The sequence below is a fragment of the Crotalus tigris genome, unplaced genomic scaffold (genome assembly GCF_016545835.1).
Source record: "Crotalus tigris isolate CLP2741 ecotype Arizona unplaced genomic scaffold, ASM1654583v1 scf7180000017947.1575755, whole genome shotgun sequence".
NCBI classification, from domain to species: Eukaryota; Metazoa; Chordata; class Lepidosauria; order Squamata; family Viperidae; genus Crotalus; species Crotalus tigris.
In genome coordinates, this window is record NW_024096739.1 from 529,290 (window position 1) to 673,468 (window position 144,179).

General features: G+C 39.7%; 1 protein-coding gene and 1 long non-coding RNA gene across 7 annotated transcripts; one reads left to right on the forward strand and one right to left on the reverse strand.

Annotated features, from left to right (window-relative positions):
- Positions 1 to 2,533: 2,533 nt before the first annotated feature.
- LOC120308776 (ubiquitin-conjugating enzyme E2 variant 1) lies at positions 2,534 to 104,480 on the reverse strand. Of its 4 annotated transcripts, XM_039345257.1 has the most exons (8): positions 103,938 to 104,418; positions 95,103 to 95,222; positions 83,735 to 83,826; positions 81,972 to 82,116; positions 81,427 to 81,639; positions 48,194 to 48,342; positions 44,975 to 45,100; positions 2,534 to 4,600 (listed from the first exon to the last, which is right to left on the reverse strand). In XM_039345257.1, exons 1-8 carry the CDS (start codon positions 104,293 to 104,295, stop codon positions 4,454 to 4,456), a joined length of 1,350 nt encoding a protein of 449 aa, XP_039201191.1. In that variant the 5' UTR covers positions 104,296 to 104,418; the 3' UTR covers positions 2,534 to 4,453. The 4 variants fall into 4 exon arrangements, with proteins under 4 accessions (XP_039201191.1, XP_039201190.1, XP_039201189.1 ...); XM_039345254.1 differs by lacking the exons at positions 2,534 to 4,600; positions 44,975 to 45,100; positions 48,194 to 48,342 and adding an exon at positions 77,445 to 80,734 and having other exon boundaries at positions 103,938 to 104,480; XM_039345256.1 differs by lacking the exons at positions 81,427 to 81,639; positions 81,972 to 82,116; positions 83,735 to 83,826; positions 95,103 to 95,222; positions 103,938 to 104,418 and adding exons at positions 65,482 to 65,607; positions 68,586 to 68,600.
- Positions 68,707 to 81,407, forward strand: LOC120308777. 3 transcript variants are annotated; one of them, XR_005556928.1, is made up of 5 exons: positions 68,707 to 68,792; positions 69,217 to 69,307; positions 73,412 to 73,444; positions 76,189 to 76,253; positions 81,257 to 81,407. It is a non-coding gene; the product is annotated as an uncharacterized LOC120308777 (long non-coding RNA). The 3 variants fall into 3 exon arrangements; XR_005556927.1 differs by having other exon boundaries at positions 68,725 to 68,792; positions 69,140 to 69,307; XR_005556926.1 differs by lacking the exon at positions 68,707 to 68,792 and having other exon boundaries at positions 68,800 to 69,307.
- Positions 104,481 to 144,179: the final 39,699 nt, after the last annotated feature.

The following is a 144,179-nucleotide window of genomic DNA, read 5'->3' on the forward strand; positions in this document are numbered from 1 at the left end:
ATTCCAGTAAATTACTAATGCTATTATACCACTGCCAATACAGTAACATATGTAAGTTGGGTTAGGTTGGTAGCGATATCAAAGGAATTTGCATAATTTCTGTTTGGGTTGAAGCTACATATGTTAGTTTTATATTAATTGTGTTATGCGTTAGTTACACTGTACTTTTTTAAAAAAAAATGTGCTGTGAACAGGTAAAGATCATATATGAAAACACACAGGACAGATTTTTGTTTATCTCTTGAATCCAAGGAGGGCTCTTGCAGAAGCTTCCAAGAGGGGAAGTCATGATAGCAGCACAACTGATATAGGTGGTCTTCACTCAGTGACCACTTGTTCAGCAATTGTTTGAGATTATGACAGTGCTGAATAAGAGGACTTACAACCATTCCTTGTAATTCCAGCTATTGTAACATCCCCATGGTCACAATTCAGGTGCTTTACAACCAGCTTGCAATTATAATGGTGACAGCGTTCTGCAGACAGTGTTCTGCGGTGTTATGTTATGTGGTTGCCATTTGCAACCTTCACTGCTGGTTTTCGACAAGCAAAGCCAATGGGAGGCAGACAGGTTATAAAGGGTGATCATATGACCACAGGACACTACAATCGTGCCGGATTTGCCCAATGAGAGCAGCTAGGACTACTGAAACTGTTGTCCTAAGTCAGTGTGATGTCACATTTGCGCCTTATGATTGTTTTATTTAGCAATGGAGTTGCTGGTCCCAATTACTATAAATGAGGACTACCTTATACATGTAAACAAAAGAATCAGAATTTCCACCGCAATTGTGGCCTTGACTTTTTTTGACACACACACACACACACACAAACACACACACACCCTTCTACTGCAGATGCCCCCAACTCTTGAAATAGGCTTTCCAGATCTTCACATAACTCCCCTCAGCTCTTTCTGACCAGCATACAATGAAAATTGCAATGTCATGTCCAACCTAGTTCACATGGACTAGGTTAAAATAATAACCCTCAAAACAAAATTATATTTTAAAACACTTCTGTGATAATTCCTCTCGATTCTTATTTCAGGCACTAGTATAGATGTGTGCATATACTTGGATATATAGAACATTTATAATTTCTATTGTTTGGTATGTAAAACTGACAACTAATTAAATGTCCTACATGGATTTATTGGCAGAGGCCTATCCCAAGATTTTGTATTTGGAATACAATACCTATAGGAAGGTGTATATTACATTAATGACTGGCAGATTTAATTACAGGAAAGTCCTCGATTTACGACCACATTTGAGTCCAATTTATGTTGCTAAGTGAGAAATTTGTTAAGTGAGTTTTGCCCCATTTTATGACTTTTCTTGCCACGGTTGTTAAGTGAATCACTAATTAGTAACATGGCTGTTAAGTGAATCTGGCTTCTCCCTTGACTTTGCCAGAAGGTTGCAAAAGATGAACACATGACCCTAGGACACTATAACCAGTTGTCAAGCATCCAAATGTAAATCACGTGACCATGGGGATGCTGCAAAGGTTACAAGTATGAAAAATAGTCGTAAGTCACTTTTTTCAGTGCCACTGTAACTTTAAATGGTCACTAAATGAACTGTTGTAAGTCGAGGACTACCTGTACTGGAGTGATGTTGTTTTAATTCAATTCAACTTTCTTGGAACATTTTTATCACACTTGTGATGAGTTGGAAAATGTGACATAGTTTTGAAGCCATGTAAAGACTGTAAGGACTGCTTTGCTTCAATATTTCAGGTGCCCATCTTTGCCCATCTCTTCTATAGAGTAAAGTGCTACACATCACTTCGGAGTCTATTCCCGCAGAACCAACAGCAGAGACAGGATTCTGAGACGTTTTGTACAGAAGCCTCTTCCAATTACTGAATGTGTCATGTCAAAATGAGTGTTGTAAAGCAGAGTTCCTCAATCTTTCCGGCTTTATGGACTGGCTGAGGGGTGGGTAGGAGAGAGGATGATTCTGCACAAGTGGTGGGCAGGCGTGCATGTGTGCAACTTCATTTGCTTGAGTGGCCGGCACACACCGTTCGTGAAAATGGAGTGCACACACAAACACGCACTTGCTCGCACAAGTGGAGATGCTTGTGTGCCAGCCACCTCTGCAGCCCAGTTCTGAATGGCTCAAGACCCGGTAGTGGGCCGCAGCCTGGGGGGTTGGGGACCCCTGTTATAAGATAACTTTACCAGTGTAGTTGTAAAACCTCCTTGTCAAGTCAAACTGCAGCCAGTTCATGTAGGTCTACAACAGTTCTAATTCCAATTTTACAGTATTATATCTAAATAACAGATCACAGTATCGAAATATTACCTGAATTCTATAACAATATTACATTTAATGGCAGCAACAATAAATCAAAATGAATCGGGTGAGTTCCAGTAACATCCACTTGATTAGCCTAAGTATTGCTAGTGTCCTCTAAAGATCCTGGTAATAATTTCAGTGAGATATTCACACTGTGTCTTCCCCTCTGCCCAACTCCTAGGTAGGAGATCTCCACTCTAAACATAAATACAATCACAACTCAGTAATATTAATGCACACTTTTTATTATATTAAAATCAGGCAATGGTCTGATACAATAAAAAGGCTGCTTATGGAATACTGTTAATTTTTTTTAATTACAGAGGATGTTAAATCCTTACAACTAATATGCTCCTTAGAAGAGTGAATGGAAACATCAATTATTCATTGACTTGATACTTCTGCTTTTAAACGTTGACTTTTGCTTTTTGTTTTACATGAACATTGCGTTTTTAATTTCGTAAGAGGATACATTGGATTGTTTGCACTTAAGCTTTGCATCCACGTTTCAGCAGTCGGTGGTCCAAAACAAGGAGTCTGAAAAAGAAGTGATTTGCCAAGAAGCCTCACCCACCATGCATGGCAGCACCGTCTGATTCTTTAAGAAAGAAAAGCATCTCCCTCTCTGCAAGGTGTCAGAACACAATCTCCTCTTCACAAAGTGGATTTGTCTTTTTGCCGGCAGGCTGCTACAGAGCCACAAAGTTACGCATGCCGATGAGCAGTTAATATAGCATTCAAGCAGAGGTAGTGACCTTCAGCTCAGAAAGCTGGAGTGTTTGTTTCAAACATCTGTGTAGAGATCTTTCCGGAATATCTAGCCATTCCTAACAGACTTAAACGCTCCTGGTAAATTACTGCTCTTTCACTGTATCAAAACCCAGTCTAATATGTCAGTCATGGCTAGCTTTCCAGTATGGAAACTGCCACAAAATAGGAAGGGAAGGCTGTTTGTGAGTAAAACCAGACATTCTTGTTTTCTCAGCTGGTGAAGATTAATTTATAGACCCTACCCATGCCCCACCCCAAAATTGACAAGCATGAAGCAATAATAATAATAATAATAATAACAATAATAACAACAATAATAATAACAATAAAATCAGGCAGTTTGCCAGCCACTTACCTCTTTTGGCCAAATGTAAAGCATCATAGAAGGGGCAAAAAGAAAGCAGCACCCCAACCATGACAAGAGAGACAGAGAGGAAAGTCTAAAAAGATCCTCCAGATCTGTCATCCCAAGGCCCGCGTTCTGGGGGAAAGGGTGAGACAGAAATACAATCTATGCCTTAGCAAAGGTTTTGGAAGAAAGAAGAACCTGCACCAAATAAGCATTCATTAAAAGCAGAAAAATAAAAACCAACCCTAGAGACATTCAGTGTTTTACTAGAGTTTGCACAAAGGGAGGGATGACTGAAGATACCAAAAACATCCCATTAGTAGTCCATACAACCCAGACGCAGCTGGTAATAGAAATCTTATGGCACAATCTTTTGGGAACATTGTCTTGGGCAAGCCCTGTTGGATCAAAAGAGAACTGTGCAAGAATCAAGGATATTCTGGCTCAGACTCTGCTCTTTTCAAAAGGGCTTGGGCAAGATCACAATCTATGGATTGTGCTCTCCATGTCTACTCTAATAAATAGCCCTGAGCATCAACTCTATTGCAAACACACAAAGAGAAAGGGAAAGGGAAAGGGAGGGAGGGTGAGAGAGTGAGAGAAGGAGAGGGACAGAAAAAAAAAGAGAGAAAACAAGAGAGAAGAAAAGATATAAACCCAGGCCAAACACACAGCAATGTGATTGTGTGATGTATGCTTTTTATGCTTTTTCACAGTCGAGTTCAATGTGACACACTGGTCTTTGACAGTAATAAATTTAAATAAACTTTTTTTGATACCAGAAATTCAACTATGTGGACAGTGGTTACACAGGACAGCATTATTTGTTATAGCACAACTTATTTTCAAATGGAAAAAAAAATTAGTATCATTTACAGTATCTCAAGATGAACTTTCCTTTGCAATGGGAACTTTCTTTCCAGTACTTGGAGATCTACAAGATGCATCTAGAAAATTTACTACTGTGGAAAATGAAGAGAGCTTAAATTGAATGATGGGGCATGATTTTTCTTTTTGTTTTTCATTAATTACTGTAACATTGTCCTTCAGGTGGTTGAGGAAGTTTCATATTTTCTTTAGACATCATTAGACGCCGGAGCTCTTGCAGAACAACTTTGATACTATAACAATTCTGCCATTTTGCTAGGACTGATATGGCTCTTGGATCAACCTGGCGGAAAACAATGAACAAACTTAAGTCTCAAATAGCTTCATGTCGGTTAACTAAAACAATCAGGCCTAGGATTAAAGAGCTACAAAATTTCACAAATACAAAAGGTTCCTGGCTTGTATTTCTTGAATGCAACTAGATACCTCCAATCTAGTTGATGTATCACATTGTAAAAATGAGACAGTTTTTAAATACAGATAGTCCTTGACTTACAACTATTCATTTAGTGACCATTTGAAGCTACAATGGTACTGAAAAAAGTGACTTACGGCTGCTTTTTACACTTAGGGCCGTTACAGCATCCCTATGGTTACATGATGAAAATTCACACATTTGTTAACTGACTCATATTTATGACGGTTGCATTATCCTGGGGTCATGTTGATTCCCTTTTGCGACTTTCTGACAAGCAAAATCAATGGAGAAGCCAGATTCAGTTTACAACTATGTTACTAACTTCAGTATTTCACTTAACAACTGTGGCAAGAAAGGTCCATAAAATGGGGCAAAGTTCACTGTCCCGCTTAGCAACAGAAATGTTGGGCTCAATTGTGGTTGTAAGTCAAGGACTACCTGTAATAGGAATAACTATGTCATGAATATTCAAATATTAAGCATGCCAATACCAGCTCTTTAGATTTCATACGTGGGCTACAATGTTTAATACGATCTTTAAAAGCAGGAAACAGTTATTGAATCAATCAAAAGAGGCCAATTCAAATTTGTAGAAACCGGGCTTTTAAGGCTTATTTGCTTACTTTGCAGAGTCTGTTGATTTTGGAAAGCAGAGTTGTATGAAAGTAGGAAGCAAAATATCAAAAAATGCCTTTTACCAATAAGTTTTATTAGTTATGTTCTGAAACTCATATTCCCTTTAATACCTAGATTATAGTGAAAAGTCTTTCTATCATTTCATTATTTCTTGAATTGGTATATTGTCACAACTTCTGGTGATATATAAGATCAACAAAATAAAAAATAAAGATTTTTTTTGTAAAAATTTTTATTTCAATTTTCAGTACAATTAATACTTTCAATATATTATATATATAAAAAAAATAAAAAAGAAAAATACCTTTAAAACAAGACCTTAGGTGTCGCTCATCTATCTCCCCCCGACTGTATCAATCCTCTCAACCTTCTTTCCTACTTCCCTACTCCCTCTCTCCTCTCATCTCCTCTCTCTCCCCTCATCCCTTCCTCCCATCCAACTTCCTTCCATCCCTTCCAAAGCTGAAAACATATACATCGTAACAGTAAAAATAAAAAATAACTTTCCATTAAAATTACTGGAAATAGAATTAGAACTAGCAGCATTTGGCAATAAATAGCATTTGCATTTTAGTTACATATATTTTCATCAAAATAAAGGAATGATACAAGGATAATCTACCCTTACCTATTTTGTTGGACCTTTCCTATATCCCACTAGAGGAAAATTTCACTTAGGGTTAGGCTTAGGTCACCATGACCTCATAGAGGAAAATGGATATCGCCAACAAATTCAGAGTGCTTAGGTATGGTTAAGAGGGCACTTCATTTTCTAGGCTGAGCTATCTATGTTTCCTGGTAAAATACATGGGAAAATCCCATTGGAGGAAAATTCCACTTAAGGTTAGGGTTGGGTCACCATGACCTCATAGAGGAAAATGGACATTCCCAACAAATTCGGAGTACTTGGGTATGGTTAGGAGGGCACTTACTTCACTAGGCTGCCCTCTCTATGATTCCTGGTAAAATACATGGGAAAATCCCATTGGAGGAAAATTCCACTTAGGGTTAGGGATAGGTCACCATGAAGTCGTATAGTAAAATGGACATCACCAACAAATTCTGAGTACTTGGGTATACTTAAGAGGGCACTTACTTTTCTAGGCTGCCGTATCTATGTTTCCTGGTAAAATACATGGGAAAATCCCATTTGAGGAAAATTCCACTTGCGGTTAGGGTTAGGTCACCATGAACTCAGAGAGGAAAATGGACATCGCCAACAAATTCAGAGTGCTTGGGTATGGTTAGGAGGGCACAGACTTTTCTAGCCTACCCTATCTAAGTTTCCTGGTAAAATACATGGGAAAATCCAACCGGAGGAAAATTTCACTTAGAGTTAGGTCACCATGAATTCATAGAGAAAAATGGACATCAGCAAAAAACTCAGTGCTTGGGTATGTCTAGGAGGGCACTTATTTTTCCAGGCTGCCCTATCTATGTTTCTTTGGTAAAATACATGGAGAAATATCATTGGAGGAAAATTCCACTTAGGGTAAGGGTTAGGTCAAGATGAACTCATAGAGAAAAAGTGACATCACCAACAAATTCAGAGTGCTTGGATATGGTTAGGAGTGCACTTAATTCTCTAGGCTGCACTATGTATGTTTCCTGGTAATATACATGGGAAAATCCCAATGGAGGAAAATTCCACTTAGGGTTAGGGTTAGGTCACCATGAATTCATAGAGAAAAATGGACATCGCCACAAAACCCAGAGATCCTAAGTATGGTTAGAAGGGCACTTACTTTTCTAGGTTGCCCAATCTATGTTTCTTTGGTAAAATACATGGCGAAATACCATTGGAGGAAAATTCCACTTAGGGTAAGGGTTAGGTCAACATGAACTCAGAGAAGAAAATGGAAATAGCCAACAAATTAAGAGTGCTTGGGTATGGTTAGGAGTGCACTTAATTTTCTAGGCCACCCTATCTATGTTTCCTGTTAAAATACATGGGAAAATCCCATTGGAGGAAAATTCAATTTAGGATTAGGGTTAGGTCACCATGAAATCGTATAGTAAAATGGACATCGCCAACAAATTCAGAGTGCTTGGGAATGGTTAGGAGGCCACTTAATTTTCTAGACTGCCCTATCTCTGTTTCCAGGTAAAATACATAAGAAAATCCCATGGGAGGAAAATTCCACTTAGTGTTAGGGTTAGGTCACCATGAACTCATAGAAGAAAATGGACATCGCCAACAAATTCGGAGTGCTTGGGTATGGTTACGAGGGCAATTACTTCTCTAGGCTGCCCTATCTATGTTTCCTGGTAAAATACTTGGGAAAATCCCATTGGAGGAAAATTCCACTTAGGGTTAGGTCACCATGAAATCAGAGAGGAAAATGGACATCAACAACAAATTCGGAGTACTTGGGTATGCTTAGGAGGGAACTTACTTTTCTAGGCTGCCCCTATCTATGTTGCTTCGTAAAATTCATGGGAAAATCCGATTGGAGCAAAAATTCCACTTTGGGTTAGGGTTAGGTCACCATGAACTCATAGAGCAAAATGGACATAACCAATACATACGGAGTGTTTGAATATAGTTAGGAGGACACTTAGTTTTCTAGGCAGCCGTAACTATGTTTCCTAGTAAAATACATAGGAAAATCCCATTGGAGGAAAATTCCATTTCGGGTTAGGGTTAGGTCACCATGAACTCATAGACAAAAATGGACATCTCCAACAAATTCGGAGTTGTTGGGTATGGTTAGGAGGGCATTTACTTTTCTAGGCTGCCCTACCTATGTTTCCTGGTAAAATACATGGAAAATCCCATTGGAGGAAAATTCCACTTAGGGTTAGGGTTAGGTCACCATGAACTCATAGAGGAAAATGGACATTGCCAATAAATTCAGACTGCTTGAGTATGGTTATGAGTGCACTTAATTCTCTAGGCTGACCTACCTATGTTTCCTGGTAAATTCATGGGAAAATCCCATTGAAGGAAAATTCCACTTAGGGTTAGGTCACAATGAACTCGTATAGTAAAATGGACATTGCCAACAAATTCAGAGTGCTTGGGTATGGTCAGAAGGGCACTTAGTTTTCTAGGCTGCCCCTATCTATGTTTCCTGGGAAAATCCCATTGGAAGAAAATTCCACTTAGGGTTAGGGTTAGGTCACCATGAAGTCGTATAGTAAAATGGACATCAGCAACAAATTCGGAGTACTTGGGTATGCTTAGGAAGGAACTTACTTTTCTAGGCTGCCCCTATCTATGTTGCCTGGTAAAATTCATGGGAAAATCCCATTGGAGCAAAAATTCCACTTAGGGTTAGGGTTAGGTCACCATGACATCATAGAGGAAAATGGACATTGCCAATAAATTCGGACTACTTGGGTTTGGTTAGGAGGACACTTACTTTTCTAGGCTGCCCTATCTATGTTTCCTGGTAAAATACATGGGAAAATCCCATTGGAGGAAAATTCCACTTAGGGTTAGGGTTAGGTCACCATGAACTCATAGAGGAAAATGGACATTGCCAATAAATTCAGACTGCTTGAGTATGGTTATGAGTGCACTTAATTCTCTAGGCTGACCTACCTATGTTTCCTGGTAAATTCATGGGAAAATCCCATTGAAGGAAAATTCCACTTAGGGTTAGGTCACAATGAACTCGTATAGTAAAATGGACATTGCCAACAAATTCAGAGTGCTTGGGTATGGTCAGAAGGGCACTTAGTTTTCTAGGCTGCCCCTATCTATGTTTCCTGGGAAAATCCCATTGGAAGAAAATTCCACTTAGGGTTAGGGTTAGGTCACCATGAAGTCGTATAGTAAAATGGACATCAGCAACAAATTCGGAGTACTTGGGTATGATTAGGAAGGAACTTACTTTTCTAGGCTGCCCCTATCTATGTTGCCTGGTAAAATTCATGGGAAAATCCCATTGGAGCAAAAATTCCACTTAGGGTTAGGGTTAGGTCACCATGACATCATAGAGGAAAATGGACATTGCCAATAAATTCGGACTACTTGGGTATGGTTAGGAGGACACTTACTTTTCTAGGCTGCCCTATCTATGTTTCCTGGTAAAATACATGGGAAAATCCCATTGGAGGAAAATTCCACTTAGGGTTAGGGTTAGGTCACCATGAACTCATAGAGGAAAATGGACATCGCCAACAAATTCAGAGTGCTTGGGTATGGTTATGAGTGCAGTTAATTCTCTAGGCTGACGTACCTATGTTTCCTGCTAAATTCATGGGAAAATCCAATTGGAGGAAAATTCCACTTAGGGTTAGGGTTAGGTCACCCTGAACTCGTATAGTAAAATGGACATCGCCAACAAATTCAGAGTGCTTGGGTATGGTTAGTAGAGCACTTAGTTTTCTAGGCTGCCCCTATCTATATTTCCCGGTAAAATACATGGGAAAATTGCATTCGAGCAAAAATTGCACTTAGGGTTAGGTCACCATGACCTCATAGAGGAAAAAGGACGTCAACAATAAATTCGGAGGGTTTGGGTATAGTTAGGAGGGCACTTACTTTTCTAGGCTGCCCAATCTATCTTTCCTGGTAAAATACATGGGAAAATCCCATTGGAGGAAAATTCCACTTAGGGTTAGGTCACCATGAACTCATAGAGGAAAATGGACATTGCCAACAAATTCAGATTGCTTGGGTATGGTTATGAGTGCACTTAATTCTCTAGGCTGACATACCTATGTTTCTTGCTAAATTCATGGGAAAATCCAATTGGAGAAAATTCCACTTAGGATTAGGTCACCATGAACTCGTAGAGTAAAATGGACATCGCCAACAAATTCAGAGTGCTTGGGTATGGTTAGAACGGCACTTAGTTTTCTAGGCTGCCCCTATCTATGTTTCCTGGTAAAATACATGGGAAAATCCCATTGGAACAAAATTCCACTTAGGGTTAGGTCACCATGACCTCATAGAGGAAAATGGACATCGCCAACAAATTTAGAGTGCTTGGGTATGGTTAGAAGGGCACTTTGTTTTCTAGGCTGTCCCATCTATGTTTCCTGGTAAAATACATGGGAAAATCCCATTGGAGGAAAATTCCACTTAGGGTTAGGTCACCATGAACTCATAGAGGAAAATGGACATTGCCAATAAATTCAGACTGCTTGAGTATGGTTATGAGGCACTTAATTCTCTAGGCTGACCTACCTATGTTTCCTGGTAAATTCATGGGAAAATCCCATTGAAGGAAAATTCCACTTAGGGTTAGGTCACAATGAACTCGTATAGTAAAATGGACATTGCCAACAAATTCAGAGTGCTTGGGTATGGTCAGAAGGGCACTTAGTTTTCTAGGCTGCCCCTATCTATGTTTCCTGGGAAAATCCCATTGGAAGAAAATTCCACTTAGGGTTAGGGTTAGGTCACCATGAAGTCGTATAGTAAAATGGACATCAGCAACAAATTCGGAGTACTTGGGTATGCTTAGGAAGGAACTTACTTTTCTAGGCTGCCCCTATCTATGTTGCCTGGTAAAATTCATGGGAAAATCCCATTGGAGCAAAAATTCCACTTAGGGTTAGGGTTAGGTCACCATGACATCATAGAGGAAAATGGACATTGCCAATAAATTCGGACTACTTGGGTATGGTTAGGAGGACACTTACTTTTCTAGGCTGCCCTACCTATGTTTCCTGGTAAAATACATGGAAAATCCCATTGGAGGAAAATTCCACTTAGGGTTAGGGTTAGGTCACCATGAACTCATAGAGGAAAATGGACATTGCCAATAAATTCAGACTGCTTGAGTATGGTTATGAGTGCACTTAATTCTCTAGGCTGACCTACCTATGTTTCCTGGTAAATTCATGGGAAAATCCCATTGGAGGAAAATTCCACTTAGGGTTAGGTCACAATGAACTCGTATAGTAAAATGGACATCGCCAACAAATTCAGAGTGCTTGGGTATGGTCAGAAGGGCACTTAGTTTTCTAGGCTGCCCCTATCTATGTTTCCTGGGAAAATACATGGGAAAATCCCATTGGAAGAAAATTCCACTTAGGGTTAGGGTTAGGTCACCATGAAGTCGTATAGTAAAATGGACATCAGCAACAAATTCGGAGTACTTGGGTATGCTTAGGAAGGAACTTACTTTTCTAGGCTGCCCCTATCTATGTTGCCTGGTAAAATTCATGGGAAAATCCCATTGGAGCAAAAATTCCACTTAGGGTTAGGGTTAGGTCACCATGACATCATAGAGGAAAATGGACATTGCCAATAAATTCGGACTACTTGGGTATGGTTAGGAGGACACTTACTTTTCTAGGCTGCCCTATCTATGTTTCCTGGTAAAATACATGGGAAAATCCCATTGGAGGAAAATTCCACTTAGGGTTAGGGTTAGGTCACCATGAACTCATAGAGGAAAATGGACATCGCCAACAAATTCAGAGTGCTTGGGTATGGTTATGAGTGCAGTTAATTCTCTAGGCTGACGTACCTATGTTTCCTGCTAAATTCATGGGAAAATCCAATTGGAGGAAAATTCCACTTAGGGTTAGGGTTAGGTCACCCTGAACTCGTATAGTAAAATGGACATCGCCAACAAATTCAGAGTGCTTGGGTATGGTTAGTAGAGCACTTAGTTTTCTAGGCTGCCCCTATCTATATTTCCCGGTAAAATACATGGGAAAATTGCATTCGAGCAAAAATTGCACTTAGGGTTAGGTCACCATGACCTCATAGAGGAAAAAGGACGTCAACAATAAATTCGGAGGGTTTGGGTATAGTTAGGAGGGCACTTACTTTTCTAGGCTGCCCAATCTATCTTTCCTGGTAAAATACATGGGAAAATCCCATTGGAGGAAAATTCCACTTAGGGTTAGGTCACCATGAACTCATAGAGGAAAATGGACATTGCCAACAAATTCAGATTGCTTGGGTATGGTTATGAGTGCACTTAATTCTCTAGGCTGACATACCTATGTTTCTTGCTAAATTCATGGGAAAATCCAATTGGAGAAAATTCCACTTAGGATTAGGTCACCATGAACTCGTAGAGTAAAATGGACATCGCCAACAAATTCAGAGTGTTTGGGTATGGTTAGAACGGCACTTAGTTTTCTAGGCTGCCCCTATCTATGTTTCCTGGTAAAATACATGGGAAAATCCCATTGGAACAAAATTCCACTTAGGGTTAGGTCACCATGACCTCATAGAGGAAAATGGACATCGCCAACAAATTTAGAGTGCTTGGGTATGGTTAGAAGGGCACTTTGTTTTCTAGGCTGTCCCATCTATGTTTCCTGGTAAAATACATGGGAAAATCCCATTGGAGGAAAATTCCAATTAGGGTTAGGGTTAGACCAACATAAATTCGTATAGTAAAATGGACATCACCAACAAATTTGGGGTGCTTGGGTATGATTAGGAGGGCATTTACTTTTCTAGGCTGCCCTATCTAAGTTTCCTGGTAAAATACATGGGAAAATCCCATTGGAGGAAAATTCCACTTAGGGTTAGGGTTAGGTCACCATGACCTCATAGAGGAAAATGGACATCACCAACAAATTCGGAGTGCTTGGGTATGGTTAGGAGGACACTTACTTCTCTACGCTGCCCTATCGATGTTTCCTGGTAAAATACATGGGAAAATCCCATTGAAGGAAAATTCCACTTAGGGTTAGGTCACCATGACCTCATAGAGGAAAATGGACATTGCCAATAAATTCAGAGTGCTTGGGTATGGTTATGAGTAAACTTAATTCTCTAGGTTGACGTACCTATGTTTCCTGCTAAATTCATGGGAAAATCCAATTGGAGGAAAACATAACATAACATAACCCTAAGTGCAATTTTCCTCCAATCGGATTTTCCCATGTATTTTACCAGGAAACATAGATGGGGCAGCCTAGAGAAGTAAGTGCCCTCCTAACCATACCCAAGCACTCCGAATTTGTTGGTGATGTCCATTTTCCTCTATGAGGTCATGGTGACCTAACCCTAACCCTAAGTGGAATTTTCCTCCAATGGGATTTTCCCATGTATTTTACTAGGAAACATAGATAGGGCAGCCTAGAAATGTAAGTGCCCTCCTAACTATACCCAAACACTCCGAATTTATTGTTAACGTCCTTTTACCTCTATGAGGTCATGGTGACCTAACCCTAAGCCTAATTGGAATTTTCCTCCAATGGGATTTTCCCATGTATTTTACCAGGAACATAGATAGGGCAGGCTAGAAAAGTCAGTGCCCTCCTAACCATACCCTAGCAATCTGAACTGGTTGGCGATGTATAGTAAAATGGACACAACCAACAAATTCGGAGTATTTAGGTATGGTTATGAGTGCCCTTAATTCTCTAGGCTGCCCTATCTATGGTTCCTGGGAAAATACATGGGAAAATCCCATTGGAGGAAAATTCCACTTAGGGTTAGGGTTAGGTCACCATGAACTCGTATAGTAAAATGGACATCACCAACAAATTTGGAGTACTTGGGTATGCTTAGGAGGGAACTTACTTTTCTATGTTGCTTGGTAAAATTCATGGGAAAATCCCATTGGAGCAAAAATTAAACTGGTCACCATGAACTCATAAAGCAAAATGGACAAAACCAATACATACGGAGTGATTGAGTATAGTTAGGAGGGCACTTACCTTTCTAGGCAGCCGTAACTATATTTCCTATTAAAATACATGGGAAAATCCCATTGGAGGAAAATTCCACTTAGGGTTAATTCCATGACCTCATAGAGGAAAATGGACATCGCCAACAAATTCGGAGTGCTTGGGTATGGTTAGGAGGACACTTACTTCTCTAGGCTGCCCTATCGATGTTTCCTGGTAAAATACATGGGAAATCCCATGGGGAAGTCCACTTAGGGTTAGGTTAGGTCACCATGAACTCTAAGGAAAATGGGACATCGCCAACAAATTCAGCGTGCGTGGGTTGTTTTTGAAAGCACTTAATTCTCTAGGCTACATACCTATGTTCTTGCTAAATTCATGGGAAATCCAATTTGGAGGAATTGCCACTTAGGGTTAGTATCCCATGACCATATAGTAAATTGGACATCGCCAAAAATTCAGAGTCTTGGTATGGTAGTAAGGGCACTTAGTTTTTCTAAGGCTGCCCCTATCTAAGTTTCCTGGTAAAATACATGGGAAAATCCCATTGGAGGAAAATTCCACTTAGGGTTAGGGTTAGGTCACCATGACCTCATAGAGGAAAATGGACATCGCCAACAAATTCAGAGTGCTTGGGTATGGTTAGAAGGGCAGTTAGTTTTCTAGGCTGCCCCAATCTATGTTTCCTGGTAAAATACATGGGAAAATCTCATTGGAGGAAAATTCCACTTAGGGTTAGGGTTAGGTCACCATGAACTCGTAGAGTAAAATGGACATCGCCAAAAAATTCAGAGTGCTTGGGTATGGTTAGAAAGGGCACTTTGTTTTCTAGGGATGTCCCATCTATGTTTTTTTTTTTCCATTGGGTTAAAAAAATACATTTGGGGGGAAAAATCCCATTGGAGGAAAATTCCAATTAGGGTTAGGGTTAGACCAACATAAATTCGTATAGTAAAATGGACATCACCAACAAATTTGGGGTGCTTGGGTATGATTAGGAGGGCATTTACTTTTCTAGGCTGCCCTATCTAAGTTTCCTGGTAAAATACATGGGAAAATCCCATTGGAGGAAAATTCCACTTAGGGTTAGGGTTAGGTCACCATGAACTCGTATAGTAAAATGGACATCGCCAACAAATTCAGAGTGCTTGGGTATGGTTAGTAGAGCACTTAGTTTTCTAGGCTGCCCCTATCTATGTTTCCCGGTAAAATACATGGGAAAATTGCATTCGAGCAAAAATTGCACTTAGGGTTAGGTCACCATGACCTCATAGAGGAAAAAGGACGTCAACAATAAATTCGGAGGGTTTGGGTATAGTTAGGAGGGCACTTACTTTTCTAGGCTGCCCAATCTATCTTTCCTGGTAAAATACATGGGAAAATCCCATTGGAGGAAAATTCCACTTAGGGTTAGGTCACCATGAACTCATAGAGGAAAATGGACATTGCCAACAAATTCAGATTGCTTGGGTATGGTTATGAGTGCACTTAAATTCTCTAGGCTGACATACCTATGTTTCTTGCTAAATTCATGGGAAAATCCAATTGGAGAAAATTCCACTTAGGATTAGGTCACCATGAACTCGTAGAGTAAAATGGACATCGCCAACAAATTCAGAGTGCTTGGGTATGGTTAGAACGGCACTTAGTTTTCTAGGCTGCCCCTATCTATGTTTCCTGGTAAAATACATGGGAAAATCCCATTGGAACAAAATTCCACTTAGGGTTAGGTCACCATGACCTCATAGAGGAAAATGGACATCGCCAACAAATTTAGAGTGCTTGGGTATGGTTAGAAGGGCACTTTGTTTTCTAGGCTGTCCCATCTATGTTTCCTGGTAAAATACATGGGAAAATCCCATTGGAGGAAAATTCCAATTAGGGTTAGGGTTAGACCAACATAAATCGTATAGTAAAATGGACATCACCAACAAATTTGGGGTGCTTGGGTATGGTTAGGAGGGCATTTACTTTTCTAGGCTGCCCTATCTAAGTTTCCTGGTAAAATACATGGGAAAATCCCATTGGAGGAAAATTCCACTTAGGGTTAGGGTTAGGTCACCATGACCTCATAGAGGAAAATGGACATCACCAACAAATTCGGAGTGCTTGGGTATGGTTAAGAGGACACTTACTTCTCTACGCTGCCCTATCGATGTTTCCTGGTAAAATACATGGGAAAATCCCATTGAAGGAAAATTCCACTTAGGGTTAGGTCACCATGACCTCATAGAGGAAAATGGACATTGCCAATAAATTCAGAGTGCTTGGGTATGGTTATGAGTAAACTTAATTCTCTAGGTTGACGTACCTATGTTTCCTGCTAAATTCATGGGAAAATCCAATTGGAGGAAAACATAACATAACATAACCCTAAGTGGAATTTTCCTCCAATGGGATTTTCCCATGTATTTTACCAGGAAACATAGATAGGGGCAGCCTAGAGAAGTAAGTGCCCTCCTAACCATACCCAAGCACTCCGAATTTGTTGGTGATGTCCATTTTCCTCTATGAGGTCATGGTGACCTAACCCTAAGCCTAATTGGAATTTTCCTCCAATGGGATTTTCCCATGTATTTTACCAGGAACATAGATAGGGCAGGCTAGAAAAGTCAGTGCCCTCCTAACCATACCCAAGCACTCTGAACTGGTTGGCGATGTATAGTAAAATGGACATCACCAACAAATTCGGAGTATTTAGGTATGGTTATGAGTCCCCTTAATTCTCTAGGCTGCCCTATCTATGTTTCCTGGGAAAATACATGGGAAAATCCCATGGGAGGAAAATTCCACTTAGGGTTAGGGTTAGGTCACCATGAACTCGTATAGTAAAATGGACATCACCAACAAATTTGGAGTACTTGGGTATGCTTAGGAGGGAACTTACTTTTCTATGTTGCTTGGTAAAATTCATGGGAAAATCCCATTGGAGCAAAAATTCAACTTAGGGTTAGGTCACCATGAACTCATAAAGCAAAATGGACAAAACCAATACATACGGAGTGATTGAGTATAGTTAGGAGGGCACTTACCTTTCTAGGCAGCCGTAACTATATTTCCTATTAAAATACATGGGAAAATCCCATTGGAGGAAAATTCCACTTAGGGTTAATTCCATGACCTCATAGAGGAAAATGGACATCGCCAACAAATTCGGAGTGCTTGGGTATGGTTAGGAGGACACTTACTTCTCTAGGCTGCCCTATCGATGTTTCCTGGTAAAATACATGGGAAAATCCCATTGGAGGAAAATTCCACTTAGGGTTAGGGTTAGGTCACCATGAACTCATAGAGGAAAATGGACATCGCCAACAAATTCAGAGTGCTTGGGTATGGTTATGAATGCACTTAATTCTCTAGGCTGACATACCTATGTTTCTTGCTAAATTCATGGGAAAATCCAATTGGAGGAAAATTCCACTTAGGGTTAGGTCACCATGAACTCATATAGTAAAATGGACATCGCCAAAAAATTCAGAGTGCTTGGGTATGGTTAGAAGGGCACTTAGTTTTCTAGGCTGCCCCAATCTATGTTTCCTGGTAAAATACATGGGAAAATCTCATTGGAGGAAAATTCCACTTAGGGTTAGGGTTAGGTCACCATGAACTCGTAGAGTAAAAATGGACATCGCCAACAAATTCAGAGTGTTTGGGTATGGTTAGAACGGCACTTAGTTTTCTAGGCTGCCCCTATCTATGTTTCCTGGTAAAATACATGGGAAAATCCATTGGAACAAAATTCCACTTAGGGTTAGGTCACCATGACCTCATAGAGGAAAATGGACATCGCCAACAAATTTAGAGTGCTTGGGTATGGTTAGAAGGGCACTTTGTTTTCTAGGATGTCCCATCTATGTTTCCTGGTAAAATACATGGGAAAATCCCATTGGAGGAAAATTCCACTTAGGGTTAGGGTTAGACCAACATAAATTCGTATAGTAAAATGGACATCACCAACAAATTTGGGGAGCTTGGGTATGGTTAGGAGGGCATTTACTTTTCTAGGCTGCCCTATCTAAGTTTCCTGGTAAAATACATGGGAAAATCCCATTGGAGGAAAATTCCACTTAGGGTTAGGGTTAGGTCACCATGACCTCATAGAGGAAAATGGACATCGCCAACAAATTCAGAGTGCTTGGGTATGGTTAGAAGGGCAGTTAGTTTTCTAGGCTGCCCCAATCTATGTTTCCTGGTAAAATACATGGGAAAATCTCATTGGAGGAAAATTCCACTTAGGGTTAGGGTTAGGTCACCATGAACTCGTAGAGTAAAATGGACATCGCCAAAAAATTCAGAGTGCTTGGGTATGGTTAGAAGGGCACTTAGTTTTCTAGGCTACCCCAATCTATGTTTCCTGGTAAATTACATGGGAAAATCTCATTGGAGGAAAATTCCACTTAGGGTTAGGTCACCATGACCTCATAGAGGAAAATGGACATCGCCAACAAATTTAGAGTGCTTGGGTATGGTTAGGAGGACACTTACTTCTCTAGGCTGCCCTATCGATGTTTCCTGGTAAAATACATGGGAAAATCCCATTGAAGGAAAATTCCACTTAGGGTTAGGTCACCATGACCTCATAGAGGAAAATGGACATTGCCAATAAATTCAGAGTGCTTGGGTATGGTTATGAGTAAACTTAATTCTCTAGGTTGACGTACCTATGTTTTCTGCTAAATTCATGGGAAAATCCAATTGGAGAAAATTCCACTTAGGGTTAGGTCACTATGAACTCGTAGAGTAAAATGGACATCGCCAACAAATTCAGAGTGCTTGGGTATGGTTAGAACGGCACTTAGTTTTCTAGGCTGCCCCTATCTATGTTTCCTGGTAAAATACATGGGAAAATCCCATTGGAACAAAAGTCCACTTAGGGTTAGGTCACCATGACCTCATAGAGGAAAATGGACATCGCCAACAAATTTAGAGTGCTTGGGTATGGTTAGAAGGGCACTTTGTTTTCTAGGCTGTCCCATCTATGTTTCCTGGTAAAATACATGGGAAAATCCCATTGGAGGAAAATTCCAATTAGGGTTAGGGTTAGACCAACATAAATTCGTATAGTAAAATGGACATCACCAACAAATTTGGGGTGCTTGGGTATGATTAGGAGGGCATTTACTTTTCTAGGCTGCCCTATCTAAGTTTCCTGGTAAAATACATGGGAAAATCCCATTGGAGGAAAATTCCACTTAGGGTTAGGGTTAGGTCACCATGACCTCATAGAGGAAAATGGACATTGCCAACAAATTCGGAGTGCTTGGGTATGGTTAGGAGGACACTTACTTCTCTACGCTGCCCTATCGATGTTTCCTGGTAAAATACATGGGAAAATCCCATTGAAGGAAAATTCCACTTAGGGTTAGGTCACCATGACCTCATAGAGGAAAATGGACATTGCCAATAAATTCAGAGTGCTTGGGTATGGTTATGAGTAAACTTAATTCTCTAGGTTGACGTACCTATGTTTCCTGCTAAATTCATGGGAAAATCCAATTGGAGGAAAACATAACATAACATAACCCTAAGTGCAATTTTCCTCCAATCGGATTTTCCCATGTATTTTACCAGGAAACATAGATGGGGCAGCCTAGAGAAGTAAGTGCCCTCCTAACCATACCCAAGCACTCCGAATTTGTTGGTGATGTCCATTTTCCTCTATGAGGTCATGGTGACCTAACCCTAACCCTAAGTGGAATTTTCCTCCAATGGGATTTTCCCATGTATTTTACTAGGAAACATAGATAGGGCAGCCTAGAAATGTAAGTTCCCTCCTAACTATACCCAAACACTCCGAATTTATTGTTAACGTCCTTTTACCTCTATGAGGTCATGGTGACCTAACCCTAAGCCTAATTGGAATTTTCCTCCAATGGGATTTTCCCATGTATTTTACCAGGAACATAGATAGGGCAGGCTAGAAAAGTCAGTGCCCTCCTAACCATACCCAAGCACTCTGAACTGGTTGGCGATGTATAGTAAAATGGATATCACCAACAAATTCGGAGTATTTAGGTATGGTTATGAGTCCCCTTAATTCTCTAGGCTGCCCTATCTATGTTTCCTGGGAAAATACATGGGAAAATCCCATTGGAGGAAAATTCCACTTAGGGTTAGGGTTAGGTCACCATGAACTCGTATAGTAAAATGGACATCACCAACAAATTTGGAGTACTTGGGTATGCTTAGGAGGGAACTTACTTTTCTATGTTGCTTGGTAAAATTCATGGGAAAATCCCATTGGAGCAAAAATTAAACTGGTCACCATGAACTCATAAAGCAAAATGGACAAAACCAATACATACGGAGTGATTGAGTATAGTTAGGAGGGCACTTACCTTTCTAGGCAGCCGTAACTATATTTCCTAGTAAAATACATGGGAAAATCCCATTGGAGGAAAATTCCACTTAGGGTTAGGGTTAGGTCACCATGACCTCATAGAGGAAAATGGACATCGCCAACAAATTCGGAGTGCTTGGGTATGGTTAGGAGGACACTTACTTCTCTAGGCTGCCCTATCGATGTTTCCTGGTAAAATACATGGGAAAATCCCATTGGAGGAAAATTCCACTTAGGGTTAGGGTTAGGTCACCATGAACTCATAGAGGAAAATGGACATCGCCAACAAATTCAGAGTGCTTGGGTATGGTTATGAGTGCACTTAATTCTCTAGGCTGACATACCTATGTTTCTTGCTAAATTCATGGGAAAATCCAATTGGAGGAAAATTCCACTTAGGGTTAGGTCACCATGAACTCATATAGTAAAATGGACATCGCCAAAAAATTCAGAGTGCTTGGGTATGGTTAGAAGGGCACTTAGTTTTCTAGGCTGCCCCAATCTATGTTTCCTGGTAAAATACATGGGAAAATCCCATTGGAGGTAAATTCCACTTAGGGTTAGGGTTAGGTCACCAAGAACTCGTAGAGTAAAATGGACATCGCCAACAAATTCAGAGTGCTTGGGTATGGTTAGAACGGCACTTAGTTTTCTAGGCTGCCCCTATCTATGTTTCCTGGTAAAATAAATGGGAAAATCCCATTGGAACAAAATTCCACTTAGGGTTAGGTCACCATGACCTCATAGAGGAAAATGGACATCGCCAACAAATTTAGAGTGCTTGGGTATGGTTAGAAGGGCACTTAGTTTTCTACGCTGCCCCAATCTATGTTTCCTGGTAAAATACATGGGAAAATCCCATTGGAGGAAAATTCCAATTAGGGTTAGGGTTAGACCAACATAAATTCGTATAGTAAAATGGACATCACCAACAAATTTGGGGTGCTTGGGTATGGTTAGCAGGGCATTTACTTTTCTAGGCTGCCCTATCTAAGTTTCCTGGTAAAATACATGGGAAAATCCCATTGGAGGAAAATTCCACTTAGGGTTAGGGTTAGGTCACCATGACCTCATAGAGGAAAATGGACATCGCCAACAAATTCAGAGTGCTTGGGTATGGTTAGAAGGGCAGTTAGTTTTCTAGGCTGCCCCAATCTATGTTTCCTGGTAAAATACATGGGAAAATCTCATTGGAGGAAAATTCCACTTAGGGTTAGGGTTAGGTCACCATGAACTCGTAGAGTAAAATGGACATCGCCAAAAAATTCAGAGTGCTTGGGTATGGTTAGAAGGGCACTTAGTTTTCTAGGCTGCCCCAATCTATGTTTCCTGGTAAAATACATGGGAAAATCTCATTGGAGGAAAATTCCACTTAGGGTTAGGGTTAGGTCACCATGAACTCGTAGAGTGAAATGGACATCGCCAAAAAATTCAGAGTGTTTGGGTATGGTTAGAACGGCACTTAGTTTTCTAGGCTGCCCCTATCTATGTTTCCTGGTAAAATACATGGGAAAATCTCATTGGAACAAAATTCCACTTAGGGTTAGGTCACCATGACCTCATAGAGGAAAATGGACATCGCCAACAAATTTAGAGTGCTTGGGTATGGTTAGAAGGGCACTTTGTTTTCTAGGATGTCCCATCTATGTTTCCTGGTAAAATACATGGGAAAATCCCATTGGAGGAAAATTCCAATTAGGGTTAGGGTTAGACCAACATAAATTCGTATAGTAAAATGGACATCACCAACAAATTTGGGGTGCTTGGGTATGATTAGGAGGGCATTTACTTTTCTAGGCTGCCCTATCTAAGTTTCCTGGTAAAATACATGGGAAAATCCCATTGGAGGAAAATTCCACTTAGGGTTAGGGTTAGGTCACCATGACCTCATAGAGGAAAATGGACATCGCCAACAAATTCAGAGTGCTTGGGTATGGTTAGAAGGGCACTTAGTTTTCTAGGCTGCCCCAATCTATGTTTCCTGGTAAAATACATGGGAAAATCCCATTGGAGGTAAATTCCACTTAGGGTTAGGGTTAGGTCACCAAGAACTCGTAGAGTAAAATGGACATCGCCAACAAATTCAGAGTGCTTGGGTATGGTTAGAACGGCACTTAGTTTTCTAGGCTGCCCCAATCTATGTTTCCTGGTAAAATACATGGGAAAATCCCATTGGAGGAAAATTCCAATTAGGGTTAGGGTTAGACCAACATAAATTCGTATAGTAAAATGGACATCACCAACAAATTTGGGGTGCTTGGGTATGGTTAGGAGGGCATTTACTTTTCTAGGCTGCCCTATCTAAGTTTCCTGGTAAAATACATGGGAAAATCCCATTGGAGGAAAATTCCACTTAGGGTTAGGGTTAGGTCACCATGACCTCATAGAGGAAAATGGACATTGCCAACAAATTCGGAGTGCTTGGGTATGGTTAGGAGGACACTTACTTCTCTACGCTGCCCTATCGATGTTTCCTGGTAAAATACATGGGAAAATCCCATTGAAGGAAAATTCCACTTAGGGTTAGGTCACCATGACCTCATAGAGGAAAATGGACATTGCCAATAAATTCAGAGTGCTTGGGTATGGTTATGAGTAAACTTAATTCTCTAGGTTGACGTACCTATGTTTCCTGCTAAATTCATGGGAAAATCCAATTGGAGGAAAACATAACATAACCCTAAGTGCAATTTTCCTCCAATCGGATTTTCCCATGTATTTTACCAGGAAACATAGATGGGGAAGCCTAGAAAAGTAAGTGGCCTCCTAACCATACCCAAGCACTCTTGTTAGCGATGTCCATTTTCCTCTATGAGTTCATGGTGACCTAACCCTAACCCTAAGTGGAATTTTCCTCCCATGAGATTTTTCCATGTATTTTACCAGGAAACATAGATAGGGTAGCCTAGAGAAGTAAGTGCCCTCCTAACCATACACAAGCACTCCGAATTTGTTGGTGATGTCCATTTTCCTCTATGAGGTCATGGTGACCTAACCCTAACCCTAAGTGGAATTTTCCTCCAATGGGATTTTCCCATGTATTTTACTAGGAAACATAGATAGGGCAGCCTAGAAATGTAAGTGCCCTCCTAACTATACCCAAACACTCCGAATTTATTGTTAACGTCCTTTTACCTCTATGAGGTCATGGTGACCTAACCCTAAGCCTAATTGGAATTTTCCTCCAATGGGATTTTCCCATGTATTTTACCAGGAACATAGATAGGGCAGGCTAGAAAAGTCAGTGCCCTCCTAACCATACCCTAGCAATCTGAACTGGTTGGCGATGTATAGTAAAATGGACACAACCAACAAATTCGGAGTATTTAGGTATGGTTATGAGTGCCCTTAATTCTCTAGGCTGCCCTATCTATGGTTCCTGGGAAAATACATGGGAAAATCCCATTGGAGGAAAATTCCACTTAGGGTTAGGGTTAGGTCACCATGAACTCGTATAGTAAAATGGACATCACCAACAAATTTGGAGTACTTGGGTATGCTTAGGAGGGAACTTACTTTTCTATGTTGCTTGGTAAAATTCATGGGAAAATCCCATTGGAGCAAAAATTCAACTTAGGGTTAGGTCACCATGAACTCATAAAGCAAAATGGACAAAACCAATACATACGGAGTGATTGAGTATAGTTAGGAGGGCACTTACCTTTCTAGGCAGCCGTAACTATATTTCCTAGTAAAATACATGGGAAAATCCCACTGGAGGAAAATTCCACTTAGGGTTAGGGTTAGGTCACCATGACCTCATAGAGGAAAATGGACATCGCCAACAAATTCGGAGTGCTTGGGTATGGTTAGGAGGACACTTACTTCTCTAGGCTGCCCTATCGATGTTTCCTGGTAAAATACATGGGAAAATCCCATTGGAGGAAAATTCCACTTAGGGTTAGGGTTAGGTCACCATGAACTCGTATAGTAAAATGGACATCACCAACAAATTTGGAGTACTTGGGTATGCTTAGGAGGGACCTTACTTTTCTATGTTGCTTGGTAAAATTCATGGGAAAATCCCATTGGAGCAAAAATTCAACTTAGGGTTAGGTCACCATGAACTCATAAAGCAAAATGGACAAAACCAATACATACGGAGTGATTGAGTATAGTTAGGAGGGCACTTACCTTTCTAGGCAGCCGTAACTATATTTCCTAGTAAAATACATGGGAAAATCCCATTGGAGGAAAATTCCACTTAGGGTTAGGGTTAGGTCACCATGACCTCATAGAGGAAAATGGACATCGCCAACAAATTCGGAGTGCTTGGGTATGGTTAGGAGGACACTTAAACTTCTAAATAGGCTCCTATCGATGTTTCCTGGTAAAATACATGGGAAAATCCCCCATTGAAGGGAAAAGTCCACTTAGGGTTAGGTCACCATGACGGCATAGAGGAAAAAATGGACATTGCAATAAATTCAGAGTGCTTGGGATGGTTATGGAGTAAACTGAATTATCTCTTAGATGATTTACCTATGTTTCCTGCTAAATCATGGGAAAACCAATTGGAGGAAAACATAAATAACATAAACCTAAGTGCACTTTTCCTCCAATCGATTTTCCATGTATTTTACCAGGAAACATAGATGGGCAGCCTAGAGAAGTAAGTGCCCTCCTAACCATACCCCAGCACTCCGAATTTGTTGGTGATGTCCATTTTCCTCTATGAGGTCATGGTGACCTAACCCTAACCCTAAGTGGAATTTTCCTCCAATGGGATTTTCCCATGTATTTTACCAGGAAACATAGATAGGGTAGCCTAGAGAAGTAAGTGCCCTCCTAACCATACCCAAGCACTCCGAATTTGTTGGTGATGTCCATTTTCCTCTATGAGGTCATGGTGACCTAACCCTAACCCTAAGTGGAATTTTCCTCCAATGGGATTTTCCCATGTATTTTCCCAGGAACATAGATAGGGCAGGCTAGAAAAGTCAGTGCCCTCCTAACCAGACCCAAGCACTCTGAACTGGTTGGCGATGTATAGTAAAATGGACATCACCAACAAATTCGGAGTATTTAGGTATGGTTATGAGTCCCCTTAATTCTCTAGGCTGCCCTATCTATGTTTCCTGGGAAAATACATGGGAAAATCCCATGGGAGGAAAATTCCACTTAGGGTTAGGGTTAGGTCACCATGAACTCGTATAGTAAAATGGACATCACCAACAAATTTGGAGTACTTGGGTATGCTTAGGAGGGAAGTTACTTTTCTATGTTGCTTGGTAAAATTCATGGGAAAATCCCATTGGAGGGGTTAGGTCACCATGAACTCATAGAGGAAAATGGACATTACGCCAACAAATTCGGAGTGCTTGGGTATGGTTAGGAGGACACTTACTTCTCTAGGCTGCTGCCCTATCGATGTTTCCTGGTAAAATACATGGGAAAATCCCATTGAAGGAAAATTCCACTTAGGGTTAGGTCACCATGACCTCATAGAGGAAAATGGACATTGCCAATAAATTCAGAGTGCTTGGGTATGGTTATGAGTAAACTTAATTCTCTAGGTTGACGTACCTATGTTTCCTGCTAAATTCATGGGAAAATCCAATTGGAGGAAAACATAACATAACCCTAAGTGCAATTTTCCTCCAATCGGATTTTCCCATGTATTTTACCAGGAAACATAGATGGGGAAGCCTAGAAAAGTAAGTGGCCTCCTAACCATACCCAAGCACTCTTGTTAGCGATGTCCATTTTCCTCTATGAGTTCATGGTGACCTAACCCTAACCCTAAGTGGAATTTTCCTCCCATGAGATTTTTCCATGTATTTTACCAGGAAACATAGATAGGGTAGCCTAGAGAAGTAAGTGCCCTCCTAACCATACACAAGCACTCCGAATTTGTTGGTGATGTCCATTTTCCTCTATGAGGTCATGGTGACCTAACCCTAACCCTAAGTGGAATTTTCCTCCAATGGGATTTTCCCATGTATTTTACTAGGAAACATAGATAGGGCAGCCTAGAAATGTAAGTGCCCTCCTAACTATACCCAAACACTCCGAATTTATTGTTAACGTCCTTTTACCTCTATGAGGTCATGGTGACCTAACCCTAAGCCTAATTGGAATTTTCCTCCAATGGGATTTTCCCATGTATTTTACCAGGAACATAGATAGGGCAGGCTAGAAAAGTCAGTGCCCTCCTAACCATACCCTAGCAATCTGAACTGGTTGGCGATGTATAGTAAAATGGACACAACCAACAAATTCGGAGTATTTAGGTATGGTTATGAGTGCCCTTAATTCTCTAGGCTGCCCTATCTATGGTTCCTGGGAAAATACATGGGAAAATCCCATTGGAGGAAAATTCCACTTAGGGTTAGGGTTAGGTCACCATGAACTCGTATAGTAAAATGGACATCACCAACAAATTTGGAGTACTTGGGTATGCTTAGGAGGGAACTTACTTTTCTATGTTGCTTGGTAAAATTCATGGGAAAATCCCATTGGAGCAAAAATTAAACTGGTCACCATGAACTCATAAAGCAAAATGGACAAAACCAATACATACGGAGTGATTGAGTATAGTTAGGAGGGCACTTACCTTTCTAGGCAGCCGTAACTATATTTCCTATTAAAATACATGGGAAAATCCCATTGGAGGAAAATTCCACTTAGGGTTAATTCCATGACCTCATAGAGGAAAATGGACATCGCCAACAAATTCGGAGTGCTTGGGTATGGTTAGGAGGACACTTACTTCTCTAGGCTGCCCTATCGATGTTTCCTGGTAAAATAAAACCCCATGGGGAAAAATCCCCTTGGAAGGAAAATTCCACTTAGGGTTAGGGTTAGGTCACCATGAACTCGTATAGTAAAATGGACATCACCAACAAATTTGGAGTACTTGGGTATGCTTAGGAGGGACCTTACTTTTCTATGTTGCTTGGTAAAATTCATGGGAAAATCCCATTGGAGCAAAAATTCAACTTAGGGTTAGGTCACCATGAACTCATAAAGCAAAATGGACAAAACCAATACATACGGAGTGATTGAGTATAGTTAGGAGGGCACTTACCTTTCTAGGCAGCCGTAACTATATTTCCTAGTAAAATACATGGGAAAATCCCATTGGAGGAAAATTCCACTTAGGGTTAGGGTTAGGTCACCATGACCTCATAGAGGAAAATGGACATCGCCAACAAATTCGGAGTGCTTGGGTATGTTCAGGAGGGACCACTTACTCTCTAGGCTGCGCCCTTCGGTGTTTCCTGCGTAAAATACATGGGAAAATCCCATGAAGGAAAAGTTCCACTAGGGTAGTCACCCAGACTCAATAGAGGAAAAATGGAACATTGCCATAAATTCAGAGTGCTTGGGTTATGGTATGAGTAAAACTTAATTCTCTAGGTTGACGTACCTATGTTTCCTGCTAAATTCATGGGAAAATCCAATTGGAGGAAAACATAACATAACATAACCCTAAGTGCAATTTTCCTCCAATCGGATTTTCCCATGTATTTTACCAGGAAACATAGATGGGGCAGCCTAGAGAAGTAAGTGCCCTCCTAACCATACCCAAGCACTCCGAATTTGTTGGTGATGTCCATTTTCCTCTAGTGCCCTCCTAACCATACCCAAGCACTCCGAATTTTTTGGTGATGTCCATTTTGCTCTCCGAGTTCATGGTGACCTAACCTTAACCCTAAGTGGAATTTTCCTCCAATGGGATTTTCCCATGTATTTTACCAGGAAACATAGATAGGGTAGCCTAGAGAAGTAAGTGCCCTCCTAACCATACCCAAGCACTCCGAATTTGTTGGTGATGTCCATTTTCCTCTATGAGGTCATGGTGACCTAACCCTAACCCTAAGTGGAATTTTCCTCCAATGGGATTTTCCCATGTATTTTCCCAGGAACATAGATAGGGCAGGCTAGAAAAGTCAGTGCCCTCCTAACCAGACCCAAGCACTCTGAACTGGTTGGCGATGTATAGTAAAATGGACATCACCAACAAATTCGGAGTATTTAGGTATGGTTATGAGTCCCCTTAATTCTCTAGGCTGCCCTATCTATGTTTCCTGGGAAAATACATGGGAAAATCCCATTGGAGGAAAATTCCACTTAGGGTTAGGGTTAGGTCACCATGAACTCGTATAGTAAAATGGACATCACCAACAAATTTGGAGTCCTTGGGTATGCTTAGGAGGGAACTTACTTTTCTATGTTGCTTGGTAAAATTCATGGGAAAATCCCATTGGAGCAAAAATTCCACTTAGGGTTAGGTCACCATGAATTCATAAAGCAAAATGGACAAAACCAATACATACGGAGTGATTGAGTACAGTTAGGAGGGCACTTACTTTTCTAGGCAGCCGTAACTATATTTCCTAGTAAAATACATGGGAAAATCCCATTGGAGGAAAATTCCACTTAGGGTTAGGGTTAGGTCACCATGACCTCATAGAGGAAAATGGACATCGCCAACAAATTCGGAGTGCTTGGGTATGGTTAGGAGGACACTTACTTCTCTAGGCTGCCCTATCGATGTTTCCTGGTAAAATACATGGGAAAATCCCATTGGAACAAAATTCCACTTAGGGTTAGGTCACCATGACCTCATAGAGGAAAATGGACATTGCCAATAAATTCAGAGTGCTTGGGTATGGTTATGAGTAAACTTAATTCTCTAGGTTGACGTACCTATGTTTCCTGCTAAATTCATGGGAAAATCCAATTGGAGGAAAACATAACATAACATAACCCTAAGTGCAATTTTCCTCCAATCGGATTTTCCCATGTATTTTACCAGGAAACATAGCTGGGGCAGCCTAGAGAAGTAAGTGCCCTCCTAACCATACCCAAGCACTCCGAATTTGTTGGTGATGTCCATTTTCCTCTATGAGGTCATGGTGACCTAACCCTAACCCTAAGTGGAATTTTCCTCCAATGGGATTTTCCCATGTATTTTACCAGGAAACATAGATAGGGTAGCCTAGAGAAGTAAGTGCCCTCCTAACCATACCCAAGCACTCCGAATTTGTTGGTGATGTCCATTTTCCTCTATGAGGTCATGGTGACCTAACCCTAACCCTAAGTGGAATTTTCCTCCAATGGGATTTTCCCATGTATTTTCCCAGGAACATAGATAGGGCAGGCTAGAAAAGTCAGTGCCCTCCTAACCATACCCAAGCACTCTGAACTGGTTGGCGATGTATAGTAAAATGGACATCACCAACAAATTCGGAGTATTTAGGTATGGTTATGAGTCCCCTTAATTCTCTAGGCTGCCCTATCTATGTTTCCTGGGAAAATACATGGGAAAATCCCATTGGAGGAAAATTCCACTTAGGGTTAGGGTTAGGTCACCATGAACTCGTATAGTAAAATGGACATCACCAACAAATTTGGAGTCCTTGGGTATGCTTAGGAGGGAACTTACTTTTCTATGTTGCTTGGTAAAATTCATGGGAAAATCCCATTGGAGCAAAAATTCCACTTAGGGTTAGGTCACCATGAATTCATAAAGCAAAATGGACAAAACCAATACATACGGAGTGATTGAGTACAGTTAGGAGGGCACTTACTTTTCTAGGCAGCCGTAACTATATTTCCTAGTAAAATACATGGGAAAATCCCATTGGAGGAAAATTCCACTTAGGGTTAGGGTTAGGTCACCATGACCTCATAGAGGAAAATGGACATCGCCAACAAATTCGGAGTGCTTGGGTATGGTTAGGAGGACACTTACTTCTCTAGGCTGCCCTATCGATGTTTCCTGGTAAAATACATGGGAAAATCCCATTGGAACAAAATTCCACTTAGGGTTAGGTCACCATGACCTCATAGAGGAAAATGGACATCGCCAACAAATTTAGAGTGCTTGGGTATGGTTAGAAGGGCACTTTGTTTTCTAGGATGTCCCATCTCTGTTTCCTGGTAAAATACATGGGAAAATCTCATTGGAGGAAAATTCCACTTAGGGTTAGGGTTAGGTCACCATGAACTCGTAGAGTAAAATGGACATCGCCAACAAATTCAGAGTGGTTGGGTATGGTTAGAACGGCACTTAGTTTTCTAGGCTGCCCCTATCTATGTTTCCTGGTAAAATACATGGGAAAATCCCATTGGAACAAAATTCCACTTAGGGTTAGGTCACCATGACCTCATAGAGGAAAATGGACATCGCCAACAAATTTAGAGTGCTTGGGTATGGTTAGAAGGGCACTTTGTTTTCTAGGATGTCCCATCTCTGTTTCCTGGTAAAATACATGGGAAAATCCCATTGGAGGAAAATTCCAATTAGGGTTAGGGTTAGACCAACATAAATTCGTATAGTAAAATGGACATCACCAACAAATTTGGGGAGCTTGGGTATGGTTAGGAGGGCATTTACTTTTCTAGGCTGCCCTATCTAAGTTTCCTGGTAAAATACATGGGAAAATCCCATTGGAGGAAAATTCCACTTAGGGTTAGGGTTAGGTCACCATGACCTCATAGAGGAAAATGGACATCGCCAACAAATTCAGAGTGCTTGGGTATGGTTAGAAGGGCACTTAGTTTTCTAGGCTGCCCCAATCTATGTTTCCTGGTAAAATACATGGGAAAATCCCATTGGAGGTAAATTCCACTTAGGGTTAGGGTTAGGTCACCAAGAACTCGTAGAGTAAAATGGACATCGCCAACAAATTCAGAGTGCTTGGGTATGGTTAGAACGGCACTTAGTTTTCTAGGCTGCCCCTATCTATGTTTCCTGGTAAAATAAATGGGAAAATCCCATTGGAACAAAATTCCACTTAGGGTTAGGTCACCATGACCTCATAGAGGAAAATGGACATCGCCAACAAATTTAGAGTGCTTGGGTATGGTTAGAAGGGCACTTAGTTTTCTACGCTGCCCCAATCTATGTTTCCTGGTAAAATACATGGGAAAATCCCATTGGAGGAAAATTCCAATTAGGGTTAGGGTTAGACCAACATAAATTCGTATAGTAAAATGGACATCACCAACAAATTCAGAGTGCTTGGGTATGTTTAGAAGGGCACTTAGTTTTTTAGGCTGCCCCTAACTATGTTTCCTGGTAAAATACATGGGAATATCCCATTGGAGGAAAATTCCACTTAGGGTTAGGTTTAAGTCACCATGACATCATAGAAGCAAATGGACATCGCCAACAAATTCAGAGTGCTTGGGTATGGTTAGGAGGGCACTTAGTTTTCTAGGCTGCCCTATTTATGTTTCCTGGTAAAATACATGGGAAAATCCCATTGGAGGAAAATTCCACTTAAAGATAGGGTTAGTTCACCATGAACTCGTAGAGTAAAATGGACATCGCCAACAAATTCAGAGTGCTTGGGTATGGTTAGAACGGCACTTAGTTTTCTAGGCTGCCCCTATCTAGGTTTCCTGGTAAAATACATGGGAAAATCCCATTGGAACAAAATTCCACTTAGGGTTAGGTCACCATGACCTCATAGAGGAAAATGGACATCACCAACAAATTCGGAGTGTTTGGGTATGGTTATGAGTGCCCTTAATTCTCTAGGCTGACCTACCTATGTTTCCTGGTAAATTAATGGGAAAATCCCATTGGAGGAAAATTCCACTTAGGGTTAGGGTTAGGTCACCATGAACTCGTAGAGTAAAATGGACATCGCCAACAAATTCAGAGTGTTTGGGTATGGTTAGAACGGCACTTAGTTTTCTAGGCTGCCCCTATCTATGTTTCCTGGTAAAATACATGGGAAAATCTCATTGGAACAAAATTCCACTTAGGGTTAGGTCACCATGACCTCATAGAGGAAAATGGACATCGCCAACAAATTTAGAGTGCTTGGGTATGGTTAGAAGGGCACTTTGTTTTCTAGGATGTCCCATCTATGTTTCCTGGTAAAATACATGGGAAAATCCCATTGGAGGAAAATTCCAATTAGGGTTAGGGTTAGACCAACATAAATTCGTATAGTAAAATGGACATCACCAACAAATTTGGGGTGCTTGGGTATGGTTAGCAGGGCATTTACTTTTCTAGGCTGCCCTATCTAAGTTTCCTGGTAAAATACATGGGAAAATCCCATTGGAGGAAAATTCCACTTAGGGTTAGGGTTAGGTCAACATGAACTCGTATAGTAAAATGGACATCACCAATAAATTTGGAGTACTTCGTATGCTTAGGAGGGAACTTACTTTTCTATGTTGCTTGGTAAAATTCATGGGAAAATTCCATTGGAGCAAAAATTCTACTTAGGGTTAGGTCACCATGAACTCATAAAGCAAAATGGACAAAACCAATACATACGGAGTAATTGATTATACATAGGAGGAAACTTACTTTTCTAGGCTGAGCTATCTATGTTTCCAGGTAAAATAAATGGGAAAATCCCATTGGAGGAAAATTCCACTTAGGGTTAGGTCACCATGAACTCAGAGAGGAAAATGGATATTGCCAAAAAATTCGGAGTGCTTGGGTATGGTTAAAAGGGCACTTACTTCTCTAGGCTGCCCTATCGATGTTTCCTGGTAAAATACAGGGGAGAATCTCATTGGAGGAATATTCCACTTAGGGTTAGGGTTAGGTCACCTTGAACTCAGAAAGGAAAATGGACATCACCAACAAATTTGGAGTGCTTGGGTATACTTAGGAATACACTGCATTGTCTAGGCTGAGCTATCTATGTTTCCAGGTAAAATACATGGGAAAATCCCATTGGAGGAAAATTCCACTTAAAGATAGGGTTAGGTCACCATGAACTCGTAGAGTAAAATGGATATCACCAACAAATTCGGAATATTTAGGTATGGTTAGGAGGGCACTTACTTTTCTAGGCTGACCTATCTATGTTTCCTGGTAAAATACATGGGAAAATCCCATTGGAGGAAAATTCCACTTAGGGTTAGGGTTAGGTCACCATGAACTCATAGAGGAAAATGGACATCAGCAACAAATTTAGAGTGCTTGGGTATAGTTAGAAGGGCACTTGGTTTTCTAGGCTGCCCCATCTATGTTTCCTGGTAAAATACATGGGAAAATCCCATTGGAGGAAAATTCAAATTAGGGTTAGAGTTAGACCAACATAAATTCGTATAGTAAAATGGACATAACCAACAAATTTGGGGTGCTTGGATATCGTTAGCAGGCCACTTAGTTTTCTAGGCTGCCCTATCTATGTTGCCTGATAAAATACATGGGAAAATCCCATTGGAAGAAAATTCCACCTAGGGTTAGGGTTAGGTCACCATGAAGTCGTATAGTAAAATGGACATCACTAAGAAATTTGGAGTACTTGGGTATGCTTAGGAAGGAACTTACTTTTCTAGGCTGCCCCTATCTATGTTGCCGGGTAAAATTAATGGGAAAATCCCATTGGAGCAAAAATTCCACTTAGGGTTATGTTATGTTATCTTTTCCTCCAATTGGATTTTCCCATGAATTTAGCAGGAAACATAGGTACGTCAGCCTAGAGAATTAAGTGCCCTCCTAACCAGACCCAAGCACTCTGAATTTATTGGCAATGTCCATTTTCCTCTATGAGGTCATGGTCACCTAACCCTAACCCTAAGTGGAATTTTCCTCCAATGGGATTTTCCCATGTATTTTACTAGGAAACATAGATAGGGCAGCCTAGAAACGTAAGTTCCCTCCTAACTATACCCAAACACTCTGAATTTATTGGCAATGTCCATTTTCCTCTATGAGGTCATGGTGACCTAACCCTAACCCTAAGTGGAATTATCTTCAAATGGCATTTTCCCATGTATTTTGTCAGGCAACATAGATAGGGCAGCCTAGAAAGGTAAGTGCCCTCCTAACCATACCGAAGCACTAGTAATTTGTTAGTGATGTCCATTTTCCTCTATGACGTCATGGTGACCTAACCCTAACCCTAAGTGGAATTTTCTTCAAATGGCATTTTCCCATGTATTTTGTCAGGCAACATAGATAGGGCAGCCTAGAAAGGTAAGTGGCCTCCTAACCATACCCAAGCACTCCAAATTTGTTGGTGATATCCATTTTCTTGTACGAATTTATGTCAGTCTAACCCTAACCCTAATTGGAATTTTCCTCCAATGGGATTTTCCCATGTATTTTACCAGGAAACATAGATGGGGCAGCCTAGAAAAGTCAGTGCCCTCCTAACCATACCCAAGCACTCTGAATTGGATGGCGATGTATAGTAAAATGGACATCACCAACAAAATCTGAGTATTTAGGTATGGTTAGGAGGGCACTTACTTTTCTAGGCTGCCCTATCTATGTTTCCTGGTAAAATACATGGGAAAATGTAAGTGGCCTCCAAACCATACCCAAGCACTAGAAAGGTAGTGGCCTCCTAACCATACCCAAGCTCTCCAAATTTGTTGGTGATGTCCATTTTACTATACGAATTTATGTCGGTCTAACCCTAATTGGAATTTTCCTCCAATGGGATTTTCCCATGTATTTTACCAGGAACATAGATAGCGCAGGCTAGAAACGTCAGTGCCCTCCTAACCATACCCAAGCACTCTGAATTGGTTGGCGATGTATAGTAAAATGGACATCACCAACAAATTCTGAGTATTTAGGTATGGTTAGGAGGGCACTTACTTTTCTAGGCTGCCCTTTCTATGTTTCCTGGTAAAATACATGGGAAAATGTAAGTGGCCTCCTAACCATACCCAAGCAATAGAAAGGTAGTGGCCTCCTAACCATACCCAAGCTCTCCAAATTTGTTGGTGATGTCCATTTTACTATACGAATTTATGTCGGTCTAACCCTAACCCTAATTGGAATTTTCCTCCAATGGGATTTTCCCATGTATTTTACCAGGAACATAGATAGGGCAGGCTAGAAAAGTCAGTGCCCTCCTAACCATACCCAAGCACTCTGAATTGGTTGGCGATGTATAGTAAAATGGACATCACCAACAAATTCTGAGTATTTAGGTATGGTTAGGAGGGCACTTACTTTTCTAGGCTGCCCTATCTATGTTTCCTGGTAAAATACATGGGAAAATCCCATTCGAGGAAAATTCTACTTAGGGTTAGGGTTAGGTCACCATGAACGCAGAGAGGAAAATGGACATCACCAACCAATTCAGAGGGCTTGGGTATGGTTAGGAGGGCACTTAGTTTTCTAGCCTGCTCTATCTCTGTTTCCTGATAAAATACATGGGAAAATCCCATTGGAGGAAAATTCCACTTAGGGTTAGGGTTAGGTCACCATGAACGCAGAGAAGAAAATGGACATCGCCAACAAATTCAGAGTGCTTGGGTATGGTTAGGAGGGCACTGACTTTTCTAGCCTGCCCTATCTATGTTCCTGGTAAAATACACGGAAAAATCCCATTGGAGGAAAATTCCAATTAGGGTTAGGGGTAGACCGACATAAATTCATATAGTAAAATGGACATCACCAACAAATTTGGGTATGGTTAGGAGGCCACTTAACTTTCTAGGCTGCCCTATCTATGTTTCCTGGTAAAATACATGGGAAAATCTCATTGGAAGAAAATTCCACTTAGGGTTAGGGTTAGGTCACCATGAACTCGTATAATAAAATGGACATCACAAACAAATTCGGAGTACTTGGGTATCCTTAGGAGGGAACTTACTTTTCTAGGCTGCCCCTATCTATGTTGCTTGGTAAAATTCATGGGAAAATCCCATTGGAGCAAAAATTCCACTTAGGGTTAGGTCACCATGACCTCATAGAGAAAAATGGACATTGCCAATAAATTTGGAGTGCTTGGGTATGGTTAGGAGGGCACTTACTTTTCTAGGTTGACCTATCTATGTTTCTTGGTAAAATACATGGGAAAATCCCATTGGAGGACAATTCCACTTAGGGTTAGGGTTAGGTCACCATGACCTCATAGAGGTAAAAGGACGTCAACAATAAATTCGGAGTGTTTGGGTATAGTTAGGAGGGCACTTACTTTTCTAGGCTGCCCTATCTAAAATACATGGGAAAATACATGGGAAAATCCCATTGGAGCAAAAATTCCACATAGGGTTAGGTTACCATGAACTGAGAGAGGAAAATGGACATCACCAACAAATTCAGAGTGTTTGGGTATGGTTAGGAGGGTACTTACCTTTCTAGGCTGACCTATCTATGTTTCCTGGTAAAATACATGGGAAAATCACATTGGAGGAAAATTCCACTTAGGGTTAGGGTTAGGTCACCATGAACTCGTATAGTAAAATGGACATCACCAACAAATTCGGAGTGTTTAGGTATGGTTAGGAGGGCACCTACTTTTCTAGGCTGCCCTATCTATGTTGCCTGGTAAAATACATGGGGAAATCCCATTGGAAGAAAATTCCACTTAGGGTTAGGGTTAGGTCACCATGACGTCATAGAGGAAAATGGACATCGCTAACAAATTCAGAGTGCTTGGTTATGGTTAGGAGGGCACTTACTTCTCTAGGGTGCCCTATCTATGTTTCCTGGTAAAATACATGGGAAAATCCCATTGGAGGAAAATTCCACTTAGGGTTATGGTTAGGTCACCATGACCTCATAGAGGAAAATGGACCTCGTCAACAAATTCAGAGTGCTTGGTTATGGTTAGGAGGGCACTTACTTCTCTAGGGTGCCCTATCTATGTTTCCTGCTAAAATACATGGGAAAATCCCATTGGAGGAAAATTCCAGTTTGGGTTAGGGTTAGGTCACCATGACCTCATAGAGGAAAATGGACATCGCCAACAAATTCAGAGTGCTTGGGTATGGTTAGGAGGCCACTTAGTTTTTTAGCCTGCTCTATCTCTGTTTCCTGATAAAATACATAAGAAAATCCAATAGGAGGAAAATTGCACAGGATTATGTCACCATGAACTCGTATAGTAAAATGAACATCACTAACAAATTCGGAGTGCTTGGGTATGGTTAGGAGGGCACCTACTTTTCTAGGCTGCCCTATCTATGTTGCCTGATAAAATACATGGGGAAATCCCATTGGAAGAAAATTCCACTTAGGGTTAGGGTTAGGTCACTATGAACGCAGAGAGGAAAATGGAAATGGCCAACAAATTCAGAGTGTTTGGGTATGGTTAGGAGGGTACTTACTTTTCTAGGCTGACCTATCTATGTTTCCTGGTAAAATACATGGGAAAATCACATTGGAGGAAAATTCCACTTAGGGTTAGGGTTAGGTCACCATGAACTCGTATAGTAAAATGGACATCACAAACAAATTCGGAGTGTTTAGGTATGGTTAGGAGGGCACCTACTTTTCTAGGCTGCCCTATCTATGTTGCCTGATAAAATACATGGGGAAATCCCATTGGAAGAAAATTCCACTTAGAGTTAGGGTTAGGTCACTATGAATGCAGTGAGGAAAATGGACATCGCCAACAAATTCAGAGTGTTTGGGTATGGTTAGCAGGGTACTTACTTTTCTAGGCTGACCTATCTATGTTTCCTGGTAAAATACATGGGAAAATCCCATTGGAGGAAAATTCCACTTACGGTTATGGTTAGGTCACCATGACCTCATAGAGGAAAATGGACCTCGTCAACAAATTCAGAGTGCTTGGTTATGGTTAGGAGGGCACTTACTTCTCTAGGGTGCCCTATCTATGTTTCCTGCTAAAATACATGGGAAAATCCCATTGGAGGAAAATTCCAGTTTGGGTTAGGGTTAGGTCACCATGACCTCATAGAGGAAAATGGACATCGCCAACAAATTCAGAGTGCTTGGGTATGGTTAGGAGGCCACTTAGTTTTTTAGCCTGCTCTATCTCTGTTTCCTGATAAAATACATAAGAAAATCCAATGGGAGGAAAATTGCACAGGATTATGTCACCATGAACTCGTATAGTAAAATGAACATCACTAACAAATTCGGAGTGCTTGGGTATGGTTAGGAGGGCACCTACTTTTCTAGGCTGCCCTATCTATGTTGCCTGATAAAATACATGGGGAAATCCCATTGGAAGAAAATTCCACTTAGGGTTAGGGTTAGGTCACTATGAACGCAGAGAGGAAAATGGAAATGGCCAACAAATTCAGAGTGTTTGGGTATGGTTAGGAGGGTACTTACTTTTCTAGGCTGACCTATCTATGTTTCCTGGTAAAATACATGGGAAAATCACATTGGAGGAAAATTCCACTTAGGGTTAGGGTTAGGTCACCATGAACTCGTATAGTAAAATGGACATCACAAACAAATTCGGAGTGTTTAGGTATGGTTAGGAGGGCACCTACTTTTCTAGGCTGCCCTATCTATGTTGCCTGATAAAATACATGGGGAAATCCCGTTGGAAGAAAATTCCACTTAGAGTTAGGGTTAGGTCACTATGAATGCAGTGAGGAAAATGGACATCGCCAACAAATTCAGAGTGTTTGGGTATGGTTAGCAGGGTACTTACTTTTCTAGGCTGACCTATCTATGTTTCCTGGTAAAATACATGGGAAAATCACATTGGAGGAAAATTCCACTTAGGGTTAGGGTTAGGTCACCATGAACTCGTATAGTAAAATGGACATCACCAACAAATTCGGAGTGTTTAGGTATGGTTAGGAGGGTACCTACTTTTCTAGGCTGCCCTATCTATGTTGCCTGGTAAAATACATGGGGAAATCCCATTGGAAGAAAATTCCACTTAGGGTTAGGGTTAGGTCACCATGACGTCATAGAGGAAAATGGACATCGCTAACAAATTCAGAGTGCTTGGGTATGGTTAGGAATGCACTTCATTCTCTAGGCTGAGCTATCTATGTTTCCAGGTAAAATACATGGGAAAATCCCATTGGAGGAAAATTCCACTTAGGGTTAGGGTTAGGTCACCATGACCTCATAGAGGAAAATGGACATCGCCAACAAATTCAGAGTGCTTGGTTATGGTTAGGAGGGCACTTACTTCTCTAGGGTGTCCTATCTATGTTTCCTGGTAAAATACATGGGAAAATCCCATTGGAGGAAAATTCCAGTTTGGGTTAGGGTTAGGTCACCATGACCTCATAGAGGAAAATGGACATCGCCAACAAATTCAGAGTGCTTGGGTATGGTTAGGAGGCCACTTAGTTTTCTAGCCTGCTCTATCTCTGTTTCCTGATAAAATACATAAGAAAATCCAATGGGAGGAAAATTGCACAGGATTAGGTCACCATGAACACGTATAGTAAAATGAACATCACTAACAAATTCGGAGTGGTTGGGTATGGTTAGGAGGGCACCTACTTTTCTAGGCTGCCCTATCTATGTTGCCTGATAAAATACATGGGGAAATCCCATTGGAAGAAAATTCCACTTAGGGTTAGGGTTAGGTCACCATGAACTCGTATAGTAAAATGGACATCACCAACAAATTCGGAGTGTTTAGGTATGGTTAGGAGGGCACCTACTTTTCTAGGCTGCCCTATCTATGTTGCCTGGTAAAATACATGGGGAAATCCCATTGGAACAAAATTCCACTTAGGGTTAGGGTTAGGTCACCATGACGTCATAGAGGAAAATGGACATCGCTAACAAATTCAGAGTGCTTGGGTATGGTTAGGAATGCACTTCATTCTCTAGGCTGAGCTATCTATGTTTCCAGGTAAAATACATGGGAAAATCCCATTGGAGGAAAATTCCACTTCAGGTTAGCGTTAAGTCACCATGATGTCATAGAGGAAAATGGACATTGCCAATAAATTTGGAGTGCTTGGGTGTGGTTAGGAGGGCACTTACTTTTCTAGGCTGCCCTATCTATGTTTCCTGGTAAAATACATGGGAAAATCCCATTGGAGGAAAATTCCACTTAGGGTTAGGGTTAGGTCACCATGACCTCATAGAGGTAAAAGGATGTCAACAATAAATTCGGAGCGTTTGGGTATAGTTAGGAGGGCACTTACTTTTCTAAGCTGCCCTATCTATGTTTCCTGGTAAAATACATGGGAAAATCCCATTGGAGGAAAATTCCACTTAGGGTTAGGGTTAGGTCACCATGAACCCGTATAGTAAAATGGACATCACCAACAAATTCAGAGTGCTTGGGTATGGTTATGAGTGCAGTTAATTCTCTAGGCTGACCTATCTATGTTTCCTGGTAAATTCATGGGAAAATCCCATTGGAGGAAAATTCCACTTAGGGTTAGGGTTAGGTCACCATGAACTCGTATAGTAAAATGGATACTGCCAACAAATTCAGAGTGCTTGGGTATGGTTAGAAGGGCACTTAGTTTTCTAGGCTGCCCCTATCTATGTTTCCTGGTAAAATACATGGGAAAATCCCATTGGAGGAAAATTCCACTTAGGGTTAGGGTTAGGTCATCATGAACTCAGAGAGGAAAATGGACATCACCAACTAATTTGGAGTGCTTGGGTATAGTTAGGAATGCACTTCATTGTCTAGGCTGAGCTATCTATGTTTCCAGGTAAAATACATGGGAAAATCCCATTGGAGGAAAATTCCACTTAGGGTTAGGGTTAGGTCATCATGAACTCAGAGAGGAAAATGGACATCACCAACAAATTTGGAGTGCTTGGGTATAGTTAGGAATGCACTTCATTGTCTAGGCTGAGCTATCTATGTTTCCAGGTAAAATACATGGGAAAATCCCATTGGAGGAAAATTCCACTGTTATGGTTAGGTCACCATGACCTCATAGAGGAAAATGGACATGGCCAACAAATTCAGAGTGCTTGGTTATGGTTAGGAGGGCACTTACTTCTCTAGGCTACCCTATCCATGTTTCCTGGTAAAATAAATGGAAAAATCCCATGGGAGGAAAATTCCACTTAGGGTTAGGGTTAGGTCACCATGAACTCATAGAGGAAAATGGACATCGCTAACAAATTTGGAGTGCTTAGGTATGGTTAGGAGGCCACTTACTTTTCTAGGCTGCCCTATCTATGTTTCCTGGTAAAATACATGGGAAAATCCAATGGGAGAAAAATTGCACTTAGGATTAGGTCACCATGAACTCGTATAGTAAAATGGACATCACTAACAAATTCGGAGTGCTTGGGTATGGTTAGGAGGGCACTTACTTTTCTAGGCTGCTCTATCTATGTCTCCTGGTAAAATACATGGGAAAATCCCATTGGAGGAAAATTCCACTTAGGGTTAGGGTTAAGTCACCATGATGTCATAGAGAAAATGGATATCGCTAACAAATTCAGAATGCTTGGGTATGGTTAGGAATGCACTTCATTCTCTAGGCTGAGTTATCTATGTTTCCTGGTAAAATACATGGGAAAATCCCATTGGAGGAAAATTCCACTTAGGGTTAGGGTTAAGTCACCATGATGTCATAGAGGAAAATGGATATCGCTAACAAATTCAGAGTGCTTGGTTATGGTTAGGAGGGCACTTACTTCTCTAGGCTACCCTATCTATGTTTCCTGGTAAAATACATGGAAAAATCCCATGGGAGGAAAATTCCACTTAGGGTTAGGGTTAGGTTACCATGAACTGAGAGAGGAAAATGGACATCACCAACAAATTCGGAGTGTTTGGGTATGGTTAGGAGGGTACTTACTTTTCTAGGCTGGCCTATGTATGTTTCCTGGTAAAATACATGGGAAAATCCCATTGGAGGAAAATTCCACTTAGGGTTAGGGTTAAGTCACCATGATGTCATAGAGAAAATGGATATCGGTAACAAATTCAGAATGCTTGGGTATGGTTAGGAATGCACTTCATTCTCTAGGCTGAGTTATCTATGTTTCCTGGTAAAATACATGGGAAGATCCCATTGGAGGAAAATTCCACTTAGGGTTAGGGTTAGGTCACCATGAACTCGTGTAGTAAAATGGACACTGCGAACAAATTCAGAGTGCTTGGGTATGGTTAGAAGGGCACTTAGTTTTCTAGGCTGCCCCTATATATGTTTCCTTGTAAAATACATGGGAAAATCCTATTGGAGGAAAATTCCACTTAGGGTTAGGGTTAGGTCATCATGAACTCAGAGAGGAAAATGGACATCACCAACTAATTTGGAGTGCTTGGGTATAGTTAGGAATGCACTTCATTGTCTAGGCTGAGCTATCTATGTTTCCAGGTAAAATACATGGGAAAATCCCATTGGAGGAAAATTCCACTTAGGGTTAGGGTTAGGTCATCATGAACTCAGAGAGGAAAATGGACATCACCAACAAATTTGGAGTGCTTGGGTATAGTTAGGAATGCACTTCATTGTCTAGGCTGAGCTATCTATGTTTCCAGGTAAAATACATGGGAAAATCCCATTGGAGGAAAATTCCACTTAGGGTTAGGGTTAGGTCACCATGACCTCATAGAGGAAAATGGACATCGCCAACAAATTCAGAGTGCTTGGTTATGGTTAGGAGGGCACTTACTTCTCTAGGCTACCCTATCCATGTTTTCTGGTAAAATAAATGGAAAAATCCCATGGGAGGAAAATTCCACTTAGGGTTAGGGTTAGGTCACCATGAACTCATAGAGGAAAATGGACATCGCTAACAAATTTGGAGTGCTTAGGTATGGTTAGGAGGCCACTTACTTTTCTAGGCTGCCCTATCTATGTTTCCTGGTAAAATACATGGGAAAATTCAATGGGAGAAAAATTGCACTTAGGATTAGGTCACCATGAACTCGTATAGTAAAATGGACATCACTAACAAATTCGGAGTGCTTGGGTATGGTTAGGAGGGCACTTACTTTTCTAGGCTGCTCTATCAATGTTTCCTGGTAAAATACATGGGAAAATCCCATTGGAGGAAAATTCCACTTAGGGTTAGGTTTAAGTCACCATGATGTCATAGAGAAAATGGATATCGCTAACAAATTCAGAATGCTTGGGTATGGTTAGGAATGCACTTCATTCTCTAGGCTGAGTTATCTATGTTTCCTGGTAAAATACATGGGAAAATCCCATTGGAGGAAAATTCCACTTAGGGTTAGGGTTAAGTCACCATGATGTCATAGAGGAAAATGGATATCGCTAACAAATTCAGAGTGCTTGGTTATGGTTAGGAGGGCACTTACTTCTCTAGGCTACCCTATCTATGTTTCCTGGTAAAATACATGGAAAAATCCCATGGGAGGAAAATTCCACTTAGGGTTAGGGTTAGGTTACCATGAACTGAGAGAGGAAAATGGACATCACCAACAAATTCGGAGTGTTTGGGTATGGTTAGGAGGGTACTTACTTTTCTAGGCTGCCCTATCTATGGTTCCTGGTAAAATACATGGGAAAATCCCTTTGGAGGAAAATTCCACTTAGGGTTAGGGTTAGGTCACCATGAACTCGTATAGTAAAATGGACATCACCAACAAATTCGGAGTGTTTCGGTATGGTTAGGAGGCCATTTAGTTTTCTAGCCTGCTCTATCTCTGTTTCCTGATAAAATATATAAGAAAATCCAATGGGAGAAAAATTGCACTTAGGATTATGTCACTATGAACTCATATAGTAAAATGGACATCACTAACAAATTCGGAGTGCTTGGTTATGGTTAGGAGGGCACTTACTTTTCTAGGCTGCCCTATCTATGTTTCCTGGTAAAATACATGGGAAAATCCCAGTGGAGGAAAATTCCACTTAGGGTTAGGTTTAAGTCACCATGATGTCATAGAGAAAATGGATATCGCTAACAAATTCAGAATGCTTGGGTATGGTTAGGAATGCACTTCATTCTCTAGGCTGAGTTATCTATGTTTCCTGGTAAAATACATGGGAAGATCCCATTGGAGGAAAATTCCACTTAGGGTTAGGGTTAGGTCACCATGAACGCAGAGAGGAAAATGGACATCGCCAACAAATTCAGAGTGCTTGGGTATGGTTAGGAGGGCACTGACTTTTCTTGCCTGCCCTATCTATGTTCATGGGAAAATACATGGGAAAATCCCATTGGAGGAAAATTCCACTTAGGGCAGTGATGGAGAACCTTTTAGAGACCTAGTGCCGAAACTGCAACCTAAAACCCACTTATGTATTGTTGGGTGCCGGGTGTGGATGGCCCATTGAGTGGGCGTGGCCCACTGCGTGGGCATGGCTGCGGTGGTAACGGCAGACTCTGTGGGAGTAAAAAGTTCATTCAATCAATTCAAACTTTACGAGGTCTTTTTTTTTCTGCGAGAAGTTGAAATTGATGAATGATTGAACCTTTTTTTTTTCTTTTGCACACGGCGGCAAAGGCCTAAAGCGAAAAAGTTTTATAAAACCCAGCTGAAGGCCTAGGACTGGGGCCTACAGAAAGGGATCTGCCACAGGTTCGCTACCAGGGCCATAGCTAATCTCAAGAGAGGATTTGGGTCCCAGAACTAGCATTTCCAATTGGCCTCATAGCTCAACAATCATACCATTTTGATCTATTCTCAGATAACTGGCAGATTCAGCAGCATTTCTATGAAAACCATAATTGTATGTTATAATGCAGTAATACAAGTCTATATCTCATGTAATGTTAGAGTGCCCATTATATACTAAATGAAGGCCAAACTTAGAACACAGATTGTTGGGTTGCCAAATTTCTAACAACAGCCATAGCTCACAGAAATTAACATTCTCACTCACACTATTTCAGGCCTCCCTGTATAAATCTTTTTATTGTTTTATATTTGATATACTGTTACACTGTTGTTTTTTAAAAACTGATCTCAGACTGAAAATAAATAATGATTGACTCAATTAAAAAAACAACTCCTTCATCAATAAACTTGTAAAATATGTATTTGCTTCAATATTTATAAACAGAAAAATTGCAAAACAGAATAATAAATAACTAGCTGCATGCTTACAGAAGTGTGCTGCCTTCCTATTCTGCTTGAAAAACTGACACATTACTTTTAGGATGGAAATAGTGAAAAACTTACCACTCCATTAGAACTATTTACTCCATTCATATTAATTTTTGTTACAAATCTTACAAATGGAGGTGCTTCAGGATATTTAGGGCCACATTCTATTTTAAGGCTGTATATTCTGTTTTCATAAATAGTCTGTGGGGAGAAAAAATATTTCTGTCAAGGAATCCATAACTGAAGGACCATTGCATACAAGATCAATTTCAAGTTAGCAAAATTATTTTCTTTCTTTTCTCCCACCCTCCAAATGAACCTAATTTGCATGCACATTTCATAGTGTAGCAAACAAGTGATAACTGCAGATGAACAAGTATATCTAAGAAAAAAAATGCAAAGATGCACTGCCTTACCTCTTTTTTTTTAACTAATTATTTATCTGACATACACAACTCCATGTTTCTCAATAAGTGGTGGTCTTTTTATACATTAACAGGAGGTCAAAACATCTGGGCTTGCTATTGGAGGGAGAGAACCTACAATTTGGCATTCTACTGCTTGGATGTAAATATTCTACTTGGCAAGCAGAAGGAATTTCATTTGTATTTATCCTTGTTTACTTTCATGGTCTGTAATCTCTTCTTCTGAACCAAAAACCACTATCTTAGAAGTTCTTTCCATTATTCTATATCAGATTTTGGAGGTTATGGAGAACTTCAGGTAGATGATAGAAAACTATATGATACATAAGCAAAGTTCCTTCTGCTTACCTTGGGCTGTTGGGGCCATATTCCAATTAAATAACTATGTTGGGTTTCTCCAAGAATTACAAAAGGCAAAATATGTACAAAATATCAGATGCATTCTAGGACCCTCTGTATGAATTACTGACTTGCAAATTCCATTTGTTATCAATAGGCTCTTATTTTTCTCCAAAGAACATTCTGGCTTATAAATGGATATATTACAAGTGCAATATGACAGTAATTACAATATAATTTGGATTGCAACTTATTTTTATGAAAAATAATACTTTAATACTTTCTCAAAACTGGTAACCACATAAAGATGAACACTAGCTCCAAAGACAGAAAAAATTAAATACACCAAATAAACATACATGACAATATTTTAAAAATGTGACATTGTTACCAGACTGAACTCATTTAAATCAATTGGTTGTGATTGACAGCTGGATTTTTTATCCTCTTTATGCCATGCTGATCTGGGACCTGATGATGACTAATAAATTAAGATTGCACCACAAAGAGAAAGTCCATTTAAAATGTATTGGAAAAGTAAGTCAAAGGATTCATATATTTTATAATGTAAGAATCAACTTCATGAAATAATTATAGATAAAAATCAATATAATTGTCTAAAAATATAATAAGCGTAATAACTATAATAAAGAAATTAAGTCATAATAAGCAGCAAAAAAGCATATTAATGCAGATCAAGTGGAAATGTGTTAACTTCCAAAATGTCCTAGGGTAAGCATAGTTAATTAAATAATTAATTCAACATATAGAGAACTACTTTTATCTACCATTCCATATTATAAACTTTGCTTCAAGATGATTTCAACTCATAGTGTTTTTATGATATGTCTATGCATTCATGAGGAAAATTCAAAATATTTAACATGGTTTTCAGCTTCAGAGAAAAATTAGAAAAGTTAAGAAAAGTTTTGAAGAGAACTATTTTTTTTTTCTTGCTTCAACTAGGAAAATTCAAAAACAAAAATGCCCTGTCTCTCCATCTTGAAAGATTTACCAAAGATGTAGCATTACAAGGAATTTGACAGCATAGGCTAGTATTCAGGAAAAAGTTCCCCCTTTGATTATATCAGCATTTTTAAAAGCATCAGTATCTCTTATTACCATGGATGTGACATGTTCTCATATTCTGATTGGTTGCTCTGTTTGTGATGTTACTCTAGAATTTCATTTGGTTGCTACTTCTTTGGATGTTCATTGGCTGGTTTTACATCCTGGGGCTTTCCAGTTCAAACTAATGTCATTTTAACTGTTGTTAGATCAAAACTGTATGTCTTGGAGTCTATACTTCCTAATTAGATTTCTGATATCTTGATTCTCCAAACAATAAATCAAGTCATAAGTCTGTCCATTCAAGTCTGACATTCTACAAATGGCCCTTGAGCTTGTTTGGAAGTTCTAGCAGTGTAGCACATTGTATGTGTATGCCCTGAGTTAAGTATAGTATACTTCTATCTGGGATAGTCATTCTTTCATGGAGAAGCAGTTTTGGGAGAGAGAGACACACACATGGAGCACTGAGGGAAGAAGACATACACCCTAGTGAGCCAGATCAAACCTGGTGATCAATGGGGTGGCCAAAGTCACAGTCAGGTTTCCTCAAATCTATGTTTTGATATAAAAATCACCTTAAACTGAAACTAAACTGAATAGTTCTTCTGTCAGTTCATCACAAAACCTTGTTTCTATATAGTTATATTATAGGTAACCATATTTAAGCAGCATCAATGAAAGTTATTCCTGACATTATTTATATCTGTTAGGTATCATGCTCTATATTCCTTCATGGTCAGATGGGGGTGCTATAAGCAAATATAAAACTCAGTTTCAAGTTGCCAATTTTAATTATGAGGAATTGGGAAGTGTACTATTTTTACTCCTTCAGATTTCAAAGTAACATGGAATATGATTTAATGCTTGACTTTCCTTTTGTTCATAACTTTTATTTTTGCAGTTTTCCATCTTTCATCTGAAGAGATTGAGAAATCCTACATGAATTCTTTAAAGCAATTTTGTTCAGACTCGGGTCCTCAAAACAAGATGAATAGATTCATTTAAAATAAATTTGCTTCAGAGTCTCATTTATGAAAGACACTCAGAATTTATGCACAGCATATGGCATTCAAAAGTATGTTCATATCCTACTCTCTCATCTATTATTGTAAAGCTGAACTTTTCCCCATTGAGTTTTGCCTTAGTAGATTTTGACTCATTATTATGTGCAAAAAAGAAATTGTGGCTAAATTACCCAGTAAGTCAAATAATCAGTTGAACAATGATCAATTTACTGCTATACTCTAAAAAGACAGAAACTGAAATGGGATTTCCATATCATTTAAGAAGGTAAAGATAAGAAGTTAAACATGGGGTTTACCATTTTATAACCATCTCATTCTACGAACTACTGTATATTACAAAATCAATCACAAAAAATAATGTATCCCATTATAATACTAGAAATCTGATTTTTAAAAACAAAGCAATAGTTTTATATCTTTAAATTGATGCTTACCCTTGGGGGCCCAATAATCATGCCTGTCCATCTTGTAAGTGTCATATCTTCATCGTCTTCAAGACCCCAGCTAACTGTTCCATCTCCTACTCCTTTCTGGCCTTCTTCTAGCTCTTCCAGCAGTCGAAAATTACGAGGAACTTTTACTCCTGAAAATAAATCAGATTGGACTTTTGAGATTAGAATGGCTGTTGGCAAAATAATATTGAATATCTGGACCCAGGTCTTTGATTAGCGTGCTAAACATCTAAACAGAATAACAGAATTGGAAGGGACCTTGGAGGTCTTCTGGTCCCAACCCTTTGCTCAAGCAGGAAACCCATTTCAGATAAATGGTTGTCCAATCTCTTCTTTAAAATCTCCAGTGCTGGAGTACCCACAACTTCTGGAGATAAGTCGTTCCACTGATTAATTGTTCTAACTGTCATGATATTTCTCCTTAATTCTGGATTGTTTCTCTCTTTGGTTAGTTTCCATCCATTGCTTCTTGTCCTGCCTTCGGGTGCTTTGGAGAATAGCCTGACTCCCTCTTCTTTGTGCCAACCCCTGGGATACTGGAACAATGCTTATCATGTCACCCATAGTTTACAATTAATAATATAACTCTATGAATCCAAATTAAATCCCACTAAATTGAAAGGACTTGTTTTTGTATATATGAGTAGTTAGAAAACAGTGCTGCAGTTAAAAGAAACTATTAGTTTAAGCACCAAAAATAATTAGCAACAATAACTATGTTTATAATTAATTTGATAACAATCTGCATCCAAAATTATTCTCTATGGAAGATATCCATTTGATTTTACAGAGAAGTTACAAGACCTTAGAAAAGTATTAAAGAATAATATGAACAGTGATTTCATCTACAACTCATTTTACGTGGCAAATTAGCCATGCCTTTCTGCGGAGAAACTATTATGTCATTGCAAGATGTTATAAAGCAGAACACGTATCTCTAGAACTAAAGTTGTAAATAAACATAGAAAAATAAATATAGCAGGTGGACTCAAGGTTCCGAACTTGAAATTGTATTATGATGCTATGGTATTAACATTAATTAGTGATTGGGTTAACTTAACAAATGTAGATGTACTCCTTCTGGAGAGATGGGATTTACTTTTTGGATGGCATGCCTATTTAATTTTTAATAAAAAGGTTGATAGGGTTTTTAAGTCTCATATTTTAAGAACTTCTTTACTTTGGGTTTGGAAGAAATATTATAGAAGTGATTCTAGAATTCCATTATGGGCTATCCCATGGCATGCGATAGAAGGGATAAGGAGAGGAGTTAAGATGGATAGTATTTCTTATACACAATTATTTAGATGAGATGGTAAAAATTGGCAATTAAAATCTATGGAAGATTTAATACAAGAAAACATCATTTATTCATGGTTTCAGTATAGACAATTATTGGAAAGGTGGAAGATAGATTGTAAGGTGGGTTTGCTCAGAGAGGATGAGAATTTGTTAAAACAAATAAAAGATCAAAGACGAACCCATATTAAAAGAATTTACGGGGTGTTAGTGGAATTGGATTCAAAAGTAGAACTAGTTAAAGATTGTATGGTTAAATGGGCACAAAATTTTGATGAATCGGTTCCATTAGATACTTGGAAGATTATTTGGGTGAGGAATGTCAAATTTACACAAGCCCAAAATTTACGGGAAAACTTTTATAAAATGTTTTACAGATGGCACCTTGATCCACAAAAATTGTCTCGTATGTATTCAAACTTGCAGCCTAAATGTTGGAGATGTGGTTGCTTGGACGCCACTTATTATCATATTTGGTGGTTATGAAAAAACATAAAAGCTTTTTGGATTAAGATATGGTGGAATATTCAAAGAATTTTTAAAAGAAGGATAAAATTTACTCCACAATTGTTTTTGTTGGGTATTGTTTCTGATTGTGACAGTAAAGAAACTATATTAATGTTAAATCTAATTACAGCGGCTAGGTTGTTAGTAGGGCAATGTTGGAAGAAGGAATCTTTGCCTACTTTGCAAGAATGGTTTCTTAAAGTTTCTTATTTAGCGGAAATGGCAAAGATTTCGGCTTTCTTGAAAGATCAATCGCAAGAGAAGTACCTTTTGGTATGGAAAAGATGGATAAACTTTATACAATATAAGTATGATATAAAAAAATATTATTTAGCTTTTGAATAATTTATATTTAAAGTTTAAGATATTTTTTAGATATTTTTTCTTTTTCTTCTTCTTTTTCTTGTTTCTTTTCTTTTTCTCTTTCTGTTTTTTAAATACTGGTGTTAAAGTATTTTATGATTTGTTTAATTATTGTAACCAAGTTTATATATGGTTTATTTGTGTTTAAAATTTTTTCTCTTAAATTTTAACTAAGCCTGTATTCAGCTCTGGGAAGGTTGGGGGAGGGTTGGGGCGGGTTGGGAGGGTTTGGGGAAAGGAACTTTTTTGTAAAATTTTAAAAATTTTCAATAAAAAAAAGAAAAGAAAAATAAATATAGTGTGATCATTTTCTTATTATTAACAAAAAATTAAAAAGCTATTTGGAGTGTGGAGATATAGATAAACGATGCTATCCATTCATAGATTAGACTTGTCATAACCAAGATTGGGAAAAAGAAAAAAAAATATGAGGGGGGATATATATATATATATACACACACACACACACACACACATACACACACACACATATACATACACATACACACACACATACATGCATATGCATATACATATATACATACACACACACACACACAGTGTTTTCCCAAAAATAACACCAGGTCTTATTTATTTATTTTTTTGCCTCCAAAAGAAACACATCTATTTTCCAGGGATGTCTTCCTCACCTCCAGCTCTGACAGCCCCTTCCAGCAGGTCCACTTCTTCTGGGGCTGAAGGAGCAGTTGCGTTCTGCAATCAAGCCTTTCCAGAAGGCCTATGCAGCCGAGTACCGAGCTATGGATTCCATCCATAGCTTGGTCCTCAGCTGCAGAGGTCTTGCAGAACCGAGCTATGGATTGAATCTATAGCTTGGTACTTGACTGCAGTGGCCTTCCGGAAAGGACTGTGACTGAGAAATGCAGGGTTGGCTGTAGAAGATGCTGCAGAAGAAGTGGGCCAGTGAGGAGAGGCCTGGCTGCAAGGTAAGTGTGTGTGGGGCGCATGGGGCAGATCCACACCCCCACCCTAGCTTGATTTTTAGGTGTGCCTCATCCCAAAACTAGGACTTATTTTTGGGGTAGGGCTTATATTAGGCCCACCTCCAAAAATCAAGCTAGGGCTCATTTTCGGGGTAGGCCTTACTTTCGGGGAAACACACATATATACATACACAAACCATCTTCTTTCAATAGGTTACTGTTTTGCTCATTACTATACACTGCTGCACAGAATGGAGCAACACTTCACCAAGTTCACAATCTGTTTTCAAGATGTGTGGCATAACAAGGGCTGCCCTGATTAGAACTGGGAAGCTGTGGCCAGATATTTGAAAAGCACCAAATGGGAAATGCTGTTATAGACAATACTGTATACTATCCTTGAAAGTTATCACTAACATTGTCTTGGAATGCATATCTAATAAGCATTTCAGCTGCTTATTTCATAAGTCTAAGGCAGGGGTAGGCTACCTTGGCTCTTTTATGACTCGTGGCTCAGGAATTCTGGGAGTTGAAGTCCACGAGTCATAAAAGAGCCAAGGTTGCCTACCCCTGGTCTAAGGGAATAGGGAAAAAAATCCCAAAGAGAGATTTTTTTCCCCATATGCCTTCTGAATTCCTCCTTCAGTTAAAACAGAACAAGTAATAACCATTCTATATTATTGCTAAGAAAAGTACATGGATATGGCCATAGGATCCCCAGGATTTGATCTTGACTGAAGAAAAAAACTATATACATAGTTTGGGAGCTTTAACTGTATCTGCCTATTTTTTTTTTCTCTAAAGCATTCACAGGTATAAACAAAATCAAGCATTTGTCAACCATAAAGTCAATATACTATTGCTAAACAAAGTGTTTGTTTCCAATTATACCTGAAATACCATCTGCTCCCCTTTCTAGAAAAACAAGAACTTAATAAACATTATTTTGTTCCTTGGTAACACCAGCATCAACAACTGTAACCTGAGATCAATGAGTTTAAACTGGAAGAATCTTTGGGAACTGCAGCTAGTATTTCACATATACTGAGAAGTTCCTATCTCTTTAAATGCAATGTTTATGATTCATCCCATTCATTTTATGTACAGAAATACATGCAGTTAGGACCATTAGGGGCCAAGGGTTTGAGGAAACAATACAGGCTTGATGTACTGATGGAATAGTTAGCAAGGTAGAGTCTGCACATATCTCCAGGAGCAGAAAGTTGCACGAAGGAAAAACTGTCTGAAAGAAGCTCATACCCATGAACCTCATGGGGGGGGGACTTTCAATATACCCTCTTTCGATGACATAAGTGCAGATTGAATCCTGGCAAGGCACAGCTTGACATATTCCAATGCAGTGTTTTTAGGACTTTAAAGATAATGACTAGCAATTTGAAATTTACTAGAACAGTGGTTCTCAACCTTTTTAATGCCGCAACCCCAACCGGTCGTAAGTCGAGGACTACCCAACCGGTTGTAAATCGAGGACTACCCAACCGGTTGTAAGTCGAGGACTTTCCCTGCCCGGGAGTGCCGTGCATGCGTGGTGCTGCCCCCTGCGCTGGCCGAGGCGTAGCTGGCAAGCGGCAGAGACGGAGCAGGCCGACTACCGGCTGGGCCACCAGCTGGCCCAGCCCAAGGGAGGTAAGGCACCCGCTGGAAAAGGGGAAAAAAATGGCGGACAGCCTTGCTTGGTGACCCCTGTGAAATGGTCAATCGACCCCAAATGGGGTCGCGACCCATAGGTTGAGAACCGCTGCTCTAAATGGAGATTCTACTCTTTGCCTATCTGATATGCCATAGAAAGACCAGCCTTTTGCATGCAAATCAAGTGCTGTACTACTGAGCTGTAGGTCTTCTAATTTTATTCCAGTTTATCTAGTATGAATTACCTATGATCCTTAATGTAAAAATAAGCAGCCCTTTCAAAATCTCTCTACAAATGACTACTTCAGAATTTACCTGAATTCACTTTAATAGTTCACTAGACAAAAGAGAAAGATGAAAAAGAGTAATGTATGGATAACAGAGTGAGTGAGAAAACGTTCTGCCTTACTTGCTAAATTATAGCTCCACAAATTATCCCAGGAACACTTCTCTTGAATAATTTGCAGCTTTTAAATACCTTGGCATATTTTTTCAAACTCTGGAGCTTGGGAGGAACAATTAAAACCATTTCTGCCAGCCAGAGTTAACAACAGTGCAAGCATCCGTCATAGCTAACAACACTGCCAAGATCATTCTTTTTTCATTCCAAAGATGGCAGATGTGTATTTGCTGCCCTCAAGCTATTTAAAGCTAAAACTATATTCCAAATGCTGTATGGCACACTGGTATGCACCTATGATAATCTGAAAACCTCAGACACTGTTCTGTTCTGTTTGTTTATTTATTTGCAAGGGCTGTTTTCCATCCCAAGCTATGTTCAAATTGCTGTATGCACCTATGATAATCTGAAACCCTTAGACACTTATTTATTTGTTTATTTATTTGCAAGTACTGTTCCCCATCCCAAGCTATGTTCAAATTGCTTTACACTGCATGGAAAGTGAAATGATTCCAACCAGGCTTTACTCTTGTTTTCCAGTGGCCCACTGGTCCTGTTAACGCTCCTTGATGGTCTCTCATCAAAGTAGAGAGGAAAACAAATCTCAGCTGACCTGTGTATTGACTTGCCCCTAGGTTTAGATAATGCTAAAGCCATAATCTGTTGAATCCAATGGATTTGTGTTTGGTGTAAGTGCTGGTCTAGAAACCAGGAGACTGTGACTTCTAGTCCTGCTTCAGTCATAAAAGCTGGCTGGGTGACTTAGATCAAGTCACTCTGTCTTAGCCTAACCTACCACACAGGATTGTCGGTGTGGGGAAAATAGAAGGAGGAAGGAGTATTAAGTATGTTCACTGTTTTAAGTTACTTATAAAGTAATAAACGCAGGATGAAAATCTAATAAATAGCCAACTTTCATTAGCGGATTCCAATCTGGAAACCTTCTACACCCACAAATTGCATATGCAACCTTGATTGTTCAGCACACTGCACAGCCTTTCCTTCAATGCCTTTCCTTCCTGGTCTATCCTACCTCCATGATGGGATGGGAAGTACAGTAGAACCCAGTTTACCGAGAGGTGGTGTCCTTGTGGTCAGAATGAATCTGAGACCTTATCACATGTATTGTTCTGCTGCTTTCTATGTCAATTTACACGCAGACATACCTTTACCCTACCCGCTAACAAAAACTGAATCTGTTTTGAGGGAAAAGGTGGTTTGTTTCCCATTTGCAGATCAGATTCCTATAATCACCAAGATGCTAAGTATCTATCTGCAGTGATTTCCATAAAAAAAGCATAAAATGTCCTAATCTTGGAGTGATGACATCAACTTTATTTCTTTTTTAATTTATAGTAGTATTTTTTTTCTCCTTTCTAGTCTTTTCTAGACTCACTGGAGAAGGGCCTAATGCTGGGAAAGATTGAGGGAAATAGAAGAAGGAGACGACAGAGAATGAGGTGGCTGGATGGAGTCACTGAAGCAGTAGGCGTGAGCTTAAATGGATTCCAGAAGATGGTAGACGACAGGAAAGCCTGGAGGAACGTTGTCCATGGGGTCATGATGGGTCGGACACGACTTCGCAACTAACAAGTCTTTTCCAGTAGGTGCAGGCTCTGCTTTTTTTTCAGATCAACCAATGCTGACCCATTGGTTGTGGCAGGAATTGATCGCTTGTAGCCCAAGCCTGATGCCATGGGCTTAGAGTGAGCAACTGGCCTACAGTAACTCAGCCAGTGTTCATGCCTAAAGTGGGACTAGAACTCACAGTCTCCTGGTCTCTAGGCCAGCACCTTAACCAGTATACCAAACTGCCTCTTTTAATTAATCCTTGTTATTGCTATTAAATATGTATTATAATAAGAACATTTTATTGTAACTTGTTTAATTTTTTCCTTTCTCCAGGTAATTTCTTAGATTTTATATTAGTGTTACACTGCTTTCTGGTATAGATAATCCTTGTCTTATGACCCACAATTGAGTCCAGAATTTATGTTGTTAAATGAGAAATTTGTTAAGTGAGTTTTGTCTCATTTTACAACTTTTCTTGCCGCATTTGTTTAGTGAATCACTACAGTTGTTAAATAATGATGATGATGATGATGATGATGATGATGATGGAGTTGGAAGGTACCTTGGAGGTCATCTAGTCCAACCCCCTGCTCAGGCAGGAAGTAACATGGTTGTTAAGGGAATCTGGCTTCCCCATTGCTTGTCGGAAGGTAGCAACATGAGTCTGGGACATTGCAACCATCATAAATATGAACCAGTTGTCAAGCATCCAAATGTAAATCACATGACCATGGGGATGCTACAACGGTCATAAGTGTGAAAAATTGTCATGTCACTTTTTTCAGTGCTGTTATCTTTGAATGGTCACTAGATGAACCGTTGTAAGTCGAGGACTACCTCTATTTGGTCATTGCTTTTGTATATTTTTTAAACTTGCATTTCATTGACTGTAATTAATTTGAATGACAACTCCTGACAAAAACATTTTCTACATCTTATCTAATGACTGAATTCATAGATGCAGCTAGTTAAGAGTCATTCCTAAAAGTGATAAAAATCAGTAGCTATTAGTTTGTGAATAAGTGTGATGCAGGGAAACTAGAAGGCTTCCTTTTGCACTTGATTGGCCACTATAAGAACATAGTGCAGGATTAGATGAAAATGAAGAGAAGGACTAGTGGTGACAGGATAGCAGTGTTCCAATATCTCAGGGGTTGCCACAAAGAAGAGGGAGTCAAGCTATTCTCCAAAGCGCCTGAAGGCAGGACAAGAGGCAATAGATGGAAACTAACCAAGGAAAGAAGCAACCTAGAACTAAGGAGAAATTCCTGACAGAATAATTAATTAGTGGAACAACTTGCCTCCAGAAGTGAAGGGCCCAACAATGGAAGTTTTAAAGAAGAGATTGGACAACCATTTGTCTGAAATGGTGTAAGATTTCCTGCCTGAACAGGAGGGTGGACCAGAAGACTTCCAAGTTTTATTCCTATTCCTATTCCTATCCTATCCTATCCTATCCTATCCTATCCTATCCTATCCTATCCTATCCTATCCTATCCTATCCTATTCTATTCTATTCTATTCTTAGGTCAGGGATCTTATCTGGCAGGCCTCTCTTTATGTCCTTACTGTTAATAGGCCTGTCCCTAGAAAAGTGGGGGAAAGCCTTTCCCACAATGTAATGATAAACTGTTTCTTAAGTACCTTAAAGTCCTATTCTGATTACAGAGGTAAGGTCTTGTTTCTGGGTGAGTGCAAAACATCTCGTTTTGAAGTGTTTCTAGCACAAAATGTCATAAAACACTTTGAGTGCAAAACTGCTGTCTTGAATGTGAATCACTTCCAAATGTTTGAAACAGATAATTTCATACTCAAAACGATAATTTTAAACTTGAAAACAGTTCTTCAAAATTTCAGATTTAAAATGGTTCAAAATAAAGTATTTTTGCATGCCCTTATTCTTTTCCTAGCTTCACAGTAATAGGAATATTAGGGCTAAGGTAAAGTTCTAGGAAGGTTTGATATAAAATCTGGGAGATCTCTTCTTTGTTGGACCTGGAACAAAAGCCATCTTGTCCTTTAAAAGCAACAGAAAGCTATGTGCCCTAAGAACATGACTATATACGAAAAGGGAAGAATCCAAAATTAAATCAGAAGACATATCCTTGAGAATAACCAGAGAAAATCGCCTGTCTCAACATTAAAAAAAAAGCTATCATACTGCCCAATGGCTGAACAAATCTTGAAGTTGACTTACAGAAGATTTATGTCTATATTAATGCTTTACTGGAACACTTTAATAGGAACAGAATATAACTTGGCAAGATTGTTATTTCAACAAAAAGGTGCAAATTTACATTTTGGTAGTGCCATGCCTGCTTGAGTTATAGGCCTAGCTGCAACATTAAAAGCCTACAAAGCAGTTAAGTATTTAATGCTTAATTGCTCATTGCCCAAAGTTGGACTAAAACAGTGCTATGCTGCATTAACAGAGGGATAGAATCAAGATCACATGAAGTATTAATACCACTTTACAATGCCTTGGTAAGGCCACACTTGGAATACTGCATCCAGTTTTGGTCACCACGATGTAAAAAAGATGTTGAGACTCTAGAAGGAGTACAGAGAAGAGCAACAAAGATGATTAGGGGACTGGGGGCTAAAACATATTAGGAACGGTTGCTAGAATTGGGTATGTCTAGTTTAATGAAGAGACGGATGAGGGAGGACATGATATCATTGTTCCAATATCTCAGGGGCTGCCAGAAAGAATAGGGAGTCAGGTTATTCTCCAAAGCGCCTGAAGGCGGGACAAGAAGCAACGGATGGAAACTAATTAAGGAGAGAAGCAACCTAGAACTAAGGAGAAACTTCCTGACAGTTAGAACAATTTACCAGTGGAACAATCTGCCTCCAGAAGCGGTGAATGCTCCAACACTGGAAGTTTTAAAGAAGAAACTGGACAGCCATTTGTCTGAAATGGTATAGGGTTTCCTGCCTGAGCACAGGGTTGAACTAGATTACCTCCAAGGTCCCTTCCAACTTTATTATTATTTTTTATTATTATTCTGCTCTACTAACCAATATAAATGTTAAGTTGGCAATAAAAGTCAAACTGTTTGATCCTTTGGGTATTGCTTTGCCAAGGTTTGCTGATCTAAATAAAGACTTAAGTCAAGATTTAAGTCATAACATTTCTTCAAGACTTCGTGGACCCCCTGTGATGACATCGCGGTCCCTCAGGGGTCCATGGACCATAGGTTGAGAACTTTTGCTCTAGGATATGGTCTCCAGTTCTGAACCACTATTTTAGGCTCCATAATTCCCAGATAAATCATCAGGACAATTTTTCTCTAGTGAAAATGCAGTGTCTTTTGAAAGCAGAAATGCATCTCTGCACTATTTTCTATGAAAGGAATTTTATATATTCCTATAGTTTTCAGAGACACTGCCCAGTAAACAAGGGTTAGGAAATAATGCTTTTTTAAACTACATCAATTTTGCGCAATCATTTTGCACAAAACCCATCTCCATCTATTCATCTGAAACTTGTCAGCATTTGTCATCATAAAAACAATTATGCATACCAGTAAAGTTATTTTTTCCCTAAAATAAATAAAATTATAAGCACTTTCATTAAAGTAAGAATTTAAAGAAATCTAGCTCTAGTGCTTGTATATTTTTTCCCCTCAAAATTGAGGAAGATTTGTCACTCAAGAAGAATCTGGGCTTGCAAATATCACTCTATTCTGTTAAATAGTAAAAGAGTGATGGACTTCAATAATTTTCCAGTGCTAGTCAACACAAATCATATTTATGCCTAATTCAGTTTAAATGAAACTAGGCTTTTTTCAAAGCACTGAATTAGAACAGAATAAAATCTGGTGGGCACCAAACACTCCTTATGGTTCTTAATATTCCTCTATCATTTCTCAGACAAATGGAGCAAAGCTTTTGAAACACAGCAATGATTATGCAGCCTTTCAAAACTAGAAACAGATGATCCAAGATCTACAATTTTGGCCACTCTTATTGTCCAGTCTTTTTCCTTAGCAAGTATACAAATGGAGAGAAGGCTGCCTGAAGATGCTTATCATTTAGCTTAGCTTCCTTGTTTGTATGTCTGAGGGCACTTGATTCAAGAACCTTGTTGAAGCTAAGTAGGCCTGGATCTGAATAGGAAGTTACCTAGGAATTCTATGAGCTTAGAACCTCAAACTGCATTTGGCTTTTGCCTAGTGCAGGGGTAGGCAACCTTGGCTCTTTTATGACTCGTGGACTTCAACTCCCAGAATTCCTCAGCCAGCCATGCTGGCTGAGGAATTCTGGGAGTTGAAGTCCACGAGTCATAAAAGAGCCAAGGTTGCCTATCCCTGGCCTAGTGTTTACTTTCACTTTCTAAAGGACCATATCAAGTAGTGAAGTTGATGATGCTACTGATACAATCCATTACGAGCATATTGCAGTAAAAAGCTGGTTAATAGGGCTATGTAGCACTTCAGATACAAAGGCAAAAAAGCGTTTCAGATATGTGCCAAGGGCAGGAAGCTGTGTCACTCCTTATACCATATGTGGTTTTCTCCTCCTGCAATCATGCAGCAACTGTGGAGAGAGCTATGGTGGTCCCTGGAAAAAGCATGGCTGTTTTAAGTAGTTGTGGATAGGTGCAAAATAAGTGCCCCAGTGTGCTCTGAAGCACTTTTTGCCTTTCTAACCAAAACATTACTCAGTGTTACTGATCATGCACTAAAGTTTTCCATCCAAAGGCATTCCGAACAAATCAACTTGATAAACACTAAGCAGTTTTATCGTGATCAGTAAATGGAATCTTGAAAGTAATAGCCAAATGTTACAAATATTGTATAATAAAAACATAATTTAAATGAAAAACTTACTAGAATATTTTTGGCATCTATTGATTTAACATCTGCTGATTCTGAAAACCACTCAATCTACTTCCATAATCTACATTTTAAAAAACTATATAACATTTATAATATTTTCATATAATACAATTTTATACAAGCTTATGACAAAATATTTTCTGTCTATTTTATCATAAAATATTCATTTTTCGATTTCTAATTGCCAGATTCAGAGAAATGGAGAACTGGAAGAATTCTAAATTGTATAATTAATTTAGAAGATACACATCGGGTATTCATTTCCAAATATGGACCAAACCAAATCATTAAGCATTCTTCTATTAAGTTTAATTCTGAAAGTAATTCAGGGGACAGAATATGTTTTTCTTTCTCCCTACTTTCCACAACATCACAGAATAATTTATAATATACATTCCTTCCTGTTGACAGCAATGATCAATCAGTTATCTGCATAAGAAAGCAACAGTCTAGCAGAGATCTCCAGCTTACTGTATGAAGTGATTCTAAATTCTATTCTTTACTAAGCCTGCATCAGCAATACTTTACTATGTGGTTTCAAGCAGAATAAACAAACTAGCTGAAAAATGTTAGTGATTTGACCACAGAGCTATTGCTGCTACAATGTTTGACATTTGCTGTTCCAATAAAGAGACAGCAACAGAAACAAAAGGGGACTTTAGATTACACCTGTCCTGTCTTTGTATAACCCAGAAAGGCGGGAAAGCAAAATGAAAGTAAAACACAATGAAATTATGACAAAGGATAACAGAACAGCCACAATAGAGTGATTGTCAGAAGCTTGTGGCAATTAACTCCAAATCTATAAGCCTGCTCACTAGTATTTATTTTCTAACTGCAAATAGAATAAATATCTACATCATTGTAGAAATTATCCTTTTATATAAAAAACCCCTGAAAAGAATGGATCCCTATTTTTACCATTGTAAGAAAAAAACTATGCACAAACAATATCTGACAAAAATTAAAAATAAAATGAAATTGAAATAAAATATGAAAATAAATTTTTTTAAAAAAGAAATAAAAAAGGGCAGACTCGATGGACCACTGTGGGTTTTTTTTCTACAGTCAGTTTTTTATGTTTCTAATCCAACCAGAGAAACTAGCAATCAGGTGTGCTCTACAACTCTCTACCCATATCTTTTTAATATACAGCGACTGATATCGCAAGATAGATATTTCTTTGAAAAATGTTGATAATGGTGTCTATAGCTCCTCTCAGCATTGGCTCTTAAAGCAATTCCTAAATGGTACAGGTAATCCTTGCTTAGCGACTGCTTTGGATAGTGACTGCAGTTACAATGGGAATGAAAAGTAACCTTGTGACCAAGCCTGGCATTCACGGCCTTCACAAGCCAGTGAAGGGAAGCTGAAGTATGATCATAAGCACAATCACAGTTTCAGCTAGTGAGTGCTCTGTCCCTTAACAACCAAGTTGCTGGTCCCAGTTGTGGCTAAACAAGGGCCACATATATTAATAATTTGCCTTATTGTTCCCTTCAACTTGAAACTGCAAATCAGCAGCTGAAAATATTATAGATGTATTGAATTGGCTTAGGAACCTGAAATGAAGCAGAATGACTTCTCTATTTCATAACTCCTGTTATGTTTTTTCATAGCTAACTCTGTAGTCAAACAACCAAAATGATCTTGGACATCACCAGACTGAATACACAGAAATCAGACAACATTATTACTAAAGGAGCTCATCTGTAGCATCAAAGACATAGCCAGGTGCTGACTGTGGAACAGATCATTAACTTGTCATGTGCTAGTTCCAGTTAAGTTTAAGAAAAAAGCCAACCAGTTTCCACAACATGATCTTGAGCATATATCCACCATTTTTAAAAGAACACCAGGAAGCACTTTGAAGTCTTGAATTTAATTACCGTATTTTCCGGCATATAAAGCAACTCGGCGTATAAGACGACCCCCGACTTCGGCACCGATTTCCATGCCTAGAAAGTCGTCTTATATGCCGGAAACTACCGTAATTTCCAGCATATAAGGCGACTCGGCATATAAGACGACCCCTGACTTCGGCGCCAATTTCCACGCTTTAAAAAGTCGTTTTATACGCCGGAAAATATGGTAGTAGAGAATCACAGGAACTGTGGAATGAACTTAAGAAGTTGTTAAAGATTAATATGGAAATAGAGTGCCAAAAACCCAAAAGCAGAAGAAAACAATCTGCGTATCAAAATAAACTGTGGAAATTGCCAAGAAGAGAAGAGAAAGACAAAAATTTCAAAAAGGAAGTGAAAAAGAGTTTCAGAAAGCTGTGACAAAGGATAAGAATCAAGTATATTATTGCAACAAAATCTGTAAAGACATTGAAAATGGAAACAGATATGGAAAAACAAAGAAAATATTCTGAAAGATCTGTGAATTCAGAAGGAGATTCCGTTTTTGAATTGGTATGGACACCAATGGACAGAGTATCTAATTCAAAACAGATCAAAGATGGATGGACTATACTGAAATACTATAAAGATGTCAACATCCAAAATACCTTAAAAAATATTCCCTACTTACAAGAACTTCTAATACTAAAAGATAAAATTAGATCAGCACTCTGGTTATTATCAAGTAAGAAGGCTACAGGAACTGATGGAATACCCACAGAAATGTAGCAAGCAATAGAAGAATCAATAAAGGTCCTAACCAAGCTATGCCACCAAATATGTAGAACAAGACAGTTGCCAGCCAATTGGAAAAAGTCAATTTACATCCCAATACCAAAAAAAGAGAGACTTAATAGGGTGTGCAAATTATCATACAATATTCTTAATTTCACATGCTGGCAAAATAAAGCTTAGGATCATCCAACACACAATAGAGCGCCATGTGGAAAAAGAGAAACCAGGCATTTAATCTGGTTTTAAAAAAGACCAAGGAACATGAGACATTACTACTGATACACCCTGGATAATTGAAAAAGTCAAGAATACAAAACAAAAAGTCAAATAAATGATTCGTTGATTATAGAAAGGCTTTGGATTGTGTTGATGATGTCAAATTATGGAATGTCCTTTAGAAAAATTCAGAATATTTCACAAAACCTATATGCTGGTCAGGAATCCATGGTAGGACAGAGCATGACAAAACAGATTAGCTCTGGGGTGGCACAGGAGTGGGGCAAAGCCGTATGCTCTCCTCTTATTTATTCAAACTATATGCTGAATATGTATTAATGGAAGTAAAATTGAGAAAAAAAATATAAGTAGTCCTCGACTTAAGACTACAATTAGGACCAGAATTCCTATTGCTATGCAATGCTGTTAAGTGAATCATGCCTGATTTTACAACCTTTTTGCCATGGTTGTTAAGTGAATCACTGCAGTTAAGTAAAGGAAGGAACTGTCAGAAATACATGCTGGTTGCCAAGTGCCTGAACGCTGATCAGGTGACACTGGGAATGCTGCAAGAGTCCTAAATGTAAGGCTCTATTGCAGTGTGTCTCAACCTTAGCAACTTTCAGATGTGCAGACTTCAACTCCCAGAATTCCCCAGCCGGCTAGGTGCTGGAAGTCTGCATATCTGAAAAATTGTTAAGGTTGAGAAACACTGCAATAATCCTTATATCTTTTAAGGATCCTTACACTTTTTAAGCCACTTTTTTCAATGCAATGTAACTTCAAACAGTACCCAAATGAATGACTGTATCTTTAGGTTTACTTGTAGGATTTTTAAATGGAAGGAATAAACATTAATAAGCTGCACTATTCTGATAGCTGAAAATGCATAGGATCTACAAGCTCTATTAATGAAAGTCAAGGACCACAGTGAATAAATGTGACTAAGATTAAATATAAAGAAGACTGAAGTAATGACAACAGGTAGAACAACCAACCTTAGAATTGGTAATGAAGATGCAAGCAGTCAAAAAATACATTGCAGACTAGAACTTCGTACAGCAGCCATGAAGACCTTGGAAAATATATTCAGATTCTATAATATCTATATCTAAAGAGATCAGAATTGTGCAAGCCATGGTGTTTCCTGTGATAATTGGTGTAAGTGAAAATTAGCTTTGAAGAAGCAAGATATGAAGAATCTTGATGCTTTGGTGTTGAAGAAAATTCCTGAGAAGACTGTGGAAAGCCAAAAAAAAAAACAAAAAACCCCAAAACAAACAAACCAAAAGCAAACAAAACCCAACGAATCATCAAACAAATGGATCCAGAGTTCCCACTCAAGGCACAAATGACCAGGATAAAATTACCCATTATCCAAAGGCCTGGAGCTCCCTAGAGAAACCTCAAATGCTGGGAAAAGTGGAATGAAAAAGAAGAAGGAAGACCAGCAATAAGGTAGGTGGACTCAGTTACACTGGCAATGGGTGCGCAGCCGGAAGCCATAGAGGACTAGGTCAGGGACAGACTGCCATGGAGAAAATCTATCTATGGATTTCTAAGAGTTGATCCCTACTTGATTGCACATAATCAATTAATCAATCAACACTTCACAAGATGGAAGGGATTCCCATATCAGAATATTTTATGAAACAGACCAAACTCAAGTCTTTCTGCATCATAAATCAGTATCCAAGATAGCATATAGAGCACTGCCACATCTTATAGCTTTAGGCTGGTAATGCAAAGTTGTTGTATCAAGAACAAAGTCCAATATGCAGGTACAAAGGTCGAAAATAAAGATCTCAATGTTTCAAATGTGGCTGCTGAAACAGTAGGTTTGTAGGAAGACATTTCTAAAATACAACTTCCAAGCGGCACATTTGACCAGAACGATGGAACTACTAAAAAGAATGCTGATACTAACAACAGTGGTATTATGAATTAACTTAAAAATTTTCATTTCCTAATTCAAAAATTGTTGCTATTGCTGCTATATATTTTTGTTGACTTATCTGCTCAGACAGGGAAACCTGAGAAACAGTATGATACAGTGGTTAAAATACTGGATCTGAATTTAAAAAACAGCATATCTTTGGCCATTAACAGTATCTCATTTTATCTCTTTCTCAAGAATTATAATGATAGAAGGAATTAAATCCATGAAAAGAAGATGCAAATGTAATAAATATCTATATGATCATGTAACTTTATTATAATTACAATATTTTATACCCTTTTAAAAGATAATATTCTCAAAGCAGTTTACAAAATAAAAGTATAGAATACAACAAACTAAAAACATGATACAAATAAAAATAATAATTAAGTGTTAAAATATAACAGAGAAAACAATGGAATAAAACCTCCAAGGATTGAAAACAAATTAATAGGATGGCAGATCCTGTCTTTTGTCCCTACTCATCTGACAGATCTAATTGGTAGGCACATGAGAGAAGGCTTCCATAGCTAATCTTAGCATTCAGACAAGTTCATACAGGTTTAGAATGGTATGCTACTTCCTTTGTCAGTGGGGTTTTGGATTATCAAACAGTGTGCAAATACAACTTCAGAGTAGTGCACAAGCCAAAGAAGCATTTGAACATACTATTCTAGTGAACTCTGAAGAATAGTATTTTATTGTAAAATTAAAGAACAGTCATTTTGGTTGTGTTCGGGAATACATTACATTCAGTGATATAACAAAATGATTTTGAAATGAATTAAAAACTTCATGCATTTGGATAACATATATCCTAAGCATGACTTATCAGATACAAGCAATGCAAAGATAGCTATATCAAATCAATTAGTCAGCTTCAATCAGACACATTACATTTAAACCAAACCATGGACGACTATTTTCTGGCTGGGTTGTTGGGGACAAGGTAAGCCAATAGTTGGAAGCAGGAATGTTCACTGATATCCAGATTGGTCTTTGCTGTATTGTTCAACAGGTCCACTATAAATACAATCAAATAACAAAGATGTCAGGCATCACCCCATTACCACTATCAAAATACAGGATGAGACAATTCTTGATTTCCTTCATGTCAGGGGGAAAAGAAAATTTAAAGTGCTTTGACATAAAGCGGTTAAATCAGCATTAAATGCAATGTACTTATCTTTTGATTTTTATTTAAAATTATCACTAAATAGACTATAAAAAGCAGTTTTATAAACCAAAATAATTACCAGTTAGACTTAATTTCTTCTATATAAATTTCAAACTGAAAACTAAAATGCAGGAAAGAGAATAATTTTTATGAGCTCAAGTGAAAGATTTGTTACCTGTTCTACTGGGTACATGCATATCATTAGCAAATGTGACCTAGATATTCTTTCTCTTCCAATTTATGTGATGTGTTTCAGTCTATGACCAATCATTTCCTCCAAAATGAAGACCAAGAAATAGCTACTTCCTCTAAAGATACAATACATCAGATTCCTACCCTAAAAGATGCTTCTTTCTTCTACTGCCCCAGGATAGGCAAGCTACTGGATAAATTACAGCTTGGTGATTTGGCACCTTTTTTGTACAGAGAGATTCCAGCTGGATCAGATAGTAAATAAACGCTTTAGACTCTAGGGACAATCAATTAATTAGAATACTTAATCTTAACCTAAATGGACAAGTACAGTAGTCTAATATCATAGAAGCCAGTTATCTATATTAATGTTGATGAATAAAGGATGTCTTTATTAGGCTGGAGTCATTGTGAACTTTCACAAAAATAATTCTCAATAAATAGGATTTATGAGTCAACATTCGTAGGACTGCATAATTAATATGTTAGCATTTCTTATCACTTCACTTCACTTATATAGACATCAGGTTGCCACAGAATGCTTTTTTACTAAAAATGTCTGCTTTAGAAATATATTTATCCTTTACCCTCTCATTTGAAACAATCATCTCCATAGAGAGCTCTCAACACCCAATCCTCTTTGGTCACTTTTTCAACAGAACACAAGGAAATTCCATTTTAGGGATAAAAGCTTTTAATTTGGCAAAAAAAAAAAAAATTGTTACTCACTCTTATGAAGTATTATGTAGAACAAGTTTTTCAACATTTTATTTGGCATCAGCCCTTTCTGAACCCATTATTAATTCATTGAGACCCTATTAAGATCATGTGATCTACATCAATGCTGTCCAAATCTGATTCTCCAGACATACTGGACAATTTCCTCCATTTATTTGCCTAATATCCTTTTAAGCCATCACTACAACTTCTGGCAATAATGTTTACAACTTTGTGCTGTAGACAAAGATGTAGGTTTCCTGGAAAATTTTGAATTGAAAAAAAAATTCTACACAAATAAATTTGTTACCAGTAGTATCTACCCACCTGAGCAATTACTTTCCCCAGAGACAATACTTTCCGAATCAAGCTAGGAACCACCCCCACCATGTGGCTTATATGCAAAATATATCAGTTAGCTACTTCTTCTTTTTCTCTACATTTTCTCTGATAATAAACCGAGACAGGAAAAGCTATGGGGAAGTCACAAGTCATAATTGGAATATAATGTTATTTGAACTCTCATCAAATTCAGTGAATGGTAATAAGCAGATGTAGAATAGAACTCTTGTCTGTAAACACCTCAACAGTCTCCAGATTGTCCTCATAATCTCTGTTGCTTACAACAAGCCGGTAAAGACTATAGAGTCTTCTTAAAACCAACTGAAAGCAAACAGTAGTATTTAAAAACTTGGCTTGAACAGACAACCAAGGTCAAAATCTTATCCAGCTACAAGGTTCCCTCAGCAATCATCTCTTCAATCATAGATCTGTCAAATAACAAACATGTATAATTCATGTCTAAAACATTGGATTGTTTTAGGGAATCATCACTTTTGCAAAATACAGAATAACAGAGTTTGAAAGGATCTTGGAGGTCTTCTAACCCAATCCCCTGCTTAAGCAGGAGACCCTATACTATTTTAGACAAATGGTTGTCCAATCCCTTCTTAAAAGCCTCCAGTGTTGCAGCACCCACAACTTCTGAAGGCAAGCTGTTCCACTGGTTGATTGTTCTTACTGTCAGGAAATTTCTCCTTAGTTCTAGGTGGCTTCTCTCTTTGTTCACTTTCCATCCATTGCTTGTCTTGCTTTCAGGTGCTTTGGAGAATAGGTTGACCCCCTCTTCTTTGTGACAGCCCTTCAAATATTGCAACATTGCTATCATGTCACCCATAGTTCTTTTCACTAGACTACATACCCAATTCCTGCAATTATTCTTCCAAAAAGCTGCCAGTTATTATATACATTTCCTCCCGCATCCCAACCACTTGCTTTTTCTAATTTCTGGTGTAAAATGGGCAAGCTCCAATTCCCATCATTCATACAGCAGGGGATGATGGGAGTTGAAACCCACCAGCTCTACATCTAAAGGAACCTGTCAGTCTCCCAGCCTAGAAGGTTTCCTTAGACTCTCTCCACCTCTGATCGTTCCTTTACCAACAGACTCTCTCCCTTCCCTTCCATCTCCCGGCCCCCATGGGCTCTCCTGCCACACCAACAGGCTGCTCACCGCCTTCTAGCCCAGCCTCAAAAAAATCGCCCCTTCACCCATTCCTCGGGGATACTGACTCCCCAGGCCACCGCCCCTCGCTATGGCTCCCGCGCCTGGGCTGTCAAAACACGGCTGGCCACTAGATGGAGGTAAAGATTCAATACTTCCTTGTCTCTCCTTGCTAGCACCCTGCCGGTCGCCTAGATGGGTTCCAGCCCATATACGGCAGCATGACCCTCGGGCCCCAGACACACCCAGCCGGCGAGCCCGGCTGGTTGGAAGCCCGCGGGGACGCCTTCTGAGTCCCCCTCTCCCAGGAGAAGAGAGCCCCGCCAGAGCTGCCAACTCCCTTTCCCTTCCCGCCGAGGAGCGCCTTCCTCTCACGGGCCAAGCTGGCCTGGACTACCGGTCCCCGCTCACCCGAGCCCGTGGTGGCCGCCATCTTGCGCCGCTGTCGCTCCAAGGCCGCCCTCCCCACCGCTCACGTCACTTCAACGCGGGAAGAGAATTGCTGCTGCGGCTAAGGCAAGTGGCTGCGGCAGCCGGAGAGCGGGCGGGCGCAAGACAGGAAGAAAAGGCGACAGCCGCAGGCCACCCAGACCAAAGCCTCTCCACTTCTGAGTTGGGGTTTGTTTTTCTGGTGCAAATATACTATTTGGAAACGAGCACATCCGGGAGGGCACGTTTCACTTTCTAATCAGCCTTGTAGGGAGTTAAAATTTGGGAGCAGCCACAGAAGGGTATTTTTTGAGGGGAGGGCTTGGAAGAAAAAAGATTGGTGGAAAAAACTGCTGCCGGAGTAAATCTCTCTAGCTTGAATTACGGAGATGTAGAGCCCAGGCTGGCATAATAAATCAGGAAGCACGAAAGCGACTTAATAGCCAATATAAGAGTTTCCTTCCTGAAAGCCTAATTTCTAGTTGGTTTGCCTAATATGTAGTTTCATGCGAAATGCCTGTCCTATTATTGCACAGAAATTAGCCCCTCTTCTCATCGCCAGTTTTACGTTGGATATGTCTGCACACAAAACATGAAAACGTATTTTCTGTAGAATGCGGCAGTTTTCCCCAGTCTGGTGTTAGGTTGACTGTGGATAATAAGGAAGATGGTCCATCGCATTTGAAGGACATGAAGTTTGGATCGTAAGTAAAACAATGGTTTCAAAATTCCCATATTTGAGAAATCTAGTATGTTGCAAAAGACCAGTGTCTCCCCAATCTTACAATCTTTTAAGATGTTTGACTTCAGCTGTCAGAATCCTCCAGCCAGGCATGCCTCCTGAGAAATTCTGGGAGTTGAAGTTTACACAGGCTAAACCTAAAGCTTCTGAGGTTGAGAAGTACAGGCAGTCCTCCATTTACAACAGTTTAGTGACGTCCAAAGTTCCAATAGCAGTGAAAAAAAGTGATTTATGACCATTTTTCACACTACCGTTGCAGTATCCCCATGGTCACGTGATTAAAATTCACATGCTTAACAACTAACAATAACAATAATAATACAGTTGGAAGGGATCTTGGAGGTCATCTAGTCCAACCCCCTGCTCAGGTAGGAAACCCTATATCATTTCAGACAAATGGATGTCTAGTCGCTTAAAAACTTCCCAGTGTTGGAGCAATCACTGCTTCCGGAGGCAGGTTGTTCCACAGGAAGTTTCTCCTTAGTTCTAGGTTGCCTTTCTCCTTGATTAGTTTCCATCTGTTGCTTCTTGTCCTGCCTTCAGGCACTTTGGAGAATAGCTTGACACCCTCTTCTTTGTGGCAACCCCTGAGATACCCAATTCCAGCAACCGTTCCTTATATGTTTTAGCCTCCAGTCCCCTAATCATCTTTGTTGCTCTTCTCTGTACTCTTTCTAGAGACTCAACATCTTTTTTACATCGTGGTGACCAAAACAGGATGCAGTATTCCAAGTGTGGTCTTACCAAGGCATTGTAAAGTGGTATTAATACTTCTTGTGATTTATCAAATTTATCAAACTCATGAAATTTGCAGACGACACCAAGCTGGCAGGAATAGCCAACACTCCAGAAGGCAGACTTAAGATACAGAAGGATCTGGACAGACTTGAACACTGGACGCTATCTAACAAAATGAAATTCAATGGTGAAAAAAGCAAGGTTCTACATTTAGGCAAGAAAAACCAAATGCACAGCTATAGTATAGGGGATACCTTGCTGAATAGTAGTAACTATGAGAGGGACCTCGGAGTCCTAGTGGACAATCACCTAAATATGAGCCAGCAGTGTGCTGCAGCTGCCAAAAAGGCCAACACAGTGCTAGGCTGCATTAACAGAGGGATAGAATCAAGATCATGTGACATGTTAATAACACTTTACAATGCCTTGGTAAGGCCACACTTGGAATACTGCATCCAGTTTTGGTTAGCACGATGTAAAAAAGATGTTGAGACTCTAGATATAGTACAGAGAAGACCAACAAAGATGATTAGGGGACTGGAGGCTAAAGCACATAAAGAACGGCTGCTGGAATTGGGTATGTCTAGTTTAATGAAGAGAAGGACGAGTGGGAACATGATAGCAGTGTTCCAATATCTCAGGGGCTGCCACAAAGAAGAGGGAGTCAAGCTATTTTCCAAAGCGCCTGAAGGCAGGATAAGAAGCAACGGGTGGAATCTAAGCAAGGAGAGAAGCAACCTAGAACTAAGGAGAAACTTCCTGACAATTAGAACAATTAACTAGTGGAACAATCTGCCTCCAGAAGTGGTGAATGCTCCAACACTGGAGGTTTTTAAGAAGAGACTGGACAGCCATTTGTCTGAAATGGTATAGGGTTTCCTGCCTGAGCAGGGGGTTGGACTAGATGACCTCCAAGGTCCCTTCCAACTTTACTACTACTACTACTACTACTATTATGGATCCTCTGTTAATGCAGCCTAGCACTGTGTTGGCTTTTTTTGACAGCTGCAGCACACTATTGAACAAGATACCACCTATACCAGGGGTAGGCAACCTCTGCTCTTTTATGACTCATGGACTTCAACTCCCAGAATTGGAGAGTTGAAGTCCATGAGTCATAAAAGAGCAGAGGTTGCCTACCCCTGACTTATACTATACCTGTACAGTTGGTTTTTCTTGCCTACTTTTTTCACCATTGAATTTCATTTTGTTAGATAGCGCCCAGTGTTCAAATCTGTCCAGATCCTCCTGTATCTTAAGCCTATCTTCTGGAGTGTTGGCTATTCCTGCCAGCTTGGTGTCATCTGCAAATTTGATGAGTTTCCCATCTATCCCCTCATCCAAATCATTGATGAAGATGTTGAAGAGCACTGGGCCTAGAACAGATCCCCTCCATGTGGATGCAATTCCATTGAGGACCGGATGGTCAGCCAGCTACGAATCCATCTGGTGGTGATGCTGTCTAACCCACATTTTTCTATCTTATCAAGTAGTAGATTGTGATCTACTTTATCAAATGCCTTACTGAAGTCCAAGTAAATTATATCCACAGCATTCCTGTGGTCCACTAATTTTGTCACTTGGTCAAAGAATGTAATAAGGTTTGTCTGACATGATCTGTTTTTGACAAACTCATGTTGGCTTTTAGTAATAACTTTGTTTGCCTCTAAGTGTTCACTGATAGTTGTTTGATTATTTTTTCCAGAATCTTCCCAGGTATTGAGATCAGGCTGATAGATCTATAGTTTCCTGGATCTATTTTTTTCCGTTTTTTGAAGATGGGAACTACATCAGCTTTCTTCCAGTCCTGTGGTAGTTCCCCAGTGCTCCAGGATCTTTGAAAAATATAGTTCAGTGGTTCTGAAATCACATCTGCCAGTTCCTTGAGAATCTTGGGGCGTAATCCATCTGGTCCTGGTGATTTGAACTTGTCTAGGCTGGACAGGTGCTCACTTACCATTTTCTTGCCTATCTTAACTTGTGTTTCTAATCTGTTTTTTATGGCACTATTTTTGATAGGTTGGACTGTTTTTTCCCTTTGTGTAAAGACAGATGCAAAAACCGAGTTAAATAGTTCTGCTTTTTCCCTGTTGCTTGTCACCTTCTTGCCACCATATTTATGACATTTGCAGTGTCCCAGGATCATGTGATCACCTTTTGTAACCTGACAAGCAAAGTCAGTGGAGAAACCAGATTCACTCAAAATTGTGTTGTTGATAAGGCCACACTTGGTAAAGCCACACTTGGAATACTGCATCCAGTTTTGGTCACCACATTCTAAAAAAGATGTTGAGACTCTAGAAAGAGTACAGAGAAGAGCAACAAAGATGATCAGGGGACTGGAGGCTAAAACATATAAGGAACGGTTGCTGGAATTGGGTATGTCTAGTTTAATGAAGAGAAGGACGAGGGGTGACAGGATAGCAGTGTTCCAATATCTCAGGAGCTGCCACAAAGAAGAGGGAGTCAAGCTATTCTCCAAAGCATTTGAAGTCAAGACAAGAAGCAATGGATGGAAACTAACTAAAGAGAGAAGCAACCCAGAACTAAGGAGAATTTTCCTGACAGAACAATTAACCAGTGAAACAACCTGCCTTCAGAAGTGAATGCTCCAACACTGGAAGTTTTTAAGAAGAGACTGGGCAGCCATTTGTCTGAAATAATATAGGGTTTCCTGCCTGAGCAAGGAGTTGGACTAGATCAGGGGTCCCCAACCCCTGGTTCGTGGACCGGTACCGGGCTGCAGCATGCCAGCAACCGGTCCACACAAACAAGCAAAGCCCCATCCATGGGATTCAGGCAGCACACAAAACCACGCACTTTCTGGTCCATGGAAAAACCTTTCTCCACGGAACTGGTCCCTGGTGCCCAAAAGATTGACCTCTGGAGTAGATGACCCCCAACGTGCCTTCCAACATCATTATCATCATCATCATCAATAATAATAATAATAATAATAATTATTATTATTAACAACTGTCGTGATCCACTTAACAAATGTTGCAAAAAAAGTCATAAAATGGGACAAAACCCATTTAACAAATTTCTCACTTAGAAACATAAATGTTGGGCTCAGTTATGGTCATAAGTTGAAGACTACCTGTACAGATTTAGACCCTTTGAATCTAGACCTATACAACATGAAGGCTTGGCTTGGCTGCATATACAGTAATTAGTTGCATTGCAGAGAGAAGGCAGCGGGACCCCTTCCTTGAAAATAATTTTGTGCCTTCGAGCCAGTATTGACTACTGGTGACTACATGGACAAATCTTCAATTTTCTTGGAACTTTTTAAAACAATTTGCCTTTGCTTTCTTTTTCCTCCTAGGGCTGAAAGAGGAAGACTGCCCCTGCGCCTAAGGTAGGATTAGACTCATTATCTCTGGGTTTCTGGCTGAATGTCTTTAAACACTGTTCCAAATCTCCATTCAAAACCTAATCACCAGAAATAATAATTTTCTGTATTCAGGTAAAACTGACCCATTAAAACAGAACCTCCCCCTCTCAAAACTGCTATGATGTAGATGGGAAGGTTCACTGTGGGTGGCTGTGCCTAGTTGATCTTGGCTAATCTCCAAATAAAAAGAAAAAGGCCTAAGTAAATCAGAATTGTTTAGTTTGAAAACTAGTTAGCTAGAAAATCTATGTGGGTAGGTTTTCCCAGACTAGGTTAGAAAAACATCCTGAAGAAAGGCAAACCACTTTCACATTGTTGCTACCAAAATTACATGACTGTGTCTGTGTTATTACCAGGAGTTGACCTCAGTCGGAAAGTCTTTTTAGATCAGAAGAACGGAGCAGGGGAGTTCAAATAAGCATGGCACTACTCAGAATGTTAAAAGACTCTGGAAATATATATTTTACAACATTGGGCCAAAATGGCAAAGGGAAGAGAGCTCTAAGAAGATAATAAAATCTACTAATGGTGTATACCAGTGCTTATCAGCCTAGCAGCTTGAAAGTATGTGGACTTCAGTAGTTGAAATTCACACATCTTGAAGATACCATGGTTGAGAAAAAATGATGTATACAAAGAAAAGATGCTGCTTGATTCCTATGGAAACTGGCCACTTTCCCAGTGAATACGGTTCCAAACCATCAATACAAATTAAACTGTGATTTGTATGTTCTAGCACAGAGGTTCCCAACCAGGGGTGCTCGCTCCCCCTTAGGGTGCAAGATGATATTCCAGGGGGTGCGAAAACTTGGATTTAGAAGTTTCAAAATTATTTTTTATGTTCACGTCATTCAACATTTTTTAAAATAAGTTTATTACTTTTGTAAGGGGAGCGAGAATATATCAGAAGTGTTCTAGGGATGCAGGGTATAGAAAAGGTTGGGAATCGCTGTTCTAGCAGAAATCATGGAAACTCAAGAGGGTGTTTGTTGAAGTCCTGCTGTAGTCCCAGTACAAATCTGGGAGATTGAAAATTTCTGATCATATTTCCCCATCTTTGGACTATTTGGCTCTTCTGTAATATCACTAGGGAAGGAATGTAAACCACCATCCTTACTAAAACCCTCTAGGGAGAATTAATTCTGAACGTCAGAAAATTACTGACATAGAACAACCCATACATATTATAACTGCAGCAGTTCACATGCTATAGTTGCACTTAAAACCTCAGTGGGAAAGCTAGAATTTTGACTTCCTGTTTTCCTCAAGAATTCAAGTTAAAATATTCCTGACAGATTATTGATATCCACTTTACCACATCCAATGAAGAGCTCAATTCCACTCTATAAATCACTGATTCCATTGCTAGCTGCTCTTCCTGTTAAGAAAGTTTTTAACACACATTCAGCTGGAATCTGCCCTACTGGAATCCAAATCTATTATTTTGTGTGCTGCATTCGAGCCGAGGTGGCGCAGCAGTTAGAGTGCAGTACTGCAGGCCACTTTAGCTGACTGTGTTCAGCAGGTCAGCGGTTCAAATCTCACCAGCTCAAGGTTGACTCAGCCTTCCATCCTTCCGGGGTAGGTAAAATGAGGACCCAGATTGTTGGGGGCAATGTAAATATATATATATATATACATTGCTTACTGGTGTACACCGCTTAGAGAGTGCTTGCACTTAAAGCGGTATATAGGTCTCATAAATAAATAAAATAAATTTGAGAGGAGATAGGATTGGTTCCCACCTTGATATTTTTCTGGAAGACCTTGAAAACATCATTCTGTCAGCAGACCTGGGGATCCCAGATTTATATGGAGCTGATCAAATGGTTGGTTTGTGTTTGTTGCTGCAATGAGAGGGTGAGGTTATTTGGAGTTTATACTGTGGATTTTTCATGTTGTAAGCTGCCTGGAATCAATGTGTGTGAATAGATCTTCACCCTCTTCTGTATAACTTCATTTCAGATATTTGAAGAACACTATCAGATTTCCACTTTATTTTTTCCAGGGCAAAGCATGTCTAGCTCCCTCAAGCCTTCTTCACTAGATTTAGTTTTCATTCTCTTTAATTGTCCTTCAACAGCTCTTAGTCCTTAGAGCTTGGTGCCCAGAATGCATACAGTACTCAAAGTGAGGTCTGACCAGTACTGAGCATAGAGGAACTTTCTTCCTGTGCTTTGGAAAGTTTACTCTTGTGGGTGCATTCTAAAATTACATTTGCCTTTAAGGCTATGTGTATGAGTATGAAAAAAATTAAAATGGTAATCTACACTTGTGTGGTTGAACAGTAATCTTTTTTTTAATATGCTGCTCACAGCAACACATGTAAATGACAGGGCTTCAATCATGTGGTTCTAGTCACCACGTTGACCTTCCCTGTGGATGCCTCGTTTGCCTTTTTTTCCCTAGCTGCATCATGCTGCTGACTTGGATTTAGCTTTTGATTACCTACAGTTCAACTGATATCGAATCAGGTATTCAGAATTAGGAATTTAATTTCTTTCTTTTTTTTTTGAGTTACTACTTTGGGGTGTGTTTTTCTTCAATAGTTGAGTGATAGAACAACTTCTTTTAAAGTTATGGAGTCTTTCTAGAGTTACTTATTATGTAGTATCAGCAGGAATAACAGCACATTCAAGCCCTTTAAAAGAATGTCTATATTCCCATGTTTGTTTTTTATGGTTGCAATATCTATCTTTGACCAGCAGGTGTCTTCAACTACCTAAAAATGATGCTGTGACAAAGTTGAGAAACTGAAAAGGTGAATTTAAAGGTGCAGAATTCCCTTATTTTATTTTTTATCAAGACTAGCTTAATAAAAGCTAAGACAATTATGTATGAAAATATTTCTTTCTGAAAAGCTTTCATTCTGCAACTATACCTTTAAGATCATCAAACATCCACCGCTTCCTATCCCGGGTCCTTGGGAACGACTGGATAGGTGGACAAAACACCCAAATCTAGTCTGATATCTCACTATGTGACAACCTTAATAATACACAATAATACAATCCATTGGAGACTTTCAGTGGAGACAGTGAGAACTGTTCATTTATCAGTATAGTATTCTTTAAGATTTCTGCTTTTCATGCCTGGCTCAATATGGCTACCAGGCTAGAAATGGACTTTAATTACAGTCTGGCTTAAATTCTTGGTCTCTCATTCCCCAATATTTCTGAAAAATTGTATACTAGTGATTCTGAAATCTTTGTAACATAAACAACATCATAGAAAAAAAACACCATGAACTTTGAAATTGATGTCCAAGCATGAACAGAAAACATCTAAGTTTTGTAGATAAATGTCTGGAGATTCTCAATCATTCTAGGTCAATGATGGGGAACCTTTTAGAGACTGAGTGCCCAAACTGCAACCCAAAACCCACTTATGTATCGTCGGGTGCCGGGTGGGTGTGGCCCATTGGGTGGGCATGGCTTCGGTGATAACGGCAGATTGGGTGGGACTAAAAAGTTCAATCAATTCCAACTTTCCAAGATCTTTTTTTCCCTACGAGAAGTTGAAATTGATTGATTGATTGAACTTTTTTTTTTTTTCCACACAGCAGCGGAGGCCTAAAGCGAAAAGGTTTTATAAAACCCAGCTGAAGGCCTAGGACTGGGGCGACGGTGCGCGTGCCCACAGAGGGCTCTGCGTGCTACCTGTGGCACGCATGCCATAAGTTCGCCACCACTGTTCTAAGTCACGGTTGTCCCAAAGGGCGACTGGACTTTTTTTTTAGGGGGGGGGGCCTTGAAAACATTTCATTTCTCATCCTAGAACCTGAACTGAAGAAGCTTCTTGGATGAGAAGTGAAATGTTTTCAAGGAAAAAAAAAAAACAAAGTCCTGTTGCCTTTTGAAAAGCACCTTTGGGACGATTTCGTAGATGATCTTTGACAGAATTAGTTTGGCAAATTACTTCAGCAAAATAATTATTTCTAAAACAAATGAAACATAAACATCTATCAGATCCTTCAAACATTTAATACATTTATTGTGGCAGGTAAAGCTTAGGAACATAATTAAGAGTCAGAATAGAAAAATAAAAACAATCAATTAAAAAAGTGTGAATGTTTTATTGGTTTTTGTTCAACTAGACCTGGAGACATGCCAATTCAGATTCCGGTCTAGTATGAAGTTTACTTGTAATTAAGGGAACTATTTTCTTCCCTTAGTATAACGTTGTAAGAAAGTGTAGGTTTGGAAAAAAAGAGGGAAAAATAAATATTGAGACTTGCCTTGGGTGGGTGGAGTGTATGTTCAAGCAAGAAGTGGGCAGTTGCAGACTTTTCCTTGATCTTGCACTCAAAATGGGCCCTCTGTAAAGTCAATGGTGCACAGTTGGTTTCTGCAAGCATTGATATAAATCATAATATGGCAAGAGTCATGAGCAGAGCACTAGGCTTAGGGGTTCCTTTCTTGTACAATCAGTACTTCCAGGGCAACGTGGTTGATTGGCTGCTTTCGCTGCCTTTGGTCCAAGTGGCTTATCAGCTAGAATAACTAGTGTGATTTTTTGTATCAGTTATTCAGTTCAAAACTTTACTGTAATATTCCAAAATAAAACCTGATACTTAATGAAGCATTCAGTGCTTTTCCCATGTAAGCAAAGCTGACCCTGCAAATGGTCATGGGAGAATCTTCTCATATCAGAATTGTGTTCCTTGTGTTGTGGAGTAAAATTTTGCTACAGAAGAGGTGACTTCTCTCAGTTCTCAGCTAGCTAATATAAATCTTTTCACTACAATATTTTTAAATACTGGTTGGAGAAGTCATCATCTTAAATTGGAGGAAAAAAGGCTCAGTCTAGAAAAAAGTCTTCCATGGGAGTACATTATACCTGATCCAATGGGCTTCCACGAATTTGCCTTCCTGCATGGCTAAAGGGAGAATGTCTACTATGTACACGATTTTTTATTCTTCCCTGTAATCTGACACTCATTTATACTGCTCTGAATTTCTGGGCCATGGAATAAAATAGTAGCAAAAGGCAAAGTTCCAGTATTTGCAAGCATGAATTGCTGTTAGCTAATAAGACAGAAAATGACATCTCACCTGTGGGAAAGGAGAAAGCAGAAGGAAAAGGCTCAAAATGACCATGCTGTGATTTGGATGGTGTTAAAGGGCAGAAGGGAATGTGGACAGGTTTTCAAAATTCTGTGATACCCTACAACATTTTTCAACTTTTAAGATTTAAGGACTTCAATTTCCAGAATTCCCCAGCCAACTTGCATGTGCACGTACACAGACACACACAGAGTATGAGAGAGATAATTCAAAGCCATAATTTAAAAGCTATGTTTCAGTAGAACAATACAAACTGAAATGCTTCACTGTTGTTATTGTTATGGCATTAGACTAGAAACAAGGAGACTGTGAATTCTAGTCTTGCTTTAAAACACAAAGCCAACTGAATGACAGTCACTTTTAGCCCTAGGAAGGAAGCAAGGGAAAACCACTTCTAAAAATCCTTCCCAAGAAAACTGTAAGCACTCCTTTAGGCATTCAAAAGGAATCAACACTGACCTGAAGGAAAAAACACCCCCCAAAACAAAAATGGACTGTTCCAAGTAAGAAATACACTCAAACTTGTCCCAAGGTTTAAAATCTTAATCAGAAATCCTGCTATCACAGTAACGCTGAGAGACTCTCTGTGATACTTTTTCTATGGATTGTTCTTCAGAAGTGGCACATGTATCTCTTTTGTTTGCCTTCATCTGGTTTTTAATTAAATCTCTTTTCTTAGTTTCCATTTGGTTAATTTTAGTGTTCTCTGTTTAAACTAAGATTTTAGTGTGCCAAAGGCAAAATGCTATCCAGGCAAGACATATCAGAGTCAGGGTGTGAAGTTAAGAATTTGTTCTTAAACAGAAAAATCTCAAACATACAAGGAAGAGGGAGAACGTGCAAGCTTTTTCTTAAATTAAAAAAATACAGCCAGAAACAGTTGCATTTTAGACACAGATTAGCCTTCTAATCTCCCTAAAAAGGCACAGAAGTCTATCACAAAAATAAAAAGTGTTTTGTAGGACACTCTTGTATACAAAACAGAAAACCCACTGCTGATTTTGCTTGCGTATGCTGTTTAAAAAACCCCTGGAGGTGCAATTTTACCCTTCCCCTCAAAAATGGCAACAAGACTTAACAAATGCAATTAGTATAATTGAACTGCTTTGTTATAAATTATATACATTCAGACCACATTAAAATTATTATTCCATGTTACACCGAAGAAGTAATTAAGGCTTTGATATTTACATGAAATGAGCAAGCACCTTAATCACACACACCATTAATGTAATCCTTCTAACATTCAAATTTGACAATGACCAATTTTCTATAGCTATTTTAAACATTTTGGAAGAGGAATCAAAGTGAATAAAACCAATTACTGAACACTACATGATCCAATGGTATTGAGTCTGACATTTGTGCAGAACACAAATTCTGTCCCGCCTCACTCCCATCCCAAACTACTACAAAGTTAACTGTAGGGTGATACAGCAATGGGCAGCTCAAATATCAAGGAATGGAACAAATCTTTATTTTAGGAGACTGTCAGTTTTAAGTAACGCTAATGAACTAGGCTGAGACTCCCAAATATTCTGTTGCACACCATATGGGCAATGTCTTGATATGATAGCAAGATGAAGCAACTGGAAGGATGCACCAAACACTAAGTGCATTAAAGTGATGACAATACCTTTCCCTCCGATTCTCAGGTAGCAACTGGGAGCTAGTTTGTGAACTTTGCCATTCCATATGGCCTTAAATCGTTTTCAGAGTGGGAATTCATGTTGATACAACACATTACAGTGCCAATGACAAATGTTACTAGGAAGGTACACTGCCTTCTCCAGCTAATGGCTTTGAAGTGTCAAGGATGACAATGTTCAATTATCAGCAAATGTGGCTAACAGAAGGTGCTCAGTAACAGACAAGAATTATCCATTTGCATTTTTCAAGTATTGTTTTAAGGAGTGAGTCTTTTAACTGCAGTCTGTTAGCACTTTTTAAAAAGCTTTGTGCTTTAGTCCATTAACTCTCTGCAAGTCTTTTAATTTGGCTGATGGCTTTTTTTCTTTTAAAAAAATTGGCAACAGGTTTTCACAACAGCAGAAGCCTGGCAAGAGTTATTTTATTTTCTGGGCCCATTTCATGTCATCTGCTCTGGGTTTTTCTCCTGTCAGTCCTTCAATGATATTTTCCATGAATCTCCAAAATCTCATTTTTTCCAGTGGGTAATTCAGCCAGCCTAGAAAGATTATAGAAGAGGAGCAATATGTGAGTGTAAATTGTCAAGCAGCATTTTTGGTAACTGAATTAAATTGTTTTAAGATACTATTGCATAAAATGAATGTAAGAAATAAAGATGTCATTTTAACAGAGAAAGGTGCAATTTTCAGTTTTATTCACACTGTGGAATTGTTTTGAAATTATTCCTCTGATTATTGAAATCCATACAAGAGCATTCCAAAGCCATTTAGAATGGCAGACTTTTAATGGTGAACTTCACACATTAAAATATCTCCTGGTTTATCTAAGGTCTGTTGAACTCAAGTTGAAACACATCAAACCACACTAAATTATGTTTGGGGTTAACATGTGAATCTATAAGCTATGGTTTATAGCTTAGCATACCAGACTTGACACATTCAGTAAACCATGACTTACAGTGAATGTGAACCTGAGAACAGCAGTTCAATTTAGTAGGAATAGCCTTTTTAGTCAATTCTAATTTTCCATTATTTTTTTTCTCTCTTTGATCTCTGTGTAGCCAGAGCCCAGAGGAGGACATGGAACAGAACAGGAAATCATACACTAAGCAACAACAAGAACACTCGGCTGTTTTCTTTTTCAGTACCTTACAGAAATCCACCAGTTCATCTGTGTCTTAAGGAGGCTACTTAGCTAGATAGAAATTTAATTTTTGTCACTTCATTTTACCTGTCGTAATACAGAAATATGTCTCATGAGGAGACACATGGTGGATCCGGTGGTGTTTCCGTGGTAGGATAACATGCCAGTCCTGCAGAAAAATTACCCAGCGAGGAAGACCAAAGTAGGTATGAGACCACTTGTGAATTTGGTTGGTCAAGGTTGCAAATACAGACAGGGCAAAGATGTAGCACTCCCAAGGACATGTTTGGTGTAATGCTTCTAAAAATAAGAGAATACAGAATTTATTGTACTCTCACTGAACAGCAGCTAAACTGTGTGTTACAATACAACTGCATAGTAAGTTCACTCTAATAAAGAACATTTGCATCAGAAGTAACACCGTACTCCAATTTGTATAACAGACATACAGAACTGCCTACTTTATTCGCTGTTTACCCTTGCGCTTTTATTTACTCCATATAATGAAAAGCTTCATTAACCTTTTTTGGGAAATGTGTATAGAATTAAATCTATTGTCTTCAGAAGCCTGCTCACTACTCTTTAGAAGACTGTGTCTAGCTTCCTCGTGGATCTGTGGGACTCCCACTTACCTGATGATAAAGAAGCTAATTTGTAGGCCATGTTTGCCAGCGGAGCTATCGTCAACATGCAGTTATCGCCATTGGTTTCTATGAAGTCATGCCTGGTAATTGCTGTTGGATCAATGTGATGTTCTCTGAAAGGTCTGATAAATGCCTGAAAGTAGTAAAAAGCAGAAAGATGAAACTATAGTTTTTAGTTCAGATGAGGCCTTAGCACCCACAGATTTTACTGATCTACTTATGTATATACCTAAATAGATAACTGCAGGGGAGTGTCCAAAAAAAAGATCAAAATGAGAGGGGCCGTTAAAGCCCTCACTCTTTGTATGTGGCATCAATGGGACATCAGAACTGCCAATTTGGCCCCAGCAGTAGATGTACCTGATTTGTGGATCAGAGAAGAGCCATCATCCTGTCCTATCAGGATTTTGACCCTATGCAAATAATATATACTAAAAAGTTATCTAAAGCAACATAGGAAATCAAAAGCAGCACTGAGATTTGAATGTATCAAATGATTATATATTAACTATCACTTTACTGCAAGTACTATATTAGCCCAAGTCTAACCTCTTTACCTCCTCAGTATGAGTACCATGTAAGCAAATAAATGTAATATTAAAAGCTAGACATAAAGCATATCCTACAGACAGCTCTTTGTTTTTTCTTATTCATCCATCTAGAATGTTTAATTCAATACTGTATATATATGGACTTTAATATATTGCACCAAGGTTATTAAAATTGGAATGGGGGGAATGATCTGCAAATAAGGCACTGGCATTAGAATTAAGAATAAAGTATATAATAACATAAACTAGTATGGGAAATACTCCAAAAATGTAATCTGGAACTATTTTGAAGTCATAAACTATAGACAAGCTAAACACTTTAATAAACAACACTTAAATAAGATGTTTCAATATTAACTAGCATAGCTTAAATTCACAAAATGTGCTGAGATAAAATATGATTTCTTAGTTTGTGACTTAGCATGTTATGCAAAGTCAAACAAAGTGGTTTTGTTATGCCAATTCAATTGTTACTTATTTACTAAATTAGCTATGCTAACCAGGGCTGAATGTTCTGTGAAAACAGCCAAAAAGTGATAATTTATCTTTGTCTTATTTTAAAATACCTAAAAGCAACCTGTTTTATTAATGATGAATTGGTTCACATATCACAATGAAACATTAATGAAGGGTTAGTGAATGGTGCTGGAGGCTACCACACTTTCTTTTCTTCCCTTTGTGCTTGCATTTCCATCCTTGACTTACAAGGTTTGCTGTGACATTCGAATAAGAGGTTAGTTATAAATCATCATTAATCTCTAAGACTATGGTTTATTTAACTTTGATTAACTCAATAAGATGTAATTATCTAGTTTCACTATAACATGCTATGTCATAAACTGTAGTTTATGGCAATTATAGTTTAGCACAATTTATCTAATCTAAGACATATTAAGGTTTAGCACAGTATGTGAACCCCAGTAGAGATTTTTCATCAACTATTATCTATCTTAAGTATACTGAACTCATAAGCTCTAGATCAGGGGTGTCAAACTGCCGGCCTGTGGGCTGGATGCATCATAGCGAAATCACGCCCACCCCATTGCCGGCAATGGCAAAAAAGTCACAATATGTCGTGACATGTCAATGTGACATTGCGAGTTTGACACCCCTACTCTAGATAACAGCTTAACAGCTCACTCAAATTATATAGAATTCAAAACACATATTACACACACACTAGAGAAAAAAAAGTCAGACCTTTCCAACTATTGGCAGATCTACAGATCCCCATGTATCTGCTCCCCAGTGCACTAAACCAGATACAAAGTCAGCAGTAATGACTCCTGCAACTTTAAGAGACAAGGGGAAGGAGGGATAGAAAAGTGAAGTATTAGACATTTGGAGCAATACAAAGATAGTGATTTTTAAAGAATATCAATAAAACAGAGGTACTGTTTTGACAGATACTTAACAGCCAGTAATGGTGATGCTTTTCCAAAATAAACCATTCAAACATGTGGCAGCACCTGGTCAACTTTATAGAGTAATGTACAGGCTTAGAAGCAAAGCAAGAGTGGGCCTAATTAGTACTTGTAGGGGAGCCCACCAAGGATTATCAGGGTAATAGGCTAGACTGGAAAGCTAAAACAATATCCTAGACCTAGAAAATGACAATGGCAAGGCCCTTCCATATTGTCAGGAAACTTACAGGTCTACATGGTCCCAACAATCAAGCTCAAATCAAAGAAGACCTTAATTTTGATCACCACAAACCGTGGGCCTTTTCAAAGTCCAAACCCAGTCAATTAAAATAATGCAGTCTATTTTGTGTACAATATACAAGTAAGCTTTTGGAAGATGTTATTTCCCAACTTCATAACCCACAAGCATTCATAAGTATAAATAAGCATTTCCAAAATGCAACACACCTACATGCTTATTTTTCATAGCCCTTACAGTACACTATACATAAAAGTCTCCTCTGAGCTGGGATCTGGTGACTTCAAAGTCATATTGTCATTTTGGGGACAACAACACTGAAGCGATCTCCCACTGCCTTTTTCTGGGATATTTATTAATTTTATTTTATTCAGGTTCTAGGATATATTTTGAGTTGGTTCATACTTTCTTCACAGACAATGATGAATAACTGGTTTGAGCTTGTTAGGAGTGACAGACTTCTGCCAACAATGCAACACTTAAAACAAGATTCATTAAATCAATGGCTAAATAATTTATGTCTGATTAAAACACGTGTTTTGTTGAGAAAGCTTATTGTGCAGGAAATAAGACATTGACTATTGGGAGGTACAGAAATGTGATTTTAACTGAATCTGGTCACCCATTATCCAAACAGGGTGATTAACAACTGCTAGGTTTATTCCAAGGAGGTTGATCTTAAAAACTTTTAAAAGCATTTATCGGGCCTTTACTGTGTATACATACAATATAATAGAGTCTCTTACCAATGAAAGCTTGAAATTACCTTCAAAAACAAAGCAGCACTATGTTCATTTTTGAACTATGCAGCAGTGTTTCACAATCTTGGCAACCTGAAGAAGAGTGGACTTCAATTTCCAGAATTCTCCAGCAACCATTAACAGTCTCTATAATCAGAGGGCTGGAGCTCATGTGTTCCCCCAAGCAGCTAATAAAAATGAGCCTCTATACTCGGTGATCCAGCCCAAATATTCGCATAGTAATGCAACTCTTTGCTTTAAGAGCACAATTTGTCAGATTTTGATCAGAGAATAGTCAAAGGGCTTAAGCAGATCCCTTAAATTAAAAAGCCCTAGCATTAAAAAAAAAAAAAAAAGGAAGGGTCACAAAATAAAGGTTAATTACAATGTGGAAAGGAATCTTTCTCTTGTTTCAGCTGGTGTAAGATACCAGGCTGCCCTTTTATCATTTTTTGGGGAGGCCAAGTTATAGATAATCATTGCTCAAAAGCTATAAGTAGCCATCAACCATCTTCTTATTGTAGTATTGTTTTATTATTAAAAGTTTGAAAACTAAATAGAACCTCTGAGATTGGTCAACAAACACATTACTATTAAAATAAAATACTCTAGTCCAGGGGTGTCCAATCTTGGTAACTTTAAGACTTGTGGACTTCAATTGCCCATGCTGGCTGGAAATTCTGGGAGCTGAAGTCCACAAGTCTTAAAGTTGCCAAAATTGGACACCCCTGAACTAATCATTATGAAACTTACTCTTCCTAGAAGTACCACTCATCCCAAAAAGGAAGCTGGTGTTAGTGGAAAGTTCCTTGTAGGCTGACAGATCCATAGCAATCGGTAGATTTTCAAATTCCATTACTCAGAGAATATATAATTTCATGCCTTCGCATAATTAATTATCCATTTAGCTTAGCCCTAATACAGTAGTTATGAAGGAAGATTTTAGATTTTTTTTTCATTTTCAGAAATGAAAAAATCCAAACATGGTTTTTGAATATAGTTTTCTCTTCCATTTAGGCTACAAAAGAAAGATGATTATCCCCCATTTAGCAAAACTTTAGATCAGGAAAAGAGGCAAGGAGATAAGAGCTTACTTGCAACTATGTATAGCATTTTCTTTAGCCATCTGCAGAAATGAATAACACAAGTTGAACTGTTTTCTTATAAAGCCCAGCAGGCATGGTTAACTCCCCCCTCCCATTTAAGGGGGCCATTGCATCTAAAGCAGACCTTGTGAACCAAACTTTTACAGGCCCTCTGATCCCCATCAAAACAAAGGAATGCACAAATACAAGTATACACAAAATAATTTCCTTGCAGAATCATATCAGACAAGTAAGATGTCTGAATACTTTTTTCCTCAATCTAAAATGATTCTGAAGGACAAAGCACATAATTGTTTTGAGTGCATTGACTAAAAGTAAAAAAACGAACTGTAAACATGGGCTCCAAAACCAGGATTGGGATTCATGGGAAAGAGCTAAACGTGCTTGAAAAAGAAGACATATGACATTGGTTGCAAATATGGTTTTATCAGAGCAGATGTTTTCCCTGCCTGTAATACTGAATGCTTCTTTTATTGTTAGGATTAGATTTATGGTTTCATGTGTTACTATTTGTCAATGCCTTGCATGTAGATGGGTGATGTAAAAATGGAAAGAGATTACAAAAGGGGCGTTGTCTTACCTGAACGCCTCTTCTCAGAAAGGAGATGGAGAATCCACCAATGGGTTAGCTCTGTCTTCCTGCCCATTAGTCAGCCAAACTTGCCATGCCTGTCCTGGGCTAAAATGGGCAGGAAGACAGAGCTAACCCATTGGTGGATTCTCCATCTCCTGTGCTGGAGAATCTGGGAATCCACTCTAATAAGCTTTCTGCAGGGCAATACAGGTAACTACGAAAGCCTGCAATCAGATATTAGCAAACTTAAACAGCAATCAACAGACCCAGGATGCCAGAATGCAATTATGACACAATTTGGCAGGGTCAGAGCCATACTCTCACCAATTAGTTCTGAGAACTACACCTGAAGTACAAGACTCTAGATTCCTGTTGTCTGCTAACACCGGTGGAAATGTTTAAGTGCTAAGTTAGAAAACATTACAGACGTATGTCAAAGCTACCGTCAATCTCTGAAGGGAGACAGGAAAATAAAACTGGGGATCACCCAAGCTATAGTCCAATTTATTTTGGCAGCACTTGGCTGGAAAAAGTTGCACCCAAACTGGGAAGAGACAGATGACATATTCAGCTTATAGAACTGGAGATGGTAACAGCTATGTTATCAGCCAGTAGCTATGTCAGGAATGAGACCACCACGCTCATAAAAGCTTAACAGGGGACAAAGTTACAGGAAGATGCCTTGTTCTAAACAAGGCATCTCCTCCTTTCTAAATCCTCTTCCAGATTAAGCCTCTGCTTTAGTCAAGCCTGCTTGGAACGTGTTGCAACATCATGGGTCTCTAAAAACAGAAGCTCTACGCCAGGGGTAGGCAACCTCAGCTCTTTTATGACTCATAGACTTCAACTCCCAGAATTCCTGAGCCAGCATAGCCAAGCATCTGAATTTTGATCACATGATCATGGGAATGCTGGAGAAAAGTCATAACTGAAAAATGGTCTTAAGTCACTTTTTTCAGTGGTGTTATAACTTTGAATGGTCGCTAAACAAATGTTGTAAGTCAAGGGCTACTTATATCAACTCTATAACTTTTTACAATAGAAAATCCCATCTAGCAAGATTTCTAGAACAGTTATCACCAGCTTTCACCCTTACCTCCATCATTCTTCTACTGCATAGGTCCTCTGCCAAAATTCCTGACAGACTCTCATTTATGCTGGAAAAAGAATATGAATGGGAGGCAGTTTCTCCCATGGATGCTTTCCCTCTCCAAGAATCTGTGTTTCCTAGCTGCCCCTATTCTTGCATGATGAGTCAAAAAGAAAGAGAGACGCGGCCAAGAAACATGCCAAGATGAGTCCTAAATGGGAGTCACAGCCCTATTTGGAAACAAATATTCCCCAAACCCTTACTGTATGAAACAAAGTAAGTCAGAATTTAAGATACAACTTTGTACTGATAATGAATTTGTGTTCTAAGGTTTTGATGAACAGGATGGATTATAGAAAGAAGAGTGATATGATGTAACTTTTAGAGAGAAGTTAAAATATATTTGTACTTATAACTGCATCACCGTTTGATTGGGTGGTAGCAGTGCCTCAGATAGAAGGCCCATATAGAGAGTGGTAAAGACAGTTGAGAAGATGATAGAAAGTCCACTTCCCATTATTCAGGATGCTGCTTTTAAGCGCTATGTGCTTAGAGCTCAAAGGATTGTTAAAGACCCCATACATCCATTTCACAGTCTGTTTCTGTTACTCCCCTCTGGGAGGAGGTTTCAAAGTATTTCTAGCAGGACTGTCCGATTCTGTAACATTTTTGTCCCCTCTGCCAGGGCTTTTCAATTGGTGATACGCGAACCACCGGTGGTACTTTGGCACCTGGCAGGTGGTACGCAACCATTCTAGAGAAGTAGCGGGGGGGGGCAGAGAAATGAGCTGGAGTGGCGGCAGTGCCACACAAGTCTGAGGGAGAGACAGCTGAAGCTGCAGGGCTATCGGGGGCTTGGCAGAAGTCCCAGGATCAGCGCCGGGCTCCAGTTGATCGGCGCTTCCAGAAGCTGGAAGTGCCCTGAAGAGAAGAGAGGGGGGAGAGAGGAGCGGATATAAAAGGAAGTTTTGGCGGAAAAGGGCCAGTGCGGGGATGCCCCTGCCCCGTGGGCACGCGAAGAGTAGGCAGCAAGTGCCCAGCATCCCTGCTGACTACTGAGAAAGAAGGAGAAGTGCTTCCTTTTCCCCCAGGATGCCAGAGCTCACCACCTTCTCTGTGCGGGCCAGAAATGGTGGGGGGGGCTCGCTGGCTCCAGGGCTCCCCGTAGATCTAAGGCTGAGCATGTTCCAGCTTTGATAGCCCCCACCAGTAGATCAGCGCCATGCCTGCTTGCTGACCTAGGCTTGCAGCCACCAGGCTTCCCTTTCACCGAGACCGCCACTGCCTGCGTTGGATAGCTACAGCTGGCGGCAGCATGGCCACTGGCAGTGCTGGCAATCTCTCCCCCTCCTGTCATCCCTTCCTGAGCACAGAGGAAGGAAGGAAGGAAGGAAGGAAGGAAGGAAGGAAGGAAGGAAGGAAGGAAGGAAGGAAGGAAGGAAGGAAGGAAGGAAGGAAGGAAGGAAGGAGCTGGGAAAGGGACTGCCTTCTGAGCGCTTCTCAGGTTTATTATTTAAGCTGCCAGAGGCTCTGGGTAGGACACTTTTTACTTTTCTATAATAGTATAAACTAGCTATTTCTACAACAACAAATGAATCTAACCAGTAAACCCCAAAATCTTGCCCCCCCTTTTTTTTCAGCTTTTCAACCTTTTCACAGATTGTACCACTTTTAGGACATGACAATATTCGAGTACCACCAGTGCTTAGCAACTTATCAAAAACTTGATGAAATATGCTTTATTTATTTATTTTCATTATTTTGTCATGTTTATGCACTGTATATTGAAGGTGGTGACCCTTTTGAGACCTGTATGCAACAAAATCTCATTTTAATGTATGCTGATTAGTGTTCATTTAAAGTGACAATAAAGTTCTATTCCTATTCCCATTCCTATTCTATTCTACTGTGTAGAACAGAGGTCCCCAACCTTTTGGGCACCAGGGACTGATTATGTGGAGAGAGGTTTTTCTGCAGACCGGAGGGGGCATCGTTTTGTGTGCTGCTTGCACCCTGCACAGTGGGCCTTGCTTGTTTGCGCGGACCAATTGCTGGCATGCCGCGGCCAAGTACTGGTCCACGGACTGGGGGTTGGGGACCCCTGGTGTAGAATATCGGAAACCACTTCTTTTATATCTTTTTTCTTTTCTATTTTTCTTCAACTTTTGATTTTTCTTGCACTTTTTTATAAGCATGAAAGATTTCATCCCATTGCCTTCAAGAGTTGCTAGGAAATTGTCTGACACTATATCAATCTATAAAAATTGATTCTATGGTTCTTATTTGTACTAAGCATTAGATTCAACACAACAACTAAAATATACGCTCCATTTGAATTGAAAGACTGTGTAGTGCAAGAAGACTTTAATTATATATTTTCTCAAAATCAATGAAGTATTGAAAATGAATGTAGATATAACATTTTGTTATAAGAACCTGAAGAGAGCACCTTATCCATTGAACTATGGTTTCTCTGAAGTATTTACAATTTATTCTTGTACAAGGAAGAAAATAAAATTCTGCCATTACAAAGTCTACCACTGTATGAAGTGACATGAGTAACAGCCCATCTCAGGAGCTTAGGTAGATGCATATTTACTACAGCTTCATTTCAATATAACCTTTGAAATGCAAGTGGTGGCTTCTTTGAAATTGTTAATTTTTGCCATTTTATTGCAACAATGGTAGATGAGGATAATTTTTCTTCATTTTAAATCTGGCTAACTCTAGCTAACAAATTCTTTCAGTTTTTCCATTAATATATCTATTCCCTCCAAGGAATTTTCAACTACTAAAATCAAATTTCTTCAAATGCTCTGAAGTTATATCTCCTTTTTCACTTTCACCCAGTAATTTTTTCATCTTGCCTTAACATTTCTAGTAAGAACTTTCAAAGCAAAAATGAACGGTGTAAAAGTGGACAATCCTGTCTTGTTACTTTTTGTATTTCATAAGGTTTACTCAATTCACCATTAACCATTTTTTGTCCTCTTTGTGAGATATATTATCTCTTCCATTTGAAGAAATAGACGCAGGGCTTTTCAACCAGTGATACGGGTACCACCTGTGGTACATTGGCACCTGGCAGGTGGTATGCAATCATCCTAGAAAAGTGATAGCGGGGGAGGGGAATGAGCTGAACCGTTGGCCACACTGCACAAGCCTGAGCGAGAGACGGCTGGAGCTGCAGGGCTGAGCGGAAGCGCCAGGATCAGTGCTGCTTTCCAGCAGATCGGCGCTTCTTCGGGACTGTCAGGGCTCAGTGGAAGTGCCAGGATCAACGCCAGACTCCAGCTGGAGCTCGGCGCTGATCCTGGTGCTTCTGCTGAGCCCAGAAGAAGCGTCGATCAGCTGGAATGTTGCAACATCTCCAGGGTCTTGTGATTTACATTCAGATGCTTGGCAACCGATTCATATTTATGACGGTCACAGTGTTGCAGGGTCATGTGAAGTGACCAAAACCTGCTGCAACCACCCAGCAGACGGGGGGGGGGGAAATAAAAAACAAACACCCCCCACCCCACCCCCGCTGCCAATCCTCAACAGAAACGCTCACAACAATGAAAGCCTTGGACAGGAGGAAAAGCGCTGCCGTGTGGGCAGGCAGGTGTCTTGCTCAGCTGTGGCTTTGGGGGCACTTTTTTCAGTGCCATTGTAACTTTGAACAGTCACTAAGCGAACTGTTGTAAGTCGAGGACTACCTATACTTTATCACTTTTTTCCTTTTTTTTTGTCATCAAGTTTTTGACACCTTGCTAGGCGACTGGTGGAACTCGGATATTACCATATCCTAAAAGTGATACAATGGGTGAAAAGGTTGAAAAGCCCTGAAATAGAGAACTAAAACGTTAGCAAAACTATGAGAATGGAATATCAAAATGAACGGATGCAAAAGGCTGATTTTCAAACTGAGAAAAAAGCAAAATATCTGTGTTCATGTCTAATGTGACCTTTATGCTATTTCAGAACGCTCGTAGCATGAGATTTATTAAATTGGGAAATTTTGCAACTAACATTGATAGATTTTTTTTTTGTAATAAAGAAGAATCTAGAATGTCTCTATTTTGAACAATATCAGATTTGAAAACTGATGCATCTTTTAAATAATGGCAAAAAGATTTATCCAGTTTTGTACAGCAGGGTAAGAACCCAAGGGTTAAATATAAAACTCTCAAAATGCAAAAGAAAGGGAAGGGTTAGGACAACCTAATCTTAAACTGTGCTTTGCAGCTATTATTTGGTTTGGATGAAGCAATGGGTTCTGTTGAGAAATAACAAGACTGTTTGAACTGGAAATCATAACTTGAGGTTTGGAATGGCATGGGTTTAATGATATGACAAAGTTACAAGTTAATGTCAATTTTTAAAAATCACTATGTGGGAGTGCTATATTGAGAATATGGAAATATAAATCCAGGTTGTGTCTGAAGATACTTTTACTGATTTCAACACAAGAAGCATTTTATAGAAGAAAGACAGCAGACAGAGAAATGGTTAATACAGGTAGTCCTCGACTTACAACAGTTCATTTAGTGATAGTTCAAATTTACAACGGCACTGAAAAAAGTGACTTATGATCGTTTTTCACACTTATGACCACTGTGGCAACCCCGCGGTTATGTGATCAAGAACCTTGGCAACTGGCATGTATTTATGATGGTTGCAGTGCCCCAGGGTCACGTGATTATCCTTTGTGCCCTTCTGACAAGCAAAGTCAATGGGGAAGCCGGATTCACTTAACAACCATGTTACTAACTTAACAATGCAGTGATTTACTTAACAACTGTGGCACAAAATGGGGCAAAGTTCACTTAACAAATGTTTTACTTAGCAACAAAAATTTTGGGCTGAATTATGGTTGTAAGTCGAGGACTATCTGCAAGTACAAATGATGAATATATAACAGCAAAATGTATAAATGTTAAGATTTGAAACAGAACAGGTTAAAGATAACATGACAAAATGGACTGCTAAATTTGATATATAATATAAAGATACATGCTTGAGGCCGAATGCAGATAACACTTATTAAATTCAAACTGTGTCATAATTTAAGAGAAAAAAATCTGTAAAATAATACATCATTGGTAAATGATACCAGGAAAATTATCAAAAACAAATTAAAATATTTCAAACCAGTGCTAGAAACATGAAAAGCATGAAGAGACATTGTATCATGCATGGTGGACTTGTGAGAAAGCTAAGAAATTCTGGGTATGAATTCATATAATGATTCAAAGGATTATAAGGACTAAAATTCCTCTGAAATGAGACTTATAGACAATGAATTTGAAAAGATTCGTAGTATGGTATCTGCACAAAGATTATTTTATGTATAACAATGGAAAAATAATGAAATTCCCACGATGCAGGAATGAATTTTGAAAATGTTGCCAAAATGGCAAACTGATCTGTTTGTTCAGAGAACAAATAACACCAACTTTTTTGAAAAAGTGGTAGGTTATATGGACTTTTTGCTGAAAGAAGAAAAAAAAAATGAATTGATAACTAAAGAGACGAAAAGAGTTGGAAAATTCCTAAAAAGGAAAAGCGACAATAAGAATATAATTATCTGTTGAAAGGAAGCTCAGATATAATCTTTACATTTCTTAAAGTTGCTCTTTTTCTTTTTCCTTGTTTTTTTTTCTCCTTTTGATTATTATTATATGAAACATTTCAATAAATATATATTTAAAACCGGTTAATTTTTCTTTCTTGCTTTCCACATTTCACTAGCAGCTATTTATATTTTTAAAAGTATGCATGTTTATTTTAGCAATCATTTGTACTTCTGAGCAATTAAGTAATTTGTAAATCCTTTAACACAGCAACCTTTCTGGTTCTGTGGACTAGTAGTGGCACAGTGGGGGAGGGGGGGAGGTAGAGGGGAAGGTTTTGCATGGTCGCCCACCACTTGTGTGGTCTGGTTCCCAATCGGTCATGGCCTGCTAGCAGGCTGCAGGCCGGGGATTGGGGACCCCTGCTTTAATATGTGAGTTCCAAAAACTCATCTCAACAAAAATCCTCTTTTTTATTTATGTTTGAGCTAGACAGAATAGGATAATCTAAAGAACCACTTTAAGCCAGACAAGACCAGATACCAAATGCTGTTGATCGGTGACTTGATTTGAGATGAATGGACTGCATGCACACAAGCAAATGATTCAGCATAGAGCTGATGCAGCATTTCTCTGAAAGTAATAATCCATCTTGGAATGACAACATCATATAATCAATAGTTTGATCAGAAAGAACCGAAATAAGGTAATGATAAACCAGGTTTGTAGGGCAAGCGTTCAGATACAGACGTTTTATATTTCAACATAAAGTAAGATTTTTTTTCCTATTTCTTTGTTCAACTTATTCAACTCTAAGATATACAAATAGTTTAAATAAAGTTAAATAGTTAAAATAAAGTTAAATAACAATCAGATCACAGAAGACTAGACTTTCTTAAACTTGCATATCCTTCTCAAAGCTAATCTTGGCTTTGGCAAATTATAACTAGGAAGAAGCTTCAGGTCAACTTTAAAGCAAACTACATCATCTTTGTTCTTTCATAAGAATTGTGTTGCTTCTATAATACAAAACTCTTATTCGGAGCAAATCTAGATCTCCTTGCCTAGGTCTACAGAACAACCCATTGTCTTCACCTTAGTTTCAAATTAAAGAGAAAGGGTGGGACACCTTTCATTGCCCTCAAAAGAAAAAAAAATAATCACTCTGAGTAACAAATAGACTTGAGATCCCAACTTACATACAAACATTTATGAGTGGCTACCAATGATTATAAGGTATTTACAAAATTTAGTACATTACTCTGAAACTATTATTGAAGGGTGTGGAAGAAATACCATGTATTAGATCAGTGGTTTTCAACCTGTGGGTCGGGACCCCATTTGGGGTCGAACGACCATTTCACGGGGGTCGCCAAACAAGGCTGTCTGCCATTTTTCCCCCTTTTCTTTGGCCACGCCCCTGGCACCCAGTGATGTATAAGTAGTTGGGGGTCACCACAACATGGGGAACTGTATTATGGGGTCGCGGCATTAGAAAGGTTGAGAACCACTGTATTAGATCAACAAACCTTCAACTTCCATTTTTCATTTCTTTATGTAGGGTGACTTAGCTTTAATGTGTCATTTCTCCTAGAGATACTCTGGGGGCAAAATCCATGTACTGGATCATACTGCTTTTACTTTATGTTTTCAAATATCATGCCTTTTCTAATTAGGGCACTTTTGATTAATGTTTTATCCATTTTTAACCTGCTGCTTATGTCAAGAGAAAGGATACAACAATTCAGAATATAAATTGGTAAAAGAATCACATAGAGATAAGCATCAAAATTACTCTCAAAGTAGAGCAACCTACATAAAAACTAATGCGTACTTACATATACCAACAATAATTGAGAAGGCATGCTCCAGTCTCAGGCAAAAGAGAAGTTTGTAGAAGTTGAAAGACATCAAGGAGAAACATAAGATGACACTAATCCATTCCTGCAGCCTTTTCCCTGTTTTTTAAAAAAAAAAAGGTAAGTTAAAGCAGGGTGCTTTTTGCTTTATTCGTATTAAAATAGTGACATATTAACCAACACATAATATGAAAGTCTTGAAAAAGCAGATACAGGTAGTCCTAAATATAAGACCATAATGGAATCTGTCCATTATGGTTGCAAGTCAGTTGCTAAGGGAAGCAAGTCCACAATCACTTTGCTTAGTGACTCTCTCCCCTTCTCTCGTTGTGGCTAAGGGACCCAGTAGGGTGGGAAACAGGCCCAAGGCCAGTGGAGACCCAGTGAAGGGGGGGACTGGGGAGGTAGGACAGGTTGGGGGCTGCTACAGCTTCCCTGAGATTGGTCGTAATGACCACAGGACACTGCAGTGTCTGCAACTTTGAAACTGGTTCATAAGTAGCTTTGGGCGAAATCTGTCTTAAAGTCTATTGGTTGCTAAATGACCAGTCATAAATCAAAGACTACCTGTACACAACTTCTCTTGCTGACCTAAAATATTTCCTGCTGACTGCTTAAATAGGGATTTAAGCCTAATTTCTGGTAGAAGGAGCTGGCAGGCACTTTTTCATGGAGGTGTCTGCCATTAAGAGTTGTAGATAGTAGATAGTATTTTATTTCTGAAAAAAATATTTTGAATTTATTTATTTTGAATTTATATGAACATTTTATTGTTTCCGTATTTGAAATATTATACTGGCACATTATGTTTTACTTGAATAATTAAAAATACCATTTTTTTAAAAGTTGGATTAATGAAATGGAGGAATGATCTCACCACTTACATCAGTCTGGCTTCTGTGTGATCAAAATATTTTATCAAGCACTCCCATAATTCTGAATTCTCCTTGCATAGCAGCAGGGAAACTATAAAAAGACACAACAGCTCCAGCAAGCATAAATGCTAACCTTATCCCAGGGAGGGGTACACATAGTTCTTCTGCCTACATCCTGCAGTATGCTGACTGTGTTGTCTCAGATGGAAAAAGGAAGTTCAAAAGTAGTGAGTTTGTGGAAGAAGGTTGTGGAACCCACATACGGTAGCTGTCTTATGTTGAACAAAACATAGATTACTAGCTTGACAATATGTTTTTTAACATATATGTGAATTATTATTATTCTAATTCAGCATTAATGACATCAAAGTTAACATTTTGCGGAGAAGCAATCGCACCCTAATCAGAACAGCTAAATGTTAAAGTCCACAAGGAACAATTAAGATGTTCAAAACATCAGGGCACTTACATTTTACCTCCCAAAGGAAACTATGCTCAATCTCCTTGTGAAAGTAACCCTGCCATTTCAAGTCAAACACTAGTTCTGTACATATTAAGCAAACATTCATTTAACTATGACTTATTGAATAAATCAACAGGGCTTGCATAACACGCTAAGTCATAAATCATGATTTAAAATGAAGAATTATGGGAGTGCTTGATAAAATATTTTGCCATGGATGAGACTTTTCAAACTTTTAGAAAAAACACAGTTCAGGATTACATTATATTCTGTTTTAGTGGTTCAGATATCACATGTCATGGATATGCCAAAGCTGAAAAAATACCAGGTCAAGCAAGAAGGCTTATACTAGCCCTCTTTTGTAAATAAAAATTGAAATGCAAAGTATTAACACTTCAGGTTTAAGGATTTACGCTCTTCTCATAAACAACTCCAACTCATATATAAATTATTCAAATAGATGCATTTAAGCATCAACTATTGGGGTAGCTGGATATGATCTGTTATCAGTTGTTTATTGCTTTGGCCTTCAGATCAAAGAGGTCAATAAGCAAGCCTTAAGTCCCAGCCACAGATAAAAGAACATTCTGACTTATATTAATACTTGTAAACTAAGTTACTGCAGTAATTAATGACCATCCAGAAAATTTTGCTGAAAGAAGCAACAGTAGTTTGTAGCTACAAAAAGTTGCAACTCCCTTGCCTTGAAGGATTTAGCTCATTGGCAGTTTGTCAATTATCCTGTAATGAAAGAGACTTTTTCTCACTGACACAATATGAAAAAATGATTATACTTGCTATTCTAACAGCATTACTGCCATGTCCCTACACAAAAAATGTTTTTGAATGTGTACCTAAAACTTCTTTTCATCCTGACAAATTAAAAATCAAGACCACTTTTCATCAATTTGAGCGACATGGAGCCAATGGAACCTAATTAGATTAATGCATTCAGGACTTCTGAGTAAGAAATGGCAAATTAGAGATCTCCGAAGGAACAGAGATTACACTGTGGCCAGATAGACCAGCGATGAGCCTCGTGTAATATAACCATTATTAGAAGCAAAAGGAAGGAATATAAAGTTGATTTTTTTCCATTTTACGACTTTTTAATTCCTTTATTTGGGACAGAGTTGGGACGACTGAATGGAGCTGAGCATTTACTGGCTGGGTGCCCTTCCTGACACCTACACAGAGTTCGCAGCAGATATTTTCTCATTGCGCCCTGATAGAGAAACATCTGCCGCTGCCTAGAATTGAACTCTCAACCTTCCAAGTGGGAGGCGAGCGCCTTCACCTCAAGGCCACATACTACTCTGAAAAGCTGACTTATCATTTGATCAGGATTAAAGTAAGATATATCTTTATAAAATTCTGGGAATCCTTCAGACTTTTTGCCGCCACGTGCATAAAAGTATTAATGATTCATAGATTAGCGAATGGATACAGGATTGTTTCTGGGTCAAATTGATCCACATATGTAACCTGTGATGCAATGTAATGCCAAACATTAAGCAAGATTATACAGGTTGCAAAGACAATAGATACAATTAAAACAATTCTGAGAGCAGAGGTAGGGGACAAAGAGAACTTAGAAAACCTATTTATTTATTTAAATATCTTTTATTATTTTTATACAAATGACTCAAAGCAGCAAGCATATCTAATACTCTTCCTTCCATTTTCCCCACAATAACAGCCCTGTGAGGTAGCATGGGCTGAGAAAGAGTAACTGGCCCAAGGACACCCAGCTGGCTTAATGTCTTAGGGTGGGACTAGAACTCATGCTCTGATTTCTAGCCTGGTACCTTAATCACTGGACCAAACTGGCTCTCTTAACTTAAACTGACTGCTTAGAAAAATATCAATTATAGGCCCAACACCGCCCACAGAAAATCCTGACCTTGCGGGCACTTTCCTGCAGAAATGACAAATTAAATAGCATTTTGGGGTAATTAGAAATTCCAAATTAAATTGCTAACCTATTACAATGCTTTTACATTACTTATGATGTGATCATAATTTGAAAGTTGTATGGATCTTCTAAAAGGATCCTGTTAAGATTAAGAAACAGTACAAAAGTGAGCAGTTATATTGATCAGGGAGCTAGAACAGTGTTTCTTGACCTTAATAATTCTATGATATGAGACCTACAATTTCCAGAATTTTCCAGCCAACTGGAGAAGAATGATCTAGAATAAGTTTTGTATGTGGAAAGATTACATTTTGGATTCAGATATAAAAAAAAAATACTAATAAAGTGGGACATGACAAAGAAATACAGAATGATCTATACCGGTAGTATGGGGAAAGTAAGTCAATAGTTCCTCTTTGGAATTCTTGGTGCTCTCTGAGTTTGGTTGTTTCCTTGCAGACATTTCATTACCTAACTGTTAGGAGTATTATTTTCTTCACGATAATAAAAAAGCTAAAAAGAAAGTAAAAGATCAGGATACCTCCCCACCAGCAATCAACACCCAGATAAACAGGGATTATTAACCCAGACCAACAATTAAGCAGTAAACAATATCCCAGTCAGGGAATTACCAACTCAGACAAACAATCAAACAGTAAACAGTTTAATCAAGGAACTATCAAGAAGAAAACACTCCCACCAACACTGATAAGGCAAGCCACTGTATATAAACAGAGAGCAAATCCCACTCCTTTCTAGTACTGAAGATGTTACATAGTTGTGTAATGAAACATCTGCAAGAAAACAATCAAGAGCAGAGAAGCACCAAGGACCCCACAGTAGAACACTGAACTACAAATATTTTCTTCTGTTAGTACCAATACTTCTCTTTCACATTGTAATGTTAGAACTTGGGAATTGCCAATGAAGCCAATGGTAGCTTAAAGCAGGGGTGTCAAACTCGCGACATCATGTGATGTTGCACAACGTATCGGGCCGGTTTTGCCATTGCCGGCAATGGGGTAGGCGCGGCTTCAGTATGATGAAACCGGCCCACAGGCCGGCAGTTTGACACCCCTGGCTTAGAGCTATTAAAATGAAATATATTTCAAACCTCCCAAAATGTCCCACTGCCAATGATTCCTTCACACATCTGTCTTTGGATTTGCAAGAGGCCAAGCAATAATAAGAGATTTTAATATGGGGTTTACATGTGATCATTATTATGTGAAGCCTTAAGTAAGAGAACAAAAATTCTTTGTATAAAAACAAAAATGTTCCAATGGATATTTTTGACAAAGCAGTTTAGTGAATCTTCAATTAACTGTAAAATACGTTATCTTTTTCACCAGAGCGGTTTGTAGAGCAACCAAAAACACCAGAAATGCCACTATAGCTTCTCAATCTAGCACCTTATGCATCTGTTAGACTTCCACTTCCATTGTTAGACTTCCACTTCCAGTAATCTTTAATTACTGGGACAATGCTGGATTATGGAATTGAATTTTAAACTTTTTAAGAATGTCAAATTGACATGAAAGGCTATGTTAAGAGTTAAAATGTGATTCTGCTCCAAACATGTTTATTCCAAAGCAAACTTTATGACTGGAAAGCTCTGCAATATTTTATGACTAACATGTGGCCAATCCATCAAAGAGCTTCTGTGCTATTTCTGAACTGAATAAACTGCAAACAGGTTAGATTGTCTTACACACTGAAATTAAGTTCAAATTTGAAATATTGCTTCTCAGACGCTGAACATTTACCAGTTAAGACAAGCAACTGATAAACCACATTAAATCAAGCAGTTCAACTAATACTTTGCATATATAAGCCTCCTTCATTGGTGCCTAGAATGACTAGGGTGTTACCTTTCAAAGCAGCAAGAAAAGTAAGCCAAAAATCACACACACACACCTACGAAACTGTAGCTACAAGAGGAAACACATGCTATATCCTGAATGAAGGAGAGGACCAACATTTTTATAGTATTAGGTGTCAGGTCAAATGTCAAATGAAAAGACTTGAGGTCTAAGGGCCACATTTTACATATCACAGGACTTGTAGTACAAGATTCATAATCCTTGCTTGATTCCAATCCCATCCACCAATCTGATCTTTGTTTTCAGCTTTCTATTTTTAAGTCCTATGGGGAACAGTAAAGGCTATCTCTGAAATTTTCCAAATTTCTATATTACATGCCTGCCAAATCTTAATTATCTTAAAATGCTTATTCAAGCCCTTGGAAAGGATAAAAGGAAGAAATCAACCTTTGAATGGATCCAAGCACGATTTTGAACATGCATGTTTATTATTATTAGCTACTATTAGCCTACTATATATTATGCCACTTACTGATAACTCCCCCAAAGGTTAATTTTTGTGACCCAGTTATATAATCTGAACCAAGGACAACTCTCTGGACAACATCACCCCATAGATTTACCCTGCTTCTACTTTAGCCTTCTTTAAACAGGTCCTTAAAACCTGGCATATATCCCAAACATTTAGTTAGATTGGATGAATGGCTCCTTGTGGGAATGATGGATGATTGAGATGTTGGTTTTATTCTTTTTTGAGTGTTTACTATTTTTTTCTTTTATTATTATTATTATTATTATTATTATTATTAATAATAAAAAAGTTGGAAAGGACCTTGGAGGTCATCTAGTCCAACCCCCTGCTCAGGCAGGAAACCCTATACCATTTCGGACAAATGGCTGTCCAGTCTCTTCTTAAAAACTTCCAGTGTTGGAGCATTCACCGCTTCTGGAGGCAGGTTGTTCCACTGGTTACTTGTTCTAACTATCAGGAAGTTTCTCTTTAGCTCTAGGCTGCTTCTATCCTTGATTAGTTTCCATCTGTTGCTTCTTGTCCAGCCTTCAGGCGCTTTGGAAAATATTGTTGCTTTGTTTTTAATATTGTGTGCTACTTAGAGTTGCTGTGGAGTTGGATGACCTTACAAATGTGATAAATATATGCTTTCTAGAGTTTCTGTATCTCAATTTCAAGTATTGGTTTATGAAGACTGGCCCTATTGAGAATTATAGTTCAAAATATCTGGAGGATACTGACTCCAATTAATGATCATTCATTATTTATCATTTTTGTTAAGTCAAGGTGGTGTATATACCCCTTCCACCTAGTTTCCTCACATTGACTCTGTGAGGTGAATTGGGCTGAGAAAAATTGACTGGCCCAGAGTCATCCAGTTGATTTCATGCCGAAAGCATTACTAGAACCTAATTACAGCTGTGCAGTTTCTAGCCCAGCAAACTGGCTCTGTAACTGATAAGAAAAAGCATCCAGTCAGGCACAGTGATTATGGCTGGGTCAGATTATTTATCAGATTGCATATATAGTCCGCCTTAAGAGAGTAGAGAGTTATGAATGTTCAGATAAATAATACATTTTATTCATTTATTCATAAATTTTATAAAAGCCACTTTAGTAATCTATGAAAATGTTCAGATTCTATCACTTTGGAAAGTCTTTTAAAAAGGTAATCTGGTTGTTATATTCATAATATTTAAAATCAAGGATTTAAAAAAGATGAGAAGGCCATATTGACAAAAGAAAGCTGAACTGAAAATATTACTTTAGTCTGTACCCAGTGATGAATAGTTCCACTTAAAATATATACTAAAACAAATACAGTCAAAAAGCCTTTCTCCAATTTTAAGCCCTTTTTGAGCACATCCTCAATCTTTTTCTTTTATTTCATTCCCTCATCCAGAACTTCCACTGCCTTTTGTTTCAGTGAGGAAATGATTAAGATTGTTGTGCTGACAGAGAATTTTAAACCAATAATTTTTCAGAAGAAAGACTACCCACGTGCTCCTATTTTTCTCATGCTAAACTGATATCAAATATGTATAGTATACTTTACATAGCCCAGAAAAACTATATAAAAGAGCTGGTTTGGCCTAATGGTTAAAGATGCTGGTTTAAAACAAGAACTGGCATAATAGTTCAATGATTTTGAGCTATTTTCTCTCAACCTTAGAAAGAAGATACTGGCAAACCACTTTCAAAATTGTATCCATCTGTCCACATAATCCTCAGGAGTCAAAATAGTACTAAATAAAATCCCACAGTATACAGCACAGATTATAGTTATGCCACAATCATCAAGGAAATTTTTTTTGGGATGGGAGAAGGAAGAAAAATATATTTTATTTACTTAAGAAATTTTTTTTTCCCCTTCCATGCATGTCCGATATTTGCAGACGGCCTAGATAAGTCCCTGTGGTTTGCTTGGCAAAGTTTTTCGGAAGTGGTTTGCCATTGTTTTCTAGGTTTGAAAAAGATTAACCCAAGATCACCCAGCTGGCTTTATGCCTAAAGTGGGACTAGAGCTCACAATCTTCTGTTTCTAGCCTGATGCCTTAACTGCTCATCAAAAGAGAAATGATTTGAGTTACACAATTAGCCTTGAAAGGTACAGTGTACTATGCAAAGGCTTAAGCTGAATAAAAAAAATGCATAAAACTTGAATATAAATGCATAACATTTGAATAAAACGTGAATATAAATGGCATAACATTTGAATAAAATTTGCAGCTTTCTGCAGCCCACAAAAACTGTTTGAAATAAAGTTAATGTTCATTTTGCCAATGTGAGCATCTATCCCACAGTTTCTATTGCTTTAGATCTTAAAGTGAAAACTTCCTTAAAGAGAGTTTGACTCCCAGTCAGATCATTAAGGGTTTTTTTGACATCAGCATGAAGGCAGATTTCCACTTTGTGGTATGTTTTTGACTACTCCCTTGAAATTTCCCAGCAATTTCCATTCAAAGTAGTAATAGGGCCCAACCTACATAACATTCCACTTATTACATTCATAACGGGAAACCCAGGATGCATTAAGCATACCTCTAAATAGGAAAGTGAAGACCAACCAAGCTCCTCCAAGTATTTTGAGTTTTTTTAAATTTTATAAGAACCACTTTGTGTGCACATCCATTACGGACTACAAAAAAGAAATACTATCTGTACACCCTTAAACCAGTGCAATTCTGAAATACCTGAACAAACAGGTTAAAACAAGAAGACACAAACTCTAGATGACGCCCAGATTTATTTTATGTCCTATACTCTTATATGTCTCTTTTAAGCCTGGATTCAGTGCTTGGCCCAGGGCCGAAGCTTGCGGCTAAAGCAGCGTGAACCGAATTACAGAGACAACTCTCCAGATTTACTGAATCTGATCCGGAAACGTGGAAGGGCTCCTAACATCCGCCATCAGCTACTCAGCGCCACTTTTTAAAGCATGTGAACAAGCCAGACGGCTCATCCCACCGCTTTAAAAACTAACCCCACCCAACTTGCAGGTTCAGACGGGCCACCTAGAAGGCTCATTCCGACGACCTGCCCGGACACTGTGCTTCAAGGCGCCGCTCAAGTGCGCAATAATCCCGGGAGAGGCAGAGAAGGATGAGCGAGACGGACGAACCGGGCCACCTTCGTTACAGTCTCGCATCACAATCCAGGGCTCGCCGGGACAGGCGAGGGACCCTTTGAAAGTCTCCCCCGCCCCCAAGTCCCGCATCCCTCCTTACCGGGGGAATACAGTTCAGCCAGCTCCCGGGCTCCCGCGTGCTGGGCTCCCCACCGGGGACAGGAATCTTCCGTGGTGGCGGCGGCTGCTTTTGCTTCTCCTTCTTCCTGGGCAGTTGACGCAGCGGCCTCCGTCTCGGACGACGCCCTCGCCGACTCGCAGCCGGCTCCAGCCACCAGAAGCGGGGCGCACTCGGGCATAGTTCCGGCGCGGCCTCGCTCCCCTTCTTCGTCGGGAAGCTCTCGGGGAGCAGCCTCCTCCTGGAGCTCCGGCCCTGCCGCTCGCGCCCCAAGGCCAGGGGAGCCGCCTGCCGCCCGCCCGCAGGGCAGGGACGAGGGCGGCGGCGGCGAGAGCAACATCGCGATGCAAACCGCCCGCGGCCAGCCAGCCTGCACTCACCCCCCTCGCCGCCCCTCCGTCCAGCCGAACGAGGCGTCAGGCGAGTCACGCCCCTCCGGCAAGGAGCCGGCCAATCCGCGCGCGCTCGCTTCAGCCAATAGGGTTCCAGCCACTGGGGCGAACTCCCGAACCGTAGGCCATCGGTTCCGCCTCCCTGGTTCTTCCGCGACGCTAAGCGGGTTGCGTAGGACCAGGGCCCGGCCGTGGATTCCGCGTGGGTGGCTCGTGCTCGGCGGCGAGCGCGTTAGACCCTGGCGTGTGTGCTGGGCTTCAGAGCGAAGCCGTGCAAACACGGGATGGAAAATCTGAAGGCGTTGCCCGGGTAGCCAGCCCTGCTTTCGATTTCATTTTGCACGGAGGTGTAGAAAAAACTGCAAACGTTACTTTGGAGTGTGCCTTCTCTGGGGTTGAATGAAGTTTATTTTTATTTCTCTATTTAGTAGATGTCTGTGGCCGCCGATCTTAAGCGCCAACTGTGGGCGGCTCACAACAGCAGTAAAATCCACTACGGTAACTGTAAAATAATGAAATCATAAAACAAAAACCTGAGTGCGATTGCATTTCGTAAAATATAATAATTACGCATCGGTAATTTTTGTTTCTGTAAAAATGTCCTATTTGAACTTTCCTCCTTTACCTTTTTGAGCTCAAGGTTGTTTCAGTAATTTGCTCCCAATTCCATCCTTAACAACCCTGAGGGTGCAATGAGCCTCCAGCTGTTGAGTGATATTTAGAATTTAGACGGGATTTGAACTTGGGACACAAGGTACATTAGTTACAGCAGAAGGGGCTGCTTGTGATGATCAGGAGCCTCACTTGATTTTTGAAAAGATGGATAAAAGCAATCTGGCTTGAGTCGAGTTCAATTCCTGATGATCTCAGGATACATCCAGGAGTCATTTTAACAGTGGTAAGGAAATGCTGGTGTTTTCAATTCCTCAGCCCTGACATTTCCTGCTGGCCTCCAACCCAGTTCTAATCTTAACTGAAATCAGCCAAGATCAACCAAATGCTTTGAAATTAGACTGGGAAGAAAAAACAGAGTAATTATTTCTGGATTTATTTATTTATTCAATTTCTATAGCCAGCCAACTCAACCAAGGGACTCTGGGCAGCTACTACAGGTAGTCTTCAACTTACAACAATTTTTTAGTGACTGTTCGAAGTTACAATGGCACTGAAACAAGTGACTTATGACCATTTTTCACTTATGACTGTTGCAGCATCTCCATGGTCACATGATCAAAATTGAGATGTTTTGCAACTGACTCATATTTATGACTTTTGCAGTGTCCTGGGGTCATGTGACTACCTTTTCTGACCTTCCAACTAGCAAAGTCAATGGAGAAGCGTGATTCATTTTACAACTGTGTAACTTAATGACTGCTCTGATTCAATTAACAACTCTGGCAAGAAAGGTCGTAAAATGGGCCAAAACTCATTTAACAAATGTTTCACTTAACAGTAGAAATTTTGGGCTCAGATATTCGCAAAAGGTTATCATGGGACCCAGGCACTGCAACGCTCATAAATATGAGTCAGTTGCCAAGTATCTGAATCTTGATCACATGACCATGGGGATGCTGCAACAGCTGTATGAAAAATGATCATAAGTCACTTTTCAGTGCTGTTGTAACTGAACGGTCAGTCGAGGACTACCTGTATAAACCATGATTTATAAATCACAGTGGTCAAATTGAGGCACTAAACTAAAACCAAATATGCACAGTGTAAAACCAGTCTGACCACAATTGCAAAAAAGATCTTTTTGTTTTTCTGATAGTTCCTGCTTTTAAAGTGTAAGCTGCCAAAAGTTGTGTGGAGTGAGGTGGCTTCTAAATTGTATTGAACAAATTAATATATAAATAAATCAAATAGGGCCTATATTTAATCCATTTTCTTTGGCCAAAACCTTCATTCATCAGAGAGAGCCAGATATTTGACAAGAAGTACTAAATCCTCATTTTCAAAGAACTACAGGCAAATAACACAAAAACACAACTTTCCCGTATTATTAGTAGTTCTGGATAGCGCTGCCTTCCCTACCTATTGCTTCTGAGAGGCACAGAATTCCATTAATTCCCAGCTGGGAGATGAAGGTAGTCCTTGCTTAACAATGGCAATTGGGACCAGCAACTCCATTGCTAAGCAACAGAGTCATAAAGAATGATGTCACACAACCGCATTGACTTACAATGTCACTTGCGGCAATTCCAGTTGCAGTTATTAAATGAGTCCTACATTGTTAGGCATGATGTCACATGATCACTTCTTGCGACTTCCTGCTGGCTTCCCCATTCTCTTGGCTTGTCAAAAGGGAGCAGTGAAGGTTGCAAATGGAAATCATTTGTCTGGGGGACACTTCGTTGTGATGACAAGCAAGTTGCCAAGCGCTTGGATTGTGATCATGTGATGCTATGGGATTGTCAAGACTGATTTGCACTTTCATCTATATTCTGTTTCCCTCGCAGCTTGACAAAAGAAAAGGGAGGAGGGGGGATGAATGCGAGAGTGGTATGCACTTGCATCTGAGTATCATCTCTTCCCAAGAGAGAGTGCCCAACCCAAGGACACATTGAGCAGGTGGACTAGCATGGCTCGCTGGTTTCCCATTACAAATTGAACAGAAGTGATTGGTGGACATAATGGACTGTGGGTGGCCCACAGGGAAGAGAGAGATTAACTATGCTAGCTTTTGCATGGGAAACCCAGAGCTGGTTTCGCTTCATCTGTACCAATATGGTTTATACTCTTGGTAAAACAACGTCTCAGGAGTTTCTTTTTCTGGATCCACCAATGGACAGTTGACAGGGAGGCTATAACAGTCACAACTATGAGGATGGATCATAAGTTTCATCCTGCACCATCATAACTTTGAACAGTTGCGAACAAGTGGTTGTTAAATGAGGGCTACCTATAAGAGGAAATGAAGTCCAACACAGGCAGAGGGCAGTGACCTAAAAAAAGGCTTGATTGAGTTACCACTGCTAGTAAGTTTATCCTTTCCAATATCTTCTCATTCAGTCATGACAATATCCTTACCATTTGCTGAGTGTTGGGAGGTTTGTAGCCCAGATATGGTAGCCCTAATTAAGCTGTGCCTGAAGACATGTTTAGTGTAACTTAGGTGCGGTTATTTGGTTGCTGCATATTAAATAGATAGAGAAAGCTCGAACAGCAAAATGAAAAAGGTCTTCTGCAGTCACGACATAAGCCTAAGACTGAAAATCAGGCTTGTCAGATGCTACATTTTTTCTATCCTGCTTATGAAGTAGAGAGTTGGTCTCTGACAGAAGGCCACCTGAAGAGACTAAAAACATTTGAAATGTGGATTTACAGGTGGCTGTTACATATAAGCTAGGTTGACAAGATCAGAAAAGAGGAGGTGATAAGCCGCCTGGGAAAGCCAAGGGAAATCATCAAAACAATTAAAAAACAAAAATTAGAATATTTTGGACATGTGATGCAACACCCAGAAAAATATGGCATACTCCATTTAATCCTCCAGGGAAAGATTGAAGGCAAACGAGGTCCAGGCAGAAGAACATCATGGCTTCAAAATCTCAGGGACTGGTTTGGACAAAATTCAGCAGCACTTTTTCATGCGGCTGCTGATAAAAACAGGATCAGCAACATGATTGCCAACATCCGATAATGGATATGGCACAAGAAGAAGATATTATTAAATAATGAAGGAGAGCTGTTAGTCTATGGCGGTAATAATAGGAGGATGCATGGCTTTTAATAAAACTTGTTAGAAAAGATGGCACCAGGGTCTTTCTGATTGTACACAATTTCTGACTCTTATTTAATGATCTAAATCAGAGGTAGGCAACCTTGGCTCTTTTATGACTCGTGGACTTCAACTCCCAGAATTCCTGAGCCAGCCATGCTGAGGGGAAAGGGAGAGGTTTCCAAGCTGAGCCATGCTGGCTCAGGAATTCTGGGAGTTGAAGTCCACAAGTCATAAAAGAGCCAAGGTTGCCTACCCCTGATCTAAATAGTCACGTAGAGCAGTGTTTCTCAACCTTTGCTGGCTGTGGAATTCTGGGAGTTGAAGTCCACATACCTTAAAATTGTCAAGGTTGAGAAACACTGACTAGAGAGTTATAGCAATACCTTTTTTTGGCCTCTTTTTAATCACTCGCATTTATTTCATAAAATCAAGCCTCCACACTCTTTTTAATCTGATGCACACCACCCACTCTCTCTCATCCTGTTTCCTTCTTATATGACTGACTTGAGCATGTGATAGAATTATAAAAACTGATCTGAAAAAAGTTAGCAGAAGTTATATTTAACTCTTAGAAAGGGAAAATAGATTAGTATGAGCAAGCGCTTTTGTTAATTATGCTTTACAGGTAGTAAACCACAGTTGGGACCTGCATTTCCAATGCTAAGCAAGGCGGTTGTTAAGAGAGTCATATCTGATTTTATGACCTTTTTTTGCCAAGGTTGTTAAGTGAATTGCTGTTAGGTGCATCATGTGCTCCAGCTTCCCCCATTGATTTTGTTTGTTGGAAGCCAGCTGGGAAGGTTGCAAATGGGGATCACGTGACACCAGGATGCTGCAACCAATGTAAATACATGCCAGTTGCCAAATTTTGATTGTTGGAATGCTGCAATGGTTGTAAGTGGGAGGACCAGTCATATGTAAGAAATTTCAGTGTTGTTGCAATTTCAACTGGTCATTAAACAAAAATAGTTGCAGGTTGAGGCTGTGATATCCACCCACTCCCCTCCACGCAATGGAGCAGTGAGAAAGAGACAAAGCAAGAAAGAGAGCTAAGTAAACCATGGCTAATCATGACCGAGCATTCGTTGCACACACAGCTTTAAAAGAGGAAAGTCAGTTTTAGAAATAAGAATTCAGCTGCAGAAAGCATAGGAACTCACGAAGAAAAGGCAGACTGCCAAGTCAACTCTGAGAATTACAAGTTTGCACAATGAAGCTCTGAAATTTATTAGATCCTGCAGTAAACTTCTCAGTAGACTCAAGTGTAACTCTAGAGGTCAAGGAAGAATAAGAATATCAAAGAAGGATTAAAATGGTTTTCCCCAAGATGGGCTTAAACAAAATTCTCAGAAGTTTGGCTTGAAGCTTGAACAGAAGATTTCCTTTTAATTCTGTTTTTCAGCCAATTCACACCACTTTGGCAGAACCGTAACTAATTTTTTGTTACCCAGGCTCAGAATGGACTTCCGGAAGCGGCATCCACAGAAAACCGGTTGTTCACATATTTGAATCCCACCACTGTATGTAAGTGATGTTTCAACATAGCAATCTAGCTGGAGATGAGGGCAGTTAAGAAAAGCAGACTTCTGTGACAATTGCTTGTGGAGAGTGGTAGCTCCGAAGTTTGGGAGGTAGAACAGGGGTGTCAAACTGGCGGCCGCGGGTCAGATGCGTCACGTGCAGGCCACGCCCACCCCAGCTCCACTAAGACAAAAACATGATACATCACATGACACAATCAACTTTGACACCCGTGAGGTAGAGTGGTGTATTTATCTAGAGCAGGGGTGGGGAATTATGTCACTTTTTTAACTTGCAGACTTCAACTCCCAGAATTCCTGAGTCCAGCCATACTGGCTCAGGAATTCTGAGACCTGAAGTTCACAAGTCATAAAAGGGCCATCGACCCCACCCCTGATCTAGAGCTTCTGTTGTTTGTATATTTAAATGAGGGCATCTTGATTTAGCTCCTCTCAAGTCAGGTAGAGAGTATTCTTTCAATCATACATTGGGAACATATAAGGAATTCTTTGTTACAACTGAGGTTTTGTGTGTTCCTGGTTGCTCTGATTCTCTTTTGACATCCACTGTGGTTGAAACAGCATACGCAAATTGCTATTCTCTATTAACGAGAAGCTTCCTGCATAGGTGGTCATCCTACCAAATTTGCTAGTGTCTTGATAAGATGATAAGGTAAGGTAAGGTAAGATAAGATAAGATAACCTTTATTGTCATTTTTTACTGCGGGCACACTGGTACACATTAAAAATGAAATGCACATACATAACACACATAAATATGCTATATACAACATATGTATATACTTACACCCTTACGTATAAATACATATAAATATTAATTACTGTTCATCTTGAATACATAGTGGAAAGAAGAAGCTTGAGAGTTCACAAGGTTACTACTGTATGGAACAAAACTGTGACTGAATCTGGATGTTCTGCTTCAGATACCACAGAGCCTCCTCCCAGAAGGTAACAAGGAAAATAGGTCATAAAGAGGATATGTAGTGTCCCAGACAATCTTGTGGACCCTGCTCAAGCAATGTTTATATGCTATCTCCTGGATAGAAGCGAGGGAACTGCCAATACTCTTTTCTGCCATCTTTACTACTTTCTGTACCACCTTCCTGTCTGAAGCAGTGATGCTTCCAAACCAGACTGTAATGCAGCAGTTCTCAACCTATGGATCGCGACCCCATTTGGGGTCGATCGACCATTTCATGGGGGTTGCCAAGCAAGGCTGTCCGCCATTTTTTCCCCTTTTTCAGCGGGTGCCTTACCTCCCTTGGGCTGGGCCAGCTGGTGGCCCAGCCGGTGGTCGGCCTGCTCCATCTCTGCCGCTTGCCAGCTACGTCTCAGCTGGCGCAGGGGGTGGCACCACGCATGCGTGGCGCTTCCGGGCAGGGAAAGTCCTTGACTTATGACCAGTTGGGTAGTCCTCGACTTACGACCAGTTAAGTCCTCGACTTATGACCGATTTAGTCCTCGACTTACGACCGGTGGGGGGGGGGTCGCGGCATTAAAAAGGTTGAGAACCACTGCTGTAATGCAATATGACAGGATGCTCCCAATCGTCCCTTTATAGAAAGTGGTAAGGACAAGGGAAGGAAGATGTGCTTTTCTCATGCAACACAGAAAATGCAGGCGCTGCTATGCCCGTTTCATCAGTGTCGCACTGTTGAGTGACCAAACTAGCCTACTTGTTAGCAGAGAAGACTTAAATAAATTATTATATTTGTGTCCCGCTTTATCTCCAAAGTGTTAGAATTTGGCGTATCTGCATACAACTACAGAGTTAATGCTAACATTTTGCCTAGCATCCTGGAAGTATTTCACACATGGCAGTCTTCCCTCCAGGAACTGAAGGAACAGATGTGCTTAATGTGTGTCTAATGAATGGAACTATGACTAAGGAAGTCCAGGGTTGAGCCCATGCTAGCTGCACAAATATGGGCACAAATATGGGCCAATTGTTCTGTATCTCACAGTGTTACATTGAAAGAAAAAAAATGAAAGATGAGTTTTATAAACTAACTTGAACTCCTGGCGGTAAAATAGGAAATACATTTAATATATAAAAATTGAATAACAATTATTTTCATTATATTTGGAAACACAAAGTACAGAAACTAAGGCCAAATTGAACAACTTGGTTTGTTTAATTAATTCATGTGGTTGCCCATTCATGATTTGTGTCTTGTTTAATTTTATCTAGAATATGCTATTGCATGCTGTTGGAATCAGATTTCATTGAGCTCTAAAGGCAGAGTGAAAACTTCTTGCAAATACTTGAATATCTGGAGAACATTTGAAGTATATTTAAATATCTCCTACTTCTATTGCCTTGCCCTAAAGTTTGTGGAGTCATTGAGACGCTTTCTAAATTACTAATTTTTCATTCTGCTAGCCACAAGGAGCCTTGACTATCAAAGCTCTTATGCTTAAGATGCCTGCGGATCAAACTGATGTATTCTATAATCAAGAAGTGCTTTTATCCACAGAGAAGTAGAAATTAATTCTGGAAATGATGGAGAGGAGTTGTCTAGTACCCTGACCAATCGGGTGAGACAGACTTTGCAGACTCCATAGATCTCATAGTAATTATTTCAGAGCAACAATAGGCCATACAAGTAGTCTTGATTTATGACACAGTTGGGACTAGAATGTCTCTCATTAAATGATGAAGTTGTTAAGTGAACCATGCCTGATTTTACTACGTTTTTTTGGCTGCAGTTGTTAAGCGGATCATTCAGCTGTTAAGTGAATCTGGCTTCTCCCACTGACCTTGTTTGATGGAAGCCCCTGGGAAGGTTGGAAATAATGATCACGTAACCCTCAAGATCCTGCAACTGTCAAAAGTACATGCCAGTTGCTAAGTGCCCAAATTTTTATCTTAACATCATAAGAGACATTGCAATGGTCATAAATGTGAGGACTGGACAAAAGTCACTTTTTTTCAGCACCATTGTAACTTTGAATAATCGTTAATGGTCATATCTTGAGCAAATTCCCATTTGCTAGCTTTACAGGTGAATGAAATTCAAAAAATATCAGCACTTTCCCAAATACTTATTTTAACAGGATGCCTAGACAGTCTTCCTGGAGCGAAACTATCTATGGGGTTGCTAGAGTTGATTTGAGAGTACACAATTTTTAAAAAATGTTGTGATCCTGATGACTTAATGGAAGAAGCAACAGACATTAAGGGGAGAAAATTCTGCCCTTTCTCTGTAGAATTCAGTGAAGCGGGCAGCTCAAATAGACACAACAAAAGGCTCATTCAGACACTTCTCCTATCACTGCGGGCTTTGTTTCAGAAGGAGAGGATCACATGATCATGAGTTGGAGAACTTGAAGACTTCAGCCTGTAAAATCACGCCACCATTTTTGGTATGACTGATCCCTGCTGTATGGAATGGAGAGTGGAAAAAAGTCTTTTGATAGACAGTAATTGTAAGATGACTATTTTTTTAGACCTTTTTTTTTAATTCCACCTTTGTTAGTTTTAAAAATAGCACAAGGTATAATAATAATAATAATAATAATAATAATAATAATAATAATAATAATAAATCAACAAAGAAGAAAAACAAACAAATAGTGCACCAGAAAAATGGAAGGTTAGACTAGAAAATAAGATCAGCAAATTAAGATCACATGCAAGCAAGCTAGAACAGATGAAAGAAAAGAAGCTGAAGAACAAGAAGACCAAAGAATACCTAATCAAGAAATACCACTTAGAAACAAGGAAGATCAAGGAAGCACTGGAAATAATAAAGCAACAAATAACAGCTATAGCCAGGAAAATCAGTAGATATGAAGCTCGAATTGCAAACTATAGGCAGAACCTCCAATTTCAATCCAATCAGAAACGTTTCTACCAATCCATCAATGGAGAAACTGCAAGGAATCAGTCAGTACCTGACAAGGAAGAAACAGTGCAGTTCTGGAAGCAGATATGGGATAACCCAAAGAAATACAACAAGGATGCGGCTTGGTTAAAAGAGGTGGATGCAAATAAAACAGAAGTTGAAATGAAAGAACTAGTAATAACAACAAAAATGGTAGAAAAAAGAGCAAAGAAAATCAAAAATTGGTCAGCACCAGGTGAAGATGAACTGCATGGGTTTTGGTTGAAACATCTAACTGTTATACACCCACTCATTGCCAAACAGTTCAACAATATACTACAAGGAGGAGAAATTGAAAAGTGGCTAACAACTGGGAAAACCTACCTAATAATGAAAAATCCAGCAAAAGGGGCAACACCAGGTAACTACAGGCCAATTACCTGCTTACCAACAACTTTCAAATTACTAACTGGTGTAGTAGCTGATGCAGTGCAACAGCATCTAGTTGAAAACAATCTCTTTCCACCTGAGCAGAAAGGAAACCGCCCCAACAGCAGAGGAACAAAAGATCAACTCCTAATAGACAAAATGATCTTGGAAAACTGCAAGAGAAGGAAGACCAACCTGAATGTGGCATGGATTGACTACAAAAAGGCATTTGACTCTCTGCCACATGATTGGATAATAAAGTGCCTAGAAATAACAGGAGTCAGTAGAAACATCAGAAAATTTGTGCAAAGATCCATGGCACAATGGAAGACACAGTTGCAGATCAATGGTGAGAGGCTGGGAGAGGTTAATATCAAGAGAGGAATATTTCAAGGAGATTCATTATCACCATTACTATTTGTTATTGCACTGTTTCCTCTGTCAACAATACTGAATAACTCAGGACATGGCTATCAAACATCAAAAACATCTGCCAGACTATCCCACCTCCTTTATATGGATGATCTGAAGCTGTATGGAAAAACATCATCTGAAATAGAATCGCTGCTCAACACTGTCCGTATATATAGCCAAGATATTGTAATGGAGTTTGGCTTGGACAAATGTGCCACACTTACTATCAAACAAGGAAAAATAATGAAAACTGAAGGAATCAAGATGCCCCACGAAAATAACATTAAGAGTCTGGATGAGGAAGAGTACTACAAATACTTGGGTATCCTTCAAGCTGACAACATCAAGCACACTGAAGTCAAGAAAAAGATTAGAGGTGAATACATCAAGAGAGTGAAGAAGATCTTAAAATCCAAACTCAATGGAGGAAATACCATAAAGGCAATCAACACCTGGGCAATCCCAGTCATTAGGTACACAGCTGGAATAGTGGACTGGACTCAAGCAGAACTAAAAGCAATGGATAGGCAGACCAGAAAAATAATGACAATGAATCATGCCCTTCATCCACGCAGTGACATTGATAGACTTTATCTACCAAGGCAAATAGGTGGGCGTGGAATGCTACAAGTACATCAGATGGTTGAAGAAGAAAAAATGGCTTTGGAAGAATATCTGAAGAACAATGATGAAGATGCACTGAAATTAGTATATCAGGAAGGCTTACTAACTACTGGAGAGACCAAACTGGCCTACAAGAAAGACCAAATGAAGAACAGAATAGAGGCATGGGAAGACAAAGCACTACATGGCCAATACATTAAAAAAATAGCTGGGAAAGCAGATAATAATAAAACCTGGCAATGGCTAAGAGCAGGAAAATTGAAGAAAGAGACCGAGGGACTAATTCTGGCTGCACAAGACCAAGCCTTAAGGACAAATGCATACAAAGTCAAAATTGAGAAGACAGCAACAGACAGTAAGTGCCGCCTATGCAAAGAAGCTGAAGAAACAGTGGACCACTTGGTAAGCTGTTGCAAGAAGATTGCACAACTGATTACAAGCAGCGGCATGACAAAGTAGCAACAATGGTGCATTGGAAGATCTGCAAAAAATATCATTTGCCTGTAAGCAAAAACTGGTGGGATCATAAAATAGAGAAAGTCATAGAAAATGATAAAATTAAACTGCTCTGGGACTTCAGAATTCAAACAGACAAGCACCTGCAACATAACACCCCAGACTTAACAATTGTCGATAAGAAAGACAAAAAAGTCTGGATAGTGGACGTGGCAGTGCCTGGAGATAGCAGAATAGAAGAGAAAGAACTGGAGAAGATAACAAAATACAAAGACCTACAAATAGAAATAGAAAGACTGTGGCAAAAGCAAGCAAGGGTAGTACCAATAGTCATAGGCTCCTTGGGTGCAATCCCAAAACAACTGGAGCACCACTTGAACACCATTGGCATTGACAAATTCGCTATTAGTCAATTGCAAAAGGCGGCCTTATAGGAACTGCTTCCATCCTGCGACGATATCTGTAATACCATCAAACATCCACATCTGCCTATCCCAGGTCCTGGTAAGGACTCGATAGGTAGACAAAATGCCAAATCCAGTCTGAACATCTGGCTGACTGTGCGATGATCGATAATAATAATAATAATAATAATAAATTAGGTACACAGCTGGAATAGTGGACTGGACTCAAGCAGAATTAAAAGCAATGGATAGGCAGACCAGAAAAATAATGACAATGAATCATGCCCTTCATCCACGCAGTGACATTGATAGACTTTATCTACCAAGGCAAATAGGTGGGCGTAGAATGCTACAAGTACATCAGATGGTTGAAGAAGAAAAAATGGCTTTGGAAGAATATCTGAAGAACAATGATGAAGATGCACTGAAATTAGTATATCAGGAAGGCTTACTGACTACTGGAGAGACCAAACTGGCCTACAAGAAAGACCAAATGAAGAACAGAATAGAGGCATGGGAAGACAAAGCACTACATGGCCAATACATGAAAAAATAGCTGGGAAAGCAGATAATAATAAAACCTGGCAATGGCTAAGAGCAGGAAAATTGAAGAAAGAGACCGAGGGACTAATTCTGGCTGCACAAGACCAAGCCTTAAGGACAAATGCATCCAAAGTCAAAATTGAGAAAACAGCAACAGACAGTAAGTGCCGCCTATGCAAAGAAGCTGAAGAAACAGTGGACCACTTGGTAAGCTGTTGCAAGAAGATTGCACAAACTGATTATAAGCAGCGGCATGACAAAGTAGCAACAATGGTGCATTGGAAGATCTGCAAAAAATATCATTTGCCTGTAAGCAAAAACTGGTAGGATCATAAAATAGAGAAAGTCATAGAAAATGATAAAATTAAACTGCTCTGGGACTTCAGAATTCAAACAGACAAGCACCTGCAACATAACACCCCAGACTTAACAATTGTCGATAAAAAAGACAAAAAAGTCTGGATAGTGGACGTGGCAGTGCCTGGAGACAGCAGAATAGACGAGAAAGAACTGGAGAAGATAACAAATACAAAGACCTACAAATAGAAATAGAAAGACTGTGGCAAAAGCAAGCAAGGGTAGTACCAATAGTCATAGGCTCCTTGGGTGCAATCCCAAAACAACTGGAGCACCACTTGAACACAATTGGCATTGACAAATTCGCTATTAGTCACTTGCAAAAGGCGGCCTTATTAGGAACTGCTTCCATCCTGCGACGATATCTGTAATACCATCAAACATCCACATCTGCCTATCCCAGGTCCTGTGTAAGGACTCGATAGGTAGACAAAATGCCAAATCCAGTCTGAACATCTGGCTGACTGTGCGATGATCAATAATTAAAAAAAGAAGTTGGAAGGGACCTTAGAGGTCATCGTCCAACCCCCTGCTCAGGCTGGAAACCCTATACCATTTCGGACAAATGGCTGTCCAGTCTCTTCTTAAAAACTTCCAGTGTTGGAGCATTCACCGCTTCTGGAGGCAGGTTGTTCCACTAGTTAATTGTTCTAACTGTCAGGAAGTTTCTCCTTAGTTCTCTCCTTGCTTAGTTTCCACCCGTTGCTTCTTCTTCAGGCGCCTTGGAGAATAGCTTGACTCCCTCTTCTTTGTGGCAGCCCCTGAGATATTGGAACACTGCTATCATGTCCCCTCTCGTCCTTCTCTTCATTAAACTAGACATACCCAATTCCAGCCGCCTTTCCTTATATGCTTTAGCCTCCAATCCCCTAATCATCTTTGTTGCTCTTCTCTGTACTCTAGAGTCTAACATCTTTTTTACATCGTGATGACCAAAACTGGATGCAGTATTCCAAGTGTGGCCTTACCAAGGCATTGTAGAGTGGTATTAACACTTCACGTGATCTTGATTCTATCCCTCTGTTAATGCAGCCCAGCACCGTGTTGGCTTTTTTGGCAGCTGCAGCACACTGCTGGCTCATATTTAAGTGATTGTCCACTAGGACTCCAAGGTCCCTCTCACAGTTACTACTATTGGGCAAGGTACCCACTATACTATACCTGTACATTTGGTTTTTCTTGCCTAAATGTAGAACCTTACTTTTTTCACCATTGAATTTCATTTTGTTAGATAGCGCCCAGTGTTCAAGTCTGTCCAGATCCTCCTGTATCTTAAGCCTGTCTTCTGGAGTGTTGGCTATTCCTGCCATGTTCACCAGGTGGTGAATATACTTAATGCTCTTTCTTCCTCCTATTTTCTCCACAACAACACCCCCCCCCAAAGGAGGGAATCAAGCTATTCTCCAAAGCACTTGAAGGAAGGACAAGAAGCAACGGATGGAAACTAACCAAAGAGAGAAGCAGCCTAGAACTAAGGAGAAATTTCCTGACAGGACAATTAACCAGTGGAACAACCTGCCTTCCAACGCTGGAAGTTTTTAAGAAGAGGCTGGACAGGCTTCCGGTGGATCTGCGCGCGCGATGGCGGCTACTTTGTAGCCGTCCACCTGGGTAAGTGTTTGAATCGCTATGAACAGCGGACATCAGCTGTTCAGCGGTTCAAAATCCCCCTCCCGGGCAAAGGGGGGGGAAGAGGGTTGTCTGAATAGTGGTAGAGCCTCTTATGCACCCCAAGGTTTTTTTGGGGGGGTGAAAAGAGTGCTCCCACGGAGTTCAGACTGTCTCCGCTTCCCAGCTGCTTTTGTCCCTAGGGACAAAACAAGCCGCTGCAACCACCTCCGTGATTAAAGTAATCTGGTGAGTTTTTTTTTTAGAAGCGGACAGAGTTGACTAGAGGATTTAGCTTTTGCTTTCTTTGATTTTATTTGGATTTTAAGCTTAAAGACTTACTTTTACGTTAATATTCCCTCTTTTTATTTTTTATTTTTGTTGAAAGGGAAAGTAAAATGGCGATCGGCAGGCTTTTCGGTGTTTTTTTTTTTTTCTTCCTTTGGGAAGGTAGAATGGCGATCGGCAGGCTTTTTGGTGTTTTTTTTTCCCTTTCCCCCTTTTTTTTAATGATTGGAACGGAATGTGGACTTGATATTATTTTTGCTTAACTTCTTTGTTTTGTTTTGTCTGTCTCACCTGATTGGTCAGGGTAGTAGGCAACTCCTCTCCATCATTTCCAGAATTAATTTCTACTTCTCTGTGGATAAAAGCACTTCTTGATTATAGAATACATCAGTTTCATCCACAGGCATCTTAAGCATAAGAGCTTTGATAGTCAAAGCTCCTTGTGGCTAGCAGAATGAGAAATTAGTAATTAGAAAGCCTTTAGAGCTCAATGAAAGTTTAAGTTTAAGTACTTAGTTTAAGTATTCAAAAGAGTACTGAGCTTGCGGGAGAAGCAAGATTTACAAACTTTTTGGAGTTACCTTTAAGGGCAGATTTTAAAGCACTTCTTTTGAGGTTTATGGATAAGAGAGACTGATAAGGAATGTGTTTATTGTGGATGGAATTTGTTATTGGTAAAGATTTAAAAATGTATAAGGGAATTTCAATGTTTTAAGTAATGTTTAAATTTGTGTTTTGGAGGGAGTTTATAAAGAATGAGGGATAATAATATAAGTATGATATGAAAAGGATTGAGTTTTTTATTATTATTATTATTATTATTTTTAAGAGAAGTTAACTTGTTTAATTAAATGTATTTAGATTTGTTTAGGAATTATATGTCTTTCAAGTTTTTCCTTTTTTTTTCTTTTTCTGAAAGCAGAGAAAATTATGGAGATTGAATGAAAATTTTAGATAAGAAGTTTAAGTTTAAGTACTTAGTTTAAGTATTCAAAAGAGTATTTAGTCTTAATGGTATATTGAATGTTTATATGTTTACATGTTTTGTGTTTTAGGGTAAAGAAAGAGAGAGATTAGATTTTATATTGTAGGTATAGATATTTAAAGAAAGTAATGTTTAAAATTGTGTTTTGGAGGGACTTTATAAAGAATGATGGATAATAATATAAGTATGATATTAGAAAATTTTTAGAGTATATTATAACATGTTTAATGATTGTAATTATTATTTTTTAGAGAAGATAATCTGTTTAATTTAATGTATTTAGATTTGCTTAGGATTCATATGTGTTTTAAGTTTTTTTTTTTTTTTGAAAAATTTTAATTAAGCCTGTACTCAACTCTGGGAAGGCTGGGGCAGGGTATGGGAGGTTTGGGGAGGTGGGGGAGGGTAAGGGAGGGTGGGGGGGTCTGGGGAAGGGATTTGTTTTGTAAAATTTAAAAACTTTCAATAAAAAAAAAGAAGAGGCTGGACAGCCATTTGTCTGAAATGGTATAGGGTTTCCTGCCTGAGCAGGGGGTTGGACTAGATGACCTTCCAACTTCTCCTTATCATCATCATCATCATCATCATCATCATCATCATCATCATCATCATCATTATTAACCCTGTGAAGTGAATTGGGCTGAGGGAGAGTGACTGGCCCAAAGTCACCCATCCAGGTAATCCCAGCCTACAGTAATTCAGGATGGTTTCTAAATGAATTATTGTCCAGGGCATTGAGTACCTTCCTTCTATGGAGGATTATATTTATCTATTATGTGAAGGCATAGTCCTGTAACCAGGGTTCAGTAAACATACCATAGTGGCCAACTTGTGCATTATGCAAAATCATAATCATTATTTAAAGCCGTATTGGCTGACTTAGAATCACTCTGAACTACTAGCTAATGTGATACATTTTGAAATAGGTTTCTTTTACTCAGTAAACCCAACTACCGTAACATGCGGTTGGCTCTTTTGTGGCTAGTTATACAAAGCCAAGATGGTTACTCTATGATATAGTACGGATTCAGACAATTGTATTAATTTATCAAATTATGGCTCAGTTAACTCAAGATGTCTGTGGTGATTCTCAATCATCCAAGTCATGGTTGTCCCAAAGGTGCTTTTTCCAAAAGGCAACTGGATTTTTTTTGGGGGGGGGGGAGGGGTTCACCTGAAAAATCTAAGTTCTTCAACTAGAACTGAAGAAGCTTCTTGGATGCAAAATATTTTCAAAGGAAAAAAAAACCAAGAAAGTCCAGTTGTCTTCTGGGGAAAAAAAGACACCATTGAGAAAAGGCTCAGGATATTGCACAAACACAGCCATGAGGATCTTCAACAGCAGATCTGAACCTCTTTGATTCCAAATGTTTATTCTATTCCACTGCTGAGCCTTTTTTTGACTCAGCTGAAGGGGATTTGAAATTGCAGAAACGCGTCTGTCTTTCTGTGCTTTTTAAAAAGTGCTATGGAGTTTTGGAGCTGTTCATTTCCACATTTGTGGTAACTACCACTACACCACAGCTCCTTTGGCTTTCAGATCCTTAAAGGGCACGGCTCCCTTGATGTTTTGGCATTCCCATCCACTCCCCATAAGAACCTCTATGACTCTTTGTGTACCCGAGGAGCTGTCTCTTTCCAAGAGTCTCTACCCATCAAATTAAATCCAGAATAACAAGAGTTGGAGGAGACCTTGCAGGTCTCCTAGTCCAACCCCCTGCTCAGGCAGGAAACCCTAGACCATTTCAAACAAATGGCTGTCCAATCTCTTCTTAAAAACTTCCAGGGTCGGAGCGTTCACAACTTCTGGAGGCAGGTTGTTCCACTGGTCAATTGTTCTCACTGTCAGATTTCTCCTTAGTTCTAGGTTGCTTCTCTCCTTGATTAGTTTCCATCTGTTGCTTCTTGTTCTGCTTCAGATGCTTTGGAGAATAGGTTGACTCCCTGTTCTTTGTGGTAACCCCTTAGATATTGGAACACTGCTATCATGTCACCCCAGTCCTTCTTTTTATTGAAGTAGACAAAACCCAATTCCAGCAATCATTCTTTATATGTTTTAACCTCCAGTCCCCCAATTGTCTTTGTTGCTTTTCTCTGTACTCTGTACTCTTTCTAGAGTCTAGAGATCCAGAAGATTGGGCATGCTACAGTTCCCATCAGCACCTGGCGGAAACTGAAAGGTCTTCTTTGCTGAAGTTCCTACTTTGTGGAATAGTCTCTCTCTTGGAAAAACCTTTCTAGCATTATGCTTAGTTGGTTATCTTGGCTGCTGAATGTTTTTATTATTTGGAAGTTATTATTTTTAATTGTTTTAACTGGTTTATAGTTTTAGAAGTGTAAGCCACCCAGAGTCATTTGGCTGAGTTGGGCAGCTAGAGGAAGACAATAAATAAATGTGCACACAGTGTAGAGCAAGGTCATGGATGGAATGTAATTGAGAAGAGCTATAGTGCAATGTGGTAGAGCAGATGCTGCACAAAAAAGATCCCAGGTGTAGGCCTACATCTTCCCACTGAAGAAAACCTCAGCAAATGAGATTAAATTGAAGTAGAGCCTCTTGTGTTGCTGAAGAGGCTGACATAAACCAATTAATTTCAACCCAAGGTAGCCTCACAAGTCAGGAAGGAAACATTGATAAATGCATTTGCCCTGAGAACATGTTGAGCAATAAGTCTCCTTCAAGTCAGATTTAATTCTGAATGAGCTCATGGCCAGAATATGGAAGTACTTTGTGATTGTTTCGAATTTTTCATCCTGGCTTCCCGGTTCAGCCTTTACAGGCTCCTGCAAATTGCATCATGCAATTGTCATACAAGGTCCACCCATGTAGATGTATGTATGATATCATAACATATATACAAAAGAGGGGGTGCTTGCATTGTTTAATTAAACAAACACAGTTTAACGTCATGAGGGCATGGCACTACTTTCATTATCTGATAGCCCCCCCCCCACTCCACTCCCCAACAATAACTGGAACTTCTTGAATTATATCAAGAAGCCCTATTGGGAGCCAGCGCAAAGCAAGTCACAAAACAATGTTATACATGGGGATAGCAAGGCATGCCTGTTACTAGCATTACTGCATTCTTTCCATCCTTCTAAGGCAGGGGTCTTCAAACTTGGCCCTTTTATGACTTGTGGACTTCAACTCCCAGAATTCCTCAGCCAGCGTGCCTGGCTGAGGAATTCTGGAAGTTGAAGTCCACAAGTATAAAAGGGCCAAGTTTGAAGATCCATGTTCTTAGGTCATAAAATGTGGACCTAGATTGTTGGGGGCAATACGCAGATGTTGTAAACCATTCAGAGTGCTGAGCATAGTATAAAGCACTATGGAGTGGTATATAAGTCTAATGCCATTGTTATTGCTATTGTTGTTGCTATTTTGGAGCATCTGCAGCTTCTGAGTGGGTGGGCTTCAAGGGAATTCCCCATGTACAGAAGTATGAGAAAAGGATTAAGAGTAACTTTGCTTTAGCTATAGCACTAAGTTTTATATACCACTTCACAGTGCCTTACAGCTCTAATTGGTTTATAAAGTCAGCATATTGCCCCCAACAATCTCTGTCCTCATTTTACTGACCTCGGAAGGATGGAAGGCTGAGTCAACCTTGAGCCAGTGAGGATTGAACTGCTGGCAGAATTAACCTGCAATACTGCATTCTAACTACTGCACCACCACAGCTCTAGTTGTGATAGGTGTAAGTTTGAGCTGGAGGATTGCTTCCGCAGGCTTTCAAAATTCTGTATTTTACTTAGGAGCAATAAAGTGAGTCTTCTTTTATATATTTGTTTGCCTCAAAGAGCTTGACACACACATACACACACACCCCCATTCCATGACTAACTAGTCACAACCCTGTTCAACTTCAGAATCCAGGCAGGACTAGCCAAGTACTGCCACCATCTGGCTGTTAAAGGGCACATTAATTGTAATTCTACCCTCTACCCCATGTATACAGATGAGCACAAATGCATTGCAGCAACCCAGAACACAGCAAAAACAGACCACCAATGCAATGTCTTTCAACAAAATTCAGACCCACACAGTATTATCAGAATGTGTCTGACTACTTAACCCACTGCAGTACAACCAACATAACATGTGAAAAAGATAACACTGCCTCACATCAAAAACTTCTCAGAAACAGCCGACAAACTATTACAATCACACAATATCACTGTGGCACAAACAACAACTACAGTCCTCCAAAAACATCTTAAGTAAATCAAAAGACCTGGTGGATAGGTGTCACCTACAACATAGAGTGTAAGGACCATAACAGCCACTATGTAGGGCAGACGGGCAGAAGACTGGCAGATCATATGCACGAACACCAACCAGCAGTCAGAAAACACAATAAAACCTCCTTAATTTCACAATATATGGACAGTTTTAACCATAGTTTCAGCTGAGAAACTGAGTGTCCTAGACTAGGGGTCCCCAACGCCCCTCCCCCCCAGCTGCAAAAGTAGCAAAGCTTCATCTGTGCATGCATGAGACCTAGTTAGCCCATCCTCTCAGTCCGTGGAAAAATTGTTTTCCACAGAACTGATCTCTGGTGCCCCAAAGGTTGGGGACCACTGTCCTAGACAACTACGGTAAATCCCAATTTTTGTTCCCTTTTATTCACTTGTGTTTGATTTTCAGAGAGTGCTTGGACAAGTCCCTGCAGTTTTCTTGGCAAAGTTTTTCAGAAGTGTTTTGCAATTGCCTTCTTCCTAGGGCTAAGAGAAAGTGAGTGGCTGAAGGTCACCCAGTTGGCTTTGTGTCCAAAGCAGGACTAGAACTCATAGTCTCCCAGCATCTAGTCTGATGGCTTAACCCAGTGTTTCTCAACCTTGACAATTTTAAGGCATGTGGACTTCAACTCCCAGAATTCCACAGCCAGCAACTTTGGCTGTGGAATTCTGGGAGTTGAAGTCCACATGCCTTAAAATTGTCAAGGTTGAGAAACACTGCCTTAACCACTAGCTTAGATTGGTTCATTAATTCTATTACTAACATAAAAACATTACTAAGGGAATGCAGGGATGAATTAAAAAGATCAGTTTCACAAAAAATACTTATATACTATATACACTAAAAATTCAATTCAGCAAATTCAATTCAACAAAGACAACAGTTAGAAGCTCAGATTGCTGAAAGTTCATTTGCAACCAGCCACAATATTTCTTATGTTAGTTGCTGAAAATCCTCCAAGTCCTTGGAGCTGGAATTTTATCTATAAATACCTTGGGGTGACATTTTGCAATTTCGAAAACAAAGCCAGGAATATTTGGCCCGCTTAAAAGCATGGCCAGCCTGAATATTGAAAGTGTGTGCATGTAAGAGTGAGCAAGTGGGTAAGAAACACTCATGTGCCTATAAATAAATATTTGTTAAGCAGGGAGTGTCTCAGCGATGATCTCTAACCAACTTTATTCCCAATGGCTAGAATATCTGTAAAAGAGGACCAGTTTGTGCCAACTCTGCCCAATGGTGGTCTGTCAAAGGCCTACAGACCAATCCTCCCCACCTACTCTTGAAGTATACTGGCACCACAGTACCCATAATTCACAGCCCAATGGAATTTTGCCACATGCCAGTCCATAATCTGTCACCCACAGCAAGCGAACCAGTTCTGCTGACCATACATGATGCTGTTATCTGTCCCAGGTTGCCATCCATGGGCATGAAGTGAGGATGGCCTCCCCCGTTGAATTGAGAGAAAAACAAAGATTCCAGTTGCAGATTTGCTCTGTAGCTCTTCAGGTGTCTAAAGGATGAATCATGGCAACCGGACCAAACTTTGTTTCATTGCTCATCCAAGCCACTTCATCACTCAGAGCAAAATCCCACAGTGTTAAAAAGAAGGCGGCCTATAAATCGAATGCATTAAAAATAAATAAACAATGAAGCACATCAGGAAGTGAGGACTAAAAGGGAAATGATTGGAAAGGGGTGGGGTAGGGTGAGGAGCTCAAAAAAAGCAAGTTAGCCAGTGTCCTCTCACTCAGAGTTCCCCCACCTTTTGGGCATCAGGGAATGGTTCTGTGGAGAGAGGTTTTTCCACAGACCGGAGGGGGCACGGTTTTGTGTGCTGCCTGCATCCTGCAGATGGGGTTTTGCTTGCTTGTGCGGACCAGTTGCTGGCACGCTGCAGCTCGGTACTAGTCCACGGACCGGGGGTGGGGGGGTGAGGTGGGGGTTGGTGACCTTGTTCTCAGTTATTGCATTTTTTTTTTAACCAACAAAAGCAGCAGATTTTGTTCTCCGTGTAACAGTTGGCTGCCATCTAGTGACTAAGCTATGTCATAGCAGGAGGTGGTATATGGCAGCTACAACACATCCTAGTTGGGACTAAAATTCTGGCTAATATGTACTGTACTCTTAATTTACTTGGAGAGCACCAGGTTGGGGAGGGCGCATTAGTCTCTCAGTCAGTGTAAAGCTCCAAGCAGGGAGGATGGGTGGGTGAGTTAGCTGGGATTAGGAAAGGCAAATTCAGGCTGTTTCTCATCTCTGCTCTTTGCTAAGTAAGATTAGAAGTTTCTTCAAAAATGGCACCAGGGATTAGTGAATATAAATTTTTCTTCATCTCCTTCTAGGAACAGTCTCTGATGGACTAAAAAGGCCTCCGGGAGTAGGATACAAATTGGTTACAATCTCAAACCCATACCTCACCATTATGTATTACTATTATTATTATTATTACATGCACAATAAGGTGAAATCACAGTTGCCAATTCTTTAGCTGGTGTTCTTTAGCATCGGGTTCTTCCCAAGAATCTAGGTCAGGAGAAGGCAACCTTGACTCTTTTACGACTCGTGGACTTCAACTCCCAGAATTCCTGAGCCAGCCATGCTGGCTCAGGAATTCTGGGAGTTGAAGTCCACGAGTTGTAAAAGAGCCAAGGTTGCCTACTTCTGACCTAGGTTGTCACAATGTATTGGTGTAGTTCTCAAAATTTCCATTGCTGAGCAAGGCTGTTGTTAAGTGAGTTGTGCTTCATTTTACGACCTTTTTTGCCACAGTTGTTAAGCAAATCGCTGCAGTTGTTAGGTGAACCATGGGATTGTTAAGCGAAACTGGCTTCCCCCATTGACTGCTTGAGTCCAAAGGTTATGGAAGGCTATATACAGTGATCGCGTGATTCTGGGACAATGCAACTGTCATAAGTACATGCCAGTTGCCACGTGCCAGAATTTTGTTCACTTGACCATGGGATGCTACAATGGTCATAAGTGTAAATAACCATCAAATGTCACTTTTATCAGGGCCGTTGTAACTTTGAATGGTCGCTAAATGAATGATTGTAAGTCAAGATCACCTGTATATGTGAGGAGCCAAATAGGGTGGCCTTTTGTAATTGATATAAATTTTATGAATTTACATATTTTGTAAATACCAACCAAGATTTTTTTGCTATGGCACTCAGTGTGCAAATAACTACTGGAACCACCATGACCACTATTGTTTTGGGGTTTTCCATTTTCACAATTCATCTGAATCACTTCTGACTCTTCATCCCTAAATATTTTATTTCTGATAATAATAATAACAACAACAACAATAATAATAACAACATTGGAAGGGACCTTGGAGGTCATCTAGTTCAACCCCCTGCTCAGGCAGGAAATCCTATACCATTTCGGACAAATGGCTGTCCAGTCTCTTCTTTAAAACTTCCAGTGTTGGAGCATTCACCGCTTCTGGAGGCAGGTTGTTCCACTGGTTAATTGTTCTGTCAGGAAGTTTCTCCTTAGTTCTAGGTTGCTTCTCCCCTTGATTAGTTTCCATCCGTTGCTTCTTGTCCTGCTTTCAGGCACTTTGGAAAATAGCTTGACTCCCTCTTCTTTGTGGCAGCCCCTAAGATATTGGAGTACTGATATCATGTCCCCCCTCGTCCTTCTCTTCATTAAACTAGTGATACCCAATTCTAGCAGCCGTTCCTTATATGCTTTAGCCTTCAGTCCCCTAATCATCTTTGTTGCTCTTCTCTGCACTTTTTCTAGAGTTTCAACATCTTTTTAGATCACAGTGACCAAAACTGGATGCAGTATTCCAAGTGTAGCCTTACCAAGGCATTGTAAAGTGGTATTAACACTTCACGTGATCTTGATTCTATCCCTCTGTTAAAGCAGCCTAGGACTGTGTTGGCCTTTTTGGCAGCTGCCACATACTGCTGGCTCATATTTAAGTGATTGTCCACTAGGACTCTGAGGTCCCTCTCACAGTTATTACTATTGAGCAAGGTACCCCCTATACCAGTGGTTCTCAACCTGTGGGTCGGGACCCCATTTGGGGTCGAACGACCATTTCACGGGGGTCGCCAAACAATGCATTCCGCCATTTTTTTCCCTAGCTGTGCTACTCCCTTTTATTCTATTGGCTTTTGAAAGCCAATAGAATAGACTCTCTTGAATAGAGTTTAATTCTATTGGCTTTCAAAAGCCAATAGGAATTGTCCAGGCTGTCTCTGCCCTGCTGAGCCTGCCAAAAGTCCCATTCTGCAAACGGTGCTGCAAGTTGTCTGCAGCGAAGGCGAGCTGTCTAGAAGTTTCCACCCCTCCCTGCTGAGCAACTACTAAAAATGTAAGTAAAAGAGGGCCAGGGATGGGAGGTGAGAGGCCGGCGGGCGCAGGGAGGGTTGCTGGCGCACATGGGGCCTGGCGGGTGCCTTACCTCCCTTGGGCTGGGCCAGCTGGTGGCCCAGCCGGTGGTTGTCCTGCGCCGTGGCTGCCCCTTGCCAGTTACGCCTCGGCCGACGCAGGGGGCGGCACCACGCATGCGCGGCGTTCCCGGGCAGGGAAAGTCCTTGATGTACGACCGGTTAGGTAGTCCTCAACTTACGACCGGTTGAGTAGTCCTTGACTTACGACCAGTTGGGGGTCGCGGCATTAAAAAGGTTGAGAACCACTGCCCTATACTATACCTGTGCATTTGGCTTTTCTTTCCTAAATGTAGAACCTTGCTTTTTTCACCATTGAATTTCATTTTGTTAGATAATGCCCAGTGTTCAAGTCTGATAATGGATTTACTTTGATCTATTAATTGTTGTTGAATGATATTTGAATCTGGATAAATTATTTTCCATAGTTCAAGCATTTGCTTTAAGTATCGTTGCGGTGTGGGTTCTGATTTATAATAGGAATCCATAATGGTGCAATATTCAAACACAGTATATATGTTTGTCTTTTCTATACTTATTGTCCTTCCAGTAAACCTCCAGGGCTAAGCCCTGGTTGCCCAACCATAGCACTTGAATCCTTTTGTCATCAGATGTCCAGGAACTCTAACATCTGACACCGGAGACGACTGATGCAGTATAGGATTCTTTTTGCTTTCTCACTATACTAAATGGGTTGATACACTTAACTTCTGCTAAGACCTGTGTGGCATGAGTCACCCTTCTAGTAAAATATACTACCGCCAGCTTAGCTCTCAACCTTATTAGAGAATCACAAACTTCTCCTCCAGAACAAGGGGACGTCCATGGAGGGCCTTGCCATTATTATCTGATGAAAATCAACTAATTGATTAAAATGGAATTCCTCATCTTGGGCGGAATCATATGGAAGAATAATATTTCTTCATGACAGAGCAGGTGTGAGATAGGATTTCATTTTTATTTGAATTTGCTAACGAGATCCTCACTTTCATATACTTTGTTATTGCAAGGGAGCATACAATTCAGCAAAATATACTTGTTTTGGATCAAATGTCTGTCAGTCAAGCCTGCCTGCCTGCCTGCCTGCCTGCCTGCCTGCCTGCCTGCCTGCCTGCCTGCCTGCCTGCCTGCCTGCCTGCCTGCCTGCCTGCCTGCCTATCTATCTATCTATCTATCTATCTATCTATCTATCTATCTATCTATCTATCTATCTATCTTAGTTTCCCTTAGTTTCTTCAGAATAGTCATCCTGTCTTCACTCAGGTCATCTTCATGCAATATGCATCCTCTGGTTATTGAATTAAACCATTTTCTGGGCTTGCAAGATATACTGAACCATAAACAATCCATACTCTAACTAAGCTTTCAAATTAGGTAGATGCAGATTCCAGATATATAGCTGCTTCAGTATGTTGTGTAAACTCAGCCTTTTCTACAGTGAACGTAGATATGGTTATTGCTAATGCTCTGCATTTTCCAGAACTTACCTGGCAATATATTTGTTTTTTCAACAAGAGTTGGGGCTTATCACTGCAATGCTAGCCTGTATATCTTGGATGACTTTTTTGACCTTCAAAGCTTGACTATGACAATATGTAATGGTGGGAATCCACATGGAGATAAGATAATCTGAGCCAAGCAGAACCATTGTCCCCTTCTTATAGTTCCACAGGGAATCTGTTTAGGAGACTGTGGGGAGCATGATAGTGATGGAACCATCCTACTAGACCCAGCTCTTGGGAACAGGCTTGGGACCACATAAAAATCCAATGCAATGGAAGTTCTGGAGAAATCTGTTCTAAAATGTAGCTCACATCTGATAGAAGTCTTATTTGGGTGATGCTGTGTTAAACTGTATTCTCCAAAGCCCACCAAACTTTTGAACATGTGAGAGTTTGGCCAAAACTATTAATACAGCTCGGGCACAGGCCACCATGGAAGCCTTTGTATTTTGTTAGCTACAAGCTAGGTACTGCTCTTTGGAAGACCACATTTAGTGATACCGATTCTGCAGCAGCAGCAGCAGCAGTAGCAGCAGCTGATAACCTACTGACCACAAGGGAGCAGTAAAGTGTAATTAATAACAGCTGGTCCTCAGTTAACAACCACTTGTTCAGCAATCATCCAAATTTACAACAGGGCTGAATGAGTAGTATGTAGAACCTTGATGTTCTGATCACCACAGTCCCTCCACCTTCCTGGTCACATGATTGCAATCCAGGCACCCAGTATCCAGCTTGGATTTCTGACCATTGGAAGGAGGAGAATGGCTCCTCCAGTGCCAGTCCTTTGATCCCCAGAATAATTATTACATGAAGCATTGACACCAGGCTTTCTCCCACTGCCTTCTGCTTCTTGTGCTTTGTTGCCAAAGTTGGAAATGCGGTCAGTGTTTTTTATTGCTGGCATACTTTAAAGCAAGCTCCTTGCTAGATAACAGCATTTTAGTGCTGCCATTTAAGAGGAGCCATAAATAAAAATAATGTTCAACTATAGATTTTATATTCTTTACTTCTCCACCAGAGGGCAGCAAACACTCACAATCATCTCCCAGGAGAAGTCAAGTTCTTAATCTTCTAATTACAATGTGTAGAAAGCAAAATAACTCTTGACAGGCAACCATTTGGGGAATATGTTGAAAAGTCATTGGCTGACCCACCACCCAAATATTGTTAAGTCTTCAAATGCAGGATGGACACAGATTTTTTTTTTCTCCCATTCAATTGTGCAGTCAGGATTGGCTGAAATTACGTAGGGAACTGAGAAAACTGCTAAAGATAACTGTGACTTCCTGACATTTCTGTACTGTAACTATTCTAGTGATCATCCTCCTGGGAGAAGTCCCTGCCTGGATACTGACTTGCTTTCCACTTGGTGTTTATGTCAATTATTTTGTGGTCATGTGTTGATATTCCAGTAAATATTTACTTAGCTTTCCCTCTCTTGATGTCTTCTAGCTCTACTGGCTAGGGACCATGGGAGTTGGAAGTTCAAACCACTGGAATGCACCAGAATATAAAAGGCTGATTTATACTAAGGGGATAAGCCCACAAAATCAGTCATAGCTACATCCCAATTAAAACAATGGAACAAAATAATACAGTGTTCTCTTACGCATGTGTATTTGGAACGTTCAGTTTTACTATCTATAATAAGGGGTTTGTACATAGGGGATATTGTTAAAACAAATGTATCTATAGTCAAAATGCAAATCCCAACATGTAGAACTCAATGGCATCAAGTTGTGACTTTGCAAGCAAATTGATATCTGCCAAACATTTTGGACTTCAAATCCCATAGCTCCAACAGCATGACAATTGACGATCAATTGCAGGCGTTATAATCCAAATTTTCTAGAAGACATCAAAATATGTAATCTGATTCTGTTCAATCAACCTCTTTCTTGGGGTGCACTTTAATGGAATGGATTCAGATTTATGCCCCGTTTTTCACTAGTGTCTCCAGAGCAGTTCCTTTGTAGATGAAAGGAGCCATTAGTTTAAAAACCTACTTAAAAACATCAGCTGAAGCCATGTTCACACATATCACAAACTTTGATCATGTAAGTGAGAGCCAGTTTGGTCTAGCAGTTAAAGCCCCAGGCTAGAAACCAGGAGACAGTGAGTTCTAATTCTGCCGTAGGCAGGAAAACCAGCTGGGTGACTTTGGGCCAGTTGCTCTCTCTCTTTCTCAGCCTATGGTATCAGGTTTGGGCGACAAGCCTGTCAGTCCATTCCTGATGCAATCAATGAATCAATACTTCAGGGGTGTCAAACTGTCTGCCCGCAGGCCAAATGCATCATAGTGAAACTGCGCCCACCCCATTGCTGCAATGGCAAAAAAGTTGCGATACGTCGCGACATGTCATGTGATGTTGCAAGTTCAACACCTCTGCAATACTTGGTTGATCTGGGGAAAAAATGGACCTTGCAGGAAAATGCAATGAAGAAATAATAATAATAATAATAATAATAATAATAATAATAATAATAATAATAGTAATAATATCATCATCATCATCAAACATCCACCCAGGTCTTGGGTAAGGATTCGATAGGTAGACAAAATGCCAAATCCAGTCTGAACATCTGGCTGACTGTGTGATGATCCATAATAATAATAATAATAATAATAATAATAATAATAATAATAATAATAATAATAATAATAATACCACCACCACCACCACCACCACCTCATGTAAATCTGGGGAAAATCACACTGAACTCAATGGGTAGCTTTACACAACATGCCCAGATGGTTGATAGAATGAGGTGTGAAGCCAGTTACAGTGGTTTGTAAATGTTATATGCTGTAAAACACAGGTAATTGTAGTTTCTTTCAGAAATTGTGGATAGCAAACTGGTTTAGTGCATTATGCAAACTTCATCAATGATATTTACTTTTAAATAGTCATAAACAGATTTCAGTATTAGGAAAAAAAACCCACTGTGGTTTCTATAATGTATCTTTATTTAAACTGAATTTTAAATTATTTTCAATTTCTGTGATGATATACAGGGCTGCTCTCTGAAATTCCATTTTTTATATTTAACAAGGAGAGAAATTGGAACACTTCTGATAGCTTCAGTAAATTAGGAACTCTTCAGCAGAACTAGTCTCTGATTTGTTCTGAACCTGGAAGTTTGGGTTACTTTATTTTCAAAGAATAACCGATTGAAACTTGACGGAGAGATTGTCAAATCTTTGATCACAATGCGATTTGCTAGGCTGCTACTGAACTAAATAGAAAGTATTCCCTAAGTAGGTATGGAAGGATTTTCATTTTTATTTACTGTTGATATACAAAATATAGAAGAAGTATTTCTGCATACAAAATAAACAGAAAACTAAAATAAAAGTAAAGCACTTGTTGGTAGGGGCAAAGTTAATTAGTAAACATCATTTCATTTTTGTTTGGAATATGTAACTTAATCTTTAAATATTTAAAACATGGTATAGGGTCTCCTGCTTGAGCAGAGGGTTGAACAAGAAGATCTCCAAAGTCCCTTCCAACTCTCTGTTATTCTGTTATTTCCACAGCTTTCTCATTGAAATTTTACACTCCGTGGGAGGATGTTCCATACATGTCATTCTTTTTCTCAAACAGGACTCAACAGAGCTAAGTTTTGGTTTTGTTTATTCCCCGAATCTCGCTTCACATCTGGACAGTGTGTTGGGCTAGATTAGATCCTGACTCACTGAGAGCGAATTGGGACTTTTTCCAAAGAACTGAACCTCAAATCAAATCAGGCAGCCTTTGTGTACCAATACTGTAAACTATTAATGCAAAAAACTCATGTTCTGAAAGGTTCTACCAGCACTACAGTTGTTAAATGAGGGAAGAATAAAATGAAATGAAGGAGGGGGGCAGCAATGTTGCTTTTGGACATGGACTAATTACTAAATGTCTCGTGCAATATTCTACATTATCAAATATGGTGAAATTGTGCAATAGTTGGTTCAAACAAATCTCCATTGGGTGTTGTAGCCATCTGGCACTTTTTTTGGGGGGGGGGGGAGAGAACTTGGGAATACAGCTCCAAGAATTCCCAATCAGTGAAGTGCCAACTACGGAATGACAATAATGGGCCATTAAAGACAATTCTACAGAGATGAATGTTCCCCTTAGATGAGAACACTTTCAATTCAGTATCTATTTTCTGTGAATGACAGAAATGAATTCCTAATGGGGCTCAAGTTTGTGTAACCAATCAATTCACCAAAGAGTAAATGAAAATGCATCCAATGTGGGTAAACATCAATAACACTATGACAATGTTTGCACGTTATGCTAGGCTAGGCTGAAATGGAATTGGATCGTGTGTGATTCACTGAAGGAGAGATTCTAGCTGCATATCATGTGAACCAGGCCATCGTGTTAGGCCATAATGTGGTTTGTTTGGAGATCAGCTGTTTGTACACATGCCAATAAAGTTTAATTAATCTGGGTTTAGGATTAATCTGTCAGCCCAGCCAGTCATTTGGGTTGGGTCTAGATTTTAAAGAACAGTGACTGAAGTCATTAATGCATCATCTTGATTTCAATGTCCTCATGTAGCATGCTAAACCTGATTCCTAAATCTAACCCATTTGCTTGGGTGGCACAATATGTTGAACCATAAACCTTCAGATGGCTTAGATTCATAGATATTAGCTCAGCCATAACCCACTCCCCTGGCAAAAAAAAAATACAAAGCTTAACATGTTATGCATGTGCAACCACTAATACTTCACTGGCCTGGTTAAATATGTCATGTGGATACCGGGTGTGTGTGAATCCAACTCAGAATGTAATGGGAGACTCAATATGACCACTCCTAGAAGATCTTTAGGGTGCTGTAAAGTAGACATCAGTTGATTATTTTTAATGTGACAGGAGGAAAAAATATTAAACAATAAACATACTCACCTTTAATTTTTGTCTTGGTCCTGACCACTTTTGGGAACAAACCCTTAGCACAGCTGCTCCCAACCTTTTCTATACCCTGCACCCCTAGAACGCTTCTGATATATTCTTGCATCCCTCACAGAAGTTCAAAATAACGGCAACGAATTATGGATATATACTATAATTGTGAAAACTCAAGTTTTTGCACCCCCTGGAATATCGTCTTGCACCTCCGTTGGGAACCCCTGCCTTAGCAGATCACTGAAACAGCTCCAAAAACCATGTACCTGTGATCTAGCTATAATTACAATCACAATTGGGATAAGAATTTCCATTGCTATGCAATGCAGTTTTTAAGTGAGTTGTGTCCAAGTCTACAACCTTTTTTATCATGGTCATTGAGCAATCACATGGACATTAAGCAAATCATATGGTCATTAAGCGTATCTGGCTTTCCTCATTGACTTGGCTTGGTGGAAGTCCCTGGGAAATTTGGAAATAGTGATCACATGACCCCGGGACCATACAACCATCTTAAATGCATGTCAGTTGCCAAGTGCCCAAACTTTGATTATGTGACCACATGGATGCAGCAATGATCATAAATGTGATGATTGTTGTTAAGTCACTGTTTCAGCAGCACTATAACTTTGACCAGTCATTAAACAAATGGCCATAGGTTGAGGACTACCTGTAGTGATAAAGCAAGCCCATAGTATTTGGGGGAGTATGTCCTATGGAGTGTGTGTGCACGTGAGAGATTACACCAAGACATAAATGTGTAACACAGTGCATGGTTTATTTGGTATAAATATGCATACCATGAATTCATACTTAAATGCTCAAAAATAAAGCAAAGTCTCCCAGAACTGCTGAAAATTCCATCTTGCTTACACAAAAAAGGGGTGGTGGAACAGGCTGGTCCTTCCTACCATTTCCTCCCCAAAGTTCTGCATTCTGTTGCTCTTTTGACCTTCTTGCAGCACTGGAAAATTTTTTAACAAGTTGAGGAAGGCATTCTGGTCATTCTGTCCCAGAGGCAACTGACAAGAGCAGCCTATCACCAGGTGACGTCTCTGGTGAGCTCTGCAGGGCAAAGAGCATTGTTGGCCAGATAAAGCTGAAATTGTGCAATCTCACGTGTCTCAAAGGTTGGGAGTGCCTGGTCAGAGGTGAACACTGAAGAGGATAAGCTTAAAGGATAGCAGCGCATCATCCAAGTCAGCATCCCCTAAACCAAGAGAAGTGAGGGACAGGCCTCTCTTCAAAAACCTACGCCTGTCTACTTTTTCTAAGCCATACATACTGGCCCATTCCTTTTCAAAGTTCAGCACGAAGCCCATCACTATAGGACACCCCCCCCCCCAAATCTGGTAGTCTTCAAATGTGACACTGTGAACTCTGTGGGCTGGGTTTCCACCATGTCAGGAAGGCACAACCATCTCTTACCCTTCCAAGCCACAGCAAACAATTTAAATACAAATCTCTTGGTTCACCGTATAAGCTCGTATAAGAAGCTTGAACCATTTTGCAAAAGGGAGTGTCAGATTTAGCAATGCCTCCCAAATGAAGCAGTACTTTTTCCTTGGAACTTTCATCTGTGGTTCAAGGTTTTAGATTTCAAACCCTTTTTCTTAGTGTGAAATTGAATAATACAAAAATGCATGTGTTGAATCTCCTGGTTCTTTAGGGACTAGCTGGTTAATTGTGGTCTAAACTTTCCTCAACTAGAACCTGCGCCAAATGATGCCCTGAAGTAGATTCTAGACAGAGAGCAAAAAATTGATGGTTTTCTTTTTTTGTTTTACATCTGTTTTGCCCAACCTGGTGCCCTTCAGTTACTAAGGGCCGTCTCTCCCATATGCTGTGGATTCTTCTTCTTCTTCATTCCAAACTGGCTATTTGTAAACCAAATTTATGAGTGGACATATCTGTATTTTATAAAAGGGCCATCTTTTGCAAATCAGGGATCAGAGTCATGATGACTCCCAGGGGACTAATGCTGATCTTGTTGTTATTGATTTAAAGGGGAAAAAGAGGGATATTGCACAACATTAGGGAGCAAAGCAAACATTCCATGAATTTGCAATGAGGTGGACATTTTTCACAAGCATCCATTGTATTGCTACATAGCTTGCTTGCTTGCTTATTTGTCTGTTTATTTATTTAAGGCATGCTACATTGTTGAAATAATAATTTAACCCAAACACAATAAACCAGGAACACTAAATGGGCATTGCACTTCTAAATCTGGGCCGCTATATTAAATTTGCCTGTGGATTAATTCTGTGGGACTAATTTTTTAATTCCTCCAGCGACCGTCAAACAACTTTGACGGACCTTCCCCCGCCTGACCAGTGGAAGGCATGTTATTTCTGTAAGTCTCAGGGATAAGGATCACACCAGCTGTACGTTTGGCCACTTCCTCATTGCTAACTGCTCCACCGCCAAATTCTTCCTTTTTCCTTGGAAGCAGCCTTGAAACAGCCCTGCAATTATTCTCCTGATACTCTAACCAAACTGCAAGTTGTCTCCTCCGAGCAATGCAATTGTGCAAATAATGGCTGCCTGCAGCACCATGTTCCCCTCACCACACCGCTGTTTATGAAGGTAGAAATGAGGAACAGCCATCATTTGCTGAAATATCCTGAAGCTGAGTGGGAGGGCACAGAGACCCTGTGGCCCCTTAGCTGCTTACCTGTAGTAGGGAAGGAGGCAAACTAAGGAACTGGAGTGTGGCATTCAAGGGACTTATTTGCAGGGATCCAGTTATGCTCACCATGGAGGTGAAGCATCTCAAATTCTAAAGCAGATATTCTGCAATCAAGGAGAGAAGCAATCTAGAATTAAGGAGAAATTTCCTGACAGTTAGAACAATTAATCAGTGGAATGACTTGCTTCCAGAATTTGCGGGCACTCCAACACTGGAGATTTTTAAGAAGAGACTGGATAGCTACTTGTCTGGAATGGCATAAGGTCTCCTGCCTGAGCAAGGAGTTGGACTAGAAGACCCCCAAGTTCCCTTCCAACTCTGTTGTTCTGTTATTTTGGAATAGAAACATTGGTTTAGTTACCCAACAAAGATACCAGCAAGAGAGCACAGGGAATGAGGACACTGTGGGACAATTTGAAGGGAGGACCTTCAGAGGTTAAACCATTTTATGTGGAAGAGATCTTGACTTTAGATCAAATTCCAAAGAGGGATGAAAAAGTTGCTTGGAGGGCTGCAGAACTGCTGAGCTAGATCAAACAGAGATACAGGTAGTTCTCAACTTATGACCACCACTGCGTCCAGAATTTCCGTTGCTAAGCAAGACAGGTGTTAAGTCAGTGGCACCCAATTTTATAAATCTTTTGCCACGGTTGCTAAATGAATCACTACAGTTGTTAAAGGAATCACATGGTTGTTAAGTGAATCCAGCATTCCCCATTGACTTTGCTTGTTGGAAATTGGCTGGAAAAGTTGGAAATGGTGATCATGTGATCCTGGGACTCTGCAACCATCAGAAATACACCTAAATTTTGATCACGTTGACCATGGGGATGCTATGCTGGTCGAAGTGTGAAGACCAGTCATGAATCAATTTTTTTTTCAGTGCGATTGTAACTTCAACCAGTTACTAAACAAATGATTGTAAGTTTCGGTCTATCTGTAGAAAACAAAGAAGACTAAAGACTAAATTTCCAGACTAGGCTAAAAGAGGGTTAGCTAGCAAGCCAGACTAGGCTAAAAGAGGGTTAACTAAGTTGTAGTGCCATGAATTTTGGGGACTTAGCTATTCTCATAGGGGGCTATGTGAACTAGGCCCCAAGGGTGTCTGCCACAAACCACAACGATGCCACAATGACAATGCACACGGTGATATTATCATTCAAATGCTATTGTGCATTTTTGTTCCAGTTTTGACACAAGAATGCAAGTCACAAAACTGGTCTGATGATGTTGCCATGTGCATCTGGTCATCTGCCCACTTACCTGCCATCTTTTTTTGGCCTCTCCCAAGGATACGGGTGCTAAACTGCCTTCATCCAAGTTGCAAAAGTATAGCTGAAAACCATACTTGAAAGACCAATAATTTTATTTTTTGCACTGGAGAAGCTTAAGAATAAACTGGCTATCTTAAGAGATGCAGCTGCTTATGATGCCCATTTTACTTATTTCTCCCTGCTCGTTCCATGTTTGGAGTATAGTCCTTGAACCGATGCAATTTCTCTGAGCCATAAAATGATTTGTTTGCATACAGCATTTGTATGAACATGGCAGCCATGTTTAGTTAATCTGAATTTAGCTGGCTGCATGGACCCAGCAAATTAGAGCCCTAAGTATTGGCTGAAAAATGTGGCCTTCCCTAAGCATCTCAGGACAATAAGAAGTGGCTACCGCAGAGTTTCTCAACCTCAGCAACTTTAAGATGTGTGGACTTCAATTCTCAAAATTCCCCAGCCAGGAATGCCCACATTTCTTAAAGTTGGCAAGGTTGAGAAACACTGGGCTAATGTAACAGGCTTTCTTTTAGAAGCTTTTCACTGCTGGGGTACATCTAATGAAGGCTTCCCAGTCTCTGGCTATGGTATATTGAAGGAAATTTGGGGTTTGAGAAGTCTAATGACCCATTAAAAGTTAAGACTGTACTGTTGGACATATCCAGGATTCATACTATATGGTAAACCATAATGTGATTTGAAGCTAGTTATTCTTACTCATTAGACCCCACAGTAGGATGCATAAAACGTATTTCTCCAATTCGTCCCCCCCCCCGCAATTCTGCAAAATAGTGGTTTGTTCAAGGCCACCGGGTGCAAGCTCCATCTCACTAGGGCTTAGCACTTGTGACAACCTAGTAATTCTGATTTGCAAATTATGGTTTATGACTATATGACCTAAGGAGGAGGCTTATTCAATAAACAATTGTTACAACTATGGCTTGGCATACTGTATTAATGCTTAATGACATGTCAAAATATCTTTTGCGATGTAATGTTATATAGGCAAAAAAGAACATCCACACCACCACTAGATGGCAGCAAAGAGATACAAAAAAGCCCTGTGCTGCCATCTTAAGGCTGCATCTTAAGGTTCCATGATAGTTGAGTTACTTCATAGAGGTTCATTTACACAATGCTACAAGGAGAAGGACATTTTCCCTGAGTCATAGGAGCTCAGAGTTGGACAGTATATAAATGTAATAAATTATTAGGGCTCATTGCACAATCAGCAAGTGTTTAGACTATTTTGACATTTTTATCCACCCCTTGAATCCTTCCCAAGAACCTGGGATTGGCAGATGTTGTTTGGTGATGTTAAAAAGTATTGTAGGAGGTTGTAAGCTGTTCCAGGCAAAGATGCCTTTTGCAATTGACTGATGGTGATTTTATTAATGTCAATGAGGTTCATGTACTCAAGTCCATCCAACCAAATATGTGAGTTGCCTGGACTGTAAAAGGAGGCAGAAAAGGATTGGAATTGCAAACAACTGCTGGGCGGTGTCATTACCTCCGTCCTTCCAAGTTTGGATGTAGTGGGATTCAAGCTTTGCTGGCTACATCTGCCAGCACTTCCTGCTGTTGCTATCCATAAGTTCCAGAGGCCACAGAAAGTTAAGAGGGTAGGACAGCAAGGGCAGAGAAGGTGCCAGGCAAGGCAGAAGATTAGGGAAGCTGGCAGAAAGGGGAAGTCTGAAACTAGATGCCCCTGATGAAAATTAGTTGGCTCTCCAACAGGACCGGAAAAAGTCTGCTCATTACCCAATCTCCAAAGTCAACGTTTGGGAGAGCAGCTCTTTGCACCAGCTAAAAGGAAGAAGTGCATGCAGTCATAAAGAATCATTATAGCGTTAAGAAAAGTACATTTCACTCCAAGGGGAATTTTATTGGTAGTTGGGTTTCCCTTCCCTCGGTTACTTCATCTGAGTGGGAGACTCCAGTTCCAGTTCTACTCATCTGCCCTTTGTGAGAAAGGGAACACCATGGAAATAAGGCCTTTTAATTTAACCTCAGGATAAAATCACCAGCGTCTACAGAAAAAGAGAGTTTTGTCTGGTTCTCCTAGAGAGGTGCTGGGGAACATGAGGCACTAGTTCAGGTGTAATCAACCTTGGGTCTTTTATGACTCGTGGACTTCAACTCCCAGAATTCCTGAGCCAGCATGGGGGAACTATGGCCCCTTCATGACTTGTGGACTTCAACTCCCAGAATTCCTGAGCCAGCCATGCTGAGGGGAAAGGGAGAGGTTTCCAAGCTGAGCCATGTTGGCTCAGGAATTCTGGGAGTTGAAGTCCACAAATCATAAAACAGCCAAGGTTGCCTATGCCTGCATTAGCTTCTGAGGAACCAGGCCTGGAACCAGGCAGATTCTCTCATTGGATTTGGACAAGAATTTAAACTGAATATTCTCCAGCAAAAGAGCTGAGGATTGAAAAAAAAGTTGCTGCCACCAATCTGCCTGGTTGAAATGCCAATAGTTTAATGATGGAAGGAGGAGCTTTGGGGGGCGGAAATAAAGGGAGATGGGTGTGTAGCAAGAATAATGGAAATCCTAATCTTTAATATAGTTTCATAATTTACCATCTAGTGCATTGTTTCTCAATCTTGGCAACTTTCAAGATATATAGACTTCAAGTTCCAGAATTCCCCAGCCAGTATGCTGGCTGGGGAATTCTGGGAGTTCAAGTCCACACACGTTGAAGTTGCTAAAATTGAGCAACACTGATTTAAAATAACTTTTAACCTACAACTGTATATATGTACAAGAGAAAGAAAAGGAAAGCTAGCAACTACATTTTTTTCAAGTGTTCTGTGTCTGAACAGCCTCTGTGAAGAAATGTGTACCTTTTGAAAGGTTTGGTAGGATTGTATTTATTCAAAATAGCTTGTTTCATCTTTTATCCCAGCCTTCTTCAAGCTCTGGTTATGGCGGGGGTGGGGATGGGGGTTGGGCAGCAAAGCCTGGAAGGCTTAGCAAATGGAGTCTTTGATCATATTATCTAGGAATGTTGGGAGTTGTAGTCTTACATGTGGAGGTCACTTGGATAAGGCTGCATTAACCACTGAAATAACAGACACAATGTGGTTTTTTTTACTCCGCTTCTCCACTTTTTTTGCATCATACTAAGCATCTGCCCAATGGTGATTTTGTCAGTTTCCTTTTTCTGGTGAAACTGGAAGGCTGGATGAAAGTCTCATCAATTTCGGCATGGCCCTCCATTAGAAAATTTAGGAAAAAGCCCTGTCAATTTCACTCATTCCCCGTAAAGAAATATCTGTATCTACACACACACACACACAATCACAAGAACTGCTGCTCTTGAGGTCTCTGCAGAACTTTATTTATAGACCACCTTTATTATATTTTTTGCAAATAAGGCAGTGAACATATCTAACACAATTTTCCTCCTCCTACTTTCCCCACAACAACAACCCTGCGGAGATGGATTGGGCTGAGAGAGAGAGAGAGAGAGAGAGAGAGAGAGAGAGAGAGAGAGAGAGAGAGAGAGAGAGAGAGAGAGAGAGAGAGAGACTGATCCAAGGTCACCCAGTGGTTTTTATGGCTAAGTCAGGATTTGAATTCACAGTCTCCTGCTTTCTAGCCTGGTGCCTTTGCCACTAGGTCAAACTGGCTCTTTCTGCATTATTATGGAAAAATAATATAATTTTGTTAATGAATAGAATTAATGTTGCTATGATGGGAGAATGAATACTACCGAATTCTACAAAGATCAAAACTTACCATAATATAAGCCTGATTTGAATCACTATACCCCCATTCCTCATCTTTTAAAAACACAATATGCATGCAATGCTTTTATTTTGTTTTCACCTTTAACAAGGAGAACTAGAACCATGAATTTAAGATCATTTTGTGCTATATAAGTAAAGCCTAAATTCCTTTTGTAAAATTATTCCAACAAATAAGATCAATTTGAAAAGAGAACAAAAGGAATGCATGGCTATATACTCATTTTTTTTAATCCTTCCTCTTTTTAAAGTCTCTGGGGTTTGGGCCTTCATGAAGAGTTGACTGCTAAATCGCATAATGCAATACCTGTTCCTCTGGCTTAACGTTGTAGGGTGTCCTCACACCACAGGATTGCTTCATGTTATTCTCAGATGCAATACCATTTGCTCCCCAGTGCTGGATCGTCCTTGCTAAGGCAAAAGACACTCCTGCTTTCTTTAATTACACATTTGGCTTCGATTTCTTCGTTTTTTTGCCCTTTATTCTGGGAATGAGTCATGACTGGATGCAAGTAAATACAGGACCCAATGAGGGGAACCGTACATTTGGCTTCCAAGGTGGGCATCGTTTACCTAAACAGAGTCTCAGAGCTCATGACGTCTAAGCTCACTGTGGTCCTTCAGAAGACAATGAGAACTCAAACTTGCCCAGGAATGTCAGGGCCAGACCAAGGACACTATTTAAAATGCACTGTTTTCATGCCAGACAAATGACGACACTCACAGCTGCAAAAGAGACCTGTGGGGAAAAGACGGGGTGATCTTGGAGAGGAGACTCCCCGATGCTCACAAGGAAGAGATAAAACTCTCAGGTCTGCTTTACCTCCTTTGGGGCACTTTGGATTTCCTATGGAATCACTTCAGGAGGAGAGTTGTGTTAGTCTAGGGTAGCCAAGTTTCTTTCAAACTAACACGTTAGTGAAAGGCACACACTGCTGGGGACTTCATGCACAGCAGCTGTGCATCTGCTGAAGTGAACTGGAGTTCATGAAAGTTTCTGCTTTTTAATAACATTTGTTAGCCTGGAAAGGGGCTACTACGCAACTCTTCCCAAGGGGAATCAAATATTGTTCTGCTTTCCAAGCCAGAAAAGTGCCAGAAATATATAGTAATCGGCAAAGGAAAACCTCCTTTTGAAAGGTTGCAGGGTTCCACGCCATCTCTTGATCCTTGGGTCCTAAGAAGAAATGGAATGTCTGGACATGTCCCAGCTGGGATGCCTTTTGCTGAAGGAATGACACACACTGATCAATTCTAAAAACTTGTGTAGGGTCTTTACCCAAATCTGCCTCTTTTTCATAGCAGAAGGCAAAATGCTGTGCCCAGAAGTGGGGGTGATGAGTGGGGAGTATGTTAATCCAGGGGTCTAGAGTGCAAAACTAGTTAATCAGAAGCCTCAGGAAATCCTTTCTTCCTTCTCTTTCTTTTCTTTCTTTCTTTGCAATGGCTCTTCCCCATTTGCTACATCCACAAAGTTTATTTCCCACCAGACCTTATTTCTACACTAGCAATCACTAAGAGTACGATCTTATGGTGGTTTGTTTTGAAATCTGTTTTATCAGAGGGGTAAGTCAAATATATACATATTTACAACACCCCTGTATCCTAAGCTACCCAAAGAATTGTTAGCCAAAGATATTGTGCAAAACCTCTGCCCACATAATTTATGGATCAAAGTGTTATGTTATGTCATGCACGGTGTTAATCATGGTCAACCATGTCACGCAAGCACAGATCTTCGGTTTCAGCTGCATTGAGCGGGGTATCTGTCCACGCAACTTAAGCTTGGTACACTCACTCTCGTTGAAAACTTCTCCCCACCCAGAAACGATCGCTGAGGCGCTACAAGATC

What these genes read in the sequence shown, in the direction of transcription:
- LOC120308776 (XM_039345257.1), bottom strand. Translation starts at nt 104,295, where the DNA reads ATGTTGCTCTCGCCGCCGCCGCCCTCGTCCCTGCCCTGCGGGCGGGCG. An exon ending in GGCTGAACTGTATTCCCCCG is followed by an intron (nt 95,223 to 103,937) that starts GTAAGGAGGGAT and finishes TTTAAAAAACAG; the next exon opens with GGAAAAGGCTGCAGGAATGG. An exon ending in TAAATAGTTCTAATGGAGTG is followed by an intron (nt 4,601 to 44,974) that starts GTAAGTTTTTCA and finishes GTTTTCCGCCAG; the next exon opens with GTTGATCCAAGAGCCATATC.